Genomic DNA, 123,734 nt, shown 5'->3' on the forward strand with positions numbered 1-123,734 from the left:
GGCATTTGCCGCGTGAGATGTGCCAGATAGATAGACGGGGCAGAGTCGTTTGTTGCGATTTAAGCGAAACGACGTGTAAACTTGTCGAACGCGAACAGATAATGCGACGATAACGCAACGATCGCATCGATCGCGCCTTCCATTCGACGATTCCGTCATTGTCTCCTTCGTTTTTATCAGAGAATGCGTCGTTCCCATCATTCTTTCTTTTTTTTGGGGGGTGGCAGAAGGGAGGGGGTGGGGGACTTTCAAAGAGAATTCCGTCTCGCCTCACATTTCCGGTAACTTGGACTCGGGTTGCTGAACCGCGTGTCAATATTTAACGCGTAAGAAATGTTTTCTAACGTGATCTTCGTGTACGCGGATCCTCGACCCAACCGGTAAGCCTTCCCTCGGTGATCTTTCACGGCAGCGGCGCCCGTTTAATCTCGGCTTAATCCTGGATGTCAATCAGCCAGTGTCTGCCGGGAAGTATTTGCGAGAGGAAGAAAGGGGAGAGAAAGTCGCCCTGTATAAAACGGGAACGTGCGTTTACCTAGATTCCGGGCAAAACGCTCGGGAAAGGTTGCCGTCGACGCGCGGAAAAACGGCTACGGGGGCGGGAGACCGCGTACGTGTGTGTGTGTGTGTGAGCGTATAGGGTGGCGGTTGGGAACGATGTTCGCGAGTACTTGAATGTCTCATTTCGCGGAGGAACCGAGAGGGTTGCGAGGGAGGGGCGGGGGCGGCGGAGGGAGAGAATGGTGGCGTCGCGCCGGAACTTTATAAAGCGCGTCTTTGCATGTTTTCACTCCGGGCACGCACGCTTTTATCGTCCCTACAACGCCGCCGGTAGCGGCACGATAACACGATCCAATTCGTCGTCACGACACGTGTATATGTATATATACGTACGTGTGCGTGTGCGCGCGCGCGTAGATGTGCTCTGTGCATGCATATGTATGTATGTATATATGCGCGTGCACGCATACACGCGTCGTACATGCATGCATGCATACCGGAAGAGCGTGCGGGCGTTCCGCGCGCGAGGGGCAGAACGATCGATCGCAAAAGTTACGTAATGAGTCTCCGCGTGTGCTAACTCTTGCCCGGAGACCGCCAAAATCTAGGTTATCAAGTTTTCGTCGGCAACCCACGGCCGACACGCTCGAACAGGGCCGCAGCCACCTCGTCCGAAAGATGTGAATGTTGAAGGTAAACCGTTAAAAGTATCCGCCGTCCTAAAGCGCGAAACTTTTATTTGTAGAAAAATAAAACTTTTCCTTCCGGGAAAACGATCGGATTTCATCTAGTAGACCGAGGAATTGACAAGGAATTAAAAAGTTCTTCTGCTTTCTTTCTGCTTGCGAATTTGATTGAGCGCAATGAAATTCATAGTCAAAGAAATTGCCCGCCGCGTTCGCAAGCGCGATATTCAATCGAAAACGATTTTGTCGCCGAAAACGACGGGCACAAATCGAATAAAATTTCTTAATTCGTTTTCTCCTCTTCTCCGCCCGGAGTTTGCGCGCGCGCACGGCGCCAATTAAATTTCAGCATGGTAATTCAGGCGGGTGCACCGCCGGGGGAGATCCCGAAGATGACGCATCTCTCTGCGTCAGCGCGGCGGCCCGCTCTCCTCTCTCTCTCTCCGCTTCTCCCGGCCCAGAAATGGCTGGCTCGATTAGCGCAACTGGGCAACCAACTTCGAAAACCCGTCGGGTGCGATAACTTTTCTCTCTTTCTCTCTCTCTCCCTTTTGCACGCGCGCGGCCGAAACTTTTCGTCTCGTTTCTCTTTTTCCCCTCTCGTTTCTTTCTCGCGTCGTGCATTAGAGTAATCACGGCGAGAAGAGGCGTAACGTCACAGAGAGCGAGACGGCTCTTTCTCTCTTCTAAAGCTCGCCTTATTGAATGAACGGAGAGAAGTCGATCCAGTTATCCGAAACATTTGCACGCGGTAGTTCGTGAAACTGTCGGTGGCATTTAATAAATTCGCTTCGGCGATAAGGTCACTGCACTAGTCGGCGAACAAGTAAAAATAACTTGTGAAAATGTGAAAAAGTTTTTTATGTGAAAATTAAAAGTATGTGAAAATTAGAATGTAGAAAAACATTAATTTGCAGTTTATTATTTTCAAGTCTCGCTGTTATTTTTTTGTTTTTCATCAATACAGTCATTTATTGACGCTTGTTCAGCGACTGGTGCAATGACCCTACATAGGCTCAGTCCTTCAAATCGCATATTGAAAATTTTTTTGCTGATTAATATTTCGCCCGCGTGATTTTCGAAAAATTCGGCGAATATCCGGCATTGCCGGATACCGCATCTGCATTTATATGGAAATAAATGAGAGTAGTTATTATACAGGAAATTAAAGACAAAAAAAAATTTTTTAATATTCGCACGGGGAGTAATATACGCGTATGTGTGCGTGTGCAAGAAATATTTACATTATTTCAGAGAAATTTTTATAATTTTTTCGCGATATTTCTCATTCTAACCAACATTTTATTTAATATACAGTTACGTAATTATATTACGTTGGGTAATGCTTAAATGATATTTCGTTATTTTGAAACTACAGGACTTTCATTCTGAACGAAATGAGATGTGGTTTATGTAAATCAAACGCTCCATGAATACAGGTACTGATATATCACATATTATTCTCTTATACCGCATTATAAATTAATTTGCATAATAATATGTTATGCGATTCTGTTCGTAATTCGCCCTAGCTATTTCTTTTTTCCCCCTTCGGAAAACCGTCGCTATGCGTTCAATTACGGTATCACGATTTCGGCGCGCGGCGATGTACCGAGATGAATGCGCGCGGGCGCTCGCTCGCTCGCTCGCGTTTTATTACGTGTATATTCAAGTGTCTCATTATAGGCCATGAATAATGTAGCGCTTGGAAATGCATCGGCCGAATGGAATCGCCCCGAATTTCCGGGGGGATAGAATAAAACACGTCGTATCCATGCTAATCGCCGTGTTGTATTTTGCCGGTCAATTGCGCCGACTAGACCAAACAGTTCAATTTAACGACGGCGGCAAAGAGACGGGCAGTGATAATATCCACGTCTCGTAATCGGGAACAACTGCTGGGACATATGCGTCACGCGCGCGCGATGCTCCCGATTAAATTGCGCGTCCTCTAAACGGCGTAACGAGCGGTGCACAGTGCGCCGCATTCCCACGGGAATGTTTTCGCTCCCGCTCGATCGGCGGGGGATAGCCGATCCTCTTTGATTCATATCGCAACCGGCGCGGCGGCGCAACGATAAGATCCGTAATGAAAGCGCGATAAACCGCGGAGGGATTGCTGCTGCACGCCTGTTATCACCGTGCAGTCGTAAACTTCCACGAGCGTACGGGGAATTCAAGGATGCGATTCGCACGATTCTCGTGAGCGGAGAGAAACGTCCGAGTACCCGGTCAAAGAAGAAACAAGCCGCGGCATTCGATCTCGTTACGGCCGATATGCATTTCTGTAAGCGCAGTACGGTAGATAGAATTACGAGATAATCGTTTTGTTTATTCGTGCCCCGTAGAATCGGACGTTTGTAGTTCGGATTGGTCCTCTTCTGATTCTTTTATAACGATAACGGTATATGTAAAACGGGTGATGTAAAACGCGCGACTGCGCGTAACGCATATCCAAAATTTCTATGCTTGTCCGAAGAAGCGTCGGAATATATCGTATCCTGATGCATTTGGTACGTCTAGCTCGTTTAGGATGGTTCTAGGAAAACTTATGTCTTGCGGTTTAACTATTTAATGCTATACATCTCTCGTAAATTTACATAATGTTCAGTATGCAAAATACTATTTGATATTTTCACGCTAGTAAAGCGAAATTTTATACTGCAACGGAGGTAATTTAATTCACCGGAACGAGAGAAAATAGTAACTTGGTGCTTATAAATTACAAAATTTTTGTTACAATATTCTTTTCCCCTTCTCCCCCGCCCTTCTCCCTCCCTCGTTTCATGAGAAGAGGAAATCTGTCATCCGTAATACTCTAGTTAACATTCGGTTGATAGAGGTAATATAACATCTGACGTGACTTCGTATTCAAGAGCCTGCGTTAACAGCGCGTATTTTATAGTGCTCCTAATGTACAAAGATGGATGTGGTTGTCGGAAATTCCGAGGAAACTCCGCCGAACCCGACTGACTTTTAATTCCATTTTCCGCAAACCATCTTCTGTTTCCAACAAACAACTGAATAATCGATAGTTACCGCGGTCCTGCTCCGACGGATGTTGAATTTTAATAACATCGGTTCTCTCAAATCCAGCGAATGAATAGGCATCAGACTCTTTGTCGGGTGAATAGTATTGTAAAGACAGTCGACATGCACAGAGGCGAGAGAAAGGGATCCGAGCCGAGCCTGGTGATACGACGAGGCGAAATCGGCGTTGTCAGGCGTCCGGAAAATCGGAAAAGTCAGGAAAGCTGGAAAGAGCCAGGGGATGTCAGGGTGAGTCTGAAAAATTTCGGAAAACTTTTACGAGTTGGACGGGAAAGATTAATTGACGCGGTAGAATGACAAATTCGACTCCAATACTGTTCGAATCGTTATTAAAAATTACAGCATAAAAAAGCGATAACAATAGGAACAACACAGCTCTTTAACATTTCCATTTCTGCTTGTGTGAATTAACTTTAATCTAATTCGTAAAACTAGAAAAAGGTAAGGATAAGTTAAGCCAAGATAAAGCTGCATTGGTAAAAATAATAATACATTAAGTACACCTTCGTCGCTTTGTCTTCTTTTTTTTTTCCCTCGATGTTTTTTCGCAAGATGTCGCAATCGCATTTAGAACCTTATCTCGCGCGTATGATCGAAGTGCGAATAAACTGGAGAAACTCGGGGAAATCTTCCAATTATATCCGTGCGCGGCGACCTCGGCAGAGCGACGATACGCGACACCCGTTAGACTATCACCGAGGAGAATGACATAAGACATCCCCGTTCTGACTCGGGCGCCATATGACCGTCTCTGTCGCAAGCTTCGTCCCCGCTCCGGGTACAAGAGGGAGAGAGGGAAGTCTTCTCCTGGCCCCCCTCTTACACCCGCGCCGCTGTCCTCTACATTCTACTACCGTCATTCCTTGCCCTCTCACCGGTCTGCCACCTACCACCACCCCCGCACTCCCACCACGTCGGCATCGGCGCACAACTACCATCGCAACCGTCACCACTACCATCACGCTGTGACCAACACATCGGCATTACCACCGGCTCGAGAGAGCGGAAGCGAGAGAGACGATAAAGGAGACGAAAGAAGTCGAAGACGAAAGAGAGACGGAGCGAAGCGGGGGAGATTACGTGGGAAGGAGAAAAAGAGGGAACAAAGAAGCCAAGAGTAACCCGAGGAGAGATGAGCAAGATGGAGGAACAAGGAAACTACGTATGAGGAGGACGGAGTAACGAGGAGATAGAGAGAGAGAGAGAGAGAGAGAAGCAGAGAGGGGGGAGGAAGAGACAAAGAGGGAGAACGAGAGAGACAGAGAGGGGGCAACCAGGCAAGCACAAGCATAGCGTGGCATGGCACGGCATATCCATAGACATATACACTGTGTCTATGGGCATATCGACGAGATCCGACAGCGGCCGAGCGCCACCGAACACAACCGACTCGGACCCTGCGCGCTCAACCCAAACCCGAGAAAGCATAGTTGCATTTAAACTGCCATCCTACTCAGGAGGTCTCTCTCTTCCTGAGTCCCGAGCGACCTCGGGACGAATACGTACGTACGTACGGTACGTACGTAAGTCGCCGCGCACTCCGCGGTGTGTGTTAATGTTACGTCCGCGCTCCGTGTCCGTCTTTCATCGAAAGAAAAATGAAGGGCAGGTAGAAGAGTGGAGGAACGAAGGAAGAGAGTTAGACCCAGAAGCGCACAGTCCCGGCAGAGCAGAGCGGTCCGGGGGTTGACCCGGTCGCGCACAGGACACCCGGTCGGTCTGACGTCAGAAGCGCCTTTAACTTGTTGGATTCGACGCGAGTGCGACGCGAAAGTGAGCCGATCCGTGAGCGGTTCCGACCAATTCGGGACGTGGTGAAGGTGCCGGACGGAATGGATGGATGGATGGATGGACGGACGGGGACGAGTAGATGGCTGGATGTTCCCCTCACTTTCGGACCTGTCGCGACGGAAGGGGGGAAGGCGCGGAGGGCACCCGTTCCCGGTCGGGTTTCCGGTACCCGCGATGCGGTTACCTTGTCACGCGTTTTCCGCTGGTTCCACCGCTGGTTCGCGTCGTTCGCTTCGTCATTCGCTTTGTCGGCACTACTGTCACTGTCACTGCGTGCTCGGTTCGGTTCGTTCTCTCCGCTCGTTTCTCGCTCCGCTTTGTGACGCTGTCGCTGTCGCCTCGGCCACTAACTGCCAGCTACGATGTTAACGAGATCTCCAGCACTCGGTGTAAAAAAAAAAAGCATATAACACGACGTAGCAACGAGCTCAAGGCGAATAATATTCTTGGCCTTTCGGAGGCGAATGGTACATGTATTTCGTCATCTCTGTTAACTCCTTTTTCGTCGTTTTTTTTGACACTGCTTAGTTTGAGTTTGTATTTAATTACATCGCACTCGCAAGAAAGTGGAAAATGAAAATTATCTCTCTTATCTACGTTGAATCGCGGTATCTAGCAAGTGCGTAATTCTCTGATGACGTGTGCGATGACAACCTTTCTGGAGCGTGAACGTATAACGACCTTAATGGACGTTCTATACGTCTGTCATGTAGGGACGTATCTCGTTTTTCATGAAATAAGACCCCGCCTGTTCTCTCGCGGATGCCAGTTATTTGTCAGTATCTTTAATCATCGTAAATTATCATTGACGACAATGAGACTGGCAGACAGATACAGAGTTAGCTCAACTTGCAGCCGCTGGTGCTACATACGCATAAGCACATACACGTACAAGCGACGTTCTTTAAATCGTTCAAGTACCGATAATCATCGGCCGGCACATTGTTCGAGAACATTGATCCAGGGTCTCTGACTCTCGATTCGAGATGGAGAATTTCTCGTGCACACGTCGATTTTGGAATATATATTATACCGGTCGGAAATTCTGTGACTTGAGACTTCCGTGTTATCGCGTCGAGTAGAGTAGTCATCGTCGTCAGTTCTGAGTGAATACACGATTAAGCTCGAACCGGCGAGCCAAAGTTTGGTCTGAAACCGGTGTTCTCGAACCCGGGGGCTAGATTATCGTAACCCGTAAGGCACCGCTGTTCGAGTGCCGGCGAACCCACTTCGAGGGTCGATGACGAGTGTCCGCATTTTTGACGCGTAACGTAACGCGGACCGATAGCGCGATAGCAAGTGAGAAGTTATAGTTGCACGCGACACGATAGCGAGACACCATAACTTGGCGAGTTATTTCCGGATCTTGAAACCGAGTACGTACATCTTTAGATAACAGTCGATGATATCTAAAGCTAAAGAGAAGTTACGCGATTGCTATGAGTTGATCGAGGAGGACGGTGGTGTCTTGTCCTCCGCACATTAATTTCTGATAAAAATTCTCGCGAAGGGAGAGCGGAAGGGGACTCAGACGCGCGCCATGAAAGCAATCGATATTTAATTACACGGGATCGACGTAATATATGTGATGGATTTTTTTTTTTCGCCCGCGTCTGTCGCGCCGGTTTCTCTCGAAATTATTATCCGCGCACGAACGCTCGTACCAGACTCGTAAACGCAACACGCTGTCACTGTACCGCGACGCGCGTGCAGGGAGCGAGAAAATATTTGCCTACGGAAATATTTGGACCCGCCGTCGGAGTGATCGCGCTGTTGCACGTCAGCCAGTAATCTAGCACCGTGCATTGGCGGTGGCACTCGAAAAGCACCCGAGTATATATCTAATACTAATACCAGTGGCTGTTAACGAGGATATTCGTCATCATCACTCTCGCGGCGTTAATCAATAAGATTCGCTCGTGGGATAGATCCGCGTACGAAAGCGCGGAAAATTCAGCGGCTGACACGTCCTCAAATTTGATTTCTGACGGGGCCGCCCAACAATAATTGTCAATCGCCGCGTCCAAAATCAAGCTGGCGATAGTAGTGGTAGTACCTGACGACAGAGAGAGAGAGAGAGAGAGAGAGACCTGCGTGCTACACACGTCTCGCACACAGACACCTATACACGACACACGCTCTCGTGTTGCCGCGGTACGATCTTCCCGAAATTTTTTCTTTTTTTTTTCGACGGCGATTAATCACTCTGCCGGTTAACGTAATCAATCTCGATGTCAATGCGATTTCGCGTCTCGTCGTTTTTTTTTTTTTTTTTTAACTCGTAGTTGTGTTAACGTCACCGAGAGGGAGAGAGCGAGCGAGCGAGAGAGTGTGCGACCGTGTGGTCGAGGATGTTCCGGGAAATTCGTTTCGCGAAAGAGAATAGCCCGACCGGTGCCAGCGACTTCGGATCGAAGTTTGGAAACGCTTTTGTTCTCACTGAAAAAGGTGTTTGAAAGAGGGTTGCGCGGATCGATATATCGGCTTGACTCATCCCCTCTTTTCGTGCTCTCCCTCCTCCCCTCTCTCTCTCTCTCTCTCTTTCTCTGTCCCTTTCTCTCTGCTCCCGGGATGATGTTTCTGCCTAGATATCGGCGTGAACAAATATACACAGTATATACGCGACGAGTATTCATTGATAACTCGCAATTCCTGTTCGAGTGAGTTTTTTACGAGCGACGAGAATTACTTTTCGAGAACCGTCGGGGTCAAATTTTTGCGAGGATTAAAGTGGGAGGTAATGTCCGTCGATCGATTAAATCGACGGACGGGGGAAAAAAAAATCGATAGGCGTTAATTAAACCGTCACGCATTTTAACCCGCGGGGAACCCCACGCGTAATTGAATTATTTAACGACGCGCTAATACGCGCTCTTGTGCGCATCGTGTCGTACTTTGCATGTCAAATCACGAATTTGTAATTAACGTAATGAAACGTGAAGCTCGGAAGAAGTGTCGGGAAAGAGAGACGGAGAAAGACTAATGAATAGTGATTAGGAGCCTAACGTAAATTCACCTGCGACCCGGCGCGAGACAATCGGGCTCTGTGTCGTGGAAATTAAGCAAGATTTCCCAACGGCGGCGTGGAAAACGCCGCCGTTCCGAGTGAATCATCGTGATGCACAACGTTTCGTAACTGCCGTCGTCTACGGCGGCTCCGCAAAATTATCCTCACCGCGCTCGTTTGTATCTCGCTCGCTTACATCGAATTATCGCGGTAATCCCTTTGACACTTGTACCAAAAATTCCGAGCGTCCTCCTCGCCCGCTTCTTCTCTCTCCCTCCCCCCTCTCTCCTTCCAAAGCTCCGCTGGGGCTCCGCTGGCAAAGTAAAGCGTACCCGCGATGTAACCCGCCGCCGCCGTACTTGTTGCGTCTAAAACTTCACGAACCGAAATCTCCCTCTTGCGCATTCGGCCTCATAAATTCGCAATAACCTGCGAAATTAGCGAGTGTCCCACGTCGATGTCGCGATACGCGGCCCGTAATTTGCGCACGCAAAACTTCCTCGGATTAGACTACGGCGGGCGCCTAATTGATGCGCGGATCCCGGCAAAAACGTGTTCGCAGCAATTTGCGCTAAACGTCCGAACGTTAGTTCGATATATCCGAGCGAAGCGGAGGTAATTACGCGAGGGTGCACGCGACGAGTGGTTGAATTTCGTCAGTTGCAACCTCGATTTACTTTACAGCGCGTATCATCGTCAGCCGGACGTTTTTCGACGCATTTTCGCGTCGCCGCATTCGGGCTCCACCTTCTTGCGATATTTTCGTCCACGGTTTCCTTTTGATAATACAACTTTTCCGATAATGGGTGGCATGCCGAGGCATTTGAAATGAGAACGAGTAATATCGTCTCCTGGGAGGATCGTGGCAAGTGGGAGGGAAGGGGAACGTTATGCGTACAAATGTACGACACTCTCGTCCTCTCGCGGGCCGGCGAAGTGGCATGGGTTTTGTCCCCGTTCTAGATTTATTATTGCTATAACAAACGGCCGTGCTTCTCTTTGAGGTCTTTATTATTCAAGTAAGAAAGGCACTTGAAGACACGGTTATTGAAACCCGCGACGAGAGCCAATGGAAACAAATTTACTGAATTACTTTCAGGCACAAATGCCCTTTGAAGTCCCAAAGCCTCCTTATTTTGGACGACGGGGTAAAGCTCGCATAAATTTATATGGCCGCTAGTTACAGCGCGCCAATATTTATTCAACGTGATCGTAACTCTTAGGCCGGTTATTCATAATCGATTCTTGTTTCAAGACCGATCCTAAGATGCTAATACGTCTCTACGTTTGGTTTATGATATCCCGAGACAATAATGCTCAAGATGATCTTAAAAATACGAGTATCTTCTTGTCGAGAAATTGTACTCTCGTTTCCTCTTTTCCTCCGTAATCGTAGGTTTCCCCAAAAAACGTCGAATGCTCTTCCCGATGCAATTCCTCGTCGATCTCGAGACTCGACCCGCGCGCGTCTTGGGGCTCCCTTCATCCCCTCGTTGCGTCACTCGATGCTAACCGGAAGTGTAACCGCCAATCCGCAATTACCATCCGTAATTATTTGTAAAAGCGTTGCGCACAGTGACACCGTGGCTACCTTCGCGTATACGCGCGGCACATCGAGATCAGCAACATCCGGCGTCGGTCTCCACGCCGGCACGTAGAGCTCGTCTCCGGCAATCGATAGACCTGAGTGACCGAGGAAATTCGCGAGCCGAACCGAAATTTCATCCCACGTCGGAAGCGTCGCGATGTTTGCAGCCGGAGGAGGAAGCGCCTATCGATCTGCCTCGACCCAAAAAGGTAAGTAGGCGAGCGCCATGGTTACCATTATCTTTAGATCGCGCCTCGGACCTTTCTTCTTTTTTTTTTTTTATTTCGCCGCGATAAGCCCCGCGGGTCACACGTATGTACGTAGAGGGATGTGTACGTCGCGGCGAACGGCGGCGTTTTAACGTTGTGATCGAAGTGAAAAGTCCGCTTTAAGTGTAGGGGAAGGCTTATTATCTCTCCATTATAAATCACACAGGTATTCCAGCGACAACAATACCCCACCCCGCGTGCGCAATTTCCGCCCGGTTTCGTGCCCGCGAATATGTCCGTGAAATATCGCCATCTACTTTAGATACGTTCTATATTTCGGGGATTTGAATTCGGGTCAGTGCGAGAGAGGTATATGTTGCTATGCAACAGTCATTCGAATGCCGTGCGGGCGGGCATTTTGGAAAAGATTTGCACGCGGAGGGTAAACGCGGTTCGCGAATTGAATTGGATTAAATTGAATTTGTTTCCGGGGGGGACGGGGGGAGAAAAAAAGAGGAAAGATTTAAGGTGTTGAGCGTGGCCGGCCCTTCGAATTAATGCAAATTAAACATTCCGCGTCCGAAGAATACGCGCTAAAGGCTTATACACAAAGGCGTGTGCAATGTACATGTGCAACTACGCGCAGCGCAAGTGGAGCCTAATTAACGTAGTTGCACTGTGGCACATTCCACATGAAGAACACGTGTTACACCATTAATTATTAATTAGCGCCGCAATATGGAAATTACAATACCGTAACGTACATGCGTTATAATAATAATAATAATTATAGCGCGTGATTTGTTACTTCCCGGTTGAGCCTTAGTTATAGGCACGGCCGCCGAACGAACCGCGGTGAACTTAACTTCGGTCCTGCATCTCGAAAAGTATCGCGGCCACGTGAATTATTGAGTGAGGAAAAAAAAGACCGTTATTTGCGGTAAATTACATTCCGCGCACGATGCACGCTGAAGATTAAAATCCAGGTAAAAGCTGCGTTCCGCCCTTTATGAGCGTTGTTTATGCCGGCGTAACTTTTCCGAGGAGGTGTGCAACGTGCATAAATATCTCTGTTAAACTCGGCTTGCAAGATTAAAAACTTTTCCCCGCCGTGCCGCCGCCGCCGCCGCCGCCGCCGCCGTGCGCGGGCGCCGCATAAAATTCTAGCAAATTTACAATTAAATTTCACAGCCGTGATAATAAAGTAAACAAGCGCCACCTTTGCATGCAAATTGAAGCGCAGTTTACGCGAGAGAAACGCGATCGTCCGCCGTACAGGTCCACCGCCGCCGTACCGCCGAGTACCGTCGAGATGCGTGGGTACCCCGTTTGCGCGATTTCGTCGACGGCGACGATGAAAGGAGGAAAAATAAATAATAATCTCCCGGGACCTCTCCAAGAATAGGAGCGGGTAAGAATACTCGCGGGGGAAATCGATCTCTCTCGCCGTTCGGGATTATTTTGCAGCGCGCGCGCGGCCGCGCGAGCGCGTTGTCAGCTGTCGCGCAGCCGTTCGTATAAAATAATAATTTCTCGAGATATCTCGCGAAAAGGGGGGGAGAAGGGGAGAGAAAATGGTCGCGGGGCTGAGGCTAGATCGATCTCTCCCCCTCCCCCCCCTCTCTCTCTCTCTCTCTCTCTCCCTCTCCCTCTGCTTCCTGTAGCCGCGCTACGCCGGGAGACTATTTCGCGTGGCGGGCGCGCGCTATCAGCTGCGTGCGCGAAATGTGGCAGGAATTCGAATCCGTTGGTTCCCTTCGTGCTTCCTGCCCGCGGTCGGTCCACGAGTTACGACTAGCCAGCCAGCTATCCAGCCAGCCATCCAGCCGTTGCTAGCAGGGCTGCGAAACGAGAAGCGACAGCACCCCACGGGAAATTGTATCGACGCGCGCTATACGGCCAAATCGATTTCTTCTCCCAGTTTTCGAGGAACGGACGACTCGCGAGTGCGGGGGCGGGGGCGTGTTTCAGGTCTCGCGAAAGTACCTCGCGCAATAAAAACCCGCGTTTCGAATAAGGAGATGAGGTGTAAATGTCATATCCGTCATATATCTATATCGCCGGCCTTTAAAGGGGCCTGACATTCGCTTTTATCTCAGGGGTTTTATGTCGATTGTTGAATGGTAATTGATTGATGGATTGTGATTCTGCATAGTGTATATTTATGTTACGTAAAGGTTTACACAGGTGCTTTCTACGTTCTTTAGTCCTGGAGTGTGCTAATATATATCTTTTTTACATTAACATTGAACGAAAATTTAGCCGCACTAAGAATTCTCTTACAATTCTCTTTTTTATGTATTTTTTTATGGCTTGCAATGTATGACTGAATTAACATTTTAGTATAAAACATTTTATTATATTTTTTTTAACTATCAAAATTTTAACAACAGAAACTGTACCAAAGTCTTTGAAATAGCGCAATAGAGTAAAAGTTCACCTACATTTAGTAGCGTTCGTGGATTAAAACTATAAGCTCAAAGTGTAAATTAATCATGCAAATTTAAACATAAGATGCATCAATTATTACGACAAATCGATCAAGCTACATACAATTAATATCGCGCACTCGGGAAAACAGTTTTAATAGGAAATTACGCGATTTCCATACCACGTGCAAACAACGATACATGAATATTTAAGTTAGGGACGTATGAAATCATTATGAAAAACACGCACACACGCGCATGTGTAGGCAGAAAAAGCCTTTGATTAATGTAGCATCGATAATTAAACGAAAAAGTAATAATGTCCCAGATTTTATTATAATCGCTGCGCACGTGGCCTCCTTGTTTTCATATTATTCAGATAATTACTCGAGAGCTACAATTTCAACGAATAATTTGCATCTGCCACCGCATAGTTATTGCACCGCTGGAATGCAAAAATCGGACGGTCAGCCACCGGGTGCCGCCGCTCTTCTCTGTGAAACCGGACAAATCCGCGTAGCGGCTTTAAATTTTCGGTAACTTTAATTACGATTACCTTCGTCGCGTCCATGCGGCTCGGCGCTAATTTGACGTAATTAAATTTCCTCTCTCCGTTTAAATGAAAAGATATAGCGAATATTGTATTTCAAATTTGAGAGACCGGACGGACAATTTATGTTTAACAATTCCTTTCCGTTTTTACGCTAAAACATCGTTAAAGAGAGTTATTCTTTTGCTTAAATAAATTTCCAATGTTCTTAAATTTGACATGAATGCTTGCCATGTAACGATACGATGCGATGCTCGTAATGGCATTGGTAGTTAATAGGATCGGCATTGCTGGCCATATAATCAGAATTTCCGCGCTTGTAGGTTAATTAAAGTTAACAGAAATTAGCGATTGGTCAGAGATACCATCGGTAGAATCATAGACATTTCTGTCGGGATTTCTCTGCGGTTCGTGCAACCTGGCGCGCTCATGCCATACTTTACGGGCGCGCGCGTGCGCCGCCCAATCTGACTGGGAGGCATTATGCCAGGCACCCGGGCTAGCACGCTTTGTCATTATTCGCGAGAACCCTATCAATTCGACTGGAAGATTGAATAAGAAGAAAAACACGGTGCGATGAGGCGCGCGAAAGGCGCGCGCTCAATAGAGCCGCAAACGCGCGCGCTCGCGCTCCCGCCTGGTGCCTCTTCTCATTGTTATCGGCACCGACAAAAGATATTTGAAAAAGAGGAAGAGAAACACTGCCAATCTAAATTGAATCTCTTTCTCTCTTTCTCGCCTGCCCCAGCTCGCGTTTCCTCGATCTATCCGCGCGCGAAAAAAGAGAGAAAGAAAGAAAAAGAGAGAGAGAGAGAGAGAGAGAGACTATCTCGCGAACTGTCTCGTGAAAGTATACACGACTGCCGTCATCCGAGCCGATTTTTCTGCCGAATTCACTCGCCTAAATCACTGGCTTTCACTAAAACGTTTAACCCTGGCGACGAGAGGAGAACCGCTATCACGAGAGCGCGATGAGTCACGTGAAATTAATCGAATCGAATTTCAGAAGGTATATTATGCATCGCCGAAAAACTGGATCCTCGCTGCGAGAGGCGAAAAGAGACCGGTCTCGTCGAGAGAGCATGAAGTTTGACCTCCAATAAAATCCATCCGTTCTGTTTGCGGACACGAATTTTATCTATTAATTTGATATCGCGGGTGTACCGTTTCTCTTTTTTTTCCCCCGAACGATGGATTCAAGAGCGGTCGAACGAAGTTAGAAAATTAGTTTCCCGATAACTTCAGCCCGGCAAAAGTATTCCTGCTGGTGGCACATAGAAAAAGACGTAAGCGTTCAGTAAGTCGGCCAGTCACAGTCGAAAACTTGAGCAAATCAAACATACCGATTTTCTTATCGCTTACACGTCTCCCTGCTCGAGGTTTTTTTTTTCCCCCCCCATGTGCCTCTAGTTCCTCGAAACTTCGAAACACAGGCAATCAAAGCAGCCGGTGGATTAAAAATAAATAAACGTGGAATTATTGATTACGGTTATACATTTTCATGGAAAAAAAACTTGTAAAAATACGCACGGATTGCAATCGTGAAATCTAGTAAGCGGTAGAACGTTAAAAATTTACAACGCGCGTTTGTCGAGGAGAAAAATATTTACATCGGGAAATGTCGGGCTGTGTGCATTATCGATTCACAACTCGAATAACCGTGATACATCGTGCACAAAACGCGCTAGCGAACTATTGGATTTTTTTGTCATTTTATTTATTAGCGGCATTTGTTAGTGCGCAATCGACGGCGGTTGAATTTGCACTGGCTATTTTGATTCATGCAATTCCATGCGCCACATATCGAAATGAATACAGATAGGATTATGCGTTACAATATCTATGGCCGCGTGGTATCATTAAGTATTACCGATTAAATCAAATTGAGAGCTACATTTTACGCGTCATTATATCAATATATTTCGACGATTCAATCATTTAATTGTTGCACATGTTGTAAACTGAGATACTGTCGGATTTGCGTTTTTACTTATTCACAACCACGCGGCGTAATTTCCCTGATTAAAATCATTTTCATGATTATTAAAACATTGTCCTGATTGTCTCTCGACGTCGCGCGTGGCTGATTTACAAAAATTCCGTATTAAAACAATCAAAACGATGGATGCACAATTAGTCGGTGCCGAGACATATTTTATTAGAATATTGAGAAGGTAGAACACTGTCTTCTTTTTTGACCGGGCTTTAATCAGCGATGATTCACAGGCAAGCGAGATTTTAGATTAATACGCTAAGTTGGAGCACGTTCGCGCAGCTGATGAGAATTGAGTCAGCTCAAGATAGAAATCTTTGCCTGATATACAAAGCCATTCTCTTTGTTAAAATAATTGTAATAATTAAATAATGGGACGATGTTCTGAAATTAAAAATAAAGATTAATTCGTAGTTTAAAATGGCAATTTTAGAGTTTTTAGTAGAAGATAAATCTCATCGATTTCGAAATTATTTCATATCTAAGATCGCGACATCGACATGGCGTAATAAAAGCTCTAATACGATATCAAGAATATGATGTCACACACCTAGGATATTTTTTGATCGTGAATCATCTCGGAGTTTCGAGAATATCAATAATCTAAAATTTTACAATAGTAGTTGCGGCGCGTAACAGCTCTCGCGCACACGTGGAGCCGACAGAACGAATCTCATGTGATGTATTCATATAAGCGGTGGGTAGGAAGGGGTAGGAAGTGAGGAAGGAAAAGAGGTGTATACACTGCAAAACACATCCGCTCTAAATTCCGCGAAACTATAATGGAAAAAAATGACTTTTTTTCCACTTTAGATAAGTGTGAAATTAAAACGGAATTATATATGCAGGACATTGTCTTTAATGTCCTTCATAAATAGAACGGACTAATGTCCGCCCTAACGGCTGCCCTCCTCTCAGTTGCAATAAACATCTCTATTGCTAACCGTTGGTGCCAACACGGGCACTGATCGACGAGGCAACCACCGCGGCAAATGCACGGCATGCGATCGCGACGAATTTGAGTTGTCTCCCGCGGATGACAACGCAAACGTGTGCTTCTTTTCTCACACGCTCATGTAAAGGCGAATAATGCCCGCAAGAGGAGCACACACCCGCGTCACCATCCTCGGGAAGCAACCCAAATTCGCAATCACATGCCGCATACCCACCGCGACGGCCACCGCGCCGATCGACACCCATAACTAGCACCAACAATTAGCAACAAAAACACTCATCACAACTGCGAAGAGAACGGCCGTCAAAGCAGACAAGCTAACAGACTGTTGTAACAGTGAACGACAAAGCTATCGCTACCGCTCGCGCCATATTGCGTTGCCAGAATAGTTTTGTTTATTTCGTCCGCTTTAATATACATGACGGACCACATCCTTTATAATGTTCGGACCACATCCTTTATAATGTCCGGTTTAACGTCTATTCTATAATAATTATTTTCAGTCCTATTTATATAAAAGACATTGTCATACATAGATAAAATGTCACATTAAGAATTGCGCCAGTCACGCTTAAGTAAAATGGACACGTAAGAAATCCGTTCTAATATTGTATATTCCGTTATAAAATATACATGTCCTTTATATATAAAGAGGATATGCTTTGCAGTGTACCGTGATCGATAAATGCTCTTCGTGCGAGGAAGAGGTAGGACGAGACCGGTGGAGAGAAAAGGGACGCGAGGCAGTCCACGGGAGACGGCGAGCAGATAGACGAAGGAGCTAGACGGTAACGCAGTGAGGAAGATTGGCAATTTTCGCAAAATTAAGCGAATTGAATCGAATTATGTCGAGCCGATGACGTCAGACTTGTAACTCGCTGAATTGGCGAGAAATGCGGCTCTCTTCGTCTTCCCCTCCCCTTTTCTCTCTCCCTCACCCCGCTCTCTCTCTCTCTCTCTCTCTTTCTGACTTGTATCGTCGATGTCTTTAGTTCTATCTACATTTATCACTCGCGAGAGGATATCTTCCGTAATTCTCCCGATAGCGTGCAAATTTCTGTTTTCGACAACGCGATCGATTCGTCATTTGTCGCGGCCAAGGCGAAACGGACTGATTGACTCGGTTGAACTTAATTGCGCGTGAATCATTCGTTCTACATAATTGCACGGAAGAGTTATCGTCGACGACGATATATTATGCTTATCACGTACCATTCGCTCTTGCCTCTCTCATTGAATAAAAAAAAAAAAGGAAAACATTCTTGCGCGCGCGCGCGCACGCACACACACGCATCGCGAAGTCACGCGATCATCGTAAATACAGCGTGACTGTTAACGTTTATGATTTCCGTAAATCATTAGTCGCAAGTGGAACAAAGTAACTCCGATGCGAGTTTGCTGGCATCAATTCCAACATTTGTTCATATAGTTTTTAGTACGTTTTATATTTATTTAGCGATATTTAGAGAAGTGTATTCGAGTTACAACGTTTAGGATATAATATAATTAACTATAATATTTTGGTGAAACTCTTTACATCTTTGTCTTATCTTATTTTCGGGTCCATTTAAAAACGTGGAAAAATTTGAATTGACGACACGAAGTTGATTATCGCCTTTTGAGTACATCCTATCCGCTTGAAGGATTCTTCAGGCGCCGTATATTTCGAAGTTCTCGAAACGTTCGCGGCAATCGCGAAGGTCGGAACGGAGGTGTCTCGAGGAAAAGCGTTAATTGCTTTTAAACCACGTCGGTTTACAGCGTCCTCCTCCAGGAGGAGAGAGGGATGGCCTATGCAAAGTCAATTAGTTTGGGTATAATAATGTTTACGGCTCTCGCGCGGCGCGGCGTTACGAAGGCAAGAAGACGAGCAACTTCCCTGGGTGAGAACCGGAGTAACAATAAGAGTTCCGGTGTTTTACGACGAGGATTCTTGCGACGGAGAGCGAGATCGCGATAGATCTCGATGTTCGTGCAAGAGCAAGTTCGCGAATAAAACCGAGCGTGGCTAATAAGGAGGAAGCATGACCAAATAATGTGATTGATAGCTCCGTTCCGGGGCTGAGCCATCAGACGTCGGTGATCCGAGTCGTTTACACGCCTATCTAAAGTTGATAGATATATCGCTCGGTATAATAGATCGTGAGAGATAATAACGTCTAAGTCAATACGACGGTTTGTACTCAAGATAGAGATCTGCACGTGTTAGTCGTAGTCTGACTGTCAATAACTTTGTTGAGAAAAATTAACGTCGGGTTATTATTTGAAAATAAAAATCGTTATTATTCGAATGAGAAATATGAAATAAGGCATTGCGCGCGACGTAGAGAAGAAGACTGCTGTAGGACGGTTGGTAAACTCTTCTAAGATAACGTTACTAAATCTTGCCGCCTTATATTGCAGCCTTTATGACGATCCTCGCCCACATGTTACGAAAGCAAGACCACAGAATGCGCGTCCAGGAGTTGAAACCTGAGACTCCACCGCATCTTCAGTACAAAGCTGATCAGACTTTCTGATCTTCGTGTTTTTGAGTCTTAAGATGAGATACAAGAGCACTAAGAGAAAAAAAAGAATGCACAAATATAAATAATCTTGTAAAATATCTTAAAAAAAAAGTAAAAATTATTTTACATAAACGAATTATATATTTTCATTTAGTTGTTATTAATATAAAATTACATACAACTGTAACACAGTATAGAAAAAATAATCTTCGTTCAGAAATATTGAATTGTATAATGATTTGCTTTGTTAAATCTAAAATCGAGTTAGCGAATACAGACTTTCAAATAATTAATACACCGGATTAAACTTGAGATTGAAAAAAAAAACAGAACACGCAACACCTAGCTTTATTTCGACAAAGCCACAAATATTAATTAACGAAATGAAATACTTATGAAAAAATAACTCATTCCAAAATATTTTTACGGATTCCCATGAAAAATTTTCAATCCTTATTCAGATTACTAATAAAAGATAAACAACCAGTGTGGTCTGTTAATATCCGCTGTGGTCGAATTCGAGATACACTATTTTATATCTCGTATAATCGCGCCTCTCTGTGCCAGTAGCGTTTGGATTGATATATATTATATACGTGCGTATATATATTTATCAGTTTATTTGATAAATTATTATTTATTATTTGTTAAATATATAATTAATATTAATCAATATTAAATACTATGTTTATCAGTTTATCGTAGTCAGCGTATTAAACTTCAGATACACATAGAATACATTTATACACGATATTGTACACATGCATGGTGTATATAGTACCATTAGGCTGTATCGAGACGAGTATTATGAGAGTTATGCGCCACGGGACAAATATACGTTACTGGTCCATGGGGATATACATATTGTAACATGTATATCTCCCTTCAGGATTAAGGCGGCAATGCCTTCGCGCTTTGGAAGGAGATATTGATAGCGAAGCAACTTAGAATCTCGCTGGAAGTTTATAGGCACACCTGAGATATAAAATCGAAGAAGGGAGGGACGTTTAAGGAACAATGCGAAACAATATTTGAGAATTTTTTATTCCTCTTCGTATCTAGAATTGATGGTTGAAATTCTGTTGTCTCTCGTTGAGAAACTTTGCTCGCTAATTTATTTGTCGCCGTTGATTCCTTGAAAGTTACGAAAGACTAGGCATTCCCGTTGAGAAAAGAAATCGAAGCGGGGGGGGGGGGGCTGCGATTAAAAAGTAACGCGACGAAAATGCGGGACGTTTACGTTATGTACGACGAAAAGCGCGCAGAACTCACTTCGGGTGACGGACGACTTCGGGCATCTCGCCGTATGAAAGGCGCCGGGCATTCCTGGAGGATATTCGAGGCTGCGAAGAGGAAGAAGCATAAACCCGGGAAGGCGATTCCGGGATGCTGTGGGAGGGGAAGGGGGGACAAAGAAGATGAAAGAGCGGAGTGAAGCGAAGGAGGAGAAAGAGGAGAACATCGTGGGGGAAGCGGTAGGGCAAAGGCACTCGCTGACGATCGGCGAGCGTGAAAGAGAGAGAGAGAGAAAGAGTGAGGAACGGGGAGGAGAGCGAGGAAGAGCCGAGGAGGAACGAGGAGGAAGGAGCGAGGGAAGGTGTGTGCGGGAGAGAAAGTGCGATGAAGGTTTTACTGCCGCGGTTATGTTCGTCGGTTCGCGCAATTTCGGTGTATCTGAATCGGGGGAGGAGTCCTATCTAAACGAGCCCGGATGAATCCTCACGGTCGTCTCCGGTCCTCGCTGGACGGGGGGGGAAAAGGGAGGATGAGGGCGGGGAAAAAGGGACGAAAGCGGAGGAGGACATGGCCCATAAAAATGTTGTAACGGCGCGACCCTTGATACAGGCGACTCTCGCGCAACAAAGATTTCGAAAGGAGTGCACCGAGAGCGAGCGAGCGAGCGAGCGAGTGCGCGCGCGCGTGTGCGCGCGATTGTTGAGAGCGTGTGCACCGGCAGACAGCGGCGGAGACAATCATCCTATTCGCGGAACGCCGACGATGTCCTCGGGCCGTTAACCCTTTTGGCCTCTTCCTCCTCCGTGCCTGATGGTCTTACACACGCCGAGCGACGACGGCAATGGTGGGCCCCCACCAGAGAGATGCCAGCTCGCGATCTTCACGCGCCGTAATTTGAGGTTTAACTCCGTGGATTATGAGCCCCGCTCGAGAACTGCCGTTGGATAACGCGCGCCATGGAGTAAACGCCGGACGCGAAAGGAACGGACGATTTCGATTCTCTTCTCGTATTAGCTGGCGGGCTCGAGGGACGATCGGGGGGGAGAGGGGAGGAAGGATATACCGCACGTTAACTAGCTAAACCACCTCCGACGAAAATTAGAGCTGCGCGTCAGGGTGACGGGCACCGGAGTGGCTCGGAAAATCGTTCGCACCCCCCGCTTTACTTTGTACTTCGGCCGCGGATCGATATCCTTTTCGTGGAAATTGCTGTCCAATATAACGCTCTCTAATAGCGCTCGCGTAAGGAGGGTAACGCTCGTACTCCAATTACCAAAGCGATCAGCCGGCGGCGGTCGGCACGTACACGTATACGATATGTAACGATCGTTGCAACGATCGTCGTGCGCGCGTTACGGTGCCGGGGAGCGGGGAGCGATCGACGAAACTTGCGAGTGTCCCATCGCGATGATAACGCGCGATAATACCGGCGCGTTATGGTCTAAGAATAGAAGCGGACGGACGTTTCCGAGGCGGCTCTCTGGACTGTCCGTCTCTCGTTAGCGACGATAGACAGCAGGAGAGGGAGAGAAGCCGCCGGGCCGGACCTGCGCCTACAATTCGAGCACGGTATAGCACACGGTGGGATATTCCGTTCTTGGCTGGCACAAAGGCAACGGATAAGCTTACGTTATGCATGAGACACGGGGGTGACGTGGCGGGAGAGGGGAGTGTAAAAAGGAAGTCGGGAAACTAACGAAGAGGGCGACAGGAAGAGGAGTGTACCGAGTTACACGGTGTGTGCAGTTGGGAACAGATTGGTGACAGTCTACCGGGGGGAAATGGCGAGAGGGAGGGAGGGAGGGCGAGGTACGGAAAGGGTGTTAACGATATGTACACACAAACAGAGGTCGCACCGGCCGAAAGGAAGGGAAAACATCGTGGAAAACAAAGCCGAGCCGGCGGCGATGGGGGCGGGGGGGGGGGGAGGAATCGCCGAAGGAACTCTCGGCCGGGATGTCTTGGTTCCTCTGACGATTCTCAATCATCCTGTTTACTCGCCTCTCGTTTTCCCTTCCTCGACGCAGCGCCGACCGTTTGCGCCCCCCTCCTCTCTCTCTCTCCCCATCTCCTTTCCTCCCTCCCCTCCTCTCTCGTGTCAGTCTCTTTTGTTCGTCGCGCACGCACCGATGCGGAACAAGCATTGTTCTAAAATGGTTTCACCTGATCGCGCCTCTCCCCGCCGGCTAGGTATACATTCGTTGCCATCAGCGCGGCATCCTCGACGGGACACGCCGAAACACGAGAGGTTTTAATGTCGAAAACGCCCGTGCGCGGGCGATGGTTAATCTACGGCCATGCCGAAAGGGCCGGGGGTATAAATGTTTGGCCATTCGGCTTCCCTCCCGGTTGCCATTGTGGCTCGACGACGGTTTTTACTGGCGGCGGGATAACCGCCTGACTTGGTGTGGGAATCCGTGCGTAAAAAGCAACGAAAACACTTTGTGGATGATCGCCGAGGAATTACGAGGAACAACAAGTAAGAAACCCCGAGCGGACTGGGGCGCGCATTACGTTGCGCGCAAATAGCGGTTGCGAACGAACGAACGATCGCGGCCACCCACACACGGTGGGTTTTACGGCGCGCGGACAAGCTTGTAATTATCATATTACTAGATTCATGTCGGCGATTTAATAGTGCTCGCACGCGATCGCCGCAATGGCTCTCCCGTGCGCGATGACGTTCGTCTTACGTAATGCCCGTTCTCACGGTGCGGCTCCGCTTCTCCGCGAAACGGAGTACAGCTACTTTGCTCCGTCCGCGGCTACGTCTCCTCTCGCGTAGAGCACCGTGTGTTCCCCTTCGACGATGATTCATAACACTCGGTCGCGCCTACCTCACGACGGACAAATTCGAAGATGGAGGCCTACCTACGCACTCAAGCGCCGAGAACGACACAATCGTCGTGGATCGAGGTCGCAGGGAGAGTAAGTAACGCTTGTCGTGGGGGACCGACAATAAAACACGACGGATTTTCCGGCGGTCAAACACCATTGATAACATTATTTCAGCGCGTTGCGCGATTACGCGATATTAATAATTGTTTTATAATTAATTTTCCGGAAATATATTTGACAATTAAATCGGAATCATTGATTCCTTCGGGCGTAAAACGCTATATAATTGTCGATTTATTGCGGCTACACAACAATCGATTCTCTCGTAATATGACAAGTATGTGTGTGCCTGTGTGTGTGGTGATAGTAAAGTAGACGTGATTTTGTTGGAATACTGTTTTCGGTTATAAAGCACTGGTTTATTGCAGTCGATAATGTGGAACCTTGACATTTCACTCAAAATATACATTGATTTCATACTATTATTAAAGCTTTCGTCCAGGCGACTGAATGTTCCATAAAGTATGTAGGGCGAATAACGTAATCCTCGTCGCAGCTTGCGATTGGCTCACACTCGCGTGAGATATTGAGACGAGAGACGTATTTATAATAACACATTCTCCATCACAAAAATTCTCTTTTCATCATGATTAATATCATTCTCAAATTAATATCCATATAATTCTCGATATAATCTATTAATGGCAAATGTACGCTGATTATATAAATTTTCGAGTTTCAATCAATTTTATAATTAATTCACAGTTTATCTTACCGTTAAATTCGCATTATTCATTAGCCGATAGCATAATTAGCGTCGCCACGTCGGCTCTTAATATCCTCAAGAAACACGTACGTTTGTTATCAATATATTACCTCGTAATATCTTGACACTCGATATTCCATACGAAAATAATGAAACAAATTAAGTTCGTCTATAAAAAAACGCAAATGTACGTATATAAGATTAAAAAAAAAAGTTAACAGGCGCGTCTCGATAGAAAGCAAACAGGGACTCTTTTGCAAAGGTTTTGATGGCGCTGGCCGCCCGACCGGAACGATACTCGGATTTACGGCCGTGTCTGGCCTCCTCCTAGGTGCATCCTCCGTCTCTCCCCGAGAGAAACGAAAGCGTCGATGTTTCTAAGCAAGAGGCAGCAAGAGGCATGAGGCGAGCGAGCGCCCGTCGAGTGACTAACGATCCTCGTGACTAACGCTCTTGTCTATCGGCGGCGCTAATTCGCCGTTTCTCGCGCGTCGAGTGATTCACGGGGGTCCATGAGCGTAACGAGGAGGAATCGCTCGTCACGGCGGAGCACAGAGCGTGCATTATGTTCTTTCGCTCGATCGCTCTCGTTCCGACAATTACAGAGTCGCTCATTGTTGTCCTCCTCAGTGGCGCGATTTAGCGCGCTTCCCGCATGACGGCGACAACGGCGTCGACGACGACAACGACGACGACGACGACGGTGGACGATCGTTCGACGGAATCGTGCGTTTTACGGAACGGATCGTCCTCCCGGTGAAACGACGTGGAAATCGACGGAAAATTACTGACGCACAAAAAAAAAACGTTGCCGTCAAATTAAAAGTAATGTATCCTATTTAACAGCCGCTGCTTTATAAGAAATTATATTTAACTTAATCTTTTTTGAAGGACTTGATATAATCTTAATATTTCAGCAGAATATTAATTTTTTAGTTCAACAGGAGTATTACAAAATTGTAATTTTTGATTGAAATGCTATTTCTCATCCAATAATTTTTCTCGACTCATTAAAATTATTAATTATTATTGACAGTTAAAAAAAAAGGATTTTGTATTCTTGTTTATACGCGAGGCAATAACAGTTTGATTTCATATTAATTTTTTTTCCCCGTGTCGCATGCGCAGTACATTGAAATGCTCACAGCAATCGTATTCGGGTCGATTTGTAGTGCTTCCTGAAAACACCTGGAAGCCCCGCTTCTTCGAGCGAATCAACAGTCGCACAATTGCGAGATTGTGATTGAAAGACCTGGAGCGTTTCTTCCAGGGGGTCGCATACATTAACGCCACCGACTGTATCATCGCCGTACGCAATTTATCTCGGGGCTCCCCTCGCTCCCATATATTCTCTCTGTTCTCTGTCGCTCCTTTTTTTTTTTTTTTCGTCAACGAAGTTCGGGTGGAAGAAATTCGTTAAATCGCTCGCGCCGCGAGGCGGGGCGTTTAAGCACTCGGATAAGCGTGTCCTTGACGAACGCCACCGGTGCGCCCCCGACGTCGGGGGATTTCACGGCGAACGTGGAGGCCACACAAAAGGAGGGAAAAAACTGGGCGACGCCGAGCGAACGGAATTCGCTCGCGGAATGCGTGTCGCGCACGGTACATGAGGGAGCAAACGGCGCGTCGAGCGAGGAAGCGTAATATCTACACGCTGATACGTACGTTAACGTGTGCGTGTGTGTGTACATATGCGCACATACCGTATCTCGCGTGTGCGCGTCCGTCACACGCGTGCGACGATCGTCTCCCGCTCGCGATCACGGGTTGCGCAACGCGACGTAACGTCGCGTCGTCGACGCGCGCGTGATTCACGCGCTCATAAACGCGGCTTTACATGTTTGGTTTGAAAACGAGGTAAAAAAAAAGAGAGAGAGAGAGAAAACTAAGGTTCTCAGAACCGTAAAACGAATTTACGTGATTGTCGCGCATTAAATGCCGAGATATCAATAAAATTCGCGGCACTCGCCGTGCGCTGATTGGAGCGCACGGTACGTTTCTTCCGCCTTTGTCTTTCACGCCTGATTTGTATTCCGTAAGAAAAGTACAAGATTTCCTTGAAAGCGCGACGCGAACCGAGCGCTTTATCGGTTGCTCGCGGTAGATCGGATACTGAATGTAACTCTATCGGCCGATATTCAGTTACTCGGCGCCCTTGGCGATAACGCTTTCTTTCATCCCGCAATTGCGCGTCACTGCCTGTCCTCTTACCACGGCTGCTTGGGTCTAGTTTCGTGTCTCGAGAGCTCGAGAAGGGAACGAAGGCGAGAAGGAGACAGGGGAGAGAGAGAGAGAGAAAAAGAGAGATAGAGAGGAGGCGTAAGCCGCGTTGTGTGCTCGGAAATGGTCGACTCGACCGTGCGACGACGAAATGAATGACTTCGGCACCGAGGTAAAAACTGCAGTGAATCCCGGCTGTCAGTAACGCGAGTAAGTGAGACGTAATAAATGCGTTTCAATTACCTAACCGGGCCCGCGTTAGCGGAAAAGATCTAAGGGGGAGGAAAAGATTGCCGTTCGGCTTTTTTTCCTCGTCGCGAAGGCTTTTGACCGCGCGCATGCTTTTGTATCTCGAACTTTCGGCGAGGGGCGGGGGGGAGTTTTACGCTCGCGCACGTAAATATGAATATCCATAAGATGTACCTTCGTTTCAATTAGCGTAATTATTTTTCGTACTTCCGCGCGAGATGAAAACTTTTTGGGTTGGGTTCAAAATTAAAATCATTTAATAAGTTTTATTATTAAGCGCTTATCCGCTCCCCCTCTCCCTCCTCCTGCAACGAAGCTCTGCGCGAGCGTTCTTAATCCTTTGTACACTCCTGTTTACGAGCACCGCCGTTTAATGGATAAATGTAATACGATGCGCTTTGCATCTAGATTCTGCACTGTATTAAAGCGCGCCGCCTCTATTTCTACGTGAAGGCGAGTATCTTCAATTTGTGCTCTCCTTCCATTCATAGGAAGGACTTAATGTATTAATTTGACAGACACGGGAGATAAAAGTTTAGCGAAGAAGCGATAAACTCTCGCAGTGCCGTGATATCCTTCTCTTAGCTTTAGTTCCGTTTACTTATCGAGAGGAGAATATTCAGACAAATGGCTAATAACAGAAGCTCGGCGGAAGTGGGATTTGCGAAAATATGGGACTCGTTTCAGCGAAATACGGACCCGCGATCCCCGCGATATACACGAACGACACAACCCCCGGGAAGAGTCTCGCTGAAGTTTCGCAAACTGCTGACAAGAATTTGTGGCAGAATTCGCTGTTGCTTAACAAGCTGTACGGTCTCCGGGACCGCGAAAAACTCGCCCGCTGTAACTTCCTGAATTAGAATCCGTCCTCCCCCCCCCCTCCCCCGCTGTCGGTGGAGCCGGAATTAACGCCGCCGGCAAGATTGGGGAGGCGGAAGTAAAAGTAGAATTAGAATCTGTCCCCCTGAACTGAAATTGGCTTATACCCTTTCGGACTACGATTTATGGACTGGAAGTGGAGTCAACCTAGCTATGAATCCGTAACAACAATTGCATATAAAATATGCGAGCGTGCCGTCTCCCCTCCGATCGTAGGATGGGGAATTCGTTGATTAATGATGACCATTACAAGCCAGTTACTTAATGGGATTCTGCAATACCGATTATAAGTCGACTTTATGGGATATATTTGCTGGGCAACAGCAGCACCTCACCTTACTAATTTTACGTTCTCATTTCAAGGAAAATTAACAGTTCGACTGCGATACATTTTCTTGTCCCATTATCCGCTGCACCCCCTACATTAGCATGCTTTTTACCGGATGATCTTTTTTGCCTTTATCGTTACATTAACCGATTAGCTGGGCCGGTATGTCGAATGAGAAACGACGTATTTTCGGAATTGTTCTTTCCGCGCTAATCGATTTCGTTTCGAAATGTACCTCTCGATCCGTGTAAAAACATCCTCCGTGACAGTTACGTGTCGGAAACACGAGCAGCCGCGCGGCAGAAGTAAGTGAAGTAACGCGAAGCTTACCCGGGATATCGGGGCGGGAGGGGGGAGGGGATAACCGCCGCTACAAGACTACGTACTTTCCTGCGAAAGCTGCGGGCTCGGGGAAAACCGCGACGCAGAGAGATAGAAACGGCAAACAATACCTTCCGGGCACGCCCTTCCGAAGCTGCGAGGGTTTGCGTAACGCGTGATTCATGCGTATTTATATCCAGCCCGGATACATTGTTGATATGTCGCAAAGACACATTCACCGGCGCGCAGAGAGTGAGCCAGTGGAGCGGTGAAGCGTGAGATTTGCGCTATTAATTTGATTGTCGTTACTTTATTTGCCTTTCTCTCTGTCTCTCTCTCTCTTCTCCTCCGGCTGGAGAACGCAGCAGCCGAGGTTTGCCTTGCATCTCGAAACCGCGTTGCGGCTTCGGGGGGGGGATCTTGTCATCTCGTAATCTCCGAGGCTCCGCGCAAAATGGTCTGTGCAGACGGGACGGTGAACGGTTCGTTTAGGTCGCTTATTACCCGACGACGCGCGATATGTCATTCGCGCAAATATTTGACTGACGTTATTACGATTGTGTATGGACTGCATTAGTTACGTAAATATATTCGGATATAGTCCTTGTAGAGCGCGCGTAATACCGAGCTGAGCTCGGTTGACTTGCATGGTTGTTACTTGCCCGACAATTTAACGCCGCTGCCGTTATTTAACGATCAGTTACAACGGCGAGCTTTGACGGGCACATACGCATGTCTTGTTTTCTTTCTCTTTCTACGCAGCGCATAATTTTACGACTGCGACCGCTTGTAGATCGCGCGGATATAGGCACGCGTATACTCGACCTCTCGCGTTTGCATCTTAAATTCGATACAATTTTTTTTTCCACGCTCAACTAAAAACCTCGTAAAAATATACCGTGCAAGATTGCCGATCAAAAAACAGGATAACAGCGCGCAACGTAACGCGATGGAAGTTTCTCGTAACGCGAGAGTTTGTAACATAATGCAATGTGGGTGTTGCATACAAGGACGCAGCGATCTCGTCTCGTGTAATTTCAGTTGGTTATTCAAGGAGGAAAAACACACTGGTTAGTATCGCACGCGTTGTCGCGGCGAGACGTACGGGCGTGCGTCGGTGCTGACAGTGCGCGTATGTGTGTCGAAGCTTAATTTTATGGGATCTAGGCGCCTCGGGACGACGTCAATTTATGCGAATTCAACGTGCGCTTCCAGGAGCAGCAGAATGCCGCACGGATAAGTTTCACTTGCGCCAACGTATTTATTTTATATAATCAATTCTTAGTTTCTTCGTTGAGCGTCGCATTTGTCTCTACGTAGATAATTGTTTATACGACAAGTTGTTCGTGTACAAACGATACGATCGCGGGGAACAGTACGTTGCGTTGTAAGATAAACTCGGATAATATAATGGCCATAGTTTCTTGAAATGCGAGAAACATACGTTTATTTTTGTTATTTTTTAATAGCGTTTGGTATAGTTCACTGAAATTTAAAGCCTGTAACACTATCGACAATCAAGGAGAAAATATTTGATAAAAATTTTATATTGTCAAAATATTGAAACAAACATTGGCCATGAAAATCGTATTATAAGACAATTGATCATACATATTTTATGTACTTAATATTTTTTGAATAATGAAAAACTTGTAATTTTACATATTCAGTTTTATTACCACATATGATTACATATGTAATTTTATTTTTGAACATTTTTAATAATAAATGTTCATAAATTTAAGCATTTATTTTAACTAATGAGTTTTTATACGATTTTCCCTAAAAGTAAAAGATGACCAATGTTTGTTTCAATATTTTGACAATATACAATTTTTATCAAATATTTTCTCCTTGATTGTCGATAGTGTTACAGGCTTTAAACTTCAGTGAACTAATATACCAATGGTCAGTACTAAAAAAATATCTGATACATCAAATTTAAAATATTAGTTGCGCTTATCTTAACTTAATTCTCGTCTCTTTTTTATAAAATATATACATATACATAAACACCCCGAAAAAAGTCATGAGCCATCTTACCCAAACTGCGAGAGAAAGATAGTCAGAATATTTGTTCAAAAAAATAGAAAAGGAAATAAGATATATAATTACACATTACAATTTACATATATAATGTTAATTGTAACAGCTCGACTGTAATTTATTCAACGTTGTGACAATTTTTAATGAACACATGAAAAACTTTACAGACAGTTAAGTGAAAACGTGATATAATATCCACAATATTGTAATTTCGAATAATATACTAAATCTAATATCTATTATCCTTGAAAATAATTACAAGAACAGATTATTTAGCAATTATTGGAGAAATTATAGCCATTGGCCATCATACCCTAATTTACCATATTACACGATGTCCTCATTTTATCCGGAAGCGAGTGGCGTATGACGTCGTAGTTTAAAGGTATTTAAAGCCTTTTCGGACCGAACTGCAGCCGCTGTAAAGCCGTTCGATCCTTTTGCCTTTTTTACACGATTGTGTATCGCGATACACGCGACTGTGCTCGGAACGACACGCCGTTTCCGCAGCGACGGGGCACGTGCCCCGAACACGACGGGGCCCTATCACCTGTTCGCAGGCAGGTGCGGGCGGCATTAAGTAATGGGACCGTTGGAACACGCACACCGTGGCGCGCGCCACCGGAAGGACCCCGAATTCTCTCAAACGAGAAATACGGTTTCCCCGTGGAAGGATCGTTCGAGAATCGTACAGGTGTGCTTAATATCCTTCGTCCTTTTTATCTTGATATATAACGAATATTTGCAGGAGAGACATTTCAGGGTAGTATTTTTAGCTGAAATATCTCGTCAATTTTACTCATTTTCTGTCGCTGCGGATTTCTCAACGGGAGAGAGTTGATGCGGGGAAGAGTAAGCTGTTTTAAGCTGTTGCATCTCTCGTGCGCTTTTTGTTACTAAATTTTCTTTCCTGCTGCTCTTGTTTGCAACGTATCGGTTTATTTCGTTGCGCTCTACGTTCATTAAATCTTCCGTTGCCTCGTTCGCGATTTGCTACGTGCAACGAATTGATCGTCGGTGCATTCCGCTTCCCCTCCCCCTTCCGCCGGAGCTAACAAGCTTGTTAGAACACGATTTCCATAATCTGTAGCTTTCGAGGGGCGAATCTGGGTCAGATTCCATGGATAAAATTCCTTCAGACTCATCGTGACATCGGGCAAATCTGTCGGTAATCATTCTAAGTTTACCCGCTTACTCGGATGACTCACGCGGCGGCTGCAGCATCAGATGTAGATCGATGCGAAAACAATATTACTCGCTAAATTTCGAACCTGTTCATTGCCAGCTAAAGATTTTCACTTAACGACGCCACAGATTAAAAAAAAAAAAAAAAATATCTCGAGCAGTACGTCTCGGGACAAATGAATTCTATCATAAAGGGTTTGTAATTAAAAATTACTTTTCCTTCGAATCGCTCTGACGCAATGTAAGATAATTATTATAAAATATTGTAGCGTGAAATGCTGTGGGAACCAGTCTTTTTCGGCAATTAAATGCGACGTAAAGTGGTATTAATGCCACCGTGTGCACATATAAAATTCTCAGTGATATATAAAACTCGCATTATCTTAATTTGCGAGAAAAACGTGACTAAGCACGTCTACCATTATTCACGAGAGCTTTAAGTGTTATAATGATCGTTACCCCTTGCAAATTGCAGCGCAGGAAAGCTTCTTTTCATACCTTCGTGCCCGCGAGTGACACGAAAAGATTCATTCTTCTCGAAAAACTTGAAATATAATTTCGATCGCCGCAATATCACTTATAACGCTCCCGCAATTATCTCGCCGCAACGACGTTAATCGTGAAGAAACGCGCGTATTATCGCTAATTGCCGCTTATTGATCCGGTAAGAGGCGCCCGATCGCCGGAGGCGTATTAAGCGGTGTAAACGGCACCTGTTAAGCAATTAACTGTATCTGCGCGGTGTCATCGGTGTCATAATCATCGTAAATCGTCGCCGCTGGAACACCTATTAATCAGGAATTCTATATCGTCCGCGGCCTTGCGCGCAAGCTGAATCCGAGCCGTCCTGTGTTAAGGGAGATTCACCTTAATAGACGGGAGTAATGAGCGGGCAGAACGTAGGCGAGATAAGTCAAGCATGCTGGCAAATTAACCGACGGGTTTTAAAAAAGGAAATTTTGTCCCTCTCCTCGCGCCGCGCTATTTTAACCACATTACGTCAAGCAAATTGCACACGATGAAAATGCGATAAACAGGCGGCACATGAAGAGGGAAGAAAACTGTGAGATTATTTTTTGTTAGATAGAGGCTCGAGTCGCGAAGTGATGACTCTTGAAAGGAATAATATATTTGTCATTCGTGAAATTAAAAATTTGCTGTAGATATTACCTTTCCGGAATTTTATTAATTTTTTTTTTCCTAATAATGGTGGGCTATATTTGGTATGGTTTATCTTCTTTATGTCGTAATTCTGCGTCAACGACGATCTCGAAGGTCTTGCGCGTGTTTTCTGCCGCGTGCTTCTACCTCCCGGATTCTCGGTATGGAGGATAATAAACTGTGATAAATAACGAGCGACAGTGATGCGTTCGACGAAAAATAACACATCTCGGCGGTGTCGCGCGGAGACGTAGGTACATCCGATGCTGCATATATCTACGCTCGGCACACATGTACGTACGTACGTACGCGGATATGTCGCACGCGCGATATTGTGTTTGCCCGGTATAATTCCACTAGCGTCACGGTGATAGCCGTGATAGTTGCATCATGCGCGGGCATCTCTCGTCAAAGTGTTTCCTCGACGGCGAGACCGATGTTGGAGCGCGTTTGACGGGCGCGCGCGCGAGCGAGCGAGCGAGCGTGAACGCGCGCGATCGATCTGACAGATCGATCGATCGTGATTTACGGTACTCATAAATAATGGCGGTGCCTTCACGCCTCCGCGCAATCCCGCGGGAATGTACATACATAGAGCGAGGCAGGAGGGTGAGGGTGAGAGAGACGAAAGAGGAGAGAGAGAGAGAGAGAGGGGGGGGAGGGGAGACGATCAAGTCCGCCGGCATGTTGAACGGTCATCGATCCGTCAAATTGTCGATTCTCTCCGTCGAGCAGGGAACACTGCAAGCGCTCGTGAATGCGTTGCGTGTGCGTGTACGCACGTGCGCTCGCGCGCGAGCGCCTTTGTACTCGAGGGGGTGGAGAGGTATTCTTTTCCGAATGCAGCGCCCGACGATGTTACGATGATGACTCGTCGGAATGCCGCTGTGCCCGCGTCTCCCCGCGACGGATGAGAAACTTGACACAGATCCCGGCGCCGCGGGGGTCTAATATTTAATAGGGTCAATCAGAACAGTCGTGACACCGCCAGCACTTTTTAATGATAATTAATGGTAGTTTCCTTTTAGTGATTTATAATGTTTATTAAAGAAGTAATCACTCTTAACGATTTTATAACTGCCCCTAATACGTGAGACTCGTTGGAAATGAGTCCCAGTTTACCTTCGCGCGATCGGAGAACGAACATCGCATGATTGATTTTTTATTCGGTAATTAATGAATTATTTTCTTTCTGTTCCAGATGTTCCAGATACGAGCGACTTGAGAGAAGAGAATGTATGGCAATCCCCCATCAGGCACGCGTAGAAAAAGTAAGGAATGCGAGATGATATACGCGCTATCAATAAGGTGAAGGGTCTTTCACAAAAAACCGAACAGGTACAGGTTTTTACAAAAATCTGGCGCCAAATCGTTCTTTGTCATTAGTATATATCGCATCATGAACAATTTCATTCCAACAACACTCGATCAAAAATATGAAGGAAATATGAATTTAACATGAAAAAAAATTGTTTCTTTAAATTGTATTTTTCTTTTTATCTTTTATCATAATTAACGTTATAAGAAAAGTAAATGTAAAATGTGTCCGATGAGAAGTTTCTTGTTTCCCGAAAATTTAACTTTCTGTTGCTGTTTGCTTTCTTGTGAAACACCTTAATTTCAGTTATGATTTCAGTTGATTATGCTATTACCATGCTTTACTATGCTATTAATAATTATAATCTAACTAGAATGTTGAAATTCACGAAAATCAAATTGCACCGATAGATAAGGGTGTCCGCTCTTGATTAAACTGATTTGTATCAATAATAGTAATCCGCATCCGCGCGAGTGAAATGCGATTGCGGACGGCGCAATTTATCTAATACATTCGCGGCGTTCGATTCGCCGCGAGCGCAATTAATTGTCGTCGCAACTTGAGTAATCATTTCTACAACGGTAAAACGCCTGCGCGCGACGTCCCACGTTACCCATTATTGCTACCTGATTAATATAAATGATATTAATATTGATGAGAATGCAGATACTTAATTAACTCGATATATTCAATTAAGCCCGGCTCTACCGCGGCAATTTCCCAAAGTTCATTTTCCGCGGGCCGGGACCATTTTCCAGTTTATTTAGCCGATATAACTGTTCCGCGCGCGCGCCGCGGCCACCCTATGTAAATTCGGTTACGGCCGCCATGAGACACCCGACCGCACGAACGAATGCGCAAATAACGCAAAAATCTATATTCGATAAAGCGAAATGTGTGTGCGGTTACGATTACAGCGTTTCGCGATCCTCCCGCGGGACTTCCCCGATGGGCTTCCAATTTGTGGACCTTTCCGTTAGTACCGGCGACAATAAATCGGCGGGAGAGATCAAATTTTCACGCTCGTCCGGTTATTCGTCTCTTTTAACGCGCGAACTTTTAATACTTTTCGATTTCCCCCGTCCCCCCTACCTTTTTCTTCCAAACTCATAATCGGATGATCTCTTTTCCACGCGGACCTTTAATAATTCGCGTGGCGCGAGACTTCTGACCGTTCACCCTAGTGTCTCCTCGCTCTCGGTGATTCGCGCGGTTTCGAACCTGCACCAGAGAGCCTTCGCGCACATGCACACACGTATGCGTACGCTCGTAATAAAATTCTGATTTCGATACCGGCGTCAAGCCGGGGGTCGGCAAAAAGGGAAATAACGACAGGTCGCGCGCATCCGCGGCCGGATTGGGCCGAGACCGCCCGCGTACGGTCGGTCGGTCCCCTCGTAAATTCACCACGAAAGCGGCGCACCCTTGTACCCGGCGCCGATCGGCGAGAAAATAAATTCCCCCGGGATTGCAACCGTGCGATCGGGCTCGTGTAAAAAGGAAAAAGTTCCGCGCAAAAAGAAAGGGAGGAAAGGGAGAAAATTACGCGCCCGCGGTGGACATCCTACTCTTCGTCTCCGGCTCTCGCTCTTCCCCTTCCTCCCTCCCCCCCTTCGCCCCGCGACGCTTTTTGTCCGCACGAGAACGGCGGTGGAGCATGTAATCGGATTTCAATGACGATACGCTAACAACGTTCGGCCGTCGCCGATCTCGTCGCGTTGTCGGTAAGAAATGAGATTACCCCCCCCCCCCCCCGGGAGGAAGGAAGAGAGAGGGATAGGGGGGGAGATGTGCATACGCCGTTACACCGGATTTCGAATGATGCCTCCGTCTCTTCCGGTGTATGGGGGATCGATAATATCGGGCCAATCGGTATGCAGCCGATATAATTGAACTTGATAGCGGAGCGCGCCGGATAATACGTGAAAATCTAAGCTACCGCCGCGCGCGAACCAACGTTCACGTGAGTGAGTTAATCTTTATTGTGATTACGGCGGGGATTATGTTATCGTAATTTAGGTTTTTTTTCCCCCCTACAGTACCGTAAACGCTCGGGATCTCGATTAATCGAAAAGCCCCTTGAAAAGCTTTACATCAAACGCAGCCCGAAAGATTAGTGTCCAACTTATCTGATTCCCAATCTCGACTTACATAGCGCGGATACATAATTAAATGCGTTGTATACTCCGAGAGTCCATTACTTTTCTGGAATGGAGGGTGGTAACAGGAAAATAGTGCCGCGTTTCTTCTCGGGGCGAAAATTCAACGTTCATCGGGAAATAGCGCTTGAACTCTGTTAAGACTCGGAACGGGCGATCAATTCAACCTCGAAATCAAAATGGAAACCCGCACGGCACCCGTGGGAGATGTTCCCATTGTCCAAAGGTCGAAGTGCACCGATGCGGAGAAGTGCAAAGGCGAACGAGAGTACGCGAGCGCGAGCTCGGGGGGGGGGGGAGGGGAAGGCGGAGAGGACGAGTAAAAGAGAGGAACGAGAGAAGGAGGGAAAATCTGCGAAAGTGGCGATGTACAATTCGCTTGTTCGAGCGACTGCGCGGACTAGTTTTCAAACTGCCTGCAGTCCCGCTTAAGTCTCTCAATGATCCCTTTGTTTAGCCACAGGGTGGCCTTAATGATCGCTTGTCCCCGGTAATGTCACATTTTGTATGGTTTTGCACCTCCTCCTCCTCCTTCTCCTTCTCGTTTGTCCGGTTCTTTAACTATCATCGTCCCTCTCATCGTCGGTTTTCGAGTCCCTTCATATTATGTCGCGACGAGAGTCGCTCGTCTCGCGAGAGAGATGTACACGCCTGCCTTTCTCGGTCATTTACAGCCTCCATCGTCTCTAACGCTCTAAACGCCGGGCGTTGTTTCGCTTTCCTCTCCCTCGCGCGCCAATCCAACTCCCGGCTAGCTGTACGTCTTCTTAACAGGTCTGGAACGAAATGTAGGACGACTGCAAATCGTGATGTAGAAACAAAAAAAAACATTCAACCTATAAAAATGTTTCGAAGATTAAGAGAATGATGGTGAAAGAGAAATATCTCTAGACATTTTTCACTGTCAAATATATATCTTAGATTAATAGCGAATAGACATAACTGCTATCGAGTTATCAAAATAACATGATTTTTAGTAGCGCACAAGAGCTTAGCTTCTATTTTGGTTTTAGAAATATCTCGGGTTTGCCCAACGTTCCATGCATGTGACAAGCGTTGCAATATTTATACGTGGATTAATATGAATCGATGGAAAGGGTTTATTGATTTGCGCAACGCGCAAGATTTGAAAAATTCTACACGAGTGTTGCGCCAGCGATGCTTACACGGAGAAAATTTTATAGTAAACATTGCTGCGGTAAATAATAAGCTAAGACTAAGAATTTGTAACAATTTTTACTATATTTTTCCTAAAATTATAGGTCATATTTACACTACTTATGGTATAATTCTCGGAAACTTTTTCTTATGGTCCGCAGCTATACCATTCACACATAGTAATTTTTACTATAAAATTTTCTCCATGTAGATCGCGCTCCCTCGAATTTCAGTCGATCCACCGTAAGCGATTTTCGTCGCCCCATGCGCGAAATCTCTTTCATACATTTTGCGCATACTTATCGCAGATTTGCCGTGGCGGTGCCGACCCACCCCCTCGTCCGTACGCCTCTCCCTCACCGTTCGCTTAAACTTTTCATAGCCGCTCGTTTTTCTCGGGGCAAGTTTGCACGCTCTCGCTCCCGATATTCTTATGTTAAGCGACGCGAAGTGCCGTCGCGAATAAATTGCGTGGATAATTGCGCGGAACGGTTTCGACTAAGCCCACGCGCGCGCGCGCGCGCAGAATATAACGCGGATACGTCTCATTATGTCGTGAAGATATCGTCCCCGGAAAGAGATTTCGAGAGCTCCCTTTAATTGACTGCGACCGTTTACCGTTGTAATAAAAACAATGTAACTAACGGAAATTTATTGTTCCTCAAATGAATTCTATATAAATCGAGTATCAAAAGTGTTATTTGATTTGATTATTCAAATTAAATTCATCATTTTTATTTTATATATATATGTGTATATATATGTAGGTTTTTTAAAGTTAGCATTTACAAAGATTTTTCAATTTAAAAAGTTGAAAACAGTTACGCGTGACTTTATTTTTACATGTCTTTTAGCACAGGAGCTTTTGGTATTTCCATTTTCAAAGTAATAAAATTCAGCAAAATTTGAACAATATGAAAGCGATAATTTGTTATTTAAAAAACTTCTTTGTAATATTTATAAATATTAATGCAGAAAAAATGGTAAAATAATTGTTGATAATAAAGATTTTGCTGATATGACGTTCTATTTAAAGAGAATTGTATAATTCATGAATATTCATATTCTCTTATACGAAAATGGTATAGAGAAATTCATTTTTCAGTTTTAAAATGTTCTTTAAATTCTTTTCTCCTCCTAAGATTCTCTCAATGTTATTAAAAAAAAATTTATTTAAAAAAATTCTATTATTTTTTTCACAAAATTTGAAAAAATAAAAAATGTCATATATATTAGTCATTAATTAACTTACTATCAAAATTTGACCAAGCTTTTTATTATATGGGAGGTTGGAAAACCTCCTTGAATTATTTTACTGACTTCTCTCCAACCAAGAACCAAACAAGTGCGCTACAAAAATCTCTTATCCCGCGTTATATTTATCTTTTAGAGACGATTAAAAGAAATTTATAGCGTAGAATTCTAGAAATATTCTGGCCGAACAGCCGCCGGTTCCGTCATCTATTCCGCGAACCTACGGATAGCTGGAAATTCCGAACGCGACGTCGCGCGATCGCCGTCGAGTTTGATGCCAAGTGTTAATCGTCAGAATTGCTCGGATTGTGCGGGATGGCTGTAAAGCTTATTTGCAGTAACGGATGCAGGGCTTCTCGTTACAGTTATTTACGTATGAGTTTACTGCCGTGACCGCATATAGCGCGCTGCCCATATTTTAATCTCACGGGCAAACTCGCGCTCTCTCCCCCTCGCGCGTCGTCTCCCGTCGCATTTTCTTCGCGAGAACGAAGATGGTCCGCGTTCCACATCGAACCATCTGTTTTCTCGTTACGTAAGACTCTATTCCGACCGATTATCTACTGCGCCGCTCCAATATGAGCGGCATCGGTGCGAGAACGGGCTCTACAGGATGTCGCGGAACAAATAAACCATTCTTTCCAACGTGAATGTTATCGCGATCTTTCCTTAATGAATCACTTGATAAGCGGTTATTACTAGTCGTGTCTCATTAAATCGCTAACATTAAACGTTTCGATAATTGAGCTGTAATTTAAATCATTACATATATATTAACATACAATTAGGAAAATCTAGAAAAAATTTATTGAAATAAATTACCTTCGCGGGTTTTCGCAATTTCACGCACAGTGAAAAAATACTCGGTAATAATAATTAAATCTGGACGGCGATTCCTAAAGCTTTGATGAATTCAATCAAATGTTCAGTTAATACAATCAAACCAAAGTGTCAATTATACTTTTCTAAATATTTAGCAATTTTTATTTTTGTATACCAAACGGTTGATTACTATTACGTCGGGCAATATTTATTAAATTGTATGTCTGACAAAATATGTTGGCCCATCATCAGACCTTTCCCTCGGCGTGGTTTTCTCTCTTCGATATCAGTAGAGAGAACTCACTTGGAGCTAGTCGATCCCGCGATTTATTCTCCCAGCTCTTACGTCTCATTGAATTTCGGCCAACGCAAACCTCCCGCCGCGTTTTCTCACGTACTCTCCGTCGCATTTTTTCGAGCCCGGGGAATCCGGAGCGAACGACGCAATTGAGCGGCGCGCGGGACTCGGGGAGCGCGAGGGAGAGGGAGAGAGAGGAGAGCTCGGGAGAGCGGAGCGGGCGAGCGAAACGGGAAGGTACGGGGTAGACCGGGGAGGAATTCGTGAGCGCTGTTCTCCGCGCGCGCGGGGTGACGTCACAAAGCTTATTTATACAACCACACGTGCGTGAGGCGTGTGGTCACGGCGTTGTCGCGAGTTGCTGCCTCCGCTCCGCGCGTCGCGACTAGAGAGCTTCGGAACGCGCTCGCGCGCGCGCGCGCGAGACTCGTGCGTGTGATTTTTTCTTTAACGCCTCGCCCCTCCCTCCCTCCCGCGCGACACGATATTGCGTCAGGGCCGTTACGCGCCGCGCGCGTTACGAAATCCCTCGTATAAAAATCTACGGGTCCGCGCGCGTTTGAAACTACAACGACGAAGAAAAACAATAACGAGCTCTCGGGATAGAGAGCTCGGAATTCGCCGGACGCGGAATGGGCCTCGGAGGCGATAAAAATATTGCGTATAACGACGGCGATGACGCAACGTCCCGCGCGGCAAATGAGACTTATCAGAGCCGGCCTAACGACGGTGATGCAAGCGATGCAGTCTGCCGCAGTCTGGCCTCTCTCGAGGATAACATTTTTCACGTATGACTAGGACGATAAAAAAAAAAACGGGGGACTGAATATTCAAAGAGAGAACGAAATTGGATTAAGCTTGTGGCTTTTTTATTTTCTAATTCTTTTATTTTATCGTTGCATTTTTTATCGAACCAATTTGTTATCAGTTATTCGCGAAAGGTGTTTCGCTCGGATAGCTTTTTCCTCGCGTCGAGGAGAAAAAAAAAATTTGTGTTCTTTACGTAGTCGTTTATTTCATAACAATTAGCTTTATGGTAATTTTTCTCTTTCAACATTTGTTCGAGCGTGTTTTCAATTCGTTTGCGCGTTGGGAAAATAGAGAGAAACATCTCGGCATCTTTGGCGGCATTTCGCGTTGAATGATTCAACAAGGCAGTCTAATTTTGTAGTATGACTGCTCGCTGCGCTGCGTGTGCGGAATTCGCTTCGCGGTAGGAAACCGGGGTAAGTCCGCGCGCGACGTGTTGCAACAAAGTGGCACAGTGTTTGGAGAGATGCAACGCGGCTGTTAGGTGCCAGCGGCGCATCGTCGTCGTCCTCGTCGTCGGGAGAGAAGGTTTACACGAAGACGCCATTCCGCCGCGCGATTGCGCGTTTTGGTATGAAACACCGAGAGACGACGAAGCTCTCTCTAACGTCGTGTCGCATCAAAGGAACGCGCGATTACGTCATACACACAATGAAATCTACAGTCCCCTTCAGCGGCCCTCGAGCACGCCGCCGCCGCCGCCGCCGCCAGGAGAGCATCGCGACGAGAAGAGATTACGCGTCCCAAATTCTATACGAGGACCGTCTATTCTCACCGGAGTAGCTAACAGTGCGAGAGATCTTCCCGTAAAAAAAGAATTCTTTTTTTTTTTAATATCGGCGTTCCATATGCGACGCGTTGCGTCAGCTCGCTCCCGCGTCCTACATCGCAACCCGTCTGTTTCGCTAATTGCCACATCAAACGCAAGATACGTATGTATATGTCGCCGCGCGGTGGGATCAATGTTTCCTCCGAAGAAAATTGGCGAAGTCACGAGCGGGCAAGGCGATTTCGCGGAATCTGGGTCGTCGTCTTATTTCTACGGGAGAGGAACGCACATGAATCAAGCAAATCATATTTTTCCGAAGCGGATTCTTAGTCCTCCCGGTCTCTCTCTAAAACACACACACACACACACACACACACGCACGCACACTCCCTTTCTCTCTATCTCTATATATCTCTATCTCTATCCAGCAGTTCGTGAAGCGATTATGTTGAAATAACTCGCGGTACGTGCGCGAAAAAGCTTCCACGACTCCGCGCCGGCTATAAAGCCGGATAAGCCGGGTGATCTATTTCGCGACGCTGAAATGGCGTCGTCGGACTTTAGCGTTGTCCGGACGGCCGGATGCGCCGTTTTTCTTATTCGTTTCCTCTCCGCGCTACGATCGATCGATCGCGGCTCCGTATGGGGACAGCCGAAGGCGCACGGAACAAGAGACAAAAGCGCCGATATACATACATTATCGCCGGCCAGGTGAATCCGCTCGCGCAGCGTATAAATAATGACGCTAATACGATGACGGCGAATTTTTTTCCCCCCTCTTCTACTTCCCCCCGCGCTTCCCACACCGAGGGCAAAGTATTTGTGATTGTAATCGAATGTTGAAATAATTAAAAACTCCATTTTTACATTTTTCAGTACTGTTATTTTAGTAATAGCACTCGATGTGTTACACAGGCAAAAAAACATTGCAAGTATCATATTTTCAATATACATCGAAGTTGATTATAAATTACAGTTATTTTTGGTACCAACTATGCATATTTAAATTATAGTAATGGCAACTTTTTTTTGTTTGTTTTTTTAACGTTCGGTTACAGTCTCAAATATCGGATACCCTCTTCTCAGTGTATATATTACTTATTCCTCAAACTTCGTTCGGATATTTTTGCTCGTGGATTATCTGATCGACTCGGAATCATTGATTCTGTGCAAAAACATGTAAGACGAAAGAAAAGAAAATTGTGGAAAAAGGGTGGAGATGGTAAAGCAAGATGAATTATTCTTCCTCTCCTTTCCCCCTTCCCCTCCCCGAGATCGCCTCGCGATGTCGCGTGACGAAACGTGGAGTGATAATATCGTGTCCCCGCGCGAAAACAGCGGACACGCTCGCGGACTCTTTGTCTTCCTCGTCGCTTTTCCCTCGACGTTTCCGTCGTCGAGCGGAACACTTTCCTTCGCTGCACCGGCGGCGGCGGCGACGGGGCCGGCCTCCTAATGCATATAACACGCTTATCGATCGGCGCTTGTCTCGTCGCGGATTACAAAGACCCCGTGGCTGGCACCCATGTGCGAAGCGAAACGCGCGGCGTCGTTAGTAACGTCGTGTGTGCCAGCGGAATCGCGCTAATCCCTTTCTTTGTAGGAATTCTCGGAGCGCGACGCGACAATAGGGAACGAGGGGGGAGGGGGGGTGGGGAGAGAGGACCCCCGTACTCGGGGAATTAAAAAAAGTTACGACGCGCTCTCGCGCGATGCAATTACGATCGTTGTCTCGTCGAAGCGTACTCGCGATTCATGCCGATTAAATTACGTGTGTTTCATAAATGATCTTTCTAACACGTCATACATATTAATTATTGAATTCTTGGTAGCGGCGAGAGAATAGATCGCTAACTCGTCAGCTAATCACGGAAGTTCACGGGGTAGCCTCCTCAATCTCGATCGGCCCTAATTAAAGAACCGTCGCTTTCCCCCGTGTTTTAATCAAGAAAGCATCGGTTCCGAGATGTTCGAGGGGGGATTCCCCGCTACGACGGGGATTCATTTGCGAGAGGAAATAGGAGATCATTTCGGCGGTAAAGAGCAGCCCGCCATTGCGATGGTAATTACTCGTGCAGGACACCCTGTGGATAGGTCCACCGGCGCTTCAGAGTTCGCGGAGACTCACTCTCTATCTTACTCCGCCTTTCTCAGTTTCCCTCTCTTCTTTCTTCATCACTTTAGATCCACGTTGCCCTCCGCCTGACGCCGTCTTTACCTCGCGCCATCGTGGGGGTATTAGTTTCAGTTCGGGAACCCGACGCGCCGTACGCCGTTGGAGCGGAGGAAGAAAAAAAATCGGGTCAACCGTGACTCTCGGCTCGACTCCGGCCGCGGTTCCGCTTCTCTCTTTCTCTCTCTCTCTCTCTCTCTCTCTCTCTCTCTCTCTCTCTCTCTCTCTCTCTCTCTCGTATCTCTCCTTCTCCTCGTTGGCGCACGTAGCTCGAAGGATGCAATTACAATACAATTATCCCTCATCCTCCGCTCTCTCCCCTTTTCTCCCTCTCTTGCGTTTTCCAGATTTCGAGAGTGCGATTTCTGCCTCGCAAAACTACCTGTGTTAAGGAGGAATCGCATTAGACAAAAGAGAGAGAGAGAGAGAGAGAGAGAGAGAGAGAGAGAGAGAGAGAGAGAGAGAGAGAGAGAGAACAGGAAATGGGGAATAACAAGCGGCGAGTGCTTGTTCAATCGATTTCCATTTCAATCGATTCGTTAACAGACCTTTTTTCGCGAGCGCAGTCGATTTTAACCGCCGCAATCCCGCTCCCCTTTGTTTCACGAGCTCGCGAGATTGCAAACGGTTGTAGCATGACCGTAACGCATTTCGGGGTGGAGGGATCCCTTATCGCGGAGTTTTATCCTCATTTTGTTGCGCGACGCGCGCGCGTCGATACGGTATGTATGATTTCTTACTTTCGTCTCGGAGCCTTTGCAGCGAGTCGGCGAGTATAAGTACGGTGACCGGTTTTACTTGGATTTACGAGCTCCCGAGCAGTTTTGCGCTTATATATCGATCCTGCAGGTACGGCAGTAAATTTCCTATCGTTTCAAGAGGTGGATCATAGATTCACCTTCCTCCCTCCTCCTCCTCCTCCACCCCCACCCCTCCCCGAATTCCCACGCGGCCGTTACCTCTCGTGCGCGCTTCCTCGTTCGCTTTCGACGAAAAACGATCGCTCTCGCTCGTTCTCGTTTTTAATTTAATGCTAATGACGAAAGATCTCCGCCGCTCACAAATTATTTTGAATAAAAAAAGAAATACAGGGTAATTCCATCCACGATTTGCCTCTCCGCGTGTAAACGACGAATGGCCTCGCCGTGCGTCGTCGTCGTCGTCGTCGTCATCGTCGTCCCCTGCCGGTCGAATGAAAGGAACGTAGGAACGTTAATGACAATAATAAAGCTTTCAACGACGTCTTTACACGTCGTTAATTCGAGCACGGTCGAAAAGCCGAGGATTGGCGATTATAACGGGGGAAAAGGGGATATAAAAAGAAATAGAGCGTCGAAACCGCAAACTCGGTGCGATTTGATAGCCGTAACCGGCCGGAAATACATTAGAACCGGACGCTGGGTCAACTTCCTGTCAAACGCCGGCACGCCCTTTTTTGCGCCCGTCTCAGTTTCAGTCTCTCCTTTCCTCCTTCCTTTTTATGAACGAACCCGGGACGCGCCGTGAGTAGCTTAACTCTCCCGGTTTTGCCGGCGAAACGTGCATCATTATACCGTTACATAACCCACGGACAGCTATTTCCGATGCACATTAAGCGCGTTTTGTATACAGGATGTCCCGAAACTGCCGGCGTGATGCCTCACAGAAGAACGGTGAACTCGCGAGACACCGCGAGTTCGTTAAATTGTCTCGAATATTTCAATAAACCGAATAATAAATTTCTCCTAAGAAAATTATTCCGCGTGTTTGAATAGGTGATGTTATGTGCCTTCGGAATATTATTTTAACACGCTCCGGCGGGTCTTGTTATCGCAACCGAGTAATATCATGCAGATGTGCAAATAACGCGAACGGCAACAATAATCGAAAGGCAATCTTCGGGTATTGATGAAGCCGGTATTGAAAATTAAATCGGCGCAGAAATAATCTCGTTCACGCGTGGAACAATTGTTTTGCCGAATATATACCGATATAAATTCGGCTACACGCGCGCGTGTAAAATGTAACGCAGCGAACCGGAAAATGGTGTCTCGAAAATATTTCGCAAAATATCACTCGCGCCGCCCGAGCGACGGTCGATCGATCATCCGCGCGCGGGGGGATGGGCCAGGATAAATGTTCCATCAAACCCGCTCATAAGCGTTTTTTCGACCGTTTCGCTTTTCGGCCGTCCTACCCGCGTTACGCAAAATCTATAGGTGCACGTGCCATATAGATGCCTATAGGTACGTGCTTGAGAATCGCGAATTGCAACCCGAATAACAACGGGAGGGATCGATACCCTCTTCAAAATGTTTTCGATTAATTTAGATTCAATAATTTTCAGAAATTTTCAGTAATTTTTTAAACATGCTATTCTCTTCTGTATTAAAAAGAAATACCCGCAAGATTGACGAATAATATTTTACGTCGGGACCGGAAATAAGTTCTGCATTTCGCGAGAGAACTGCTGTTTCGTGGATCATCCTCGTGGTGCTGGATGAGACGTGAAATCTGCATCTCGCTTGCGTTCGTTAGTTACCTATCTTCGCGGAGAGACTCGATCGATTTGAAAAAAAGACAAGGAGGATCGAGAGTCGCGTTCGGGAAATTCAGTAGCGATTTCGCCGAGCGTGAGAGACGAAGGGGAGAGACTCCTGAGGCAGCGACTCTCAAAGAATTTCCGGAGTACGTCCTTTGAGCGACACTTTTATCGGATCCGTATGTCCTTGATGGACGGCGATTTTTCTTCTCGACGACCGAGATTGAACTGTGTCTGTGCGCGAAATACTGCAGGGAGAGTTGCCTGAAAGGCCGCGCGGTTCCATCGGAAATTAATCGGCGGATGAAAATCGGCGTTCTCTGATCGATGAAGAAACGTGATTTCGATAATCCCCTTGTGTGGGAGAATCGCGAATTAAAATCATTAGCGCGCACCGGAAAGAGGTCAAACTGCAAACCCCCGTCCGTGGCGCTGTCATTAGAAGGGAAACCCCCTTCTTGTACACGCTGGTGTTGTCTCGGCAAACACCATCGCGAGCCCGAGCTGAGCCGCTTCTGCCGGCGGAAGCGGTTGGAAATTAAAATAACGCCGCGTCTTCCGCTATTCTGGCGGGTTCGTCTGTTTATCTATTCCGAGCCGCATATCTAAACGGAAAATAACGGTCGGTCGGCGCGGATGAGGTGCATGTGCACCGGGTATAGAGAGGCGGTATGCGCGCGGGTGTAAGGTTTACACACGGAATATTATAGCCGGCGTGGATTTTAGTGAGGGCAGCCGGGGAATAACAAACGTGCGGCTCTCCGCGCGCGCGCATGCACGGCAAAAGAATATTAATCCTAACGCGACGGCACATCAGCGTATTCAGCCTCGGGAGCCGGTGCGTTGTTTGCCCAACCGAATCATACGCAAGTAAGTTCCCGACTTGCATGATTAATGCCCCTACCGAAAGTTGCGCGACAACGTCCGCCGCCGCGTTGGTCGACGTCGAGAGATCTGGAGTCGTTCAAGGAGGAAATAAAATTTTACAAAAAAGGTAGGGGGGGGGAGGAGAGACTTCTCTCGCGAAAGTCTTGTTGATTGGTACATTTCTCTCGTTTTCGGAGAGACGTCAGTCGGCTTCGCGTGTCCCCCCCGACTTGAGATTAACCGACGATAACGCCAACGGCGTTGGATCTCTTCTCCTTCTCTCCTCGGTCTCTCCCGGTCTCTCCCTCCGAGATCTTTTTCTCCCTCCATCTCCTCCGTCACCGTCGTCCGTGACCGTACCTCAGTGCCGAGGGATATACTCGCGCGAGGGGATGAACCGGCCGGACAAAGAAACGAGACGACGAGTCCCAAAGTCAGGGGTCACCGCGGACCAATTTCAGCAATGCCGGGCATTTAAATGGAGCCGGAGCCTGACGTAATCTCCTATCTCTTCTCCTGATGCTCGCATTCCACGAGAGCACAGTGATGATCACCTTCCTCTCTCCCCCCCCCTCTCTCTCTCTCTCTCTCTCGCTCTTTCTCTTCATCTGACTCTTTCTCCCTTCCACGTATTCGCGCGTGCATGCACGCCAAATGAAAGCGCTCTCTATCCTCCTCCTCACGGAGAGCCTAGCTGCTTCGCTCCGTTCTTCTTTCTTCCACCGAGAGTTCTCACTATCGTGCGAGTCATCGCACGATCGCGCGCCGCCGTGTGCCACGAAGAAAGGGCGCTTTCACGAACATTCAGAGGAACAACGTCGGTACGCGCGTTCACGATTCTCTGTCGCTCTCTCTCTCTCTCTCTCTATCTCTCTCTCTTCCCCGTAGAGCCGTAGTCCGCCGTCTGCGCCGCGCATACGGAAAAGTTCGAGATAAAACGTCGGCCGAGAGGAAAGAGGAGATGGACGGGTGAGAGGGGGAAGGGGGGATTTCATAAATCGCGTTTAACAGAGCGATGCGGAGAAGTGACACGAATTTTAATTCGGCGCTCCGCTGGGCCGACGCGGCGCGCATCATGTCGACCGCCGGCCGACGCCGCCCGGAGGCGGCGTTGACAAAACGCTTCAAATGAACGTTGAATCAACGTTGAATAAACACCCGCCGCAAATTGGAGCCGGCCGGCGCATAATAGCTGTTACGTTCAGTAATGTTTCAGCGTAAATCCAGTACTTCCATTATCGCGATCCCTCCCGTGAAAAAGGAGAGGAGAGATAAATAAAAAAAGGGACAAAGAAAAAGAGCACGTAAGCGTGCGGGCGGGGTCATTTCATAAGTTGCGTTTTACAGAGCTACGCCGTAACTTGCGCGTTAAAGCGAATTTTAATTTGGCTTAAGCGTGTATTTTATGCAGCGGAGCACTAAAAAAAAACGTTCAAACTGCCGCGCCGCAGTGAATAAAACACGTAGGAGTGAAAAATGCTCACATTACAGCCATCACGTTAAATGATCTTTTAATATAAACGTTAATTATAGCTCTTATAACGCGAATATTTTTTTTCCTATCTATCTTAATATGTATCTTCGACAAAAATCTTCCAGATGTAACATGCTTTTCATACGTAATATGCCGTTTCGCCGTGACATACCTGTACTTAAAATTTGTGTTCTTTCTGTTACAGATCTGGTAAACCATGCCTCTCTCTCTCTCTCTCTTTCTCATGGAAGAACAATACTATGCGTCTTAATAACATCCGAGGAAGCTACTCTTCAATAAAATCTTTCAAGAGGATCAACTTTTACTTCAAAAGTAGTTTAGATTTATTTATAGATCATCGAATTGTATTTGTACACAGAAAAAAAGAAATTAATGTCAAATCAGAAATCATTGTTTTATAAGCAAGAATATAAAATATTTAAAGAATTCGAGAATCTCAAATTTTAATTTAAAAATATTATATTCTGATTTGAATATTATAATAATTATTTAAAAGAGCCTTAATATGATTTCAATAATAATATTAAAAAATTCTTGGTTAAAGAATTTTGCTATTTTTTAACCAATATGTTCTATCAACTCATGAAAATTATTATTGAACTAAATGAAATTATACAAAATGTCTTCATGTAAGTAAATTATATCTTAAGTTTAATTTCTTAAAAATTTTATATTCTTGCTCGTATGAGACGTTGATTTTTTTACTTTTTTTTTTTCTGTATAAGAGCGAAATCGGAGATGTGTACCGGAAAGCATAAGCGAGAGAAACCTTTGTTTTAAAGGAGAACATGGAGAAAAACATTTTAATATCTTTGCTCATACTTGTCTGAAACATTTACCGCAGCGGCGAGCAAAAAACATTCGCTCCGTTTTATTCATACAAGACCCGTTGTTGCTACGTCCAACGTCAACGCTGGGAGATCGAGAGGAGCACCGAAGAAACGGAAAAATGTTGGGCGTTACAGGCGGGCCTGACTCTTTGCTCGGCCCGTACTTTTAACGTTGGGTGAGCAAAGTTTCAGGTGTGTTTGTGTCGCAACGTAACGACGTAACGTTGCGCGAAAGGGAATAGCCCTTTTACACGATCATCATCGAGCCGGCGCGTCTTGACGGTACTCTTACGCCTGAAATTTGCTTTTTTTACCTGGCCTCTGCGCTCTCTCACTTGGAGAAAATAAAGGTGAGCAAAGTTTCAGGTGTGTGAGTGCGTTAAATTTGCCGGCGCGCCGACACGCCGCCGTTTAAATCCCGTACACGATTCGCAATGGCCGCCAAAAGACAATTCGCTCGATACGGCCGCTAATTAAAGTCATTGTAATTTCTCAAAAGCGACGAACAAAAGGACATGCGATTGGATTGTTTTGCGATAACATGATATTATTGTTCGATAAATTACCCTGACTATACCACGGCGATATGCAGGCACGCAGGCAGGATCAACTGAATTAATTAATTAAATTGAACTTTATTACGCAATAATTAGCTGTTGTTTATCTGGATATTTCCAATGCTGTTATCGATATGATATATGTATATAATATTTAAAGATATGAGAATTCGCATCCGATTCAACTTTTATTGGCATTCTCGTGAATAAATTACATTACGATTGTTGAATTGTCATGCGTAAAATATAATAAATTAATGAAAAATTGTGCAACAGATAACATGCAAATACAAAGATCTACGATTATTTGATCACAGCGTTGAAGACTAATGAAAAAATTGTTTTCCCTTATTGCTAATATTACAAATCGCACATACACACATATATGATGTATGTATATATATATATTTTTTTGTGAATATAATAAAATATAATAAAATACAAATAAATACACTGATCGTCTGGCGACTCACTTTCGTTTGATGTCTCACTTTAAAAAAAGGATTAATTGCTGCGAATTTAAAATGGGCCAGATTAAACACGGGAATAAATTTTCGGAAAATGGGAAATTTATTCGCTGTAATATCCTATAATTACATTTCTCTCTATGTGTACAGAAAAATTTTTTTCCAAACTCAGTAGCTGTTGCTACAGCACACGTTTTACTTTATTCATTCCTTCTGTATTTGACTTCCTATGTTGATTAATAATTTGTTGATTAAAAAGCAAATAGACGGAGTTTTTTCACGAATGAACAACAAATTAAATGTGAATTTTAATCTTGAAATGTACATGAAAGCTGGCAAGCTTCTCCGAAATATTCTCCAATTAAACAAAGTAATAAAAAATTGAAATGTATATGTATTAAATTTATTAAGAGTGACATGTTTATTTATTACACATAATGGATTTCCTCCAAAGATATTTTAAATTATTCTCTTGTACATCGATAAATGTAAAATAATGTAAAATAATTATTGCTATTGCATTTATGAATAAGTTTAATCTTACGTTTATTCAAGACCATTTAGATTAATGCTATTAATTTACATTAATTATAAAATAATCAATTATGTAATATTAAACACGCATGTAATATAAAATCGCACGATATGTTATTACTGTTATGAAAGCAATAAAAAGTATTAAATAAATATTAAACTTGTTAAGAACATTTTATATATGTATCGAATTAATTTCGCCACAAGATATACATCTTTTTTTTCTTTTAACGTATTACATCGCGACACTGCAGGTAATATAAAATAATTGTTATTGTTACGTTTACGAACAACTTACATCATCTGATTTAATAGCTATTTAGATTAATATTATTGGTTTATATTAATTATTAATGTGACAATAAATTATGTTTGTAAATCAATCACGAAGATTGAAAACGACAAATTTAATATGCAAAATTGTGTCTGATTAAAATTAAAATACCATATATGTTAAAATTTAAAAAATATACAATATTTTTTTACTCAAACATCAAAGAAAAGCGCCATCACGCGTTAAAGAAACTTACCATTAGTTTATTACGTCCAGAGATTTCCCTTGTTTTCTCACATTTATTTCTTCTTACCACACACAATTAATATTTAACATAAGAATATATTAAATGCTGAGAGCCGTTCAATATTCGTTTATATCTGCTATTATATGATTATAGAGATATCATTCGATTGGACAATATTTATATCGCGCGTTACGTGTCGCATTCTTATGTTGACTGCAGCAGCACTGTGCCAGGTTAGCCAACCTGACCGAAGGCAGAGCAGACGACGGACCGCCATTTTGTACAAGTGCGACAACTGCAGCACTGCGTTGCGTGGAGACGACGAGTCCGGTTCGGAGTATCGTTTTCAGCGGAGAAAAAAATGTTAAATTCAGCGAGCGTGGTTGCTCGCCAAGCGGTGAGGAGGTTTACGACGAGCGTGGTTCGTCGGGGTGGTCATCACGATCCCTACGACGGCGTTCCAGGACACGTGAGTAACGACGAATTCGCACTGTTGCATAACACGCATCCCGAGTGATATTACGTCTAACTGCGAGACAACTCTATCTTACAGAATTTCCCCTTCAGTATAAAAAATAGGCATACGCTGCTCCTGAAGTTCATGCTCTTCATGGGCAGTGGATTCTCAATTCCTTTATTGGTAGTTCGACATCAGCTGATGAAATAAATTTCTAGTACATCCAGCATTTCATTTCGCACGAGTCAGGTATGTTATAGATTTTCTAGCTTTTTTTATTCAGGGATGCATGCCGACGCAATCGAAAGGGTGTATTTTTGAGTAACTGACAAAATAAGACGAGTTTTTCAATTCATTGATTGATTGATTTCGCATCAGTCGTAGATGCAGCTTTTACAAAGCAAAGTTACATTTGCACGTAATGCAATTGGTCAATGATGAATTAAAATGAAAAACTTGTATGTCTATGTATACTAATGTCAATTATTACATTGTTTTTTTAGATAACCTGGCTGCGTCACACTAGTACGGTATCTTTTACCTCAATGCTGTGAACGTCATTTGATTACGCTAGGATAATACACTAGGAAAATGTATGCGTATGTAATAAAGACAATTTATTAACCTCTGATAATGTCAGAAATTTATTAAAGTTATAATCATTTTTATTGTGATCTTTTAATTCTACAGTTAATAATAATTTATCTATAGCACAATTAAATGTGTAGGTTTTGTTTGCTACTAATTTTATTTTCTTTCCTGTTTAAGCAAACCATTAATCTAAATTTCGAAAAGAATTTGATAATCTGAGAGATAAAGAAAATTTACAGATAGATTGGCTAAGATATAATGAATCAGGGTTATGTATAGAAATACAATGTTATATAATCATAATATCTGAAAACACTTTTTGTGTATAATGGATATAATATTTATTTAACATGTTGTTTTTAATATAATAAGTATAATTAATGTGCTATTTAATAGGTATAGCTATATATTAAAAATAGATGTATGCATTGGATAAATGTTACATAGTATTTCAATCAATAATTGAGTCTAAAGTATCTTACAAGCTTCTCCTAGACTACGTAACTATCTTCCGCGCTAATTGCATCGCAATACATCTTCTTACATGTGTATCTTTTGTCATGTATCAAAATCACATTCTGGCAGCTGTGGTCCTCTACGATGCGAGCGTTTTGGATAATCTATGCATAGTTGATGATTATTATATTACATAAAAGTACGAATACATGTAACGCGTAACATGTGAAAAAGTAGGATAAAGAATCTTACATATTTTATATATACATATATATGTATATATAAAAATGCTTACGATTGTTGTAATCTTCATGAGATTGATAAGAGCCTGGGCTAATAACTGGAGCATTTTTTGTGCGATGCAATTCCCATTCATCATCGTGTACCTATATCGAAAATCAGAAACAAAATTAGCTTTAGGCAATAACAATCTTTAATTTTGTTAAATTTATAATAAGGTGAACTTTTTTGAGAATTGTAACAAAAATTTGTCCTATATTTAGCAGTTGTACGAACGTGCGTCTTGCCGCATTTTCTTCTTTCATTTTGTTTTCGACGTTTTTTATTTAGATAAAACTTTCCCTTCTTTTTCTTAATTCTATACCATTGCTGATCTTCATCCTTGATCAAAGGTTGCTCCTCCATGTATTTCTATAAAGTAAACGAATCGATTGTCAATTTTCTATTATCTCTTGTTTAAATTCTAATATTAGCATTACAGTTTTACCTCTTTTTCAAACGAATCTTCCTTAGTGACAACACCAGCTATTCGTTTTATGCAGAATTTCTTTTTAGCGCAGCAAATTAGCCATAATAGTAACAAACATATCGACAGCATTGCGCCAATACTTGCCAAAGTTACCATTACAGCGGAGAAAGAATTCCAAAGCTATGAAAGAAAGAAATTTATGAATATATCATATAATAATTGTAACATTACACTTGTGCACTGAAATCAAAATACTGTTAGATATAATTTTAAAATGTTGTATATAACGTTGAGCAACAAGTGGAAAAAAATTTAAAGAGAATTCTAAATAATAAAATAAGACGGAAATCAAAAATAACAAAACTTCAATTAAGGTTTTATTTTTTAATTATATGTATCTAAATTATATCTAAATATTCACGTGGTTTAAATACATTTTACGTGAAGATTTAGACATTTATAATTAACAAACTACAGTTAATTACGACGTCTTAGTTATGGCTTTGTTATTTTTTACTTTTGTCTTTTCATTTAGAATTAGTCCTTAAATTTCTTTCCATATATTGCCGAACACTATATATTTTACAAATTGCAATTGAACATGCACCATATTATAACAGCCTTTTGTCATTGGATTAGTGCACGTGCGACAAACTCTGGCACCGTGATTCGGCTGATATGTGCCAGGCGGGCATTTCTTACAATGCGATACTCCATCCTCGCTATAAGTGCCCACATTACAAGGAACTGGAAAAATCCATTAGCCATTAGAGTTTATTATTTCACATTGATTCTTCTGATTCTATGCGAATCACACATACCACAACGTATATCACGAAGACCGTATCCTGCTGGACAGCTGGAAAATAAACCGACATTGTTGGATCTCCCGGCGGACACGTTTGTATCGGTCTTTCCTCTCTTTCGTCTTGCGAACGGCGACTTTTTGACGACCGGTACCAATCTCTGCTCATAATGTGGTAATCTGAAAATAACTGTAGTTAAAGAACTCTATAGAGATGTATTGTGAGTTATATAAAGTCGCAACATATTTCTTTAATACAATAAAATTATAAATATTCACTCATTCCACATTTTCTCTTTGAGAAAAACATTTTTAAACAGAAAATTATTTAAAAAATTGTGTAACGTAATAATGTCTTAATAAGAATTAGCTATACAAGCAAACGTAAAATAATGGCTGATAAATTAATTTTTGTATTGTAACAAAGTAGAGGATATGTTGCGACAAAATAAAACGAGTATTTATTATTTAATAACTGACTAGTCTTCCTGAGAAAGATTTGCAAATTTGTACTCAGTATCAGGGAGAGTTTATCTTGAATGGTTTTAAGACAGACTACGTTGCAGCGTTTAGGATCGATCATCATTAATTTAACGATATGCGAAGGAACTAGCAGAATATTTATTGTAATCTGTAACCAAGAATAGCGCTCATTAGTAGATCAAGGTAAAGAAAAATGTACCCTCATTTTAACATAAGGAATGATGAAAATTTTTTTTAGAATTCTTCATGCATTATAGCCTTTCAGACTTTCTGTATTTTTCACAATTTTTAAATATAATTGTATAAGTTTTTGAAAAAGTTTCAGATTTTTACGAACAGAATATTCTTTAGAAATGCTGAGAATGTTTACATCTTTTCTAAAACTTTTTATATATGAATTTTGAAATGTGAATCTAAGATTTCTTATTTTTAAAGAAACTCTTAAAGAAGTTGGAGGTTCTTTTAAACAAATTTTATAAATGAAATAAATATGTAAAAAATTCTTAAAAATATTACTAGACGCTTTGAGAATTTTTTCATTAGTACTTCTCACGTACTTGACTTCGAGAGCAAGTCGGTGTTAAGACATAAGCATTGCAGAAATCCGCTTCGCATATTACGCTGTTCAGTTTTAGGGGTAGATACGTCACCAACGCGTCCAAATCCCTTTCATCGCAAGATCGTACGTGGTAACGATTTTCTCCGTGCACAATGTACCTCGGTAGCGTGACAACTGCGAAAGGTCCCTTTTAGTTCGACAAAGTCAAACTCCATAGATTCGAACTTGTTATAGATTTCGATCAGTAATCAGTAATTTACCTTGCAAATGGATCTCGTAAGCGGTCTCCACGGGTTCCTCGTTGTCGGGGTTGATGTGCGTCATCACGCAAGTATAGTTTCCCGTATCCTTCGCGTTCACGTTTCGCAATTCCAAATCGCCATTTTCCGCCACGAAACCTACAATGAATTCCATCATATTGAAATTTTCTTTCGAGTCTTTTTAAATGTGACGATGCCTTACCGAAGAGCGCGATGCCATCCGCCCTTTTCCACGTGTAGCTCGGTCTGCTGACGCTCGATAGCCAAGTGATACCTTCGCTGTCTCGATTGCAGGGTAAGTTGAGATTAAGGCCGGGTAATGAAACAATATCGTAATCTGGAAAGATTCCTTATTGCTATTTTTACACTTCGATATTAAAGAATTTTAATTCTAATAATTATTAGAAAATTAGACGAAAGAAAAAAAACTTAAAAAGAATTGGCTGGTATAAATTAAAAACTGTACGGAAAAATTGCAACAGGAATACCGCTGTCAAATTCCAAGTCGCTCTTGAAATTATCCTCCAGCTCTTCCAGTTTGATATACTTCTGGCCCTTCAGCGACTCAATGTTGTAATGCGGTTGTGGAAATTCTCTAGTCTCCTCCATGTCGGAATCCGTTGTGATTACTATTTTATCCTGGATGTCTTTATACTTGCTGCAATTAAGTGCTTTAATTTCGTCTAACGGGAAACTTATTCGGTCCAGTAAAGATCTTATGTCGCTAATTACGTTCACGACGTCACAAATGCAATTAAAACAATTATGAAGTTTTCTTTCGCGCGACCTAGGTTTAGCTTTATGGTTAGCGGCAGTGGAATGCGTCAGTTTCTCGTTAGCCTTCTTGTTGTTGGTAGTTTTTACTTGATTCGCAGTCGTCGTTTGACGATAATTACTCTTTTTATTCGCGACACAATTGCCTGTATTATAAATGGAACGTAAATTCGTAACATTCTGTAACGTCTGCGACTTTGCTGGTTGCTTCTTTTTATGTTTGTTTGTAGCGTCTTTGTGTTTAACACTTTGACGCTTCAATTTGTTTGCATTAACACCGCACAGCTTGCGTTTTTTCGCTGTTATTAAATCTTCGTTACTGGTACGCCGGAAATCGTTAAATTTCACTGTTCTCTCTTCTTCGAAACTCCGCTTGTAATCATTCGGTTCGTGCGATCTTTGCGAATCGCGTCTTAATTTTCTCGCTATCTGCCTGGCTCGCTCCATTTTTAACTTGTTACGCAACGCATTTTTTCTCGTTACATTTTTAAGACTGGCACTTCTGTTGTCGATAGAAACTTGCTTCTCCATCTCATTGTTATGAATGTTGCGCTTGTGATAAGATACATTAGACTTTGCTTCGCCAGTTTCGTTTTTAAGAATAACGTCGAAACAGGTTGTCCTGATGTTTGACACGTCGATGGTCGTTTTGTTTTTATCAATCGTATGCAATGCAGCCGATGGTTCTGTAACAAAGTCGAGCTCCCAAAATCTAGTGCCGCCTAAATGATACGACATGCTTTTCTCGATGGGCCACGCTTGATCTAATAATTTTCTTTCATTTTCAGTCATTTTTTTATCCTTGACTCTGTCATCTTTGAATCTTCCATTCTGTGTTTGCGTCGATGTTTCATTCTCCTTGTAATTCATATAATCTATATAATATAAAAATTAGAAAGATATTTGCATATTATAATGTTGAACGCTGTACAAGAAAAGATATATTTTCTAATATTGCATTAAAATCTTGAAAGTTAATGAACTGTAGTACAGCCATAGTGCACAACAGTTTTGTATAATATAAATATGTATAATCAAATAAATTAAAAAATTAAAGTATTGAAAAAATTTTTATTCATCGTACCTTCTATCAAATCCTCGATATAATCTTTTTCATCTTCTATTTTTTTCTCAGCTTCTTCTGACAGTTCATCTTCTTCTAGATCTTCATCTTTCTCTTCGACCTCATAGTATGGTGTTGTAATTTTCTTACCGAATTCAGTTCTATAAATATCATTCGATTCAGATAAAATTGCTGTCAATTTGTCTTTATTTGGTTTAGTAGATAATACTTCATGCGTTTGTTTATCCTCATTATAATTGAGATGTAATACGTTCACCGTATAAAATCCATTTTCTTCGGTTGTTGCAGTTGTTACTTTTTGATTCGAAATATTGTCTCTACTTTCCTTTGACCAAAATCGTTCATTGTTTTCTATTAATGAAACGTCCCTTTTTTGGATACTTGCTTTGTCATCAGTGAGGAAATTATTTCTTTTTTCAGAAATTAAATTATATCTGAAGAAAGCGTTTTTTGTTTTATCTTCCTTATTGTCTAACATAGATATTGCGGTTGGTTGAAAGAAACTTTTATGATCCAAAACACGTTGTTCATATAAAGGAGTTCTATTTAGAAATTTGTCAGTCATATTTCTTTGCATGTCAGTATTAGTTTTAATTGTTTTTTGAAAATTTATTTTTTTGTAAATCCTAGCGAAACCTTTAAAATGTCGCAGCGGCTTCGTGGTTTCATTGCTCAACCATTCATTACGCGACAGCTGCAGATTGTCAATTTTACGCGTAGTGTCTATTATCCTTCCGCGATACCGAAGATCTAATGGAACATCTCTCTTTGGCCTTTTAATTTTTCTCGTACTTTGTAAAGCAAGAAGCTTTCTACTTAATCGACCGACTGACTTCTCTTCATTTCTCTCGGGTATGTACGGCAAACAGATCTTTTTGGTTTCAATGTCTCTTCTTCTTTTATCTAAGGGTATCGTCGTATTTTCTAAAACATTCAAACATATCCGTTTCGTCACGATTTCTTCTTCCTGCGTGATAGTTTTTTTAGGTGTATGATTCGTTCGTTTTTCCTCTTCAATGTCTTTTATTTTTGTATGTTGAGACGTTACCATCTTCGTTGTCATTTGGTTTTCTTTCTTCTCAGTTATCCTTTTAATCTGCGTTGTTGGGACTTTTACAGTGGTTCTTTCAGTCGGCGGCACTGGCGTCGATAAACTTGTGAGCACAGTTGATTTTTTCGACGATGTAACTGACGCTTTTTTCTTCTCAAACTCTTCCATATACTTTTCAAATTCCTTTATATCTCTCTCTAATTTTTTCTCTCTTTCCAATAAAATCTTTTCTCTTTCCTCTAACTTGCGTTCTTTCCAACGCAATTCTTCTTTCAATCTTTCTATTTCCTCTTCTATTTCCTCATATTTTATCTCTGTAGTCGTGATAATAACCAAAGTTGACGAAACAGTTGTGCTAGTAAACTCTAATGCCGGTGAAGTAAATAAAGGTTTACCATAAATATCCGTATAAATTGCTGTGTATCTTTCTGCGGTGTACCAAGCAGGAGTTGAAACTGAAGTTGGACTGACTTCCTCAAATCTTTCACTAAACGTAGCAATGGGTAGTGTGACAAATTTACCAATAGTTGATGTAATTGGACTGGTAATAGTAGGCGAAACAAATAAAGGTTCGCTGTAAAAGGTTACGTAGCTTGTAGTATACGTTTCTTCGATAGTATAAGGAGTCGTTGTTTGAATTGTAGGTAAACCGATACTATATGAATCCGTGACAGACGTAGTTACATACGGCGTCGGAGTTACATAATACGTAATTTGTACTTTTTCTGTTTCTTCTACGGGATATGTAATAGATGTGCTCTCTGTAATATAAGGTTTAACTGTCTCCTCTGTTTCTTCTGCATACGTCATAAATGTACTTTCTTTCATAGTCGTTGTCTCCGTAGTAAATGCAGTTTCCTCCGTGATACTGAATGGAGTTGTTTCAGATACGTAACTTGCGGTATACATTTCTTCGATGGTATAAAAAGTCGTACTTTCAATTGTAGCCAAACCAAGGGTATATAAATCCATAGGTGCAGTGACGTATGACGTTACGGTGACATATTCTTTCTCCTCCTCCTTTGCAATGTATATAATAGATGTACTTTTCTCTGTTGTGTAGTATGTAACTTCCTCTGTTTCTTCTGTAGCATATGTGATAGACGTACTTCCTTCTGTTGTCATTTCTTCTGTCTTCTCCGTAGTATATGTCGTAGATGTAATTTCTTCTGTAACGCTAAATGGAGTTGTTTCACTTGAAATCGTACTAATTTCGACTAAACTCGATGTAGTAAACATATCAAAACTAGGAGATGCGACTTCAGTCTCTGTGATAGTGGAGACTGTCAAATTTGCTGTACCAACAGTCTCAACGGGAGATGTAATTGAGACGGCGATAGTGGTCGTCGTGACATTACCCTCGGTTGTACCAGCTATTATTGTAACATTTTTTTCCTTCTCTTTTTCACGTTGCATCATTTTCCTGCGTTTCTCCTTTTCTTTGCCCCACTGTTTTTCCCTCTCCTTCAGCTTTTCTTCTCTCTCCGCCATCTCTCTCTCATACTGTTTAAGATCATCGAGTCGTTGCAACAACTGTTTTCTCTGTTCTTCTCGTCCGACAGTTTTACTTGTCGTAGTAAATTCAACTTCAGCCTCAGATGTGATAAACGGCGTGATACGCGGAAGGGTCACTTCTTCATCCGTTATCGCCAAAGTAACTTCAGTTTTAAAAGCCTCCTTCTCCGTTAATGTTGTTAGCGCCGGTGATACGGAGAAAGAAGTTAACTTCTCTACAATCTCAGTGTCTGTCGAAACCTCTTCTGCTGTCGTAGTTCTTTTCAATATAATCTCCGGAATTTCTTTAGGCTTGGTGACAAATTTTGGCAAGATAAAGCGTTCTGCATCCGTATACCTGGGAGCAATTGTTAGATATTCAAGTGGTTCTGTCGGGATTCTGAAAGTTGTCGAAGGGGGAAGAGTGTACTCCTCGGTAGTGCCAAAGCTTAACCACGTCGTCGTTGTTGATTCTGTCTCTTCACTCGCGGCAGACGCGGTAAATTTAATTTCTACCTCAACCGTCGTTACATTCTCAAATATCGCCGATGTTGACGTTTCCAAGGAAGAAGTCGAAGTAACTTCTTCGGTATAAGATATTTCCGCGGTAGCCGTCGTTGAAGTCTCATTAGTATAAGTCAATGTAGTCTCGAAAGATGTTGAGTATCTTGTTAACTCGGAAGTCCCTACTTTGTACGGAGTTGTACCTTTGTCAAAAGGCGGACTTGTCGCCTTTTCTGTAGACAATTTTGTATATTTTACCGCTACTGTTGTCCTTTTCTTCGTCGTGGTTTCATATTCCTCGTAATAATGCCATTCGCTCGGTATTCCCGTCTCATATTCTTCGCACGCTTCATATTCCTCTTTGTAGAATGGTTCTTTTGTTACATAATATTCCGTTTCAGCTTCTAGAGTTTCTTCAGTAGTTGCTACCGAAACTGAAATAGCGGCCGTTGTTTCGATAAATAATGTGGTAGTATATATTATTGGTGAACTTTCAGTCGTTGACGTTGTAAATTCTTCTGATACAGTTTCTGGCAATATAGAAATAATTTCTGATACTTCTGGTACAGTGGGAGGCATTTCCGATGTAATTATTATCGACAGAACAGATTCGGAAAATGGAGCGAGTGTCACGATGACTCCAGTTTCTAAAATCGTTATATATTCCGGTCGTTCAGTAGTTGACAAGGGTATAACTGCCATCAAGCTTGTCTCCGTAATTTCTGTGGTAGTTTCTTCCAAAAGTGAAGTAGTAGTCACAGCTGTTATGAGTACTGAGCTGGTACCCGTAACACTTGTCTCTGTTTCTGACACTGTACTTGTTTCAGTAGAAGTTAAAGTAACTTTCGAAAGTGTAGATATTTCCTCAGTTGTTAGGGGAGTCACAGTGACATTTTTTTCAATCAATTCCATTTTTTCGGGTACCGTGGACAAAGTAATCGTTTCGATTACAAGAGGAGTTGCTTCCGTAGTCGTTTCAATAAAATATGAGGGTGTTGTTCCTTCAGTGATAGTAATTTTTTCTGTAGTAAGCCAAATCATTGTACGTTCTTTTGTACTGGTAGCTGTTATTTTTTCTTTTGTGCTTTCGTAGTAGTACTCTTCATATTCTGTTACAGAGAACGTCGTACTTTCGATGGTCTCAGTTAAAAAGGATGAAGTAATTAAAGTAGTTTTGTAAACTGTTGTTCCAGTATCCATTACAATAGTCGTGATTGGAATTTTAGTGACAGTAGGCGTTGTTACCGTAAAATATATAACAGGAGACATTGTACTTTCGAGGATTTCTGTTGTGATTACGGTAGCAGCTGTAGAAACTGTCGCATTCACGATCGTGATGGGTAATGTAGTTTGGATCTTTTCGATTGTAGACACCGTTGTAGAAATTACAGACGATACAGTCGTAGTTTGAGATGTCTCAAGTGAAGACGCTGTCGTCATAGATATCGGGGAGGCTGTAGTTTCTTCTGTTAAAAGTGTAGAAAGCGTAGTGTTCGGCGTTTCACTTGTCGTGCTTGTAATAAGCGTTGCTGTGGTTGGAACTATAGTTTTAAAAAAAGTTGTAACAGGTTTTTTTGTCGTAGTCAAAAATGTGCTAGGAATTGTGGTAGGGAATATTTCACTTATCGTTGTATTTGTAATCAACGGCGTTGTACTTGTTAATTTTAACGTAGGAACTGTAGTTTTAATTGAAACTGTTGTAACAGGTGTTGTCGTAGAAGTGAAAGTGCTTTCAGTTGTTTCCACATGTGTAGTCGAAATCACCATTTCGGTGGTTTCTAAGCTTTCAGTGGATGTTGGAATTTCGGTAATTATTTGAATTTTGGTAGTTGATAGTATTTCCGTAATTGTTGGTGCTTTAGTGATAGTCGTTTTTTTAGTCGTTGGAATTTTGGTAGTTGCTAAAATTTCAGTAGATGTTACAGTTTCTGTAGTTACTACAGTTTCTGCAGTCGTTGGAATTGTGCTCGTTAATGTCTCGACGATTGTCGAAATTTCAGTAAACGTTGATATTTCCGTAATTGTTGGAATTTCGGTGATTATTGTAATTTTTGCAGACGTTGAAATCTCGGTAATTGTCAAATTTTCGGCCGAAGTTGTTTTAATTTCAATAGGCGTTAGAGTTTCAGTGGGCGTGATTGTTTTGGCACTTGTAATTCCTTTAGTAATTGGAGTTTTGAAAGTTGTCAAAATAGATATTGTAGTTTCTATAGTCGTTGGAATTGTACTGGTTGTTGGCATCTCGCTGGTTGTCGAAATTTCAATAGATGTTGGTGTTTTCGCAGTTGTTAAAGTTTGATTAATTGTTCGAATTTCAGTTATTGTAGTTTTTACAAACGTCGAAATTTCCGTAGCTGTTGTTGAACTTTCAGTAATGATTATTGTGGTTTCAGTAGGCGTTGAAGTTTCAATAGTTGTCGGGATTTCTGTAGCTGTTTCTTCCGCCGTTATAGTTTTCTCGATCTGTGTCACTGGGCTCTCGTCTTCTGGTGTTAACGTAGCTATCTCGACCTCTGTCGACGTACTCAAAATTGTTTCTGTTCTTTCTAAAATTATAGGCGAACTTGCGATTGCAGGAGTAATCTCAGTTTTATACAAAATCTCGCTAAATGTAGATTCTGATGTTTCAATTTGAGGACTCTTTGCCAGGGATATCGAAACTGGTATGATGGAAGTTGTAGTTTTAATCGTTAATTCTGTTTCCGTAGTCTTGACTAACGAAAGCGTCGCGAATGTATACAAAGACATATTTGTTTCAACAAATAAACTTTGCGCTATTTCCGTCGCCGAAGTCGTAGAGATAGGTTCCACAGTTTCTTCCGCCGTAGTCACGCTCTCAGCAATTAACGCAGTAGTCTCTTCGACCAAAGTTTCAGTGGCTGCAGGGATCGTAATTTTCAAAGTAATATCCGTCATACCCTCTAAAAATGAAGTCAACAGCATGACAGGTTCGATCGTGTATTTTTCTATCGTCGGAATTACGATGGGAATCTCGGTTACTTCAGTAGTGAATGGCGCAACTACCGTTACGGGTATAGTAATGATCTCAGTGGTTAAGAATGCTTCGTCAATCGGAAGAATTGTTAATTCTGTCGTATAAAATAATGGCAACGTAGTTGGCATTGTAATGGTAAAAGCGCTCAGCGTAACCGGCAGTTGCGCCATTCTCGTATAATGTCGTTCGTCGTAGCTCTCGCTGTATTCAAAATCAGTAACCGTTACATACTCGTATAAAGACGATTCGGTCACTTCGAAAGCTTCTTTCTTTTCCGCTACTGTACTTAAAGCTGTAATTGTTTGTGCCTCGGTGAAATACAGCGAATATGTTAACGCAGAAAATTCTGTGGTTGTAAAAATCAGCGGTGGCAACGACCCCGTTAAATTCTGTGTGGTCACATCGGTTGCGTACTCTACGTAAGGTTTCTCAGTCTTATCCAACAATCGAAGTATGTCGAGATAAGCCGTTGCTTCTTTGTAAAATTGCGGATCAGTGGGAGAGAATTTTTTCTCCTTATCCTTGTTAGAAGTAGATATTTCGCCCGACACTACTTGCTCCGCATTGCGCTGCGTCAGATCGCGTTTGTCATTCGACGAGAAATGCGCAGAATTATCCTTCTTTGTAGACGTATCAAAGAAGGATGCTTTATTCAGTTGCATTATTGATTTGCTTATCTGATGATTTTGTGCGCGTCTACTTGCAAAATTATTTTCCCTCAATATGTTACTTTTAATCAAACGCGACGGTCTTGCAATAGGCGTCGTTGTGCGTTTCATTCTTTTTAATCCGGATTCGATAAACTGTCGCATTGGCTTTACTCGCATCTCGTATAAACTTTTCGTTAGAGACTTCAAATTTCTATTAAATCTCGAATGAGGCAATCTGCGTCCCTCAACGTCGCCTGATTTCGGAGACTCTCCCTCGTTAAATTTTCTCTTTTTGACGAAGTTTCCGCGACCACCCTGTACGTCTGAATTGCTAATCGAATTCTCGCGCTTGCGAGACAATCTCGTTAATTTATTTAAAAAGAGATCGTTGGGTTTTCTTCTAATTTTCACGTTACGTTCTGCAACACCTTCGATCTTAATACGTCTGTTGTCTGAAGACTGATCGTTAACACTTTCTGTAGAGAGATCAGAATCGTAACGATCGACTTTGTCAGCTAGCCTCGCAAAATGTGTGTCCCTTCTGTCCTCTCGCTCGGTCCTCGCTGATCTGACATTGTTTTTTTTATCGCACAGTCTGTCTTGCACGTCGCTCAGGCTCCGATTGACTAATTTGATTGCGCTCAGCAATTTTTGTAACTCCGAGGATAACGGTTTAATTGCCGTTAAGAGAACGCGCGAATTTGCCACATCAGATTGCCCTTTCTTCAATGGCCATTCGGTATCTGGAGACAACGACGTAGATGTCACATACTCTTCCGTATTAAAGAGCCAATCGACTCCGGTGCTATAATTACTAAACGGCGTTTTATCAATAAATCTATTGTCGTAATCGAAATTGATAGAATGAGTTAACTTTTCGTTGTTATATTCGCTTGGAACTGACATTCCGTATTCTTGATTATTTTTGTTTACACCCTCGCTATTTAAAACAGCGTTATTAACCAAGGTGCATGTAATATTCGAAAAGAAAGTATTATCTTTATTTGCAGATGCGTCAAAGGCAGCGCCATGTCGCGTCGCAATGTCATCTATAAAGTCTACTGTAGGTTTATCTTCGTTGCATTCTGTCGAAAATTTAGAGTCGTCTTCTCGATCTTGTGGCATATCGAATACTTCTTTATCTTCATTAGTTAAGTCAATTTCAACATTTTCCAAAGTGACTGGCGTATATATATTGTCGTCGAGGGTGTCAAAAGTATCTCGGAAGCTCGCAGTTGTCAATTCGACACCAAACTCGTTGTACCCCGGAGATTTTTCGTAATTTTCGCTACCCTGAAACAAATTCTCATCGTCTAGTTTTGTCACAGACTCAACACTTGGTTGACCATTAATTCCCTTCAAAGATTCATCATAATTAGGAACATTAAGGGTGGAAGATAATAAAAATGGCGGCAAGTCATAGGGATTGGTTCCGCCGCGTGAATGAACATCCACTATGGAAATATTGTCGTAATCCGAAACGGGAGAAGCAGTTTTATCGGGAATCTTGGAAACAGCGTCGATTGAATTCGGACGAATCTGAAAGGCGACGCCCGGATACAGGAAGTCGGGATAGGACGGCGGCACCGTGGGATTCGCGTTTTCTTCGGGAATACGTGAATCAAGGGTGGAGTATAAATAATTCGCGTTCTCATCAGATAAACGGTGATCGCCTCTCGGAAGATACGCTCTACCGACGTCTTTCACATCGTGGTGCATGTGCGCCTTGAACGAGAGAATAGCGGAGGTTGCATTATCCTTATCCCTTTCTAACGGTTTATATCTCTCAGGTATAATTATTCTATCTACGCCTGTCTCTTGGACATCCTTCAGAACGTACAGGTCCTTAGAAACCGGTACTAATAAAAATGTTTTATTGGACCCCGTTAGACGATCATTAAATACTTCTTCTCTAGAAGTATATGGATTTGAAGAGCTTTTTCGTCCATTGTATCGCCGTTGAAATCCTTTAGGATAGCTGAAGCTCACGGAGGAATTCGCGCCAAGTATTTTAGGACGATACGCAGGGAGCAGCATTTTATTATTCAATCCTTCAAAGCTCTGTACATTGACCATAATTTTGGATTTCGGATTCGCAGTTTTGGAAAGTATTAGATTTCTTTTAGAACCATTCATGTCAAATAATCTCCGCGAATTTGGATATCGTTCGGCGATAGGGAATGCAGCCTCATTGAAGGAGCGATCGTAGTCTAAATTCTCATCGTCTCCGTTAATCATCTCCGTTTTCATCGTCGTAGAGTCTAGATTAATTGTGGCAACCGGAATAGTTGATTCCAAAACTTGCCAGATCGGAAATCCCTCCTCATCGACGTAGTCATCGCCCACGTAATCGTTCCGATAACGCGCGATTTTGCTATGAGAATTCTTCGCATATTTCTTCCCTTTTCGTAGATTTCGTTTGATTCGTTCTAACTTGTCTGGAATTTTACTGCTTTGTGGGGAGCCATCGATTTGATTCTCTATTAGCAATTGCCTGTTGTGCTTATTCACCATTTGAATTTCAGCATCGATAGGTATTTCAGATATTCTACTTTGCGTTGTATTTTTCTCATCAAAAATGTATCTCATGCCGTTACCTGCGAACGTCGGAGAAAGAGATGTTAGAAGAATATATGCGATAATATCAGAACAATTTTACTAACGGTCGTTGATACAAAATAAAGCAAGTTTTTTTTATATAGATATAAAAATTGCGAAGAAGTTTAACGAAGAGATCAGTTGAGAGGAATTTGGTGTCATCCAAATTGTATATACCTGGCACTGTTTTGGCAATATCGCCACCAATCGCGATTCTTGTCGCATAAGTCGCAATGTAAAATACGATAAGAAGAATAATTCGCATAGCGTCATATCACGGGCATTCTTAGAGACGGTCCTTCGCTCACGATTCGCACTATTTACTGCTGTTGCTATTTCGCACGAATTTTCCATGGAGCATCACACAATGCGTATTACGTAAGTATACTGACGTGTAAGTGATACTTGTAGTGCTTTCATCGACATGAAGTTTATAAAGTTCGTGAAGTTTAAGAAGGAGCAATACAACAGTTGACGAACGCAAACGAGAACGTTTTACGTATAGAATTTTATTAATCGATTATCACATTACTGTATATATAAGGCGAATTTTTTAATTTATCGATTGATTAATTATTGAATTTAAAAACTGGCATGTGTTTTGTATTTAGCATTATTTCCCATTTATTTTTACAGTCTGTTAATAATAGTTTGTCTTAAACTGCCATCTGTTTTTTAACATACAGTGCGCTAAATCGTTTTAAGGAGACCGGATGCTGAAAAAAAGAAGAAGCAAAAAACTAAACAGTGTCTTATAATATGCTCAAGCTCGGAGTCGAATAAATTTAGTTAATTATTGGCTAGTTTACATAAATTAAAAATATTTAATATGTAAAAAGATAAAGGGGAGAAAAAGATGTAAATATAAATTCCAAGCAATGCATTTTTAAAAACTTTATTTTATTTTTTTTCTTCCTTTGTTGGAAGAGGGAAGTGTAAGACTATGATTTAACACTCATTAAATCAATCATTGTCTTGTTTCATTTCATTGATAATATCAACAATGATGGTCAATCATTGTAAAATTCAGAAATATCTTAATCTGTCTACGATATAATTATTTAATAAATAGTTTTTTTTTAATTACTTTTAATTTTATGTTCAGATACAAATTTTTTAATTTTATGTTAAGATTTTTTAATTTTATGTTAAGATACAAATATGGAATTATTTTTATGTAACATAAATTTTAATTTATAGAATTATTATTTTATCAGGTCATAATTTCACGTCAATTTATTAATTAAAAAAATTTTTTTTAGACAATTATTTAAAAAAAAAATTTTTTAAGTTTCAGATTTTTAATAAAATTTCTTTTAATACTAGGTATTAGAAAATAAAAAGGCTTGACATTTAAATTAATGCATATGTATGAATTAATTTTATTTATGTCTGTCGTGGCATTTTACGCAGCACGCAGTTTGCGTAGAGATGTAGGCACATTGACATTTGACATACAAGTAGCAGAAAGGAGAAAAGGAGAGAGGGAGAAGGAATACGCGTCTCTCATATCTAAGTTTTCGTAATTTATAGTATTATTTTCTTATTTATTGTACATATTCAAAATCCATGCATAAGCACAATTCAGAAAATTGTAATTTGATTATTGTTAATAAGAGATTTTAATTTAAGCTAAAGCGATGTACGAGTATTTGCACATCGAATCTCATCGCAAAGTTAAGGTTATCGTAAGATTTTGACAAGGTAATATAAAAGTGAGTATGATATGTATATGTGTGAGAATATTATTCATTATTATAAATATTAAATTGACTGACAACTCTATGACAATATTTATTTGTAAGTACTGTCAAAATTATACAATGTTGTACTTTTCAGGATTTCTCGTATCAATTCTGAAGCATGTTTCAAGATAAAAGAGAACTGTGTTTCTCAAGTAATTCTTGAAAATTACTTTCATCATTCTAAGTAATAAAAACAATCTGAGAGAAGAAGCAGATTTCTTAAATATAGGAAAATGAAGACACTATTCAAAATATTATATTCGCTCTGCTGGAACAATGCATACCTGATAATGGGTATATGCATGGGTCTAAGTTTTAGTCTCCTGTTGCTGCCAATTGACGTTGACAGACAGCACGACGTAACGGAATCTTTTGACCATTCCTTAAACACCTTGGAAGATATAGATCCTTATGAACCAAAAATAAACACCGAAAGTAAACCGCAACAGGTACAGAAAGTGAGGAAAGCATTTGTACGTCCAAGATACTATTCCACAGAGCTCGGAATCAGGGAAAAGTTGTTTGTGGGGATTATAACAAACCGCGAGCATCTACACAATAAAGGGGTGGCACTGAACAAAACAATTGCTCATATAGTAGATAAAATTCGCTATTTTATCTCTATACCGGAAGGGACCAAGCCGAATGTTTCTTTTCCTGGGATAGTAGGTTTCACCGACACAAGAAGTATTTTGAAACCTTTCCACGCCCTGAAATACATTGTTGATAACTATTTAGAAAGCTACGATTATTATTTTCTAACAAAGGACGTGAGCTACGTGAATGCGAGGGGTCTACTAGAATTTGTGAATAAAATAACTGTGAGTCAAAACGTTCACATAGGCGTTCAAAGTGAAATTGATACCTATTGTTCTCTAGGTAAAATTTATAAAAATTTATAATTTTAATAGATTTAATTAAGCAGTAATAGTTAATAAATGTGATTAAAATTATTTTTTCAGAATCCGGTATACTTCTGAGCAATTCTGTCATACGAGAAATGAAGAATAATCTAGACTGGTGCGTCAGGAATGCATATTCGGATTCAGACGATGTTAATTTTGGTCGTTGTATTCTCCATTCCACTTCTATGCCTTGCAGCAGTCATATACAAGGACGAAATTTTACGTTTACATGGTTAAAACCTGCGTTTAATTTTGAAAAGAATTTCGTCCATTTGACTGAGCAAAACAAATTCCAGGATTCACTTTCCATATATCCTATCTATGATCACTTGCTCATTTATAAACTTAACATGTATTTTGCCGCAGTAAGTCTTCTAAAATAATATATGAACTATATAAAACATTTACAGAATGATTTGCACATGGTCTGTTACAGAATTTTAAAATATAACATTTATATCATAGTGCGTTATTTTCAGATAAATTCCATTAAAGTTCATAAACAGATTACTGATATACGCAAGGTAATGTCTGCGACTGCACACCTGAGCCCTTCGAATCAACACAATATATCATGGCCCATTGGAAATCAGCCTGGAAACAAACCTTTAGGACGTTTTGACGTTTTACGATGGTCATATTTCAATGTATCTCACGTTTTCTTTGAGACAGACTTCATTAACATCCAGGAATTGAAGGGCGATACTAAAGCCGACATAGATTACGTGATAAACACAGCTGTCAACAATGTTATAAACAAATATGATAACAAATTAAGCTTCGTCAAATTGCTGAATGGCTATCTCAAATTTGATGCGTCAAGAGGGATGGACTATATACTCGATTTGGTATTTAGCGAAGTGGCCACGGGCAAGGAACTAAGGAAGCGAATCGAGATCTGTAAGCCGCTGGGAAAAGTAGAAATCATACCCGTTCCGTATGTGACTGAAAATACAAGAATCAACATAATTATCACTATCGATCTGAGAAAGAAGCAAGACGCGTTAACCTTTATCGAATACTACGCGCAAAACTGTATGGAAAAAAAATGCAAGACCTATCTCATGGTGGTTAGTTCAAGCACAATTTTGAAATATATTATTTTTCTGTATGGTGTTATACAAGTTCATAGTTTTATAATAAAAATATTGAGATTTTATATTTACATAAAATTTTGCAAAATGCTATAATATTTGTTTCATAAAAATTTTGCCATATATAAATTCGGATTCAGAATGTTAAATAACATTTATATAGCAATTAACAATCAATGTATTATACATGTAATTTTTGTAGGTACTCTTGTATAACTCAGGTTCACCGTCGAAAGGTAGAGGCGATATTTATTACGAAGTAAAAACATATGTGTCAATGCTGAATGAGAAGTATAAAAAGGATCAATCAAAAATTACTTGGCTTTCCATACGATTGCCACCCAATGCAACTTCCATAGATTTGGATCCAATGCTGAAAATCGCTGTGACCGACTTATGTGCGCAGAAGTTCTCATCGGAAAGTTTAGTACTTCTCGTGGAAACAGGGACAAAGCTAAAACTGGATTACTTAAACAGAGTAAGTATGCGATATACATCAAGGTTAATAATACATGCAATTATTTCTTCGATTATAATTAATTTGTTATTGTCAGGTTCGAATGAACACCATAAGTCGCTATCAGATATTCAGCCCGATTCCGTTCATAGAATTTCATCCTGATATAATTTACACGAATGAAGCGGCTCATGACGAAGTGGACGTCAACAGCAATTACGGAAAATATGACGAGCAAAACTACAATAATATCGCATTTTACATCAAAGATTACAACGCAAGTATGTGCACATGTCCTTCGTTGTCAACTCATTTCACGAAGTCTGAATATTTTCAAGTATGAATAAAATTTGATGCTTTCGTTGAAATATATTTCAGTGCGACAGACAGTTGAGGCAAACATTCCGTTAGTGCGATCGGACAAGGACATTGCTACTCTACTGAAACTTTCCAAGTACAGCCCTGTAACTTCTTTATTTGAAATGTACGTGTCGTTCAGCGATATACATGTATTTCGCGCGGTAGAACCGACGCTGAAGATAAAATACAAAAGTATCAGCTGCGACGACGCTTCTAACGACAGTATTTATAAAAACTGCCTTAAACTAAGGAACAGTCACTTGGGTAAACGTAGTCAATTGGCTAGACTGGTACTAGATTATCAGAGCTATCAAACGTAAAAAAGTGTAGATTTCTTTGTAAAGATTATATATTGTACATGCAGCATATATAATCTTTACAAAAAAATGCTATTGTAATGTACATTATTCACGGTATGAATAATGATGCTTTATATCTTTATAGAGTAAACAAAAGGTAAAAGATATATGTACAATTGTGTACAATTTAGAACAGAAATATTTAATATCTGTTAAATATTTTTTATATAGATTTATATACAAATCAATCACATATGTCATATATTATATGAGCATTTTATTTATTCATATATTTTATTCTCGAATAAATATTTATAATTGATATAAGATTAGTTTACATTTCTTTCAAATAACAGTGTTCTAAGATTTTCTTTTTTATAATTGTAAAAAAAAAAGAATTGCACTTACTGCAGTATTGCAATACAATGACGACGTGTACATATGTATAAAAATTTTAAGGGATCTGTGTAAATTAATCCATAATCCGCAAAAATGATATATTAATAAACAGATACCGCAGAACAAAAATTATACAGTCGACTTCCTTGGAACACTTTATTAATTCTATCATCATATCATTGTTAATCCGATTCCGATTCAGATAACTGTAGATCATCATTTAAGAGATTGTCCGACATGAACAATGTGGATGAGACATTTGTATTATTCAAATTACCTAAAAAAATCGTATTTTTAAATATAACTGTATAAACAAAGTAAAATTAAAGATACTTTCAATAAAATTATAAATATGAAGTCTGTTCTGTGTATAAAATTAATAGGTTTGTTTTTTATTCCTGCACTGCTGCACTGGTGCAATAAGTTAGAATAAGACAAATATATTTTTTCTCATTCTTACTTATTGCACTAGGGCAGCAATGCAGGAATAAAAAACAAACCTAATATATACATGTTGTATTTAAAAAATAAAATAGATATGATATCTGAATAACCGAATAAAGTCATTTTACTTACTATTAATTGTTGGCACTGAGACATTCTCTGTTTCATAATCACTACTTGAACTATCGGAACTCGAACTACTCGAGCTGGAATCACTCTCCAAGGTGGTTGATTTTGTATTTGACATTGGAATTGATTGAGAGGCTAAGTCCTGCGAGGAGGAAGACCCAGGCATCAATGATGTTGACAATCCAAAATCGTCATTGTCAGATCCAATCATCGGTAGGCTAGCCAAAGTTGGTTGTCCACTCGATGATTGCACAGGCGAAGAGCTGTCATTCGAATTAATTATATTACAGTCTATTTAATAATTTTGTATTAAAATTACTGTTCCACTTAGTCCACAAATGCTTTCACAATCTGATTAATCTATATTGCAAATCATCTAAGCTATAAAACACAAGTTCCTCTGTTCTGATTGGTCAATCAAAGTATCCATAATATTGAGTAGATTATAATAAGGGTGCACTCACGTATGGAGCAAAGAAGCAGAATCCAATCATTGAGAGCACAATATATGAACATACCAGTGCAACTTCACCTTGGATTCCACTTTCTACTCTCCATATGTGAACATTTTTTTAAAGTACTGTAAAAAATAAATATATATAAATTTTTTTATGAAAAAAGAATTGAAGCAAGTAACAAATGGCTGAATTCAACAGAAAAAAGTTTTGCAAGTATTATAAGATTTTCTAATATAATTAGCTCTTGCCTTTTATTCTTGCTAGGTCTAAATGTATAAACCAATTATGTCAAAGAAAGAATTTTACCTCCAAAACTGCTTTTTTATTGAACATAGCTACTGATATGAAAGCAAATTTAAACAAGAAGCAACAAATAAATTTATTAAATCTTTCCCTCAATTAAAAAATTATGTTTAACAATATACCCATTGGTAAATATATTTGGAGAAATAGTTTTATCGTACGGTGATCTCCGTGGCGAGCTCTGTTTAGGATGCAGTTGCAGCAAGGGTTCTTTCTTTTTCCCACTAATAACCTTGGTCCTCCCATTTGCCCTGCCATATGTAGGGCTCCTCTTAACCTCAACTGGCATGGAAGTGTTACTATTGCTATTACGTTTGGGCTCCGCTCTGCGTGAAACAAAAATTTGCAATGTAAACTCAGTGATGTATAATAAATACGCAATAAACGACAGATCGTGATAAACGTACCGTGTCTTTTTAACCTGAACGTTTGCAGTTAGTTTCTCCAACGTAATCTCCCCAGTAATTTTATCTAAAATGAGAACATACTCCTTATTGTAAGGTCTCTGCGAACCTTTGAACACAGTATGAGGAGTGCCAGCGCCGTCCAGATGTGGTACGGTGACAGTTACAGTGTTGTCCGAGCCAACGTCGACTCTGGCCTCCTTAGAGTCGTCGACGCTCGCGGGTTTAAAGTCATCTGTAAAAATCGTGCGATTGGACATGTATCCCGAGAGTATTGCCATTCTTCTCGGCTACTGCAAAAACAGATTCTTCGCTTTACTCCAGACTTTTGTCTGCCAGAAGATACTAAGATTTTCCAGAGGAAGATTCGAATATTGAAACGAGGAATCGCGAGAAGATTTCGCTGTCTCTATCATGGACGATTAGACTTACATTTCAAAGTGTGAAACTTGGTGCTATTGCTCGTGAAGCTGGGTCCCAGCTTGAGTTCGCGGACCTCCGGCCCCAAACCGAGTCGCTCGACCATATTTCCACCTCGACACTCGACACCCTGAATTACTTCGGTCCTTTCTGGTCCTTTCACCTCCGTCGATTCCTCTCTCTTAGTTTTAATAAACAAATAACTTGGAAAATACGGGCGTGGAACACTAATATCCTTCTTTCTGTCCGTCCTTTTTCTCTGCTTCTTACGCCTTATTATTGCACAGCACTGAGGAAACGATAAAATAAATATGGTACATATTGATACATATGCTTGATATTACGGATTGTCGCGGACTCTCTCAGCGCCACTTGGCTCTTCACGGAAGTGACAAATGCGGATCGAATGGCAAGCGCGCACAGCTGACCGGAAGTGCACGCTAATGACTTCTGCGCACAGGACGCGCAGCGAAATTTAGCGCGGTAATCAATCAAATAATTAAACATAGGCTGCTGCGCATGAAGCAGTTTAATTACTAGGATTATGTTCGAAACTTCCTTCTTGAAAAAAATTTTGACTAAAAGCTAATAATAATTCACGTTATAAATATTATAAGCTCAAAATTTAATTCCCTCAGAGGAGGAATCAGAGGTCTAATAAAAGTCTCAAGTCTGCTCGAAGCTAGACTTAAGACAATTCTTGAACTTAAGATCGGTCTATGAATTCCGTCCTAAGAGGTTCAAATCTGAATCACATATATATTGACAATCTTATAAAATCATATTCAAATAATTTCATATTATACATATATATGCAACTTGCCTGCCGGCCAAGTGGTGGATTGTGATTGGTTCACAAACACGTGACTTAAAACAAAAAATTAAATTTCTTCAGTTAATCCATATATTTAACTTAAATAAACAAATAAATAAATCTTTGACTTTTTAATTAACATCTAATTAAGTTGATTAACATTTAATTATCATTGTTACTCTTCTTTCAGCGTAGCAATGATAATTATGTCCAACCGCCTGGCTTGTTTCACCGACTTGTCGAACGCGCCCAATAGCGCGCTTCTTCTATCCAACGTAGGCAATGGTAGACAAGTTCAAAGTTTTGGATGGCGTCACGCTAGGCAGACGATTTGGCGGGTTCCGTTGCGTCCACTGGGTGCGTCGCGGAGTCTCCACCACTCTCGCCAATCGTTGCGTGCGTGTGTGCGTACATACGTGCGTACATACATACATCCATCAGTGCGTGCGCACGATTTAAGCGACGTGGATTGCCAGGGAATCGTTGCACGCCGCCCGTGATCTTGACGTCGTGTTTGTGTTTGTATGTGTGTGGGTCTGTCGCGTTTTGACCCGGCGGCGTTCGGTTCGGTCTGGTCTACGTCCGCGTTAAAGCCGGACTTTCTCACAGAAAACTCTCGCCGATCGCATCGACCATGGTGCAAATACTGCAATTACGCTACACTCGTAACCTGTTCCTGCGCGGAATCTGCATAATATACCTGTTCGCGTTCCTCAGCTTCTACGTGCAGATCCCAGGTGAGGCACCAACGCCGACTTGTGTGCACTTGTGTGTCGCGCACAGTTCTTTCTCTGCTTTTGTTTTTTCTTCTACATGAGATTCATCTCATGTGATTCATCTGTTCTCCTCTTGCTATGCACGATTAACACTCGGAGAACGCTCGGAATACATCTGTGCCGTATAAGAGATTGATAAACATCCATTAGTAATGCTTGTATACGGTACTCTGGAATGTAAACTGCCGTTTGCTCGTACACATTCCGATATCCCGTGCGATTACACCTCTTCGCAGTTGCGTAACGAAATTTTAACACCCATGCTACTAATTGATTGTAATCCTAAAGCTCAGTCTTGGAATACAAAAAGAAATGTGCATATATAAAGTTTATTTTAAGATATGTACGTAAATCTTCCTTTTTTTTTGGAAGATATTCAAGATGTGATGTTGTTATTAATTAATATTGTAAAATAGGATTGTATGGAGACAATGGGATTCTCCCAGCCAGGACGCAGCTGGATCTCAAGGGACGAGCGACATTGGGCAACAAATTGAAACAAAAACCAACTTTCTTATGGTTTGCGCCATATCTGGGCTTGAATGTTGAATATATGATGGATGTATTGGCTATTTTTGGAACTGTTATCTCCTTTGCAGGGTACAGTTGAAACAGTTATATTACAAGATTAAAAGAAAATTAAATATGAGAGTATTTGTATAACGTTTGATTTGTTCAAAAGTAGAATTTCTATTATATTTTTAAGTTCTATTATATTTTATGAATATGGCAATTTTTATTGTAAAATCATAACAAAGTTATAAATGCTTGATATTATATTCAATTACAGATTTATCTCACAGAAATTCTGCATTGCACCAATATTTGTAGGGCTGTGGTCTCTATATTATTCTTTATACCAAGTTGGTCAAACTTTCATGTACTTTCAATGGTGAGTTTAATGAATGTTTCATCTATATCTATACAATTTATTTATAATCTAGTTTAACACTAAAATTTAAATGTCTTATAATTATTAAACTTTTCAGTCCTGCTAAATCTTATTCATGAATATATTCCTTTATATTATTGATTTAAATATATACAAAATTATCTGGTTTTATATTCTATGTCACTAGTAGTTTTCTCTCAGTGCTGAAGAAGTCAATGAGTATTATTATTAATTTAATTAAAAGAAAAAGTTTATGTATATAAAAGTTTAAAAAGCAATTAAAATATATACTATTTAATTTTGCTTTCGAATAGATTACCTATTCAACTTAGATAAATAATTTGTTAATTAATTAAAATTTATATATATGTTTAACTTGCAGGGATGTTCTTTTACTGGAGGTTGGGTTTCTGTGCATAATTGTGGCACCATTCTGGTATCCTTATCGTGGGAGACCAAGTGATATTTTAACACTTTGGGGCGTGCGCTGGTTGCTCTTCCGACTTATGTTTGCTAGTGGAGTAGTGAAACTTATTTCAGGCTGTCCGATCTGGTGGAAGTTAGATGGTAAAATTATTAACGTAAAATTTAATAAGTGAAGGTAACATGTATAGGCATTAATTATGACACACATTTTTCTATAGCTTTAAATATCCATTTTGAATCGCAATGTATACCAACTCCTCTTGCATGGTACGCACATCACTTGCCAACATGGTTTCTTCGATTAAGCACAGTTGGTACAAATGTTGTCGAGCTTGCTGTACCATTCTTATTTTTCTTTCCAAACAGAAAAGTGAGAATAATGGCATTTTATTTGCAGGTATGTATTGACTGCCTACAATTGCCTATACAACAGAAGATCCACAGAATTATGTTGATTAGTTATTTGGTTTTTTTTTTCTTTTTTTAAATTGTGATACTTTAACGATATTGTTCTAGGTATTTCTGCAAATCTGTATTATAGCTACTGGAAACTACAATTTCTTTAATTTTCTTACCATTTGCCTATGCATATCCTTGTTGGACGATCAATTCTTTTATAAACGAAAATCTAAGAATGATAAGTCTCGTATTAAGAATTACCTCTCTATATTATTGACTGTATTGGTTTATGGAGGAGTAATTTATGGGACATACATTTACTACGATCTTAGACTAACAGACAACTGGACCATTGAATCTAATATCGGTACTTATTGCTATTTTATTAATAACTGATAATTTGGTCCTGATGTTCGTATATTGATCATAAATCGTACTTTTCTTTTTGTAGCATTTACACAGGAGCAATTTGATTACGTTCTATCTCGCGCAGTGCCACTTTCGATAAATATCGGTATAATATCCTTTGGATTAACACTGGTAGATTTGATAGTCATGTCTGTGTATCACACGAAAGGGACGCGTGATATGCTAACAATAATAACAACGATAATAATTACACTTTTCTATATGAATGCTATAGGATGGATTTTTGCAATAAGCCTCGTAAGTAATACTAAGTAGCTTCAAGCGTACCTGAATTTATAGTTACTAAAAGTTCAGTGCAAGGGATGGTATATAACGTGTTACATATGTATGAATATAAATGCTTGCAGGTACCGTATTCCACTTTGCATCAGTCGAACAATTCGACGGTACTCGATGACCTAAAGCATATACATGCAAAAGTGGATCACCTTCATATAGTGAACAGTTACGGATTGTTCCGTCGTATGACAGGAGTCGACGGTAGACCTGAAGTTGTGATAGAGGGAAGCGACAGCATTGAAGGACCCTGGAAGGAATACGAGTTTTTGTATAAACCAGGAAATGTTAATAACTCCTTGCCATTTGTTGGTGAGATACCTTTACATATTTGTATATTAAGTGTTCTTTTTTTTTGTCATTATATTGGTTTATTAATAAAGATACAAAAATTATAAAAGATAAAAATTCTTTAACAATTTCCTTCTTACAGCACCTCATCAACCTCGTCTCGATTGGCAAATGTGGTTCGCTGCTTTAGGTACATATCATCAAAATCCATGGTTAATGTCATTAGCCTATCGTTTATTGAGCGGACAGCCCGAGGTACTGACGCTAATGAACACTGTTGAAAATCCATTTCGAGACAAACCGCCGAAATATGTTAAGGCCAGTCTTTATTATTATCATTACACACCGTGGAGTCAAACGTGAGTATAATTTAGTGCACTTAAACAAAACATTTTGCATCTCTATAGGAAAAGTGACACAAGTTAAAAATAAAAATTGTTGTTTAGGAAAGAGAAAAGAAAATTGTATATTTAAAAATTATTTATTTATAACAGCATTATATATAAAGTTAACTCGTTCTTAACATTTTAGCTTTTGTGTCACTTTTTGCAGAAGTGCAACTAGTACCTATAAAACATATTTACTTCAAATATACACGATTACATGTAATTGAATTTCTAAACCAGAATATTATTTAATTTTATTGTTTTCATGCATACAGATTGAATACTCGTGCTTGGTGGACTAGAGAAAGAATAGGAGAGTATTTCCCAATATTCAGCCAAAGTCATCCTCCACTTATCGAATATTTGACAAAAATGAAAATACTTCAAGAGAAACCTGGTTTTAAGGTTACAAATGAACCACTCAAATTGATTCTGGATTATCTCAGAGCTTTGATCTGCAAGGTGGAACCAAGTCTAATTTTATGGGGTGTATTTACGGCCGGTTGCACAGTAATCGTAACAGGTTATAGTAGTTCGGTATCGAAAAAAAAATAGTTATACTCTGAATGATATACCTTACACTTACAATTTAATAAGTTACAAAGCTATAAAATTTTGAATATTAATAAAATATAAAATGTAAGCTGTAAAAAATATGTATCAGCTGAGAATTATTTACATACAGTGTGACTTACAACTCCATTAGAGGCATAAGATTAATATTTGCATGTAAGATATACATCTGCATTTCTTCCTTTCATCGAATAGATTTATTAGACAATATTAACTATTGTGTCGTGTGTAATAACATAATAATGTATTAAATATAAATCTACCAAGATAATTCCTAAGAGAAAAAGGCATTTATATTTTATATAAATTAATGTGCTTACTAGAGAATTTAATATCTGGTGAACGGATATGTTCAAAGTATATTACGTATCCCATTTACAGAATTAATAATTCGTTATCATTCTGTGTTTACTTATTACAAAAAGGATGTGATATGATTCAGTAATGTTCAGTATGTATGTATGTATGTGTGTACACACATCATACATACTGAACTGTATAAAAATTTGGATCTCTTTTATCTTATTCTATTACTGGATTGTTCATTAGCATTAGTTTGACTGTGGTTTTAAGAATGATATTAAGTATTTATAATGAAACAAGCAAATATATCCATTATGATGAAAAGAAGAATTGGAAAAAGACTCGGTGTGTGTGTGTGTGTGTGTGTACACACACACATGCATACATACACACACAGCATATTTTCTTATATAACTCATTACTATTGCATTTTTTCTAATGTCTTACAAATATTACACGTTCTCGACATTTACATAGACTGTAAATAGATTTCGATAACGTATGTTTAAATTGTCAGTAGCCACTCTTATGGCCTTCCTAAAATTTATATAAATATAATTTTATATCCTATTTACAGTTATACTAGATACATGTGTTTGTAACATGCGCTAGTGATAATTATCACAGTTATGTAACATTATGAATTATTTTCAGAAGATTATATTTGTAATAAATAAAAACTAGTCTTTTTTTATGCCCATTTATTTTAATATAAAAGGAAATGTAAACAAAAATGTAAATTAAAAATATGCATCATGTTTGCAGATAAATAAAAAAACTTTAGTGCTTCTTATGATATCTCCCTATTGATTTAACGATGCCGAGAATTATGTGTTGGTTTGTGATAATCTTATATATTTATGAATTGTTCAGCAGTTATGTAGAAAGGGTTTCCGGTGTAACGTCTATGCGAAGTGGATCGATACGTTCACTTTCATCTTCGCTTTCATCTTCGCTATAATTGCTTAAATGCATCTTTTTAATTCTTCGTGTTCTTGTATCTTTCCGTTTTCTTTTTTTCAAAACATCTTGTTTGGCTATCTTATCTCTTTGAAATATCATTTCCATCTCTTCCTTTAATGTAGTATTCGACAAACTTATGGGAAGTTTAAATAATTGTAATAAGCGAGTTTGCAGTAACTGATACTGGACACTCTTTGTTTCCGCAGATAATCGAGAATTCGTTGCCGTTTGCTTCGATACTTTATCATTTCCAAATCCACGGTATCGCGCGATCGATTCGCATTGTTGCTGAACCTCTTGACGAACTTCGTCTTGACACTCGTACAGTAATTTCCAAAGAAGCAGATTCTTCCAACCTAATAAAGTTGCTCGATTCGGTAGAATTATATCACTCACTTCCGTTTCATTTGCTTCATTAATACTGACAGTTTCTCTCAGCTCATTTAGCCGCTCGTAATCTTCCACGTTCGTATTTACATTTGATTCATTATATTCTGACGAAGCTTTATTTGAAATGTTGTCTGGATCTTTCTTTAAACGTAAGACGTTGCGTTTAAAAAATGAATTAAACAAACGTGCATTTTGCTGGTCGTAATTATGACAATCGTTTATTAAGAGTTGACTGAATCTATCAAATTGAATAACCTCGTCAATGCTAATGAAATCAAGTATACCTTTACTTACAGAGAAATGTATAGGTAGGTCAATAAGAAATTTTTTATTCACATCTAAATCGTAGTCCGTAGACGTATTTCGTTTTCTACTTTTTTTTAGCCTTATGTATCCACCGAACGGAAGTGGCGGTATGAAAAAATCACTGTTATCACCTTCCGTGGCGTTGCCGAACATCTTCGTTCGAAATTGTTCTATTACCTCATTGTTCTGCACTTCACTATTTCCTATGTTCAAATGATCTTTTAAAGAAATTAAGAGTTGTTTCTTTCTACTATTTAAATGTACATAATTAACAATATCATGTGGAATAGTTAGATTGCCGTTCAACAATTTCAACGTGTTGTATAATTTTTTAGTATCGAACAAGAGCTGTTCAATGCTATAGGGCTCTTCGTCAGAATTATTAGGTCTGACGGAAGGTGGAAAAGAGAGAGTTTCGTACAACCTTAACTGAATTTCGAAAACACTTATGGAGTATTGCTTTGGCTTTTCGAGTGGACACTTTGGCATATTATGAGACGATAATTTCTTATTAATTGTAATTTTTTTAAAGCGGAGGTATGTAGAGACTGGTCTGGGTATATTTTCGATACTTATACCTCTCATTGTATACCTTACTATCGCGTAATATCGATGTCTCACTTGTGTTCTTGACTTTCTCGAAAAATATGTCGATATCTTAGACCAATCGTTCTTGTACTTTGTATGCAAATTAATTAATTTCAAATCGTCGTTGACTGTCCACAGATTCGAAAATTCGTTCTTGATATTCATCATCACGGTTTCGTAACGCAGTTGAAGCTGCACCGAGGTTCGATGTGGCATCACGATGCTCGAAATTTTTGAGAAGTTTGTGCCGTATTTCCGCACCGCTTTCAAGAGAGTCGACGTTTCCGCCTTATTGAATCTGCCTTTCTTCAAGTGCGGCGCACTACTGTACATCCATCGTACATAGACCTGCTGCTTGGTCATGTGCCGCATGTGATTGGAGACCTCGGCCCAGGGTATGTAGTCTCCAACTCTAATTGTATTTACAATTTTTATGAGATGCTTGTCCTCCTGCCTGGTCCAAGCGTGCCCGGAGCTCGGTACCTTTTTGATAGTATTGTATCTAATGAAACACTGGTATGCGCTACGGTTTGTCCCTAGTTTCTGCGTAATGGCATCCCAATCTTGATAATTATATTCTTTCACGCATTTGAGAAGTTTCTTATCCTCCTCGCTCGTCCATTCACTCTTCTCGATGTTGGGATGCAAATAAACATTCCACATGGCTCGGCATTCGCCTGGCGAATGCTTGTTATTGAAGTCCGTGATGGAGATCTTGTACCAATCAAAGTCTTTCTCACCCATCGCTTCCACCATCTCGTTAAAATTTCTCGGGAGCACAAATTTATCTTTCTCAGCCTGATTATCGGATGTGGACGGGTCAGGTTTTTTGTCATTCTCTCCAGACAGCACCGATTCTATAGCCTGGTTGTGTATGGCGGCTAAAAGCGTTTCTCTGTCCCTTCTCGACCAACGGTTCGGCTTCTTCAAAGAGAACAAGGATAACTCGTTGCGGGCTTCCTTCAACTTGGTGTCATCGTTCTTAGGGGCACTAAAGTAATTCTTGTCCTTGAAGTATGGTATACCGGCGTTGTTAAGCTTGGTTCTCGAACTCGAGTTCCATCCTTCCTTGGATTCCATCCTCTCGTCCAGCAGCTGTATCTTTTTCTCGCATATTTCCAACAGAGTGGTCAATTTCTTCTTGGCTATCGTTAAGCCAGTAATCAACCTTGTATTAATCTCGTATGCGTTCAGAGACTCGTCAATACACTGATTCTCAGAGAGATAGTTCAAACAGTCAGCGTTGTCCTCGAGATCATCGAAATTGTGCGAGGACGACGAGTCGTCAGAGTGTTGGCTGGGGCATTGCAAAACTGGTTTCACACCCAAAGCTAAGGCCTCGTCCAGAGCCTGAATATCGGCCAAAATATCCGAATCGTCGGATTCGCTCATAATGAGTCAGTGTGCCTCTCGTTTCTCTGTTGATTCCTGTGGCAAATAAATCAAACAACATACAATGTAGCTAATTAGTATCAAAGACCTGATAGTAAAGGGTAAACTTACAGTTGACACAGCTCCTGCAATTGGATATGAAAAAGAACAAATTTGAAGTCCTCAGAAAGTTGACTGATAAAACATTGGATGCAACATCATTATTAATCCAAGTGAAGTCCTACATGGCAAAACAAATGCATCCTTTCCTCCAAGTCTCTTCTGTACTGCATAAGGAAACGAGAATTGATATTACAAATTTAATCATTAAAAACCGACAAGGTAACACGGTGTAACAGGAAAATCACCCTTCGTATCAGACGCTAACACGACGATGTGGATAAACGCACAACAACGCACAATGTGACACTGACAATCGGATTATGTCAGTATCCCGTGTTGTGGGCAATCGATCTCTCTCGCACTTACGCGCTTTCTTCGCGAGCTACGAATCGCCGAGGTTGCCAAGTTTCCTCTCTTCTTTCCGCTTTAACAAACACCTTTCTAGAGGACACACGGATCAAATATCATCCGCTGTTTCTCCACCACAGAAGAGAAACGGCGCGGGTTACGGGTAACAAGCAATAACAAGTAACAACGAGTTGCGCGTCGCGCGCACGCAAGCAGCGCAGATACAGCAGACGCCGCGTTCGGTCCGGTTCTTAACTTCTCCCCTCAGTCGCGTACATACGTCGTGTGTCACGTTGTGTATGTCTCACCGCGGCAAAAGCGTTTAAGCATCGATAATTGATCGTGCCGATAAAAAACAGACGAGAGATATCGCGAAGAGATAAACGGAACGGAAGGAAAACCGCGAATCGGACGAGAGACAGAGAGAGAGAGAAATGCCGGCGCCTCGCACCGCCGTGTTCGTCAATCCGTGGCGACTTGTCCGTTACGATTTCACGGTTCGCTCCGGAGTAGAAAGGATCGAAGGCACGACATCCCGAGCCCGGAACGTTACTAACGGATAAATTTTGCGTGCAGGCGTTACTTCCAGGTCAGCGTGCGACTTTTGTCGTTAAATTTTGAGGACTCGAGACATTTAATCGAATTTTCCTCCGCGTTAAAACCGGTATATCAATTCCGACGTCTCGCAATCTGTAGACATAAAGTGCAAAATATTCCTGATTGCGTGGGTGTTGATGTGAGAAAACCACGTATGGCGTTTCCAGGATAGGACGAGCGTAGTTCTGCGTTTGCAGACTACCTACGTCGCATACAAACAACACGAGCGTGCGAGCGCACGCACGGGGGTCGGTCACGTGGTCGCGCTGTGACGTAACTGGAGCGAGAGAAACACCGTCCGGTGCCGGTTCTTGCGCTCGCTCTTCGACGCGCGGACCCGGAACGTAAACGACAGGACGGAGGAAGAATCACCGATTCTCTCGTCGATCTCGAGACGGGAGAGACGGCCAGCGGGAGGAGAATCTCGCGAGATTTTCGCGCGCGACGACGGCGCCACGATAGCCGGCGATTCGCGCCGACCAACGGACGGCTTTTGACATTCGGCCGGAAGTAGCGCACATATGTTTCCGACGTCGCCGCTGCGGAGGCGCGGCTGCGCAGTCGGCCCGCGGTCCGATGAACATGTCGACCGAGGAGCGGCGGCGGAGTGATACGCTGACGACTGTTATCATGATTACCGCCGTCGTCATCGTGGCGGTGTCTCTCGGTTGAGGTGCGCCCGTGTGGTGCCGTGATCGATTTAACGCGCGAGGAGGAGGAGAGAATCGCCGTCGCGGGAGCACTGAAAAACGTCTCTCTCTCTCTCTCTCTCTTTTTCTCTCGCTCTCCCTGGCGGCGGCGACGGAGAAGGAGGAGAGGTCCAGCCGCCGCGCGAGAGAGCGCCGCGCCAGATCGCCGTGCCGTCGTACCGTACCATACCGTATCGTGCTGTGCCGTTCCGTTCCGTTCCGTTCCGGGGGCGGTGATCGGCGGGATCGGCCGAGCGGAGCGCAGCGGGCAGCGCGCGCGGGGGCCCCTATGTCAAATCGACGTCGGCGACGAGGACCAAGCGCGCCAGCATGAAGAAGCTATTCTCCAAGATCGACAACACGTCGAAGGAGCCCAACAGCTACCTGGGGAAGGTGTTCGTCGTGGGCCGTCACACGGTCACCGTCGAGGAAGTCTTGGCGGAAGGTACGCTGTTTGATTTTCTCTTTCTCTCTCTCTCTCTCTCGCTCTCTTTCTTTCTCTCTCTCTCTAATCGACCACCACTACCTAACGGCGTCACACTTCCCTCGTTCCCGCTCTCGTGCTCCTGTTTCAGCCTCCTTCGACGTGCGACGTGTGCGATGAGTGTGGACCTCCTCCTCCCCCTCTCCTTGTTGCTCCGCTCTATTTTACATAGCACATGCAACCTTGCAACCCGCCCTCTCCGCCTCCTCTGGCTGTCCCGCTTTTTTCTCTCCTCTTGTCCTCGTGAGTACCGATAAGCGACGAGCGGTAGACCACCCGTCGTCACGTCCCCGCATCCGGGGCGGATTGCGTTTGGTGTGGATGTCATTAAGCTCGTTAGCGCCTGGCCAGGAATCTCGATGCGAAATGCGCGTTTCGCAGTCTTGTCGACAGTCCCGAGGAACGTTGACGCTCTGTCGCCGCGGGATAAACAGTTTAATCGTCTTCCGGATGATTAACGCCGCGCAATTCGCTTGAGAAATTTCGCCGAGCTATTTCGCCGATAAGCGTCATTTAACTCATTAGTTCTCGGGGCTCTCGATACGTCGATTGTGAAATGCGCATTTCATGTCGTCGATAGATTCGCGGTTAAAAGAAATGTCAGTTTTGCCGCTTCCGGATGAGCGATCGATTATTCCTCCGGAAAGCTAACGCCGCGAGAGTTGCTTGAGAAATCCTTCGAAATAGTCGCAACCGTCACGAATTGCCAGATGATAGAGTTTTATTACGTTACGTGTTGATGTATCCGAAAGCTGGCAAACAGAAATTGATTGTCCAATCAGTAAATTTACTTTGAGATAAAGCCTGCATGTTGACGTGTATCATATCTTTTATTACCACGATTGTAATTGTATATGTATCGAGTTACAACGTGCAATGTGTTCCATGGTAACTCGCAACTCTCAAATGTTTCTTGTTCTTGTTATTACAACTTGCTTTCTTTAGTAAAATTTGAATATATGTATAATTACGATTAAATAATGAGCAATTTGCATTTCTTTCTCTCTGTCTTTTTCTTTTTTGTATTTGTTTCATATAGTATTTGTTTTACAGGGGGATTTGCGATTGTATTTTTGGTTAAAGGCTCAGGTGGACGATATGCACTTAAACGGATGTATGTCAACAATGAACATGATCTCAATGTGTGCAAGAGGGAAATACAAATTGCTGTGAGTATTTCTGTGGATAACAAAATATTAGTGGCAATATTAGTAGTGCTAATTAAATTTCTTTTTTTACAAAAGTATATAATGGTTCTGTTACATTAAAGAATAGACTGAATGAATTATTCTACTTATAGAGCAACCTGAGTGGTCATAAAAACATCATAGGATATGTAGATAGTAGCATAACTCACACAACTGGTGGAATACATGAACTTCTGCTTTTAATGCCTTACTGTAAATCCCAAGTTCTACAAATGATGAATAACAGGTAAAGTTAGTAATTCTCTCTCTCTCTCTCTCTCTCTCTCTCTCTCTTTCTCTCTCTCCCTCTCATTAAAAAAAAATATGTACACAATTTTATAGAACACACACACACACACACACACACACACACACACACACACACACACACACACACACACACACCACACTTCTATATAATTGCAAAATGTTATCAATTATTTATCTATTAAAATTTATGGCATACATTGACATACATTAATTTCTTATCTAGGTTGCAAACAGGTTTCAATGAATCAGAAGTACTACAAATTTTTTGTGACGTTTGTGAAGCTGTATCGAGATTACATCACTGTCAAACTCCCATAATTCATAGAGATCTCAAGGTGAACTACTTAATAGACATTATGTAATGTCATGTCAGAAATATCTCGAGCTACATTTAATTGTCTCGCGATAGGTGGAAAATATACTGCTTGCTGACAACGGTCATTACGTTCTGTGTGATTTTGGGTCGGCGACGGGAAAAGTTCTCAATCCTAGCGTCCACGGTGCCGCGGTGGTCGAAGAGGAGATAAAAAAATATACCACTTTAAGCTACAGAGCACCTGAAATGGTCGACATGTATTGTGGAAAACCTATTACCACGAAAGCAGATGTTTGGGTAATGTATATACTTACGTTTACTGCATATATATGATAATAAATAAATGCGAATAAAATATAAAAAATTTTATTGCGCATTGCGAATCTTTACATAGAATTTCTGTTTTTTAGGCTTTAGGATGTCTGTTATATAAACTCTGCTTTTTTACACTACCATTTGGCGAAAGCACGCTTGCTATACAATCTGGAAATTTCACTATACCCGATAATTCAAGGTATGTAAAAAGTCAATTAATTAATCCAAATTGTCCATGTTTTTAGCATTTAACAAACAAATAAAATAATAGAAAAATAATATGAATTAGCCATGTATATATATGTTAACAATAATTAGTTAATCCTGGAAGTTAACCAAGCGACCATTTTTGTGTTTCTCTAGAAAAAGTGCATTTTCTATGTAAATTATAATTTTTTCTGAATTGTTATCAATTATTTGTTTTATTTTTTTGATAAAATATTTTTTTTTAATTATTTTTATAGACATCTATTTGCTTCGTATTTTTAGTGAATAAAAAATGTTAGTACTGCTAATGTTAAGTTACTGCTAATGTTAAGTAATTAAATATGTTTATAAAATATTGTTATATTACAGATATAGTAAAGCTCTCCATTGTTTAATTCGGTATATGCTCGAACCAGATCCTGACATACGTCCTGACATTTATCAAGTTTCCGCAATCGCTTTTCAAATTCAAGGCAAAGAGTGCCCTGTACAAAATTTACATGTATGTAAATTTATATAAATATAAAATATTTTATATAATTTATATAAATATAAAATAATGTAACGTATAATATTTATAACTATACTGATAAAGTAAATTTATATCAAATACATCTCTTATTATTTTGTAATAAATTTTTCTCGAATTTATTTTTGTAGAAAGTTCCAACTCCAACAATAGAATCATTACAATGCCCTCCCATGGAATCCGAGAATATTAAAAGAGCAGCGTCTGTTAAAACACCGAAACCTACGCCTATAGCAACGACGGTTGAGGGCACGTCCGTGACACCGCGACAAAGACCGAAAGGACAGGCTGTCAGTACAGGACCAATCAGTTTAAGTGGTCAAATCGTGGGACAAATATCAGGCCAAGGAAATCAGACCCAAACTACGCCGGCAAATTCTTACGTTCAAGTAAGGCTAACAAATCGAAAGCACACACGATATTTGAAATATACACGAAGTTTATTAGATATTTTCGACAAACATTTAATCAATGTAATTATTTTGTTCTATCAGGTATCACCACACGTTTGCACTCCCAGTCAAAGTGTTCCTTTCGGTCAGTCGCAAGGACAACCGTCGCAGTACGGTCAATCACAAAGCCCAATGATCAGTCACTCCCCTCTGACTCAACAGTCACCCGTCACTGTTCAAGATAAAAATGCATTTTATTTCGATTCGAGGCAGCATGATGCTACGAAATCTGCGACGAACGTAAATGAAAAGAATTTGGAAGCGCTATTTCCGTCGTCAGGTAATCTAAAGAACGTCTAAGTTTTACAGAGTAGAAGCAAAAACATGTAAAAACAATTGAGTTTTTTTTCATATTTCTGTTTTTACAGGATATCCGGATCCGTTCAAAGATGACACGAAGACAATGCCACCACCTGCCAAGATACCACCTCCCGTTGCTCCTAAACCTGGCAAAATTCTTCCAAAACTGTCCAATCCTAGTTACCCGTCGTCATCTAAATATCCGCCAGTTACTTCGTTACCGTCAAAATTGTCTCTTCCGACGGGGCCTAACAAAGCGACTCCGCTGACGGTAACGCCGCTAACTTTGCCAAAACCAGTTAATAAAACAGAGAGTTTGAGTCAAAATATAAGTTCGAGCACATCTCCACCTGACAGTCCAACATTGTCCTCACGTCATAGAAGGAACGTCAGTGACACAAGTGCTTTTAATAAGTAAGCTTTTACTTTGCTATGTATAAATCTATTTCTACTGTTTACATCGTATTTCTTCAAGTTTTTGTGAAAATTTTTGCAAAGTTGATACTTATGAAATTTAAATATTCAGCAAATTTCTTTTAATTAGCGTCGACATGTACGAGAGTTTTGAGAGATTGGAATTTTTCACGTCACAAGACACTTTTATTTATATTACAGTGGCCATTTTGTTGTTCACAGAGCATTCGCAACTGAAACTACTCAATTCTTAGCGCCATATGAGGCTTCGGTCAAGCCGCGTGCCGATGATACGACTACGCCACCAGAACTTCCAAATGATACAAGGCCTTGTATAGCAACTAGTGCCTCGCATGTACGTGTTGTAAGTACACGAAGCGCACAATTTTATGTTTATTTTTGTTGAATGACGTAAGTTATTTTGTTGAACCGTTTACAAAATTTGAATTGTGTGTATATTATTGAAAAAAAGATCTGTTCTGTATTTAATTTAAAAGTTTATTTTTAAATTATCTAACATTATACGAAAAGATAATTTTTATAGACACCAAAAAATTATTTGCAACACAACATTTTTTGGCTAAAAGTATCGCGAAAAATATAATAAATTATACGTGATATATGAAATTTGATTTTCTCGTTTTTTAAATATATGTTTATATTTGTATATTATTTGTTTATGCACTGCACTATCATTAATAAATACTTTCTCATCTTCAAGTAACTATTTTTGAAAGTATTATTTAAAAACGATTAATATAAAAAACCTACATTTTTATCAGGGCGAACTTTCAAATCTAATGGGATCGGAAGGGAGATCGTTGAGCGCGGATGTAGCGGCATGGAATCCGTTTGAGGATGTACAACCTTTCAATCAGTTAACGGAAGATCATATCTTCGGTGCTGAATTCGACAAGATAAGAAGAGGAAGCAATACCAGTATCAGTGGGGTGAAAAGTCGCGAAAGCCTTGTTATGACGTATACAGAATTACCAGAAGATCCCTTTGAATCTGCACCCTTTAGCCTGCCAAGTAAGTTTTTATTAAAATTCTATATTAGTTTCAAACCTTTAATACAAACAGATATATTTTATTATAAAGCTAAAGTATCTATTAATGTTTCAATTCTTTCTTAGCAGGGAAGAAGAGTAAAATCGGGTCAAAGACTGCTGCTATTGCTGGAGGTAATGCATAAAATCCTTCTTACACTATCCGTCATCATCTCTTTCTTCCATTTGTTTCTATATTAATCTATTAATCTATACTTGGTTTGGAAAACCATTACCTCACTGTCTTAATACTTGGTTTCTCATTTTTGCCATCATTGCTATACATTTTAAGCTGTAGTTACAACCATTGTCTTTCGTTATTTTCACTCAGTCTCAGTTGTATTTCAAGTATACCAAGTATTTACAAAATTCGATATTTAGTTTATAAAGTAACAATGATCAATTTTACCAACCACGGTTAGACCAATCAATGATCAAAATTAGCAAGGTGCTCAATAGATATACTTAATGTAAAGATGATAAGATATTTACATCTTCTAAAAGATAATTACATCTGTTGGCCGTTTTGCTAACTTTGACTATCGGTTGGTTTAACTATAATTGGTGAAATTTGCTCTAAGTTCTGAAGAAGATTGTTCATTAAAAATATTGAAGAGATTTTTTTCTTTTTATATATATTAAATTCATAAAGCTACATTTAAATATGTGTAACTTCGTTTACTTAACATATAACATTTCTTTATATGTCAGTGAATATGCTTTATATACGTACAATAGCTTTACAATATAGATACTGCTAATTCGAGCAGTTTAATTTTTGAATATTTTATAATGAACTTAACTGTTGAATTACTTTATAAGAAACAAAATATTTGAAGTAACCTTGTTGTACAACTAAGACTATCCAAAAATTTTATATTTTAACTTTATACACATATAAAATATGAAAAAAATTAGAGAAATATTACGTATGTTACAATTATGAATTTCATGACATCACAATTTTGTTTGATAAAAGAATTAGACTTAATTATTTTTATTTTAATTACGTAAACGTATCTGTTTTTAGTTTAATTTTATATGTGCAATTGACAAAATAATTTAATATTATGACATGTTTAGACATGTTCAGCATATAAGTTGTAAAAAAGATATGCCTTTAAATTACAATAACATGTGAGATCAATAACAAAATTAAAAATAATTTATCTAAAATTTAAAATTATCTCTACAGTTATAAAGTATCTATATAATTGTTTTTTTTTTTTCAATTTTTATCTTTTGGTTTTCTATTTTTTATTTTTACATTGCTTACAATTGTAATCATTGAATAAAATTATCTATAAATAGCAGTATATTTATACAAAATATTCGTGGACAATAGATGTAGATGCTAGATAAATTACAATTATCAGCATGCTATGCTTTTCTGCACTTCCATATATAAATCTTAATTTTCATTAATAGAATTTGAAGTAATACAATGAAAGGAATAACGTTTCGAAATAATGTATAAAATAAATGTTTTCTCTCTCAATTTTAATTAGTATTACATGTGAGAAAAACTTGATTTGTGATATAATACATAATGAGTTATTGTGTGATAATATCGATCATATTGTTGCACTGTTTTATTAAATTTAATCGAAAAAATATGTTTTTTAATAAACAATGTTTATTTAGATAAATAAAAAAATCGTGAGTTTCTACCACCGTCTAATTTACCAAAGACGTGTGATAAAATTACTAAGGTCACTCATGTAAATGGAAACAAAAAATATCTTAGTTAATTCAGAAACTCATTATATACACTCGTTATTTTGAATAAATTTTTTAAGGATCATAATAGGGTATCTTATAATAGGATAGATAATTGATAGAAGTGTAATGTATGCACAAACTATTGAAATGATATCCATAATATCATTTACGATAGAAAGGTTATCCTTTAATTGTTAAAAATTCTAGTTTTTAACAATACACATATGCATACATAATTTATCTCATATTATTTTATTATTTTAAATTTAATCTTGTATGTTAAAATATTATTTATAAAGTCATGAAATATTTTTATTTTCTTTTATGTTATTATACTTTCTTTTCAAAATGATTTATAATCGGTTGACAATTTTGATATAGATGATTAGTTCATTTGCTAATGTAATTTGCTGTGAAAAAGTAATTGTGATGCAAATCCGCTCAGTTATGCTCAATTACATGTGAAAGAGGATGATAGAGTATTACCAGTAAATTACATATTAACTTCTACTTACCTCAAATAGTAAGTTACAGCATAAGGATAATACATCGAACATTAGACAAGATATATGCTATATATTGATTATGTTACAACAAGTGTAATTATTAAATATTGTTGAAAATATGATGAACATATAGGATAAAATAATTTTGTCTTTATAATAGATGTTCCTATGATATGTAGTGCACAAAGCGGAATTAGTTTTTATTTTTAGTGTTTCCGTGCGCGAAATAGTTTATGTATCGACAAAAGGGAGGAACAAATTACAAGTAAATATATTACATATGCATATACATATAAATAAATACACACATATACACTTATATATATACATATAAATAAAAAAATTATGTTATATATTATGTGATATACAAAGTTTAGGTACACTATTTTGTCCTACTCATATACATATACGTGCAAACGTATTATGTGTTATAATGATTGTATTATATAGCATATAAAGAAAGAACGTGGGAAGAATAGGTTTCAAGTATTTTCAAGACAGTTATAATACGCAATGCGTATTAACGAGAATAGTGGGACTGGAAAGACCGTTTGTTTCGGAATATATTGTCGAATATGAAGATTTATTTTTTTGCGCGAAGGTATCGACACGAATCCTTTCCTTCCCACAGAATAACGATTTTCTGATGCGTGAATATATACATACAGATGTACATTAAGAATTATTATATAAAAATCGTAAAATTGTATTTGCTTCGTGCGATGGTAATACTACAGTGGCTGGCAAATACTTAGCGATTATTTTCATTTCTTGCTCTTTTTTCCTCATTCTCTCATTCCTTTCATCTCGACTGTGTTCTTTCCTTTTCTCTGTTTATTTCTCTCTTCTCATAGTATCTCAGTTACACTGGTTTTTTTACACGGTATTTGATATGGATTTGGGTCTCTCCTTGGTACAACTAATATTTCTCTTGTATTTCTTTCGTCTTTATCTACAAAATTTCGGAATAAGATGATGTAATTTAGCATTATATATCTGTAATTTCTAAGAGAAAAAATTGGAGAATGTCGCCAAATTACATCACCTTAGCTTAAAAATGTAAAAAGTGACGATCTGTGTTGTATATTCTTTGTACTTTGCCTACTCGTCGTACATATTTGTTGTTTAATGCGTTAATGCCTATATCAAATAACATATCTTGTACTGTAACAAGTGCCATAGGTATTAATTAATATTGTATGTACTTGTTATAATTGTTATATAACTCCTAATGAAGTTTTTATATAGCAAAATAATAATGATAGATATTTTTTTAAGAATTATATCAGGGAGAATTAATTTTATGCAAAAAGTCCAACGAAGTTAGAATACCTCTTTTTCACTAGCACTAGTAGTATTACCAGAACCGCCGTGTAATGTTAATTCTTCCTCGAGTGTGTATAAGTATCACGAATCCTTCAGGGTATGACAAGGCGGAGACAATTGACAATTGATAAATGTGCTTGTTTTTCTCTATGAGAGAGAAAAATTTTACAAGAAATTATTATACTCTCTATCTGTCCAATGTCTGGAACAACCTAATGAGTTTTGGGAAGCACAAACCCTTTTTTCATTTAAAAAATCGTTTGTCTACGAAATCTTTATCAATTTTGTCCTGCTTTGTTTGCCTCCCATAGTGTCTCTAAATGTACTCTACCTCGGAGAACCTAATTATAATCACGGTGAATTACGATACAATATATCGTGCAAAGGAAAAAAACTCGTTGTTCACTCATCACTTCATCGAATACAAGCATGCTTCTCTTCAATGACATCCTTAGTGAGATTTATATGAAAAAAGAGAGAAATTGTTTTGCGAATTGAGAGCACTATAGGAGGCTGACAAATGTCTCGGACAATACTTTTCTCGCTGTATTAAGACAAATAATGTTGCAGCAATAAAATGTAAATTAGCATACGGAGTATTTGTTTTTTTTCTGAACTATGCTACTGGCAGAAAACGCAGCAATACTTTGTCCTTTGTGTGCGGGGAAACGATCCAATGCAATCTTCAACACTGGGAATATGCCGCATTCTCTTGTGGTGGCTTAAAGTGAACCTGTCACTTTCAGAGCATTACTGCGTTTTTTAACACTTATCCTCAATCCTCTGAATCTGATTAGGACTGTTCCAGACCTATTGGTGGCGGTACTAACACAATAGCTTATCCTAGAATATTATACATTGTATTACTTTCTCCATATGTCGAAAAATTTAATATTACCTTTTTTCTAAAACTCGGTAAATTACGGTAAAAGTGTAAATATCAATGCACAATCCATATTCAGCAAAGTGCACTGTCTGCAACAGACCTAATCAGACATTTCCTGTTTCTTCTGATTTTTTCTTCTTCTGTAAATAAAGATATCATGCTTTATATCATAAAGTCAATCATATCAGTTATAGTTTAAACGGTTTAAATAATTGATCTCAAAGTATTAAGGAAAAAATTTGTGATAATATAACAGCGGAAATTATTTTGGGCTAATATAATAATATAATATTAACTATATAATACTAGTAAGAAAAAGTCGAGTAAATTAAAATGACTATATTATAAATATAATTTCTTATGCAAATGCATATGTAATAGCTATTTTATTATATTAATATTAAAGGAATTTATTATGCTCAGTGTCCCAGATTATATTGAACTTAAATTTTCGACGAATTTGCAGTTTTTATCTCTTAATTATAAAATTTGGGATACTCTGCATAGTGTAAGAGTTTTGTTAATTGAAGGGATTAATACTGTCTATTATTGAGATAGACCATTGTCGAGTCTTATCTCTCTGATAAGATTTTGCAAAGTAAAAAAGTTTAGGTAAGTACGTTACGATTTAGTGATGACAGAGGTCGTGCTAGCCTAGTTCTAAAGAAGATACTTCATTATTCAAATGAAAAGAATGTTTTTGAATAATAATTTTTATGTTTTTCAGGGAAGTCGATAAACGGTAAGACGAGGGTACCTCTGGCGCAGTGGAATTCCGGGGTCGAGCACAATGGTGGTGGCGTGGACGACGAGGCGTCCCTGATTACAGAATCTAGCCCGGTTTCACCGCCGTTCGTTCGCGCGCCGGCAGAGGACCGTTCCAAGTATGAGAAATTGGCATTCAACGCCGACGAAGTGTCGAGTGACAGCGACAAGGGCACCAAGGAGGCAAAGGAACGGGCGAGAAAGGTAAAGAGGCGACGTGTGAAAAATGTGCTGAGTCGTAGGAGGAGAGTAGCTGCCCAGCATGATAACGCGGACAACGCGGCGAACGCGGATTATGAGTCGGATGACTCGATCGGTTCAGCCAGCGATCTGCGCGCGATGAATGACGAGGAGGGCAATGATGGTGAGGCGAACGACGATGATGACGACGACGAGGACGGCAACGCGCGCGGCAAGCATGACGAGACCATCTCCGAGAGCGTGCGCACATGTGGTAGTTCCGCGTATCACGCGGAATGTGAGTCCGTTGCGACGCATGAGGATGATTATAGAATGAAGAGGCCGAGAAAACACCACTATCGGCAGCAAGAGCAACAACTGCCGACGATCGATGCGGACCCAATCGTCGGCCACCAGTACGGTGAAAAGCCATTGTTGCTGGATGATGAGCTGGATCCTGAATCCAAACCGGAACAGTCACATGGCGATCCCTTTGTGCGACATCAGTACGGCTCGAAGCCGTTACTGTTCAACAATGGCGACAGCTCGTCCGACAACGATAACGACAAGTCCAAGTCACTCAACAACGGGATCTGGAAGGTGGAGGACGATGTGTTCGCTCTGGCTCCCTTCCCCAGATCCAGCAGTTCGCGAAAGAGCAGCGACAGTCGCGAGAGCGAGCCCAAAAACGTCGATCTGGGCGGTAGTACGAGAAACTCGCCTCACAACTCGAATCTAGTAACGCCGATTTCCTGTTCACCCATACCGGCGGAAGTATTCACGGATTTGGTGGAGAGTAAACTCTCATCTCTGCCGACCAAGTCTGTCACTCTACCCTGTAAATACCCCAAAAATGTCGTAATCGCAAACAACAAAACTATCTATGAGGAACCAGCGTCGTTCCATCAGCCGAATCTCATTCAAACGTCATCGCCGGTCAAGAGCAGCCCTCATGTCAGTATCGCCGAAGAGGAGGAGAATATTGAGAAGGACCTCTTTGGTTCTTCCCCGTTCAGCCCGAGTGGATTCACCAATCCCTTTAACAACGCTCAGTCAAATTTTTCGAGCATTGACTCCGCGTCGACACAGCCCATGTCGATTCTGAGTCCTTCGGTGGGTCCTTCCTCATACGTCGATTACACCAACTGCGTTCCATTGCAATCTCACAACACGGCGGTTACACCAAACAATTATTATACTAGTCACTCGAGCACAATCGCATCCACGTCGAAATACGGCATGGTGACGGTAAATTCTGAACCAGTGGTCAGCGTAGAACCGTCTAAAGATCTCTTTGGGTCAATCCCGTTCGAAGAGTTTACCTCGTTGAAGCTCAACGAGCAACAGCAACAGCAACAACGTCCGACGTCTCTATCGCTGTCGCAATCTCTGTCGCAGTCGCAGTCGCCAAATTACGTGGAAAATGTCGTGCTAACGACGACGTTACCAATCAATAACATCGTGCAATCTCCGAAAAATAGTGTTGTTCATCTGACACCTACACCATCATCGCAGTCGCAACCGTCGTCCGCCTACACGATCCAAACGACCACGCATACCGCTAGGATCACCGTGCACGCAGTTAACAGTGTTTCCAAGGTGGACATCACGCCTGACATGATGTCACCTTTATCTCCCGAGCCTCTAGTCGTCGTGGACGATGATACGCCGAAACACAACAAGAAGGATAAGTCCAAATATCACTTGATTAATGAGAACCACGGCGATGTGTCGCCAACATACAAGACGCCCCACAAGATCAAATCGACGAGTCACAAGAAGACGCCGAAGAGTAAGAAGAACACAACAGCGCCCACAGGTTTCAGCAACATGAGTTTCGAGGACTTTCCCAGCGACGAAAACGAGGAGAGACAAGTGGGACGGACGAAGGTAGCACCCTTCGAGGTGATCCGCGAGACGTCGGAGAAGCGATTCGGTTCGTTGAAGAGGCGGAGCAATCCGTTCACCTGAAATAAGATGGTTTTCGTTAGGAGCTAGTTGATACAAAGACATTTATTAGCGACGCTGGAACAGATAAAGCGCATCGATATGATATAATTGATTAATTCATTGTGTATATTATAGAGATACTGATAAATATCGGTAAACATCTATACACGCAAAATTATTAATTGGTTTGAGAGTTTTATTATGTGTATGCACACATACGCATAACACATGTTACTAACAACGTTAGCAAGATATTAATCTGGGTCTAAAAATGTCATGATAAAATCTCCAATACTGATAAATCAGTCGATATACAGGTTGTACATACATAGATAACGTTTGCGTTTAAAGCAACTTGCTTTTCAGATGCGCAAATATATACGTCAGAGTGAAATATTGAGTGAATAAAGCGCTATGCCAGTCTTATATTATTTTTGGAATGTGCGTTTGTGAAAAAATATAATCTGGAAAAATGTAATTTATTTATTAGAAGTCTTATGAAAGATATTGCAAAAAAATTATTCGATTCAAAGTTTTCTCTATGGTTAAGCCAAATATTTAACGCTACAGTATTTATTAAAAACTTTTTTTAATGCTTAAATTGCCCTCAAATTAACAAAGCTATGCAAATCATGATTAATGTCATTTTTGACGCTCGTGTACTTTTTTTTCACAAACGTCGACAATGTGATAGCAGCGAGTGTAGCTGCATATGTTTAAATCAGAAGGCATATAGCATGAGCAAATATATTTATATGCACACATGCCTAACTCACAACAAGTGATGGGTCTGTAAAACGTGATTTACACTAATGTCAGAAAGTATTAATTCATATACTATCACTTTTTAATTACTTTTTGCATTTTTAGAAAATTTACACAACCAAGACAGATAGCCATAAGAAATTGACGAAAAAAGACATTAAATTAAAGAAAATTGTTGATTTTTTAAATGAAGAAAGCGAGAGAGAGAGAGAGAGAGAGAGAGAGAGAGAGAGAGAGAGAGAGAGACGTCCCAACTTATGTTTTAACATGAAACCAGGTTGTGGAACTTGGCAGCTCGATACCAAAAATGATAAAAATAAGTAGAGAAAGCTCGTGCATCTATTTTTGCAGCTAAGTCTTTTCACTACGTTTGTACTTTAAAAATTTGTAGATTTCTACTAGTACAATCTACTAGTTCATACAAAGCAATTTTTCTAAGAAAGTTGATCTGTACTATATACACACATATATATATATATATCTGTAATTCGTCGCTGTCTAGCGTCGGTGAGAGAGAAAATTTTTATCTTATATATTTATGGTCTCTTAATGAAGAGAGATTATAGCAGAGTATTCTTTACTAAGATTATGATATAATGAATGATTTACAGAAATTAGTGTTACAAAGGCGCAGATAATAGCATTGAAGCGATTCGTAATATTTGTCATAAAGAAGCGAAAACCGGTTTGCCTAAAGAATTGGCCTTATCGTGTAAGACTGACTTATTGTTTAACAGTCTCGATTAACGTTTACATTACGTAAAACGGCTATGTTTCTTTATAAATGATCACTTATAATCCGACAACTCTACTGTTTATAAACACAATTGTTCGAAATGAATAACGCGGTTGTCATGTCCATCAGGATCGAGATTGTTAAATAAAATGTACGAAAAGTAGACACGATACTAGTACTTAGTATGTCAGTACTAGTAAGAATACTTATCAATGTTAATTTCTGTCTCACATTGAGAGAGAAAGAGAGAGAGAATCTGCATGTGTTAAAATTATTCGATTTCAGCAACCGAATTTTAATACGTTTTATATAACTTCGGAAATTATTTTAACACTAAATTTTATACTGCTAATATACTGCGCCTTTTTAATCAACTCTACGGACAAAATCTAGTTCAATGTAAAAAGATGTGACAATATTATTAAAAAAATGTTTGTAATCTATATGTTTTTATGCACACACACACACACACACACACGCGCGCGCGCATATATATATATATATATATATATATATATATATATATAAATGTAACATAACTTGTAGATATTAGCTTATATGATTAGGTGCCTTCCTTTATCGAGTAGCTTTCAAGCTTGCAAGTCTTTGCTGTTGTGTAGCATAAAAGCTGATAGTATTATAAGATAAACAGAGTCAATTGTATTTGTATATGTAAGGGATAGTGTATCTGAGAAATTGTTTTCTGTTTAGTTCCTATTATGGTGAGATGTATGTAATGTATAGAAAGAATTAAAAAATGATTTTAACGTCGCCATCAACAAAAGCAAGAGTGATTTATGCAAATAGGGAATTAAACGTTAAATTTCAGTAAGCCAATTCGACGAATTCGGCGAGAAGTTATAATTTAAATGTATATTTGTTGAACATACGGAAAAGAAAAAAATCGTTATTCCACAAGCCTTAAAATAATATACTCCATCATTCTATGCACCATGTAAAATAGAACTAGCTAGGTGCTAAAAAATATACCGAGCATTTTTAATTTAACAACCAGAAGAGTGTAATTCGTTTATGTAAATTTTTACAACTCTACGTAGTATAGATATGATACATTCCTTCTTTGAATTTTCATATATTATTTATTATACAGTTGGTTTTTATAGAGGTTTTTCCCTTCGTTTTCTCATATATACATGTGCGGGAGATAAAATCAATGTCCTAATTGTGTGTGTTGGAAAGTTTTGCGGATACTTTACTAGTTATATTTGAATTTCATCACTGCCTGCACTAACAGGTGTTTCAGTATTTTTTCTTATCATTTATTATGATTAATAACAATGTAATTATCATGTTTCAGAAAAATTTAATGTGAAAGAAATTATGTGTTTATGTTAAATTTAACAGTGCAGTTTGGAGATAAAAAATATTGTTCCAACGTGTACACAATGTAATATAATAATGAAAACAGTGTAAAAATGTATAAAGAGAATGCAATTGTATAGAATACAAGAGAGAGAAAGACGCGATTTATTTTCCTCGGCAGGTCGGACGAGTCTTTAATTTTTTGATATTAGGCATACAAGAAAAATAGTTAATGAAAACACTATCTCTGTATAAAATACATAAATAAAATGTATACTATTAACACAAGTGTCAATTCATGTCCATGCCTTGTCATACTTTTTAAAGAGAAATCTTTATTATATTTTACACAAATGTTGTCAAGTTTGTTGCTAAAAATATTACTCAGCAGCAACAGCAGAATTTTTCTCCTAAATTACGTTGTCTCTTCTTAGCCATAATGAAGTTTATTGAGCACGCGATCAGCCAGGCGAATAAATTGAACCAGCTCGTGCATATTGCAAGTTGAAGCGCGATCGCAGTGTTCATCTCACCGCGACTCCAGTGATTTTTGTCTGGCTGAAGATAATCCATGAAATCGAAAATTGCACCGCACGGCAGCCTGTTGTGAATCGCCTATAACAAAAATTAAAATAATTCTTATTTTTTTAAATTACATTCTACTTTTGGAATATATTGATCAGAAGTTATTTCAATTGAAAGAAAAAGCAAGATGCTTGTTTTACTTGAATCTCATGGCCTCCTGAATTCAAGATTTGAATGAGATTTCGTCTATATTGTTCGCAAGTTTTGTAGTAGCCGTCAGTTATTACGACTGCATGGGCAAGAGACAAGCAACAAACGAACGCTGCAAAGAAACCGATAGGCATCCACCATTTAAAAGCAACTCTTTTCTTCGTAGTCACCACAACGTGTCCATTAAGATTTTTTCTACAAAGAAAATTGAATTCTAATATATTTAAAGATTCATTTATCTCTTTTTTTTCTTGAAGAAAATTTCAAGTTTTTAAAAAATTCTGTTCTTTTTATTAATAATTTGCTATATATGATAAATAGGAATAGACACCTGTCGTCATCGTATACGTGTCCGCGATTAATTCGCTGTGGCTCGTCTAGATTTTTGTGTATGCAACATCTATACCCGTGATAAGCACCGAGACACAAACTGATTACGATGACTGGTACGAGAGCGTACGCGGCGAAATGGCACAGCTTCTCGTCGCCGCCGAGGAATGTGCGAAATGTATTGATGCCGTATAATATGCAGCCGCAATCAACTTGGATACAGCCGTCTAAAGTCATTAACCAATGCTGCCATGTGGTCACTAGCGATATGACAGACGTGATGGAGAGTACCATGGATCCGGTGTACAATGTCGCCAGCCACGTTTCTGCTTGCTTCGAATTCATAACTGTTCGAATTGTCGAGTAAAAGAGAATTCTTCGTACGCATCCACTTTCGCGTCGTTAAAAAATGTTTGTTAGAAACTACATGACCCAACAGTTTTCATTTTATTCTCTTGCATGGAATACAAAATGAATTCCTCCATTCATATTTTAATCATTATAGCATCGTGTACGACGTATGGGATGAGTGCATCTGGAAGATTGAAGAAAATTAATTTACGAGTCGAAACTCCATCCGTGTTTTTTATTTACACATTTATGAAGTCTATTAGACTTGAAAATGTCGTTTTTCTTATATTATCCTAATTTTGAGTTAGAGTGAATTTTTATTTTAAAACATAGAGCACAATAATGCATATGTATTTCTGTCATGAAAAAAGATGCTTTTGTTATCTAGTAATTAATAATCGTATATGATAATTATATAATTATATTATTATATGTATAATGATATAATATATAATTATTTATATAATTATATAATTATGACCTTTGATAGATTTTGAAAATTTTTAATTTTAACCCAATTTGACAAACGTTAATCTTGATCCTTGCCTTTATGCTCAACTTTATTTAATCTTTCTGTTTAATTGCTTTTCAAGAAACCGGAATGTCACGATTCGCCAGTGCGCCTAGACATGAAACGGATGGCGCGAAGATTCGCGTAGAATTATAAAACGCACGAAACAGCTTGAGAACGACATAAATATTTTAGTGAAGCTGTTTTTCCATGTTCGACAGATCTATTTTTGGCGGATTGAACCTCTCAATTTTATCTATCTCCATCGTGCGTACAGCCAGTTTCGCGCATTCGGCAGATCTGTTTCTCACGCGATATCTTCGATGTAGATTTCACAATATCGGCATTTAAAAAAACGCGTAATATCACATGTAAAAGGGATCCTAAAGCAAATTACATTCTTTTATTAGAAAATATCTTTAAATTGACTTTAGGATCTCTTTAAACTCCGTTCCATAATTCTGAGTAAAATTAAGATTGTTTTTAAATTAGTATTGTTTATTAACAATATTTTTTACACAGAATATCGATAGACAGAAGATCTACTATCCCTTGTCAATGTTCACATGCGATGCATAATAAATATAAATTTAGAGTACAATACCTTCTGTATTCTGCTTTAATAAGTATTTTCACTGCTAGACTAAAGATAGTTCGAGTCTACATAAACTGATTTGGCGACAATTGACTGATTTATCCAACACTATCCATATTACAGCAGATATAAATCTAGAAGAAAAAGCAAAATCAATTAAAAGGAGAAAGGAAGAGAGGAACTTGAATCAATGCTGACCAAAAGACGTAGTTTGCAAACTAGTAACATATTATACATTGAACTATCTCAAGAATAAATTTTTATCTTTTTTTATATGCTTTGTTCTACAAGGAAATATTGAGAGAAACACGATTTGCCAAAGAAGCTGCAAAATTCAAGTTACTAACAACTTAAGGAGATGAAAAGTAGAAAAACACGTTACTTAAGGAGAAAACATTTGTTGCTCTAGTTCTCGACGTGAGCTGTTATGATAAGCGGATGACGAAGCTTGGGAGGTGTACTTCGTCGGGCTATTAATCAAACTTGAGTAAACAAGTGGCGGAACCCAACGTATAATCGGTAGGAACACTCACGACACAATCCGAGTATACGTGTGCACCTGTGAGGATCGAAAATAACAGACTAAAAATTGTGGAAGACCGCACTCACGTTGATTACGCCGATTGGAGGTAATAAAACTCTTCTCATCCTATATCTAGCTAATTCTAGCTAGACTGGGAGGTGTTAATTAGGGTTAATTAGCATCACCTGCCTGTTGCATGGGAAGCAGTTAAACATCGGCATTTTAATGCGTTACAAAGATGTGACGCAGATGGTACATAATAAGTGTGCGACTTGAGAAGAGTAATAATTTTAGGAATTTTGCAGAAAAAGAAGATAAGAAAAATAATGAATTTTTTTTTTTTTTTCTTGAGATTTGAGGCAAAATAGAAATTCTTTCCATCTGTGCTTTTATAGAATTATAAACAATGCGCGACATTTATATTTAAAATAATATAAAAGAAGATTTAGAGGCTTTCAAAAGAACAAAAATTATGTATGGACAATAATACTAATTAAGAACTGCATGAATGTGCGTATATTTAAATTTAATAATCAATTAGCCAAAGTAAATGTAGACAATCATTATGTAACGGTCATTTAAGTTATGTATTGAAGAAAATCCAAATAAGGGTCGGAATGTTTACATTTGCTTTATCTAATCGATTATTAAACTTAAGTATACACATGTTTATGCAGTATTTAATTTAATTTAATTTATTGTGGCTCAATGAAATACAAAATGTGAGAGCATATTGTATAAGAACATATACAAAAGCATATCGGCTTTTAAGTATAGCATTAATATACTGACATAATTATATTCAAATTTCTGAAAAAAAGATTAGAAATGCTAATTTAATTTTCCAAATCAAAACTGATTTGTTATCGACAATGACTCTAGTGAAAAAAATTTTTATCTCATAAAATTTAAAAGAATTTTTCTCTTAAATTTATAAAGATTTAAAAATATTTAAAACTTGTAGATTTTGAAAAAGTTTAAGATATTTTTATGAAGATAAAAAATCTTCAAAAATGAAAAAGAAATCGTAGAACTTTCAGAATATTTCACATTAAAATTTACATATATAAAAAAGTTTAGAAAAGATATAATTTTTTTCTTAATTTTAATTAGCATATAAAAAATCTGATTTTCTAAAATATATATATAATTATATGGGAATTTTGAAAAATTCGAACAAAAATTTTCACCAGAGAAAGAACATGGTTACCGATATAGATTGATATAGAAAAATTTGTTAGAGAAAGTTTCGTGATTTTTAATAATAAAACTTAACTGCTCTTCTCAAATCTCATGTTGAATCACGTCCATCGCGATCGGAAGATCTGAAGTGACTGCTTTTGCCGAGCTTCTTACGCTTCGCGTTGCAATAACGCGTTGTATACGCAAGAATTTACGTGCACGTGGGGTTCTTGTTTAAATAAGCCGCACATTTTCGTAAATATTCTCTCGTCATAGCGGCCGATGTTCGACAACGGTTGTAGATTCGCTCGGGTCAAATATTGACTCACTGTGCGGCCTGAGCTCAGGAGTGTCCTATTGCTACATCCACACGCGACGACCATTATCTCTCTTTCTTTCTTCAGATAATTAATTCGTTAAGTAACCGAATATTGCGACTTGCAATAAATTGTCGCTAAAAATTGCGCACATTCTGCAAATAAAGAATCTTTATCTCAATGTACGCGAGACAAATTCTTGAACCTTTTCTAACCTGAGATTTATCGATTAATCTTCAGATACTTTACTTATCTTAACATACAAGTAAATTATTATTATGTATAAAATGAATCATGCGACTAAAGTACGATTATCTGGAAAGCTTTATGTTTATATATATGTATGTCATCGGCTGCATTGAAATTGATAAATGTATATTTGTAACATCATATAGATAAGAGCGTTGTGAATTCAAATATAGACAAGCATCTATTATAATTGCATTAATTCTCTTACCTGTGCAATACGACACATATAGGTCATCCGTAAAACTTTTCCGAGTTATCGATACATGTTATAACACTTTATTCCTTTTATAATGGTTTAAATGTTTAAAAATCACATTGTATATATGTTGGTCATATAATTTTTCTCTAATTCTCTCTATTTGAGCACTTTTTCACCTTTTCAATCACTAAATTATAGGTATTCCGATTTGCTCGATACATACGCACATATACGCAATCGAATACGCTATGATCAGTGAGAAATCCCCATTTTCATAGCATGCGCGAGACACGATAGTAGAGATAAACCTTGATAAGATTAACGCCTTCCTGACAATCGCATGTCCATGAAAATAAAAGCGCCGTCAATTTCACAAAAACGTGCATGTATTTCAGGTTTATAATGCATTTGCAAGCAAAGGTTATTCGACACATATATAATATTAATTCGTAAATAAACGTATTTGTTACGTTAGTCTGTTTATTTGAAAATACACACACGCATTTTGTTGGTTTCAATAATTTATTTGTTCTAATATCCCTTCAATAATTTATTTGCGTCGTACGATAAGTTTTTCTATGTACAAGGTAACATGAGGGTACGAAAACGCATCAGAGATCTTTTACAGTATGGATGTCAATTTGTTATATCAATCTGCAAAAAGAAAGAAATTATATTAGGAAGTTTATCAAGTTTGATAGTCTCGCAAGAGAGATTTCCTATATGTTTTGTCAATTATTAATAATATTATTAATAATATATAATTATCATATACAAGATATAATTTATCATATATAATCTGATTTATTTATAATACTATAAAAATAATTTACAAAAATAGGAAAGAGGCTTAGTTTATTAGTTTAAAAATTTATTTGTCCAAAATCTGTCCAATTAAAATAAAAAGATTTTTCCAAGTTTTTAATAAATTTTTTTCAAATTGAAACTTTACTATTATAAATCTAATGTGTGTATTATACATATTTTTGTAATAACAACATTTTTACTTTGTGAATGTATAGAAACTATTATAAATCTTGATCAATCAGCATATATTTCCAGAATTAAATTTTAAGTTTTTGCTAAAATATTTTGCGCAATATATAATCTATACATATTTATTTACTATATATTTATTATATATAAATGTATATATAATAAAAAATATATATTCAAATATAAACATCTGTTTAAAAAAATATGTATATTAAAATTAAAAAATTTTACAGAGAAGACACTGACAATAGAAATAAATAAAACTTTTGAATGAAAATTCTGTACAAAATTTTAATTAATTTTACATTGCATTATTACTACTTAAATATAATAAAACATTTTTAATATTTTCTGTACAATTTTACTGTAAGTTATAATTTTTTTTCTAATATACATATTTTTTTAATATGTACAAACTTTTGGCATGTGCTTTTATTGCAATATTTTTTTAGATATATTAATGTAACTTGTAAATTTGTGAAATCTTTAACTTATTTACATTATAACACTGCTGTTTGCATATTGGATTGTTGCAGCATTAGCATCACGGAATATGTAGTAAAAACTTTCGATATGACTATAATTTAGCTAAACCCTTTACTTAAAACATGTACACACTCTTACGCCGCATGTTTCCATCCATTCACACGATGCAACGACAAGGCTCCATTATTATAGGCACAGTACATCATTGCAACTCCTGCCGCGATGGCACCTGCAATACCAGCTTTCCTGATTCCAGCTAAAATTTAACACATTGTTTTGTATTATAATAAATATAACATGAATAATACACTAATGGAAATAAGTAATAAATATATAAAAGTTTACTAATAATATATATATGTATTAATAAATAAAGCTTGTGTGTGTGTGTGTATATGTGTGTGTGTGTGTGTGTGTGTGTTGTGTGTGTGTGTGTAGACACAGATCAAGCTCCATACCAGGTGATCTGAACACCGTGGCACTTGTGGCAGCTGCAGCTACTGTATTTAAACTGTCATCGGTTCCTCTGAGCCAAGTCAGACCTATTCCAGCACAGGTGTACATTATCATTATCACACCGAGTGAATTTGCCATACTTGCGCCACCCTTCATGACATGATTAATCAATCTGGAAAGAAAAGGCACATACACATATGACTTTTCAGCTATTAAAAGATAAAAATGTCAAATGACAAGGACACGCACTGTGTTCTTCTGAGTTTGCCAGTCTCGCCAGCGATAGACGTCGCCTTAACGCCTCTGTATAGACCCGATGCACCACCAATCCCCGCACCAGCTATGCATGCAGCTCCAATTTGACTGAAGGCCAATTCGAAGCGGCCCCGCTGCTTCACAGCACCGTCGGGAAATATAAACTCTGGTTGACTGACCGGGAGATATGATGGGTCAAAATTTAAATATGGACTAAGCGAGGCTAAACCTTGTTGTGAAGTAACTGAAAGATAAAATTTAAGTGCCCTGATATATAAGTGATATAGGAAACTAAGTGATTTTTTTCTTTATTTCTGTATAAATTTGCTTATAATTCATTAAATCTTTTCACTAGTTGTTTAGGGATTCTTGAATACACCTAATACATAACAAACATTATTTTTAATCTCTTCTAAAATAGAGACTCTCTCCTTTATCAACTTATATAGATACGCTTACGACATGTATCTTCTCGACAGTTCCATAATTATAATTGTCATCGATATTTAAAAAAAGAAACTACGACTATAGAGGTTCATTGGCGCAATAGGTTAGGAACACACATCGTTACATATCTAAAAAACGAGCAAATGATTATTCGCGACAACACAATTCTGGTACTGAGATATATAATTACACGATAATCCGCTCTTCAATGTTCAAAGAGATTTTCCATTACTTAACAAAATAGAAAAGAAAAGTGGAAAGAGGGAAGACGGAAAAAAGTTTGGAGCGACTCCAAAAAAGTATACACGTGATGCTCGAGATCCCTTGACTTACCCGGTATATTGGTATTGTTGTACCTTCCATTGTCGGGATCAGGTTTCCCCGAATTTGTACGAAAGTCTATCATATTTCGTTAAGACAATTTGAAGACTACGAAACACGAGACCTGCACGACACGACCGCGCAGAACGGCACGACGCATCGACGCGAGCATGAGCTAAATGCGCCGAGAACGAGAACGCCGGGTCGGAAATGACGTAATCGTTCGTGAAAATCGTCAATTCAGGTCCGTTCTTTTTCTCGATCACGTAACAAACGGCCAGATTGCGACAGAAAAAAGAAAATGAAAAGACAATTAAAAAAAAGAAGAAAATAAGGACACGTAAGAAGGAAGGTAAGAGAAAAAAACGAATTCGATTCGAGGAAACGTCACGTATGTTATAATTTTCAGTCAGGATATTTCGGAACGCGCTTTTGAATGTATCCCCCCCCTTCTACTTCAACTGCGTAATACCGAGACTGCGCCGTTACATGTATTTGGCGCGTTTTATCGTTGAGTGTCTTCGAATTGTCTCGAACCTCAAGCTTCATCGTTTTCCGTGAATTGTCTCGTACACGTACGCGAAAACGCGAATGCATTTTCCCGACTCTCACGCGCGTGTCATCGCTTCGTTGTTCGAGCGGAGGTGAAAGAAACGTCGGTTTTAATTGCAGAAATAGACCCTCACGTTCGGATCTCTGGGGGGAAAGGGCATTTCAACGGTGAGACTGCAACAACGTGCGGTCGTGGCCGGTGATCATTGATCCTGTTGCGGAAGTGAACGAAGTAACAACATGTCTAAGGTACGGCGACTGTCGCTCCGCGGCATTCGTAATTTCGGTGACGACAGCGAGGACGCGTTGATACGTTTCTCCTGTCCGCTCACGCTCATCCTGGGCCCGAACGGCACCGGGAAAACGACCATCATCGAGGCGCTGAAGTTTGCGACGACCGGCGAGTTTCCACCGGGTTCCGAAAAGGGAAAATCCTTCGTGCATGATCCTATGCTGGCAACGACCGGCTCGGTATGATAGTAGTTACTGATTTATTACCATAACATTGATTAATTACGAGTCTGTGTATTTTTTGTATATGTGTCTTTGCCTTTGTTACATTACATGTCAGTGGCATCTAGATATTTATAGAATGTAATATATTTTACTTTATATGACAATGTTTTTAGATAATTATTATAATTTGGATATATTTAGATTGGAACAAGTAGTATAAATTTGTTACAGCAAAGTTAAAAAACTTATCATTTCTTCAATTGTGTAGCCTAGCTTAGGCTAGTCTTCTTTTGGATTTTATCTTGTGATTATATCAAGTTTCTTTTTTATTTGGATTTTCTTAAAAGGATTTAAAAATAGGCAGATTTATTATAGGTGAGAGGTGTTGTCAAAGCTGAGGTAATTGATGCCATGGGTAAGAGTTATACAGTAGCAAGGACAATTGAGTCATCAACACAAGGAGATAAAAGGAAATTTAAGACTCTCGACAGTACTGTAACCATAATAAGTAAAGATAAAAAACAGGTAAATGTGTTTCAAAATATTTACAATTTAGACTTGTAGATCATATCTTATTGAATTCCTTTAAATCTTATTATTTTATTCCTGAAATAGAAAGCATCAATAACCAATCGATGTGCTAACGTTGATGCAGAGATTAGTATAGCATTGGGTGTTTCAAAATCAATTCTAAATTACGTTATATTTTGCCATCAAGATGAGCTTAATTGGCCATTTGACCAAGGCAAAACGTTAAAAGATAGATTTGATGAGATATTTGATAGTGCAAGATTTAATAAAGCCTTGGAGTCTATTTTAAAGCTTCAGAAAGAGTTACAAGGCGATATTCGAACTTTAAAAGCACAAAAACAAACTTGTAATGTACTCGTGTCTGAAGTGGAAGATAAAGAGAATAAACTCAAGGAGCACAAAAAAAGATTGGATACTGCAAAGGAAAAAATTAATGATATCGAAAAACAGCTTGTACCTGTGAAACAGAAAATGGAAGAAGTGCAGCAACTTAATACGGAATATAAAAATATCCAGACTGAGGAAGGTAAGTTTAACAAAAATTCATTAAAAATATGAGTCAAAGAAAAAATTTTTCAGGAAAAAAGAAAATGGAATTCAATATACAAAAAGAACGATATGAAAAATTGAAGGAAAATATAAAGAATATCTTTGAGGGAACAACAGAGGAATTAAATGTGCGCATAGAATCGTACGATACTGTATTGAGGGAGAAGAATGATGAAATAGCAGAGGTATAATAAATATTACAACAATATTATGTAGCACGCGCGCGCGCACACGCACACACACACGCACACACACACGCACGCACGCACGCACACAGCACACAAATATAATAAATAACGATATAAGAAATTGTACTTTGTTTACAGAATGAAGCTGAGGTCAAAGGTATTTCCGAAAAAGCAACTCGAATTTCAAATATTTTAGCAACACGAAGAGAAACTGTAGGTACATTAAAACAACAGGTGAGAGATCACGAAAGAAGAATGGCTCGCCGCAATCAATTGTTAAATGAGGCATTGCAAGCTTGGAATTTTGATATAGTGGAATCAGATGTATCAGAAATAGGTACATTTAAGAATAGTTAATTTCACAATTTCTTAGCATTAGACTGCTTCATTTTTTTCCCTTTGCATTGTTGAATCATACAAAAATTTAATGCACAGAGGTGAAGGCTCTTACAAAAAGATTGGAAGAAAAGATGCGAACATTAGAAAAAGAGGTAGAGGAAAATAGATTGGCCATGCAGAAAGAGGAAAAGAAATTACAAAGGGAAGTTGATACACTGCGCAGCAATTACTCAAAAATAGATTCAGAGAAGGTTCTCAAAGAGAAGGAGATAACAGAGATAAGAGACGACATAAACACAATTCGAAACCAAATAGCACAGGTTAGTACGAGTTTGTTAATAGAAATGTTCAATTTTTTCGAAAAGTATTGTGTCAATTTTTTTATGTAGATTGGTGCAGCGGGAAATAAGTTGAAGTCCATCGAACAAAAACTTCAAACGGCAAAACAAAGAATTGACGAACTTAGTAGTGCGTTGAATGTCGATTCTGTTAAAGCTGATATCGCAGACAAAATAAAATCCAGAGATAACATCGAAACAACTTTAAATGCGATTGATGACGAAATTTCTTCTTTGCATAAATTAAGTTCTTTAACGGCAGAATTTGAATTAAAAAAATCGGCGTTACAAGCTAAAGAAGAAGAACTGGAGAATTTAAGAAGGAAGCATGGAGATAGTATCAAAGTACTATTAAATACTCAAGAATTAGGACAAATAAAATTGAAAGATACTTTGGAGCGCCTTCACCAGAAATCGGTATGTAATTAATTTTACATTTATGTACATTGCTTATGTGTAAAATTTTTTTATAATTGTAAACTTCAAGGAAAAAGAAACAAATGCCTTAACACGAGAGATTCAAGCACAAGAACGTAAAACTACTGCCTTCGAGACAACAGCACGACATATAGAATCCGACATTAAGAAAATGACGACAGATCTACACAGTAAGAATATTCTATATATATATATTTATAATTTCATGACATATATAATATTGTTCAAGTGGTCATTTAAAATGTTTCTTTCCTTTTTAGATGATAAAGAAAAGATATCTACAGTATGCGATTACAAAGATTTCGATGAAGCTTTGTTGTTCCAATCAACGATCGTAAAGGATCTTCAGGACAAGAGAGGAATCTATGCTTACCAAGCTACAGCTTACAAGGAATACGTTAAACAATTATCTGCAAATAATCCTTGTTGCCCCTTATGTCATAGAAACTTTGACAAAAAAGATACAGTTGCAGATTTAATCAAAGAAATCGAAAGCGATATAATACGTAATCAACCCGATCGTTTAAAGACATGTGAGCGGGAACTAGAGAAAGAACAAAAAAAATATAACAATATGCTGCAATTGAAACCTATTGTCGAAAAGGTCATTGAATGTGAAACACATTACTTAAAGACATTGGAGTGAGTTTATTTAATTGTTCCAAATTAAATCTGGTTTTGAAGTTACAATTTTTATATTTATATTAATTTTTCTTTTCATTAGGGAAAAGTTAAAAAGGGCACAGAACAGTGTGGCGCAGTCAAAAATGGCCGTTAAGAATTTAGAAGCGTCAAAAGCAGAGCCTGAGAAGAAGTTGTTGCTATATAAAAATATGATTGGCGATATTAAATTCTGGGATCGGTGCATAGATGAAATACAGCAATTGAAGAGAGCAGTTAACAACTTGGATACTCAAATGACCAGTGCTGGTAATATTATATTGATATTCTTTCTAAAACTAATTAATAATAATTTATAATTATTAATTAATTTTTCTTTACGTGCGCGTATAGGAGTTAAAACCAAAAGGACTATAGAAGAAGCACAGATGCAACGAGAGTCTTTGAGAACGTCTCTTAGAGAGGCTCGTAATCATATTGATGCCTTGCAACTCAAATTGAACAAGCATAATGAGAGATTGCAGGACGCTAGAGCGATGTATAACGAGCTACATGAGGAGCAATTAAAGATACATACCGATATGCAGAAGTTAAAACATTTGAAAGACAAGCAGGACGATTTATATGCGCGGGAAATTACCGTAGGAGAAACGATGGAAAAGTTACGAAAAGATTTGGCACTTGCTGAGAGTGAATTGAATTCTGGAAGTAGGCAATTGGAAAAGACCAAGGTTTGTTTTTAACCTCTGAATAATTAGCAATAAGATGGAAAAAAATGTCGTAATTTACAATTTGTAAAACTTGTATAAGATAAAATTCCTTTTTTTATAGACAGAAAATTGGCAAAAGCAAGAAGCCGACAGAAAATTAATGTCCGAAAATGCCAGACGTTTGTCTGATTTACATAAAATATTGGACGAGGTCAATTCTTTTGTTAATAGCAATGTACTTGAGAAACTCACGAGCTATGAGCGCGAGATAGAGACTTATAAGAATTCGTTAACGGAACTTGTGAACAAGAAAAACGACATAGAGCAGGCGATAAGCAAATTGAAGGAGGATATTATTTCTCAGGAAATCGGAAAGCGAGAATTAATCGACAACATAACTTTACGTAAAATTAAGGAAATATTGGAGACTTTGAAAGAGCAGTACAAAAACTTGAATGAAAAATTGAAAAATATGAATTATAAAGAGATGATGAATAAATGGGAGCAATTAGAAAACGAAAAGGAAGCATTGCTTCGGCAAGTAAGTTACATATCAATTTGCTTTTAATATTTATATAGTCTGTCATATTAATTAATGATTTGCTCAATCGCATTTTTTTAAAGAAAAATCTGGCATTGGGAAATCAGGAAGAATTAGAGAGAGTAATCAGACAATATACGCAGGAATTACGAAAAGAAGAATATCGATTAGCTCGTCGGAATTATACTAAAAAGTGCATTGAATTAACGGTAAGGTATTTTTTTATGTGCGAAATATAGTTTTGTGATTGAATACATACTCTGGTTATGGTTCCAAAAATCTGACTAGTGTAATTTTAGGTTCAAGAAGATACTATAGCCAATCTACAAGCTTACAACAAGATACTGGATAAAGCGATGCTCGAATACCATGAGGAGCGTATGTCGACGGTCAATAAGATAATGAAGAAGTTATGGAAGCACGTTTACAAGGGTACAGATACAACCAGTATTGAGATCTGCACGGAGCCTACGGAGGGCGTAGGTAGTAACAGAAGGAGCTACAACTATAAGTTGGTTCAAACCAAGCATGGCTGTAAAATGGATATGAAAGGACGTTGTAGTGCTGGACAGAAGGTAATTAGTATTTAGTTAAGAAATCATCAGGTGTATGTATAATAAAATAAAACCGTTATATTGACAATTGAATTTTGCAGGTATTGGCATCGATAATTATAAGACTCGCTTTGGCAGAAACATTTTGTAAAAATTGCGGCATTCTCGCGTTAGACGAACCAACGACGAATTTGGACGAAGAAAATGCGAACAGCTTAGCGGATATGCTAACCAAGTATATGTGTATTTTTATCTGAAGCCTAAATTAGCGAGTATAACTATAAATGACATATTGTAACGCAAATGATACATGTTACAGGGTAGTCGAGTTGCGATCAAGACATCAAAAGAACTTCCAATTGATCATAATCAGCCACGATGAAAAGTTCCTACAGAAGCTTGCAGATTTGAATAATCACAAGCAATTCCACGAGCTTTACCGTAAACAGAAGTACGTTGTATGAAAATGCATGTTTGTAAAAATGTACTGTTAACGAATTGGATTTTTTTTATAGCGGGATGACCACGGTAAAGATCTCTGATTTCAACGAGCCTATGAGTTCCTTGTTGCATATTAAGAACGAGGATGAATCTTCCGACGAGGAAGAACAAGGTCCTAATCAGTTTGGAGAGCCCAGTGGTTTATCTAGGGGGACAGCAAATAAAAAACGATATAATTTGGATAACGATGATAATAGGCCGCCAGCTAAAAAGAAGTATTGTTTCACCGACTAATTTAAGATACATGTTCCGTTTTTGTGTCAAACAACCATTTTTGTACGTTTTTATATAATATATATATATATATGCATTTATGTCTGTTCTAATATATGCATATTTTATCTTATGACAATGTTCCTATAATTGTTACAGTGTATTCATATGTATGTATTCCTATAAAAGTTATGTATAAAAAAATACCTTAAATAATGTGATAAGAAAACGAAAATTATTTTGTAACTATGAAGAAATGTTGGTATTAATAAATCTAATTTTCAAATATGAAATGATTATATATTATATAATAATTCTTGCGTTCCTTTTGTCAATGTCGATCTTTAATATTAATATTTAACTATAATTATAGTGCAATTATTATTATACAAAAATTTCACAAGAGTTAATATACAATAAGCTGAAATAAAAAATTGATAAATTTGGAGTAACGTTCAACGTACACGAGAAGCGTTTTCTTTTCTTTTATTTGCATCAGATATTAAAGCTTCGACATTCCTTCGATATGGATCAAAAAAGAACCATAGACTCTAATTTATAAATTTGTATCATAAGTAGTAAGTCAGTTTTATAATCAGCAGTTTTATATAGCTTAAACAATTTTTTAAATATATCTATTTTTATTTTCAAATTGTGTCGCTACTTAAATATAAATACCATTGGATCTTTGCAATCAGGGTGTCTCGAAGGGGACATCGACAGGGGTGTTAAAAAAGCGAGTTTCCAACTTGGGACCGCCAATTGAGGCAAGAGAATCAGTCGAACGTGTAACGAGAATCAATCGGGAAGTCGGCCGCAGGCGGGCATTCCGGTATTGTCTCTCCCCGGCGAGAGTCTCGATGACCGCTATAGTTAACGAGTTATCGCGAATCGAGTGCCTGGGGGAAGGGAGTCGGCATCGTAATAGGCTGCTGCTGCTCGGGTAGTCGTAACGTCATAATAGAATAGCGATGTTAGTAATACCATCGCGCGATACCGCCACGACTGGAGGCAACCGGCCGGGCGATTGACTGGCCTGGCGCGGCATACCGAGTCTAACCAATTTGCATCGCATTGTGTACTTGTTACAGCCTCCATCTGCGCCCGTACTCGCACCCATACATCGCCGAGGTCTCGGTCTCGGTGACGACGACAACGACGCCGATGCCCTTAGACATTTTATTAGCATTCCCCTTCTCGTAACGGAAAGAGACATTTATATTTTTAATTTCATTTTAGTTTTTGTTAGTATATTTTTTGTCACTTTAGTTTATTCCATATTGTGTTTATATTTCCTGATAAGAAATTTTATGCAAAAAACATGCAGTTACACATATTTTTATATAAAATATTTCTTATTAAAATTTCTTTCTCAAATATAACTTCAAAAAAGATTATCATGAACAAATATATTTTTTAATTTAAAACATTATCAATTCTTCCAAATAATTTGAATCTGGAGATCGCTTCGAGAAATAAAAGAAAAAAGGAACAGGAAAAAAGATTACGTTTCCGTTGTATAAAATAAAAATTGACTTATTCAGACTGATTCGATTGGGGTGGAATATCCTGCATTTAAATTAATGCACCGAGGGTTTGCGTTTCGGCGGTGGCGGTAGCGATTGCCGGGCGAGAGGCAGCATCGCCGTTGCGCTGGATGCATCCCGACGGCGAAACGTTCCAGCAATCAGCGCCCTGGGAGAGCCGTGGAAACCGCGGAAACCCCCAACTCTATTATCGTTTCTGGCATCGTTATCGTTATTAGCCGCTCCATCGCCCAGCTATCCTACACTCGGAGAGAGCGAAACTACCTCGACGCGTTTTCGTTGTGGATTCCGAGGCCCACGAATCGAGATATATATACGTATATAAAATTTTAATATTATTTAATATACTTTTATATAACTCTATTAAATAATATGAATGTTCATTCTATTATTTTAGTTAAATTAACGTCATATCAAGCAATGGCGACTTACAGGAATGATTAAAAAACAAATTGGGTGAAATTTGACTCTACGAATTTAAAAGTAGTACAATATAATATAATAGTATAATAAAATTATAGTATAAGTATAATAAAACAAATTTAAAATTATTATATATATATATAATATTGTACAAAACTGTATATTAAATAACATATATAGTTAGACATCAATCTTAAATCGAGAAAACAAAAATGAATATGTTTCGCAGGTCTTTATACGTTTCTTTCATCTTACTTAATCACTACTGCCGATCCAGCATGTCTAACGATTTCTTTTAATACGTACTTCAGACATCATAATCTATTATAATTTTTCAGTTGTGCTTTTATCTCATTTTCGTCCCTATCTCGCGAATCGTATGTTGTTTCTCCGCAATACGTTACGACATCAACGCTCGCAATATGATTACGCGCTTTAACGTTCTTGATATAAATTTGATCGCGGTATTCGTCGGTGATGATCGGCGATTGATATTGTTATGCTATCAATACGATACACCATGTGATTCGTGGTCGGGCTATCTCGAGCAATAGGAGTACAGAAATGTAACGAGAGGACGGATCTCCCTTGGCCTTCATCTCCGATCCGCTTTGATCCCTTTCTCACTCCGATCTCTCGGCGAGCGGGGAGAGGGAGGGGGAGGGCAGGCGGTGAATTTCCGTCCGCGCCCCCTCTTCAAAATATCAACTAAACGATAACCGTATTTATTATTCATTCGGCTGCCTCGTTTCCTCCCTTCTCGTGCCGCGCGACGCGTCCCCAATTTTACGAAGTAGTTTTTCAAAGAATTCCGCGGAGCGGTCTGCCTCGCCCATGAGACAGGGCGTGTATAGGGCGGAAAGTGCTTGGATCGACGATAAGGGGGCTCTTATCGGCTCCGCGAGATTATCATATTCAATACGATATCCTTAAAAAAAAATGTGATAACCATTCATGTGCGTTAAAATGCGTTAAAAAAAAAGTGGTGATTACAAAGTTTCGGATCGATTCTCAGTAAAATGGGAGAGCTCAATCGGAAGCACCACTAACAGGAAGCGAATTGGGAACTTTATCGCGCGTATTTTCGCGTCTACGTATTACAAAAAATAATAATGAAAATATATCGGAGATCGATTGGGAAGGATTTACACGCGAGCAACGTACTCGTTGGTGAAGAAAAAAAGAAGAAGAGCAAGAGTTACGTAGAGTAATCGGGATGAGAGAGAGCCGAGGTGTACCGTGCTGTTTCGGTGGAAATCGAGTCTGAAACAATCTTCGACAGACAACGAGCGAAAAAGAAAGACGTCTGACAGATCGGGTTATCGAGATTAACGCGGATGCACCGATCTTCCCTCGCGCTGAAGATCGAAGGCGCATCCCCGTCCGATATCTAACGATATCAATTACTCTTTTCGACGTTGCGCTGCGATATCGGTGCGGATGTTAAATGCGCACGGCAAGCTCCGAGAATCTCCATTTGATCCTGATTCAAGATCGCTTCGAGGCGCGCAACGAGATTCGCAATATACGCCCTCGCGATACACTTTTGAGACTGGAATTTATTTTACCGTAAAGTTTAAGCGCGAATTCAATCACAGTAATGCCGAACAAATAGTAAATTAATTTTATCATTGATATTACGCGTATCAAAATTTACTATAAAAATATATATATACAGTTTTTAACAAAAAATATAATTTAATCTATAAAAAAATAGTTTTTTTTTTAGATGTAAGATTTATAGTTATCCAGAAACTTGAAATCAACTTTGAGCCCCTATCAATGTTAAAATTCGTAATGCGTTGTCCGAAATTACAATTCGCTTGTTTTATCTCAGATATTTAACGACGCATCAAAGTGAATTTAATAAGTAAACGGCAATGTCAATATCGATGACGTCGCCCTGGTCTTCCGATGTAATTTCGCCCTCATCTTCATCCTTCACGATCTTGTTACTCTTCGCGCGTTACATCCTCCTCGAGATCAGACGCCACTTTTCTTTTCCGTTTCCTGCGCCCGCTCTCCCGCCTATGACCAAGTCCCCGAGGATAAAAGGGATCAGAGGAAAAAGGGGGATATGGATTGACATTCGAATTCCACCGGTAAAGGATCTCCTCTTCCGGCCGGTCATTTTTCTTACCCTCGTCACACCCCTCGCGAGTCCGCACCCCTCCCTTTCCCAACCCCGCTGGCTCGAATCCCGCTCGCGGTTTAACAAACTAGATTCATCAAATTCGACATCGATCGTCCATCCATCGGTCGGTCGATTTCTCGTTCTGGATTTCGCGCGCGTGTGATCTCCCACAGCGCGATGGGAATATGTAACTTGTCAGCGCGGCAAATTTTTTTAACAGTGGAATATTTCTCGTGAGAAATCCGTGAGAAATCCTAACTCATTTGGGATTTGTATATTTTGAACGATGTTTCGAAAATAAATTTCGAATTTCCTGAAAAAAAGAATCTCCTTAATCTTGACAATAAAAGTTAAGAGGGCGAAAATGTTAATATTAATAACAATAATTCGGTTAACACTTTTAGGGTTGGTATTTTTGTGAAAACTGGAATATTACCTAGTTACTTTTAAAAACTTTGAAGACATTACTGAGTACAGAAATAAGGTTAAAATATAATTCAAAATGACAAATCAAATATAGTAAAGAAAGAAATAAAATGATTAAATTATAATAAAATTAATTATTATAGGTGCTCTCCTCGTAGCTACACGAAGAAAAAAAGGTAACTGATTCAACAAAATGTATATCTGTAGTTGGCACCCCGCAACTACACATTTCATTGGATTAATTTTTTTCCCGTGTATAAATATCAATCAATAGCACTTTTTCATCAATAGTTAATTTTTCCTTGAATAACTTAATATTTATTAAAGATAGAATTTTTTGGTAAATATATACATACTACTAGACGCGGAAGAATTAAATCTATGCATTTTTTAAATAAGTTGGTATTTTATCTTTGTTTTATTAGCTTTTTATTCTTATTCATTCATATTTATTTGTATTTTAGTAATACAAGCCACAACTTATTTAACCTAGTTACATGCAAATATTAATTATATTCGTGCGCTTATTTTTAACCGTGCTGCGTGTAAGAATAAATTAATTTCATTAAGATCCAATTATCACGTTATTCTTATCTGGATTAAAAATGGAACGGAGGAAAAACGAGGACACTCGCGTGGCACACTTCGAGCGGGTAATTCCCCGCCCGTGATGTTATATTGACACAGGGAATACCGGCGCTAAATCATCTGTCACCCCCGAGTTCGCCCCTGTAGCATCACCGAGTAACTCCGAAGTCTCCGGCTGTCTATCTGCCGTCAGTCACGAAAGCCTCTGTCATGTTACGAAGCGCGTCCCCTCGCGTGCCCTTCCTCCCTTAAAACAAGGGTGTTTACACCTAATCGTATTTTGAGGGTTCAATTTATTAAAAAGATGCCATCCGACTTGACGAGCCGTTTTAACATCGACTTTTCAAGTAACACGGACGGTGTTCAGCTTGGTGTTCAGGTTAAAACCGATTTCACGAAAATCCTGAACAATCCGTTGTTTTAAAGCGTGATGACTTTACCTTTCGCCGCGTCTCGACGAAATTAGCTTGTCGCGGAGTTTACATTCTTTCCCTTTTCCTCTCTCTCTCTCTCTCTCTCTCTCTCTCTCTCTCTCTCTCTCTCTCTCTCTCTCTCTTTCCTATAAGAGCGCCCAACATAATCCAATTTGTCCGAAACGATTAGCAGGTAATCTGGACTTATCGAGTAACCTAAAGCGCATGAGTTCGCAAGTTCTAGAATTTATCGAGTTATCGGATATATTGTTGGTCTACTCGAATTTATCGGGCGATCAAACGCGAAGCGCCATCGCATTCCTACAAAATTTAGAATTCAATATTTTATATATTATATTATTTACGTAATATAATTGTGTAATAATTTCGTATAATTTGCTGATTACATTATTAGTAAGTTTAGGTTCTAAAATAAAATTTAGTTAATTTAATTTCCATTCAATCTAATATAAAATTAAAAGCTCAATTGTTCAATATTTCCTTCGAATTATGTATATTTAAGATATGTAATACTTTTTTACTAATTTTTGATATGTATATTATTATTATATCTTATAGTAGTTTAAGATATGTTTATATTTTAGAGAGACAATAAAATGCTTTTGAGCTAACGATTAAATATACACAAAGAAAAGTCTTCGTTCTCGCAAAGAAAAAAATCACGAGAAAAAGAGATCACAGCCGATAGGGTCGAGAGGGTTGACCTAATAAAGGATTATTGCGCCTCTGACATTGGAAGGGAAGGGCCGAGACACCGCGACGGGAAAGAATGGAAAGAGCAACAACAAAGTAGACGTCGCCGGAGAGCCAAAGTTACCAGTCGATGCGATATGTTGCAGGATCGTCCGCGAAAGAATTTCGCCCCCGTCGTTTCCGCTTCCTCCCTCCCTCTCTCTCTTGCTCTCTCTCTTTCTCTCTATCTATCTATCTTTTCCCCTCAGCCTCCTCGTGTGGATGTGTGGAAGCTTCTCCGACAGCGTCGGTGGCACCACCATCATCGTCGTCGCCGCCGCCGCCACCACCTTCTACTCTTCTTCGTTTTCTTCCTCCCCCGCGTTCTCGCCGTCCTCCCCTTCCGTTCGCAGGAGGAACATGGCTTCCAGGCAGGAGATCCGTCCGTCCACACCCTCGCTCTCGCAGCAACCCCGCGCGGCCCGTTTTCTCTGACACCCCCATGCCGCTCGACTCTCTCCTCCGCCTTCCCCTCCCTCAAACTCACTTTCCTTCCCTTCCTCTTCGCTTCTTTCCTACCCTCCTCCGGTGCCAGTTCCCCCCCGTTGCATTTTAAATCAAAGCCTCGGAGGTAACGCAATCACCAGGCATCACGACGCTTCCACAATTTTCTACTTTAAGCTACTTTATGTATTAGTACCCCCGCCGTGTCTCTCTCTCTCTCTCCCCCGACCCTCGTTTCTCGTCGACGGCGCGCAGTACCCTGCCACCCCCGCCCCCCTTCCCCGCGCTACGTCAGTGCCCGTCACACCGCCGGCTTCGCGACGTTGCTCTTCTGTCTCGGATCCTCTCGCGCCCTCTCTTTGCCTCCCTTCCTCCCTCCCTCCCATCCCCTGTCCTTCGCCATCCAGGCTACCGCCACCCCCAGCGCGGGGTTGGTAACAAGGTTATTTTATTAAACGAACCTCCGCACCGCCCGCTCGCCAACGTCGCCGGAATTCGAGACGCGCAGCAGCTCGTCTAACCGCGAGCGAGGAGCGCCGTCCTCCTTGCAAATAAAACGGGAGTGGGGGAAAAGCGCTCCTTCGCGCGGTGTGAAGCAACGTGGATATTAAATTGGGTTGTAGGAAAAATAGGACGTGGAGAGAAAGAGCAATTCATTAATTTGAATCACTCGCCTTTATTCCCGAAGAGCCAGACTCGACTCGAGCAAGACCAGTGAAAAAAGTGATAGAAGAGAAAAACTGGGAGGAAGAAATGACGAAACTCGATTCGTCAATTAAATCGCGCTCATTTGAAAAACAGCAAACCTCCGTGTCGGAGATAGCTTTCGATCGCGCGTGTAATTTCATTTAGAAGGTATTCCTTTTTGTGTGGCCGCTTGTGTGCCGCATAAGAGCAGAATCGATCGTCGAGCTAACGAATTAATTGGTTTCCGCCAAGGTTCTAAATTCGCTCGCGCGACACCGCGCGACACCCACCGGCGAGGAGAAAAAAAAATCGACTTTCAAATTCGTCAAAGGGCCCGTCGTGAAAATTTAACGCGATAGGAGAGATGGCTCTCTCTGTAAACTCGCGAGAATGAAATCTATTTTTCACCTAAACGAATAACGCGTTTACGTCCCTTCCACTATCCTCTCTCTCTCTCTCTCTTTCTCTCTCTCTCTACCCCATCCTCTTTTTTACGACACGCGTCATTCCCTTCCCCTCTCCCTCCGCGAAGGTTCGCCGCGTCCGTCGCGGCTCCGGCCGCGTGAAACGACGGGAATTCGCTTAATGCGCGCCTCGTGTGCGGAAACGCATTCGCAGAACGCGCTTTGTAGAGTCGCGAAGGGAAGTTGCCGTTTCGCGATAAACGACGAGAGGAGGGTGGGGGGAGAAAAAAATTATCCGAAGCCGAGAGGATAAGGGGAGCATTTTTGGCGTCCTCTTACCCTTTCTTTCTTCACGTCCAACGTACCTGACGTCCTGGGGTGGCTACTTACACCGGGGCGGAATGCGCACGTGTGTGTGTCCGCGGCATGCACTTCACAAACGTGGGCGCGGTATAATCCAGTCACCACGTAACGCGATTATGCTCCTAACTCGGCCCTGTCTCTCGTTTTGTCTCTGTCCCTCTCGCTTTTTCAGAATATTCTTTTTCTCGGCTTCCCGCTTCGCGCCGCTCGCACTCTCACCTCCTGTCGCAACTCGACCATCCCTGGAGGCCGAAGTAACGCGGAACCGGCGGGACGGAAAGCTGTAGTCGGGTATGCGGGTAGTTACGTGGCATTAATAACGGGTTGGAGGAAATCTTCGGCGCGCGGGTGCCGTTATTTTTTTCCCTCCTCCCCCTCTCCGGATAATGGAAACGTCTATTATCGTCTCGTTTGTCGTTCGTAACGGAAAGACTTTATTTAAAATGAATAATTTGACAATTAATTAATGTTGAAAAGCTTGACCAGTGAGTGCCACGTTTACATATC

At 40.1% G+C, this 123,734-nt stretch overlaps 9 protein-coding genes and 3 long non-coding RNA genes across 28 annotated transcripts; 6 read left to right on the forward strand and 6 right to left on the reverse strand.

The window, feature by feature from the left end:
* Positions 1 to 4,226: 4,226 nt before the first annotated feature.
* On the forward strand, positions 4,227 to 50,704 carry LOC118644178. Its single transcript, XR_004964387.1, has 3 exons — positions 4,227 to 10,833; positions 33,701 to 33,770; positions 48,328 to 50,704. It is a non-coding gene; the product is annotated as an uncharacterized LOC118644178 (long non-coding RNA).
* Positions 50,705 to 51,714: 1,010 nt separating this feature from the next.
* On the forward strand, positions 51,715 to 52,140 carry LOC114254310. Its single transcript, XR_003625696.1, has 2 exons — positions 51,715 to 51,758; positions 52,013 to 52,140. It is a non-coding gene; the product is annotated as an uncharacterized LOC114254310 (long non-coding RNA).
* A 213-nt stretch (positions 52,141 to 52,353) lies between these two features.
* On the reverse strand, positions 52,354 to 67,366 carry LOC105831666. Of its 4 annotated transcripts, XM_028190350.2 has the most exons (12): positions 57,231 to 67,366; positions 55,861 to 57,021; positions 55,575 to 55,709; positions 55,373 to 55,510; positions 55,111 to 55,286; positions 54,551 to 54,701; positions 54,087 to 54,260; positions 53,873 to 54,012; positions 53,284 to 53,445; positions 53,073 to 53,207; positions 52,852 to 52,942; positions 52,354 to 52,720 (listed from the first exon to the last, which is right to left on the reverse strand). In XM_028190350.2, exons 1-12 carry the CDS (start codon positions 66,511 to 66,513, stop codon positions 52,659 to 52,661), a joined length of 11,808 nt encoding a protein of 3,935 aa, XP_028046151.2. In that variant the 5' UTR covers positions 66,514 to 67,366; the 3' UTR covers positions 52,354 to 52,658. The 4 variants fall into 4 exon arrangements, 2 of the variants coding, with proteins under 2 accessions (XP_028046151.2, XP_036147176.1); XR_004964385.1 differs by having other exon boundaries at positions 52,354 to 53,207; positions 53,284 to 54,012; positions 54,087 to 54,250; XR_004964386.1 differs by having other exon boundaries at positions 52,852 to 54,012; positions 54,087 to 54,250.
* Positions 67,367 to 67,851: 485 nt separating this feature from the next.
* Positions 67,852 to 71,910, forward strand: LOC105831677 (chondroitin sulfate synthase 2). The gene is made up of 7 exons (XM_012671981.3): positions 67,852 to 68,237; positions 68,362 to 69,146; positions 69,230 to 69,537; positions 69,652 to 70,242; positions 70,469 to 70,744; positions 70,821 to 71,004; positions 71,102 to 71,910. Exons 2-7 carry the CDS (start codon positions 68,501 to 68,503, stop codon positions 71,401 to 71,403), a joined length of 2,307 nt encoding a protein of 768 aa, XP_012527435.1. The 5' UTR covers positions 67,852 to 68,237; positions 68,362 to 68,500; the 3' UTR covers positions 71,404 to 71,910.
* On the reverse strand, positions 71,749 to 74,340 carry LOC105831676 (ell-associated factor Eaf). 3 transcript variants are annotated; one of them, XM_012671978.3, is made up of 5 exons: positions 73,952 to 74,340; positions 73,523 to 73,754; positions 73,238 to 73,441; positions 72,358 to 72,617; positions 71,749 to 72,058 (listed from the first exon to the last, which is right to left on the reverse strand). In XM_012671978.3, exons 1-5 carry the CDS (start codon positions 74,043 to 74,045, stop codon positions 71,964 to 71,966), a joined length of 885 nt encoding a protein of 294 aa, XP_012527432.1. In that variant the 5' UTR covers positions 74,046 to 74,340; the 3' UTR covers positions 71,749 to 71,963. The 3 variants fall into 3 exon arrangements, with proteins under 3 accessions (XP_012527432.1, XP_012527433.1, XP_012527434.1); XM_012671979.3 differs by having other exon boundaries at positions 73,277 to 73,441; positions 73,952 to 74,338; XM_012671980.3 differs by having other exon boundaries at positions 73,523 to 73,812; positions 73,952 to 74,086.
* Positions 74,341 to 75,038: 698 nt separating this feature from the next.
* On the forward strand, positions 75,039 to 79,939 carry LOC105831675 (lipase maturation factor 2). Its single transcript, XM_012671977.3, has 10 exons — positions 75,039 to 75,490; positions 75,946 to 76,129; positions 76,320 to 76,421; positions 76,804 to 76,988; positions 77,066 to 77,244; positions 77,364 to 77,613; positions 77,698 to 77,912; positions 78,023 to 78,263; positions 78,385 to 78,601; positions 78,904 to 79,939. The coding sequence occupies exons 1-10, from the start codon at positions 75,388 to 75,390 to the stop codon at positions 79,181 to 79,183; spliced, it is 1,956 nt and encodes a 651-aa protein (XP_012527431.1). The 5' UTR covers positions 75,039 to 75,387; the 3' UTR covers positions 79,184 to 79,939.
* Positions 79,940 to 80,190: 251 nt separating this feature from the next.
* On the reverse strand, positions 80,191 to 83,700 carry LOC105831674. Of its 3 annotated transcripts, none has more exons than XM_012671976.3 (3): positions 83,612 to 83,700; positions 83,255 to 83,409; positions 80,191 to 83,179 (listed from the first exon to the last, which is right to left on the reverse strand). In XM_012671976.3, exon 3 carries the CDS (start codon positions 83,141 to 83,143, stop codon positions 80,381 to 80,383), a length of 2,763 nt encoding a protein of 920 aa, XP_012527430.1. In that variant the 5' UTR covers positions 83,144 to 83,179; positions 83,255 to 83,409; positions 83,612 to 83,700; the 3' UTR covers positions 80,191 to 80,380. The 3 variants fall into 3 exon arrangements, with proteins under 3 accessions (XP_012527430.1, XP_012527428.1, XP_012527429.1); XM_012671974.3 differs by having other exon boundaries at positions 83,491 to 83,630; XM_012671975.3 differs by lacking the exon at positions 83,612 to 83,700 and adding an exon at positions 83,491 to 83,582 and having other exon boundaries at positions 83,255 to 83,404.
* Positions 83,701 to 84,745: 1,045 nt separating this feature from the next.
* Positions 84,746 to 100,841, forward strand: LOC105831673. Of its 5 annotated transcripts, XM_012671973.3 has the most exons (14): positions 84,746 to 85,324; positions 86,417 to 86,532; positions 86,664 to 86,797; positions 87,044 to 87,155; positions 87,230 to 87,433; positions 87,547 to 87,650; positions 88,028 to 88,160; positions 88,319 to 88,576; positions 88,682 to 88,919; positions 89,008 to 89,353; positions 89,576 to 89,717; positions 90,136 to 90,385; positions 90,490 to 90,537; positions 95,570 to 100,841. In XM_012671973.3, the coding sequence occupies exons 1-14, from the start codon at positions 85,210 to 85,212 to the stop codon at positions 97,756 to 97,758; spliced, it is 4,389 nt and encodes a 1,462-aa protein (XP_012527427.1). In that variant the 5' UTR covers positions 84,746 to 85,209; the 3' UTR covers positions 97,759 to 100,841. The 5 variants fall into 5 exon arrangements, with proteins under 5 accessions (XP_012527427.1, XP_012527423.1, XP_036147335.1 ...); XM_012671969.3 differs by having other exon boundaries at positions 85,182 to 85,324; positions 88,319 to 88,919; XM_036291442.1 differs by having other exon boundaries at positions 85,182 to 85,324; positions 88,319 to 88,919; positions 90,493 to 90,537.
* LOC114254251 lies at positions 91,684 to 95,563 on the reverse strand. Its single transcript, XR_003625618.2, has 2 exons — positions 94,855 to 95,563; positions 91,684 to 94,799 (listed from the first exon to the last, which is right to left on the reverse strand). It is a non-coding gene; the product is annotated as an uncharacterized LOC114254251 (long non-coding RNA).
* On the reverse strand, positions 100,726 to 105,842 carry LOC105831671. Of its 5 annotated transcripts, none has more exons than XM_012671962.3 (7): positions 105,563 to 105,842; positions 104,883 to 105,260; positions 103,466 to 103,642; positions 103,093 to 103,217; positions 101,628 to 102,161; positions 101,287 to 101,491; positions 100,726 to 101,176 (listed from the first exon to the last, which is right to left on the reverse strand). In XM_012671962.3, exons 5-7 carry the CDS (start codon positions 101,969 to 101,971, stop codon positions 100,946 to 100,948), a joined length of 780 nt encoding a protein of 259 aa, XP_012527416.1. In that variant the 5' UTR covers positions 101,972 to 102,161; positions 103,093 to 103,217; positions 103,466 to 103,642; positions 104,883 to 105,260; positions 105,563 to 105,842; the 3' UTR covers positions 100,726 to 100,945. The 5 variants fall into 5 exon arrangements, with proteins under 5 accessions (XP_012527416.1, XP_012527417.1, XP_012527420.1 ...); XM_012671963.3 differs by having other exon boundaries at positions 103,431 to 103,642; XM_012671966.3 differs by lacking the exon at positions 104,883 to 105,260.
* A 219-nt stretch (positions 105,843 to 106,061) lies between these two features.
* On the reverse strand, positions 106,062 to 108,693 carry LOC105831672 (mitochondrial import inner membrane translocase subunit Tim23). Of its 2 annotated transcripts, none has more exons than XM_012671967.3 (5): positions 108,527 to 108,693; positions 107,741 to 107,990; positions 107,494 to 107,663; positions 107,174 to 107,291; positions 106,062 to 106,207 (listed from the first exon to the last, which is right to left on the reverse strand). In XM_012671967.3, the coding sequence occupies exons 1-5, from the start codon at positions 108,597 to 108,599 to the stop codon at positions 106,198 to 106,200; spliced, it is 621 nt and encodes a 206-aa protein (XP_012527421.1). In that variant the 5' UTR covers positions 108,600 to 108,693; the 3' UTR covers positions 106,062 to 106,197. The 2 variants fall into 2 exon arrangements, with proteins under 2 accessions (XP_012527421.1, XP_012527422.1); XM_012671968.3 differs by having other exon boundaries at positions 107,168 to 107,291; positions 108,527 to 108,692.
* Positions 108,694 to 108,825: 132 nt separating this feature from the next.
* On the forward strand, positions 108,826 to 115,333 carry LOC105831670 (DNA repair protein RAD50). Its single transcript, XM_012671961.3, has 17 exons — positions 108,826 to 109,537; positions 109,898 to 110,047; positions 110,138 to 110,579; positions 110,633 to 110,787; positions 110,929 to 111,127; positions 111,226 to 111,449; positions 111,519 to 111,884; positions 111,955 to 112,075; positions 112,166 to 112,547; positions 112,630 to 112,835; positions 112,920 to 113,257; positions 113,358 to 113,777; positions 113,861 to 113,986; positions 114,077 to 114,352; positions 114,433 to 114,566; positions 114,651 to 114,782; positions 114,847 to 115,333. The coding sequence occupies exons 1-17, from the start codon at positions 109,307 to 109,309 to the stop codon at positions 115,064 to 115,066; spliced, it is 4,122 nt and encodes a 1,373-aa protein (XP_012527415.1). The 5' UTR covers positions 108,826 to 109,306; the 3' UTR covers positions 115,067 to 115,333.
* Positions 115,334 to 123,734: the final 8,401 nt, after the last annotated feature.

This window comes from Monomorium pharaonis, chromosome 8 (assembly GCF_013373865.1).
Source record: "Monomorium pharaonis isolate MP-MQ-018 chromosome 8, ASM1337386v2, whole genome shotgun sequence".
In the NCBI taxonomy this organism is placed as follows: domain Eukaryota; kingdom Metazoa; phylum Arthropoda; class Insecta; order Hymenoptera; family Formicidae; genus Monomorium; species Monomorium pharaonis.

Coding starts and splice junctions, on each gene's coding strand:
- LOC105831673 (XM_012671969.3), top strand. CDS start 85,210: ATGAAGAAGCTATTCTCCAAGATCGACAACACGTCGAAGGAGCCCAAC. Junction 87,156..87,229: donor TAATTCATAGAGATCTCAAG/GTGAACTACTTA, acceptor GTCTCGCGATAG/GTGGAAAATATACTGCTTGC. Junction 87,651..88,027: donor ACTATACCCGATAATTCAAG/GTATGTAAAAAG, acceptor GTTATATTACAG/ATATAGTAAAGCTCTCCATT.
- LOC105831672 (XM_012671967.3), bottom strand. CDS start 108,599: ATGATAGACTTTCGTACAAATTCGGGGAAACCTGATCCCGACAATGGA. Junction 107,991..108,526: donor CAACAATACCAATATACCGG/GTAAGTCAAGGG, acceptor TTTATCTTTCAG/TTACTTCACAACAAGGTTTA. Junction 107,292..107,493: donor CACGGTGTTCAGATCACCTG/GTATGGAGCTTG, acceptor GTTAAATTTTAG/CTGGAATCAGGAAAGCTGGT.
- LOC105831671 (XM_012671964.3), bottom strand. CDS start 101,971: ATGAATTCGAAGCAAGCAGAAACGTGGCTGGCGACATTGTACACCGGA. Junction 101,492..101,627: donor CACGTATACGATGACGACAG/GTGTCTATTCCT, acceptor TTTTCTTTGTAG/AAAAAATCTTAATGGACACG. Junction 101,177..101,286: donor CAGGAGGCCATGAGATTCAA/GTAAAACAAGCA, acceptor TTTTTGTTATAG/GCGATTCACAACAGGCTGCC.
- LOC105831674 (XM_012671976.3), bottom strand. CDS start 83,143: ATGAGCGAATCCGACGATTCGGATATTTTGGCCGATATTCAGGCTCTG.
- LOC105831670 (XM_012671961.3), top strand. CDS start 109,307: ATGTCTAAGGTACGGCGACTGTCGCTCCGCGGCATTCGTAATTTCGGT. Junction 109,538..109,897: donor TGCTGGCAACGACCGGCTCG/GTATGATAGTAG, acceptor GATTTATTATAG/GTGAGAGGTGTTGTCAAAGC. Junction 111,128..111,225: donor ATCAGATGTATCAGAAATAG/GTACATTTAAGA, acceptor TTTAATGCACAG/AGGTGAAGGCTCTTACAAAA.
- LOC105831666 (XM_028190350.2), bottom strand. CDS start 66,513: ATGAGATACATTTTTGATGAGAAAAATACAACGCAAAGTAGAATATCT. Junction 54,702..55,110: donor CGACTTGCTCTCGAAGTCAA/GTACGTGAGAAG, acceptor TCTTGGTTACAG/ATTACAATAAATATTCTGCT. Junction 54,261..54,550: donor AATCTTTCTCAGGAAGACTA/GTCAGTTATTAA, acceptor CTTTAACTACAG/TTATTTTCAGATTACCACAT.
- LOC105831676 (XM_012671978.3), bottom strand. CDS start 74,045: ATGGTCGAGCGACTCGGTTTGGGGCCGGAGGTCCGCGAACTCAAGCTG. Junction 73,442..73,522: donor GTTCAGGTTAAAAAGACACG/GTACGTTTATCA, acceptor TGTTTCACGCAG/AGCGGAGCCCAAACGTAATA. Junction 72,618..73,237: donor CCAAATATATTTACCAATGG/GTATATTGTTAA, acceptor TTCGAATGACAG/CTCTTCGCCTGTGCAATCAT.
- LOC105831675 (XM_012671977.3), top strand. CDS start 75,388: ATGGTGCAAATACTGCAATTACGCTACACTCGTAACCTGTTCCTGCGC. Junction 76,422..76,803: donor ACTTTCATGTACTTTCAATG/GTGAGTTTAATG, acceptor TTTAACTTGCAG/GGATGTTCTTTTACTGGAGG. Junction 77,245..77,363: donor TAATGGCATTTTATTTGCAG/GTATGTATTGAC, acceptor ATATTGTTCTAG/GTATTTCTGCAAATCTGTAT.
- LOC105831677 (XM_012671981.3), top strand. CDS start 68,501: ATGAAGACACTATTCAAAATATTATATTCGCTCTGCTGGAACAATGCA. Junction 70,243..70,468: donor GCAAGACCTATCTCATGGTG/GTTAGTTCAAGC, acceptor TAATTTTTGTAG/GTACTCTTGTATAACTCAGG. Junction 70,745..70,820: donor AACTGGATTACTTAAACAGA/GTAAGTATGCGA, acceptor TGTTATTGTCAG/GTTCGAATGAACACCATAAG.